Source organism: Papilio machaon, chromosome 10 (genome assembly GCF_912999745.1).
Source record: "Papilio machaon chromosome 10, ilPapMach1.1, whole genome shotgun sequence".
Taxonomy (NCBI): Eukaryota; Metazoa; Arthropoda; class Insecta; order Lepidoptera; family Papilionidae; genus Papilio; species Papilio machaon.
The window spans coordinates 4973033-5117211 of record NC_059995.1 but is presented as its reverse complement, the minus strand read 5'-3'; the positions used below and the strand labels follow the sequence as shown (position 1 = coordinate 5117211).

The window sequence follows — 144179 nt, the reverse complement described above, 5'->3', positions numbered from 1 at the left end:
ATAACCCTAAGTCATTTGTAATGCTTATCATAAAAACTGAAACGCCTAATATTTTTTTTTCGGTAGTTTTAAAAATTGATCCAGTTAAAATTTGTTTCAAAGTCACTTATTTATCTATTTAAAAAGATAATGTACCCAACATTAAAATGTAATACAAAGTAGATTCAAGCGAACTTTCTTCCCAAAGTTGAGAATTATACCTAAAGTGCTTTTTCAAACACAATACATTTGTTTCGATATAAATCTTACAACTTTTATCAATGTAAGAGACGTAAATGCGTTACTTTTGATCATCTTATCTTGTCGCAGCTACCCGCATCTGAAACAAAGAAAAACAAAGACTTTTGCTGGAAAATTCACATGACGAGGGTTTCGGCCAAATATCAGAAGCTAGTTTTATCCAAGGAAAGTATTGTTTTCCTTTTTTACTTATTAAGTTTTATATATTTGGAAACCGTGTCACATAGCATCAAGGGTATTGGAATCTAATTCCATATAAGATATTTTTAAATCCCTCTCATTTAAGGTAAAGTTCTTGTTCAATAAGATTTCAAATAAGGCGTATAAAGAATATAATGTAAGTTATTTAGCGTATCAAAAGATAAATATTAAAGAAAATTGAAGAACATAACATGTAATTTAGATACGTAACACAATATCATTTCAAAAATATAACAAATGTTCGTCTTCATATAAAAGAAAGGAAATTACAAAAATACTGGGCATTCAAAGATCGGTCGCAATTACGCGTGATGGATTACGATATTTTCCTTGTACTCCTTGAGTTTCAACGACATCGTATCCCTCGTTTATTTTCTATTTGTAATTCGTAAACATAAAACAGACGCAGAAAATAACTTTATAAAATGATTGTCCTTTGTAACACAGTGCCGACTTCTGTTTAATATCACGTATACAGATGTTAATAAATACACAATTAGAAAGATCATTCGAAAGTAATATTTTAATAAAGGAAAAATTTAATTTACATCTATCTTCCTTATCAAAAGGCGTGAAAATTCTTGTGATGTCTTAAAATTCACTTAGTATGTAATCTTATTTTCCTAGCAACAATTAAAGCAACTGTATATCAGAACTCCAATACATATTTGTAGTATGAAAAAAGATAGTCTTTGAATAATAGCTTACTTAAGGAAAATCTATTTACACCTCCTACGAATGAGTTACATCCATACTGCCACAATACTTGTTTTACAACATTTTTTTTATTTATATCAAAAGGTGGCAAACGGCCACTCGGATTCGCCGAAATAGCGAGGCGACCGTTGCATATAGACGTCCGAAAATTGCAATCTCTCCGATTGTTTTTGAAACGCGAGACATAACGATTATATTTTGATACATGTGTTACTACAGTAGAAATTCACTATAGTGTTACATTCAACTACAGGACCATTACACTGGTTGTATTTTCCTCCATAAATTCTGCTGCTAAATACGTCTTGCTGCTCTATGTACAGTGCTGAGTCTTGGCATATTTAGAATAGCGACAATGACGTACTGTTCTCTACGGGTAAACACTCTTTGTAGTTTTCTCGAACAAGGTATGAACAAAGAGCAACCTCGTAACATAAAGTTGTAAGTTCATCTATACACGAATATTTTCTAAAATCCCGAAAAATAAATAGCTTTACTTGTTACTAATACTGGTGACTTTTAAGAAATAAAAAAATGAAAATCAATATCGAAAATTATCCTAAAAACCTAAGTATTGGGTGATTGTGGAAATTATGTGTGCGACACATACAAAGAAAACGCTTGTAATAATATTTTCAACACTTCTATTCATAAAAAGTAGCACCTGCATTTACCTACTTCCCAGCATTTACATTAATAAAAAGACTCGTAGTATTTTGTTTGTAAAAGATATTGTGTCCACGTTTTTACAGGATTTAAAAAAAAATACTAAATAATTTTATTATTGTTGAATTTGTCAGATTTAAATTTAAATATTGTTTTAAATAATGACTACAAATTAAAGATCTTACAATATGTATTCTGTTCTTTAAAAAATGTAACATAGCCTACCACAAAAATGTTTTGTTACACTATTTATAAAAAAATTAAATCCATGGTAATGTAAATCCTAAAAAGTACAGAAGACTTCTTTTTCGCGATTTCATTAAAAATTCATCAGTTAAAAATATTAGGTCCGATTCCCGCATTTACGGCAAAATTTTTGGCTATTCACGCTTTTGTAGTGCGGAATTTGACGGCACGAATATTACAAACTGTTTAAACAAAAAAGGTAGAAGCATCAGTAGCATTTCTTGAATATAAGACTTGACCGTTTAGCTTCCCCGAGGATTACGAAGCGAGGGTACTCTATGTACTTAAGAGTCTAATTAGCTGTAAATTGTATTCAGAATTGGCCTCTCGGTCGAAAATTAGGCTGTGAACGTTCAATTTCACAGCGTAAAAGAAAATTACGAGTGAATTTAAAGTCGATCGGTATTGTCGTGAAACAAGGCGAAGTCTCCCTTTAACATCGATTGCTAGCCATTTACTCCGGCACTTTCTTTGAATATCCTGAATAAAATTGTGCTTGTTTCAATGTTAACTGCAAATCTTTAAGCACCGCCTGTCTTTTACTGATTTTTCATATTAAAAAATACACCTTAGAATAAAACTGAGATAAAGTGAAGAACACCCATTCCTTTTTCCTTTTCAATTAATCGTCGTTTGTCTTTTTATCTTTTTAGAAACTTGATTTATTAAATTAGATTTAAAGAATGAAGTAAATTAGATATTACATAAATTGCTCTATATTACTAACGTTAATTATTTTTTAAGGAAGCAATTTCCGATATTTCATCATACTTAAAGTACATTTTTAAATGAAAATTGAGCTGGGTTGCGTTTCTATTAGACATAGTAAAGAAGGTGACAATGATAGTGTTTCTTCTCACAAGTAATGTAACGTTGTTTGTGGCGCAACCTACTTATCATTCTGCTAAAAAAAAAATTATTTTCATAAGTATTAAAAACAAAAACAATGCCTATCCTTATGTAGAGGTAGAATCTATAAAAAAGTGTATTGTGAAAGAAACAATAAATTTTGAATAAATTGTGGTCTGTAGAGTAGTTTTATAAATACTAGTTATTTATAAATCTACTCTACAGACTTTTTACTTTTTACTGTCGGCAAGGAATTAAAAAAAAATATTAAGTAGCCTATGTGTTCTTCCTTTAATACCTCCAAACAAACATCCATCCATCCATCCATCTAAACATTCCCATTTATAATATTAGTAAGGTAGCTAAATGCTTAGTATCGGAATTACAAAGAGGAATAGCTTGTTATTTTGAAGTTTTGTCATTTGCTAAGCTAAAGAAGGCAACAAACTTAATTTCTTTTTAATGGCATTTATAGAAAAAGCTATAAAATAATGAATAACTTTAATGGAAGTAATCAAAAATATGTTAAGGAATATTTTGAGAGTATTATTTGGAACTCTATTTAGGACAGCGGGCCTAATGTTGGGGGTCATTGGACTGATGATAAAATAATTTTAATTATAACATTAAAAAGAACAGCCACCCAAAAACCGTTATGAGAACTACGGACAAAATTACATCAAGTATAAATCAAAAAAATGATTCCGAAAATTAAAGGTAATAAAGAATGATAACGGCGAACTGAATAGGCGAATATTAAATTCTTCGTAAAAAAAATTATTCATTACGAATACGGTGAACGTTAAAATGCCCAATAATATTAACGTCCTTTGTCGATATAAATATTCATAATAATAGATTCTTTTTATCAAAATTTTAACATACAGATGAAATTATCTATCTACATACAATACTTACGACTATATCGTTAAAAACAAAAACTTATCTATATTACATCATTCGCCATAACAATCATTTTTGTGATATTCGAAGATGATTTTAAATTAATTTTTAATATTTTACAAGACAGATAGGAATCAATATATCACTTATCAGAGAAATAAAACATGGCCTACATTTCCAATAAAGTCATATAAGGACGTTGTCCTCTATAAGCAGTAAACGCTAAATGCTAATACTACGCGATACTAAACGATATAGCCAGACCAATATGTTATATAGAATTAAAACACAGTATAAAATTGCTACTTAGAATTTTAACGTTGTGTTAAATCGCGTCGTGTAGCGTCGCATTTTCCAGTTTGTCCTCACGTAGGACAACGAATCATTCGAGTATGCTCTTCTATGTTAATGTAAAACCATACATGTCATTTCAGTCTACGTATTTTCCAAGTGATTAATAATAAATTGTTCAACCAAAACGCCGGACAGCCGGGAAATTGAAAAGTATTTATTAATTAATTCCAGTGAGAGAATTACGTTCGATACAATTTACAGTTTGTTGACAGGATAATTATTTATTGTAGCTTTGAAGTTGATTTTACTGAAATGCCTTTTAATTTTATATGAATAGATGGTTTGATTGATTACTTTTCCGCGATGTTTGCTAATGTCACCGTTTAGGAATTAAAATCGACGACAAATTCAGACAGATTATAAAACAACGAAAAGATATCACGATAGTGGTTGTTTTGTATAAAGATCGTTCGTTTAATTATTCACTTGTAACAATGATTTTCGTTCTTATTACAGTATCTTGTTTCTTCATTCACACCAGTATTTTCCAACATATTTGACAACCGCTACTAATAATGCAATCTTTATACATATTTGTGGAATTACATATTCAAGGCAGGCGGAGTCAAAAAAAAGTTTTTCACATGCGTTGTAATTTGAAGAATAGTTGTAATAAACGACTACTCTTGAAAGAGCGCATCACGTACGAACCATTCAATCCATACTGTTTTAGAATACTAACGAAAAAAAAACTCTTGGGTGCAAACTGTGAAACGTTGAGCGAAGATCCTTGACATATTAAAAGTATGAAGGAAATGAGAATTGATAAAGGATGCTATACGCGTGACATTATATGTCAAAATTTCTTTTTACATTATTCTCTTAATTTTTTTTTTCTTTTTTTTTTATAAAAGTAAAAATCTTTCTATAATATTAGTAAAGAGTACTTAGCGACTGAACAGAAATACGTAATGCTTTAAAAGTCTTGTGTATAATATTTACTTAATTTTTATATATAAGCAGTACATTAATCATGTTTAATTTATTCATTGAATTTCTTTAAAGGGCTTTGAGAACGTTATTAATAACACTGTGAAGATTACAAAAAATCATGACAACTTTCACAGAGACTTCATTTTAGAATTTAAAAATTCTCTTTAAAAGCTTAAAAGGCGAAGCTCCAGGTATTACACGCTGGAACTGCTTCTGATAATATTAATTTATAAAGTTCCTTGAAGTTCCTTATTTCATACCTTGTGTTGTATAGGTATATGGAGATTGTGGATCTATTCGTATACTGTTGTGAAAAGATATGACTATAAGATTATTTGCAATGAAGTCAAAAATTACGTAAGGTATTTATAAAATTAGTAGGTACCTTATTTTGTTATTTTGTTTTTTACTTTTTTAATGACCTAGTATATTGTTTGTATACATTTTTACTTTACTCTATTTGTAAATGAATTAATTTTGAATGCAAATGGAAAGCTTATCAATTATTTCGACATTTACAAATAGATGGCTTACCAATAATAGATTGAAAGTTGTTACAATCCCAAGCTGTTGTTAGTTTAATTAAATTTGGTACAATTCAATTTAAATAATACAATAATCAGATGACTCTATTAAACTCATGAATACCGACTTTACTGATTTGAGATTACTATTGTAATACATGGAAAAATAAAAATAACATACTTGTAACAACATAGTTTTATTTTAATGTAAGGTTTGCTACAACTTATTATGAAGAAGTAAAACATTACAACATGGCTATAACTAGTAAATGAAACGTGTTACATTTTAATATTAAACTGTAATATTGTCGTAGCCATCTCGGAGATGCTCTGTCGTCGAACTGCACAAATCCAAAGTATAAAGAGCTCATAGCTTTGTCATGTTAATGCCCTACCGCGTACACAAATAAATGATTGTGCTCAGAGACTTGCTCCAGAACACAGTAGATATTACGTTGTGCACTTTATTATTATGAAAAATAAATTGGTCTAAACTTTTTTTTTAATTCATTTTTTATTCATATCTTGATAAAATTAATCTACATATAGACAGAAACTATAGGACTTGCATTTGGTACGGTCCTAGCACTTCTTCCACATTCATACATCTATTGTAATATATTTCAGCTTATTGATAAGACTCAAAAATTTAGTCTTGGGCCGTAGGCATACTCGTGAAATATTAAAATTTACATTTAGTAAATTAACAGCGTAAGGTAAAGTTTTTGCAGTCGGTTCATTAGAAAGCCATTAATCTGCAACACGTCCGAAAGGTACGCTAAAGACGCTGAGCGCTGGAAACCTTTACTGTGTAATTTGTTTTAAAGTTTTTGCCGGCACAAACGAGAATGTGTAGAAGTTTGTCTCCAAAGTGCAACCTCACTTGTACTATTGCTTCATGTTGCACATTGTTAGTACCTAACTTGTAGTTGGATGTCTGTCTGGTACTTTTAGGAATCGTAAAGTGGTGACTACGGGTACCCTTAATGTAGTTTGAGTATGAAACCACTAAGATGAGTGAGTGTAGCAGTAAAACTCCTACGTAAGTAATTGTACCCTATAATTTCACAACATCTATATATATATAAAAGAAAGTCGTGTTAGTTACACTATTTATAACTCAAGATCGGTCGAATTGATTAAGCTGAAAATTGGTGGGCAGGTAGCTTAGAACCAGGAAACGGACATAGGATAATTTTTATCCCGTTATCTATTTTTCATTCCGCGTGGACTGAGTCGCAGGTAAAAGCTAGTGTACAATGTTTATTTTCGAATTAACTTGATGATTCATTGTACACATTACCTCTATAAAAGTAAAAAAATAGAATATTTGAATTCAGTTGTCTATCGTATGATGGTTCAAACGGCGTAATGTAGTGGATTTACGCTCCTTTGACCACGTAAGAATCAGCAACTTAAATACGTCATTTGAACGAAGGTCCGATGAAATATGATTTTTGCTGTTCATAAATAAGGTGTATTATTAATAATGAATGCTTTCATTTATGCTTACTGTCACAACGCGCAGTCTGTTCTGAATTTAATTACAAGGGTCGACAAGAAATTAATTTATGCCAAACATCTCTCTGACGCGTATGTTTTTGAAATTTCATTCATTATTAATACGAAGTAAAGATTAATTTAGTAACTTTTCTTTTAAATTACCAAGTTAATCTAAATTCAATTAAAAGATACTTTAGCAAAGATGTAAAACAGTATTATTAGTGTAATCGGCTTGATAAAAATCAAGTTTAAACTATATTCACTTGTAATGGTTTAATTGTTTTATATTTCGATTTTACCTGTTACTTACTTAATCAGGTGCTTAATTAGGTCATCAATTAAATAATGACAGAAAGAAAAAGAAATGAGAATTTTACTGTCATTAATTCTTCTTTTATTCCATAAAAAAACTACTATCTCGAATTACGAATTAAATTTAATTATCTATTTTCTTTTTCATAAGCATAAGTAACAGCGTAAAAGGGCGCTGCTTACATAATAAAAAATATAATATGAAACTTTATGCGAAGCAGAATTGCTTTGGGTTATATAAATTATTCTCTCTCTGACCCGTATTTAATATTCAGCCTGTTTTCGTACCATAGGATATGTTCGAGATTTAGAAATGGCCGAATAAAGTACGGGTTTGGTACACATTTAGAGAAACTTAATAATAATTGTATTTTAGGCTTTTAACGTGCTAACATTTTATGTTTTAATTGATTAAATTTTCAATATAAAATTAATAATATTTTATACATTAAAAAGCATATTACATAGTTGAAATAAAACTTGTTTAATTAAAAAAAACAAATACCAAAAAAAGAGACTATGTGACATAAGTTTTTACGTTTAATTACATGACCCAGTATTATTAGCATACAAATAACATATTACGTAACTGAATAACAAACCAGAATTCAAATTACAATTACGGCAAAGCTCATAAGAGGTAACCTTAATTAAATTATTAAATATGGAAACACACTTGTTTCGGCATTACATTCTTCCTCGTGATTATCTACCTTTAAAATTTAAATATCTAACCATATTTGTAATGAAGAAGAGTGTCAACAAGTATACAGTTCAAATTGTGTTAAGTTTAGCAGTGGTAGACGTCACCCGGTGCAATACCACGACTACACAAAACACAGGCGTAAAATAGAAGTCATTCCGCGTTTCTGACGAGTGTGCGTTCCAGAGGCCTAATTTTAATCCTTTAATTGGAATTGGAATTGGATTTGATGGAGATGGGGACGGAATTGGAAGAGGAAATATTATCTTTCTGTGTGCCTCCTCCTACATCGATATAGGCAACGCATCATATGGGTATGTCTATGAGCAGCGGTTGCTTCGCTATTTCAGTATATTCAGGTGGCCGCGTGCACGTTTGCCATCTTATAAAAAGTGTACTCTCATGGATGATATATTATCAACGAATAACTTAATTAGATGAACTGCAGTGAAAGTGTTAAAATAAATGACACGGTTAGTACTTGAGACATTGAGAAAGTAAACGATGCGTACCTTCATATCAAACTTAAGTTCTTTGTGAGGTAGTGATAAACTCTTTTTTTTATATCTGTATTCAACTACTTAACAATTAATGATAAATAGCGCACTTTCTTTACATCTGTTATGGGGATCTGAAGTAGAGGTATTTTATATTTCTCCATTTCGTCTTAGGAGGAACAAGCTTAGCTCATGTGTCAAGCGAGTCAATATTCCTTTGTCGTTACTTTCTCTCTTTTTTGCTGTTCAAATATTCAACCTTTCACATTTTGCATTGCTTATGTGTTTATTGAAACCATAAACGTCTGTTATGTCAATAAAAATAAATATGTAATATAAAAAATTTGACTATGTAAATAAAAAGCAACTCACATGAAATACATAAGCTCGACTCTCACGTCGGCAGCAAGCAGAAACGATTCGTTAGTAAATTAAGTTAGAGACGTTTCTTTGAACCGCTTCACCGGCTCTTCTTAAATTTCATATTCGTTTGAGGCATAGTAAAATTAATTTCGTTCGGTTTCTTTGTAGGCACATTCTTATCTTTAGAAGCAAATATCATCTTAATTATAAAAAAAAATAACCAAAACCTTATAAAACTATTCGTAATGATATACTAGCTATAAAAATATACCAAATACGATATTCCAGACTTTAGTCTATCTGTGTTTATACAGAAAATTCATCCAAATTTGAAGCAGTTAAAGATATATTATTAAGTAGTGATATTGATTAGTCAATCGAATTATATTTTATCTTCGTTCTATTAGGAGTAGTTTTTTTATTACATAACATCAAAATATAGCTCTAATATAGTTTTAGTTGGCTAAGCTTATTTCCATTATTCAAACCAGTGTCGGTAGTAGCGTCGGTAAGCAGCTTAATAATTCGCTAAGCCCCTGCGATGGACTCGGATAGCTGAAGACAACCGTTACATTCACAACTTCATTAATATTTATGAATCACTTGTTAATTTCAACTGATTCATAAATATATATTACATTTCTTGATAAAAAATTTGTTTCTCTGTATAACTAAAAAATGTGATTCAAGAATTGACTCATCATTAAAAGACTACTTGAAGTAACATTTAAGACGTTTTGTTTCCACTCTAGACAATAGGTTATAAATATTCTGTTAAGGTTTTTGTACTAAATAATTACTATGGAAGTTATAAGTTGAATAAATTCTTGTAGGATTAGTATCGAAATAATTTCTCAAATACGCTTAACAAACATTAATTTTATTTATGTAATGCACCATAAATATAAGATCAGATATGACACTGTCATATGAGTATTCAATTAAGTAAAAATATTTGATTTTTTAACATGATTTCATTGACTGAGTGAATTATCGAATCGTACTAAAAGCTCTTTCATAATACTTCAAAAAAATGATCGTTTGGTCAAATGTTTTACATTCATCACACTGCTGATATGGAAATTTTATAAATTTATAAGTTAAAATGTAAACATCATACAAATAAGATAGTCTTATCGTGAGTTTCTGAGCCCAAAATCTTCGTATAAAACATATTGTTATCTCTGTTTTGTCAATGATAATGACAAGTATGATGATATGTTTTATGTAGAGATTTTGGTCTCAGAAACCAACAATTAATCGCAGATCGTTGACTTGAATGAGCCAAAGTTTCAGAGTTAGGAAACATATGAAGAAGAATGATGCTGTGATAAATATATATAAATACAAAGTGTAGTTTATTTACAAAATTCTATTCAAACCGCATGTTCTACGACGATTACAACACTGTAAAGGCGAAGGATTTATACGTTTTGAAGGGAAACCAGGCATATATCTGCGAAGAAATTCGACGATATGTGTGATGTCGATCAACCCGCACTGGGCCAGCGTGGTTAACTATGGCCTAGTTATCCATAACTTAGGGTAGGCTCCGGGCTTCTCAATGGGGATGTAAAGTGACCTTATGATTTAAAAATTAAACGGCCATTCCATTTTTAATATGATTGTTAGTTCAACCAGAAAGAGATTTTAAGCGTGTATTCGTAATTTATATGCATATTACGAAATATTTCTTAAAAAATAGATAAATACATAAAATACCGATATAGTTCCATTAAATTCCGCTTATCTCCTTCTCAAATAAAACTATGGACACGCAATAATTCCATTATCCAAAACCAATAGCGTATCCTTTTCAGCTGTTTCCAGCGTTAACTCACCTAACGATGTTATCGCATGTTCCTCAGAGCAATGATTGAAAAGCAGACTATTCATCTTCGAGTGATTTCATTTACTTCGTACACACAACAAATTATAATATTTACTACAATTTATTATTTACCTTTAATTTGATACAATACTGTTCAAAAACAATTTAATTGGGGTTGTTTAATACAGTTAGATCAAATTGATGAATGAATTGTTATTACTATTTTACTTTAATTATGAAAAAAAAATATTTATTGACATCCAAAAATACAGTGAATTATCCAGGATCCTCGCACTAGGCGCAGCCTGTATCGCTAGGACCCAGCTCAGTGATTTAACAAGAAACATCGTTAGATGGCAACATTATGTAGAATAAATTTAATAAAACTTTATAAAATTTTGAAACATGTGGATTAAAAATTGTGACTTCTTTGTAGTAGCTTCCTTTCTCGAAGACCGCTCTGAAGAATTGTTTGGAACAATTCCTGCTCTTGAGTTACACGACAGATATCCATCCACACTATCTCGATGGCTGGCAATCCCCAGCCGTGCGGTTTTCACTAAACTACGACTTACGGTCCTTTAAAAAGCGAACGTATCACCGTCTCAAAAGCCGCCAACGCATCTACAGTTCGTCTGATATTCGTTGTTCTATGGTCGATGATCACCTCGGTGTTCCAGTTGCTCGTTTGTCCCCAACTCTTATGAAAAAGTAGCTTTATACAATGAACTCATAAAGCTACTCATTCAAAGCTTTTAGCTAAAAGAATAACCAAATAATATCTTGAGTATTTATACATTTCTAATTTATAGTGTTGCTGTGTAAATTTTTAATAATATTTCAAAGTAGTTAGTAGATCATTCTATGTGATATTTAATAAAATACATAAATCCATTACATAAATTCTCCACGTTCATTATATTTCAAATCACTTCGCATTTATCCAAAGTATATTTGCGGATAATTTAAAATCACAGTTTTCCAGATAAATAAATAAATAAATGTATAATCCATATAAAGTAGTCGACCGACATTGTATTGTTTACATGTTGTCAATATCACGTCCATGATATTCATATCTCTTCTATAGTGCAGTTACGTCATAAAGCCAGACCAAACTATTTTATTCGCTTTATTTACACAGAGCTATTATTTTCTAATAGCTTGTTAATATACTCGTATTTCATACAACAATATTGTAGTATTTCAAAAGCATGCTACGTAGTCTTTCTATGTATGATTACTAGCGTTGTTAAAGAAAAAATTACTTATATAATTATCTGGGTAGGAATTCAAGACGTGATACTTGCTTACTGAATCGACAAAAGGACTTGTTATATTAAAATTATACATATCTATAACAAGAGAAAGAAAAATCGCCAATAGCCTGATGGTTAAAGGTACGGTTTAACGGTATAACGGGTACGAGTACCGACATTGGACAACAATCATAGCGCAAGCTTCGATCTTACTTGGAAGTTTCAAAAGAAACATTAGTAAAAAAGGATATTTTTTTACAAAAAAGAAAACGTTAATTGTAAAAACCGTTATTTTTTTTTAGTAAAATTTTACATAGAATCAAAGCTATCTATTAATTCAGGTTCGTCAAATTATCGAGTCCTGACCTGTTCTGACTGTGACACGCTTTGAATAATTTAGTTAAGCTCTACAATCCAGGCTCAACGAATATTTCGTTGTATTTTATATAAAAATGACAGCGTATTTTAGCTTTATTTTACATCGCTCAAAATAATTCTACACATCCTATTAAGAACTTATAATTTTAATATTTTTAGTAACTTATGTATGTTTCATGTAGTTTTTTAAGTTATGTTTCCACTGAAAATCAGCTTATGATGCCGAGTGGCGACCATTTTGGTGTATTTTTATTTGCTTCCTGGAATCTTGTGTAAATTGTGAAAGCGTAATGTATTTCTAACACTAAATAAATTTAATTTTTCTTTTTTCTTTTCAATGGTTAAAACTACGCGAATACTTCACAATATTTAAAAAAGAACCAAACGTAAATACAATACAGAGGTAATGTTATGCATTTTACTTCAGGGTGACAATTTTCAAGGGATTCCAACAAATCGTTTGGATGTAGCTGCAAATTGGAGTGTTCCACTTGAGTGATGTTGAGTAATGGAACCTGTGCGATATCGATGGCCAGGGGTCCCCAACCTTCCTTATCGCCATGTCGATGTGGGAATTACTTTGCACATTTTTTTATTAGAATAAAACCTTAGTTTGGATCGTGGTCTTAATTATGGCTCTTATTTTTGGTGGTTATCTTAGCTTTGGTGTTAATCTACAATTAACCATTATATTATAAACTATCGCATATTTAATAGAAAATACGTCAAAATCTTAATTTATTTTTTGCTAATAATTGATAATTATACCTCTATATAAATAGCTCATGTCGACATGTATGAAATTATTTAAATAAGCATGGAAGTGGGCAGTTATCGTTAAAGCGCAGTGGCCAGTGACTCACAGCTTAACGAATAATTAAACCGCTTCCCGCCATTTCATTGACATGCACTGAATAATGGAATGGCGCTTATCAACATGAGCAACGTTTATAAAATTACTAGGTACATATTTTTTAGAATACGATAGCAGTAATAAAACCTTTTTTTATATTGACGTAAATTGAAATTAATTATATTTATTTTTACTATAATATAATAATGTTAAAAGAAATAACAGTAAAATTTCATCCCTAATAGATTCAACTGAGTGTAAAAAATTATGTATAAGAAATATTTTCATGAAAATTTCATCGACGAAAAGATATCGTAATTTATTGCAGGATCAGAAACATCGATCTACGCAATAATGTAATATGGCTTTTAAATCATGGTTAATGTTGACACTGCAGGTTTTACACGAAATTTATTGACACTGGGATAAAATAAATATTCAGATATCGTAAAAAGTATTTCAAAGGGATAATCATTGAAAATGTCGATCAATTGCACCACCAAGAGAAGAAATGTCTAAGTATATTTACACTTTAAAGTATTCTAACCATTATTATTTTATTCTTTTACTAATAAAACTAGAGGCAAAAAACCGACAAACAAACCTACAGTTTACAAAACTGTACATGATAGTATTCTTAAAAAAACAACTCTGCGACACTAAAAAGAACCTTTTTTCCAATAAGTAACTTCGATTTCGACTTAAAAGACCCGTTTTAATTTTTTACTGCTATAATTCTTGCAATTATTCGATGTCAGTTGATACTAAATTAGCAGACGTAAGTACATCAAAGTACAAAAAGTATCTTGTATACGCACTGTTACTGGGAGTATTACCTATGTTCTTTTTTAGTTCTAGGCTATGCAGTAGCAACAGTTGGGTACGTATTCTATTTAGGCAACTGCTACAGTAACCGGATACACATAAATAAATTTTAGTTAAATGTATTCCTGCAAGGCTAATAGTTCAACGCTTAAAATAGGTTAACTTAAATTACAGCTTGTGTTGAACAACCGAGCAATAAATCCTGCTCTCTTACTAATTGCCGGTTACTAAGTGTTAAACAGAATAATATTTCAAAAGATAGTGCCTACATTAATTACTTTTAAGTGTTACGAATGAATATTTAATGAACTACAAAAATAAAATAGATTAAAAAATCTTACGCATCTTTGTAAATTATACTATCAAGTTATATTAACGTGACTACTAAATTATTATTTCATATTTCAAACAACAGCAATAAACTTTTTTAATTCCAAGAGGAAAACATTTTTTTTTTCTTGGCGTCAATTTTAAGGACTTAGGACATTAATAGTACGAAAAACAAATGAAGAAACTTTGAAATAAAGTTTAATGAGACAATCAGACAACAAATTGTCACACAATAAAAATCATTCCATTTTCTTGTTGAAGGCGTAACGTACAAAAAATTCTGGTAAAAGACTACAGTGCCAGACTTTTGCGGAGGCCTTAATTACAAAAATCAATGCTGTTGACTGTAAAATTAACGTTAAGTGGATTTTCCCAATACGCTTTACTTTTAATCACCAATACACGCGCAGTGTGGCGTAACTCATTTAACATTTCATTTTAAATCCTGCCGTCTGTTTTAAAATATTGATTAACACATAGTTTTTAAACTACATGAAAAAATATCTATTAAGAGACGTGACTATATATAAAGCTCATTTGATTTTGTATCTTATATAGTTGAATTATACGTAAATAATTAATAGTTAGGTATTTTAGCATTATAGCGTAAGATACAGCGTGAAGGCCAAAATATAAACTTAGAGGACTCCTCAAGTTTTACTTCTCCATCTGGCCGTCAAAATCCATTTAAGCGAATAAAGCTGTCATAAAATATGGTATTAATTTGAACGTGAATTGAAATTAAAACACTAGTATACAGTGGTCTTGTTTGTTGGTTAGAGTACTCTTGTTCCCAACTTGCTATATCAAATGCCCAGTACTTGTAAGTTCGTCTTTGCAGTAACATGTGAACATACGGCGACTAGCTAACAAACATGCGCAGTTGAAGTAGCAAACATGACTTGTGTACACGTGTTTATTACCTTGGATTTAAGCCAAAATATTTTTATTTTCATGGACACATCATTATTACATACATTGCCAATTTTTATTTACCTTTTTTTGCTACAAAATTACACAATGCATAGACCAATTTATCTTGGTATCTGAGTTTTATAAAAGACGCTTGACATGAACAGTTTTATAATAGCTAGCTAGTTATGAAAAAATATCTGTCGTAGTGTGCTATCCTCAACCTTGGCAAATAAATGCAGATGCATAAAGTACAAGCATCTTTGTCATGTTAATGCAGCGCACAAAGATAAAAGCCAGTCGCACGGCCGCCCAACCGCCCAGCCGACTCAGCGCAGACACACTTCTTCCTTATTCATGTGTATATTGAGTTACTATTTTACCTTAGTTTTAAGAGTACAACTTGATAGTCAAGAACATTTTACTGTCGGAATGATGATTAGGTTTCCATGTTTTTTTATGTGGAAAAAAGCGAAGGAACCAATTTACTTTGTGTTGTGTAACAAAATAGAAACAAACATACTATAGAAAGAAAGAGGGATGTTAATTAAAGGAGAAAAGGGCAGCCGCTAGTATATATGATATACCTATATACTTAGATTTTGGAATTCACGCTTTTGGATGTTTCAAAATTCAAACTTAATCGACATTTATCATATTTTCTTGTGAATAGTCATGATTTTTATTTAGTAGTCAACAAATGTACCATGTTACAGTTCCCAAAGTTACACTATTTAAATGCTGGCAACTAAGTGTGAAAGTTATAAATGAATTGATTAATTAAATTATACAATAGTTTAAAAGCGGTGTACAACGTTTTTCACTTAATAAAGTTTCCAGTCCATTTATCAGGCGACTGTCACAATCCCTTGCCGAGCAATTAGTGAAGTTGCACTCCGCTGCACCGGTACTTTGTTATATAAACCCATTACTCTTCCTGGCTTATCCATTTTTTTTTCGATTTGGCGCTTTAAATAAAAGCTCGCAAAGAGATATCAGAAAATTTAGAGCGTAATGATCCTTTAAATTAAAGTTGCTTATAAATATCGATACCAACTACGTACGTTTAAAATTTTAAAAGCTAAATTAAGCATTAAGCTTTAAACTGTGTCTGTAATATGTTTGCCCATCAAAGTAGTTTCTCCCTTACCAATAATAGATGTTAAATAGGTCGATTTAGTTTTACTTATCAGCAGTGGTTTGATATATATCCCGATAACTCTTAATACAGACCGAGTTACTAGTCTATCCGTACTTTATTAGAAAACCATTAAATTATTATTAACAATCGCTCTTTTTATTCTAAGTACTCAAGTAGAGTTAGTAGTAAGTAGACCTTGAAGGTTGGTTTCAAGGTCTTGTATTCTTTCAGTAAAAATACGGTCACAGACTTCAATGTACACCATGAACTATAGTGTATTAGTGAAGATAAAATATGAAACAATAAGTAGAGAACTATTTCCGACAAAATAAACAACGTACAATTTAGAAGAAAGAAAATACGAGATTTTAAGAACTTGACATAAAATATCCATAAAATATTTCTATTTCTCGTTCAATACAAGATGAGAATATTTTATTGTTGCTATAACAAAAAGGCAGCGGGCGCAGTATAGTGAATGCATTGTTGCCGGCACAGCTTTTATTCTGCCGGTGCTACTAACAAAACTTACAAGAAATCCATGAATTTTATTTAAAATAAAATGATAAACTCATACGTTAGAAATTAAATACGTTCTAAAACAAAAAAAAAGTACGAGTATTGTATACAAATTTTTGTTAGTTTTACTTGAAAGTATTTCGAGATTATCTCTAGAATCGAAAGCGAGGAAATCGCGGCTCTATTTATTTCACGCAAATATGGACTTGAAATTAATTGAAATGAAAATATGTCGACATGCACAGTTACTTTTGACCACAATAACAGTGTTTCCAGATGAATTTACAAAAATCCAACTTTCAAATAGAATTCAAAATAAGCTCAATTTTAGCGAGAAGTTTGTCAGGCTGTTTGCAAGTTAACACATTAAAATTTGCCTTTAAAATTACGATTAGGCATAATATGCCATCCTAACAATAACTGTTTGAAAATTCTTTAATAAAAGTTTTACGTCACACCTAATTAAATATAATATTAGGCGCGATGGTTAAGACGAGATTAGGTGTGTTATTTGCGTACACCTGCTTTCATGATGCTAACATGATAAATTTGAAGCAGACATTAACAACACCTGTCTGACGCGAGATAACACGCTGCTTATCCGTCGGTGAAATATGGGTTTGTCTTTGAAATGTGTGACGTAAGCCTCTGTTTAAATACATTCTTAGACTTAAATGGAAAGTAGGAATTTAATACAAAATCTTAATTGCAAAGAAACATAAGATATTTATATCAAATCCGATATTTTTCTTTGCTTTACTAACTACTAAAGCTTAATTTATGATAGTTAAATCATTTAAATCATTTTAGTTAATATATGAGCGATTTACTTATAGAATACAGTCGAACCTGGATAAGCGAGAGTCCAAGGGACCGCGATATTTTTCTCGCTTTTAGAAGTTTCTCTCTTACTAGACCTTCTCACTTACGGCGGTCATGCGTCGGAATCAGACTCTAACTTAGAGGTTACTCGCTGCTTATCCACTTTTCACTTACCAGGTTCGACTGTATGGGTAAATCACCTATTCACTTAATAAAATTGGAGTAGGTGTATTTAATAGCAAAAAATATATTTCGTATACTTGATGTATTTCTTTGTTACGAAAAACTATTTTTTCAAAATTGTGGTCTATCTGTTTATCTGTCGTGTACCCTGAGAATGATAACAGATAATTCTAGTGTAAATTGCAAATTATATGTTGCAATTACGTATTTATATAGCGGCTATTAAATCAAGATAGTGATTACAGTCAGCTGGAATGTAATTAGTGAAATAGTTTCGTGCTTTAAACTGTTTCAGTAATTAACAGCTATTTGACCTTCGCTAACTTTCACTTAACCTAATTCAACACTCTATTAGTGAAGTAATAAACTGTACAAAAATAAACATAGACTTAAACTAACACTATCTTATATTCATTTTATTAGACGCACAACGGTTTCATAAACAAAATATTTGCTTAATTATAATTGACAATTAAAAAAAACAATAAATATAATACAGTTGTTATAGTTGCTAGTAATAGACATCATCTTACTAGTCGTCTACATGTACATAGTCATAGCCGTAGCTAGTAGTCGTAGGTATAGCCGTAACTCTTAGAATCTACGTCTCGTCGGTGTTTTATTTTAGCTACTCATTGGTTTATAGGTTGATATGTGTATAGAAGTATATTAAAGTGCCGGACATCTTTACGTACTTGTATGCGAGCGCAATACGTTGTCACGGCTGTCAACATTAATCACCGGTTTCGCTTCACTGAGAAGTATACGATATATCAACGACGTGTTACAGAAGAAACAGAGCAATACAAGCAAAATATTTATAAATATTTTTATAGTTATAATAATAGAAATTATAGTTATAATAAGAATAATAGATATTATAGCCGATATTTTGAACGTTTTTGATTAGAATTTTTATAGTTACGTAGTATGTTATGGTTTGATATTTTATAATCTCAAAATGAAAACAAACTTCTATGTTTATTTTTATTTAATATGCTTATCACAAATAATACTGCTATAACGTCGATAAAGACTGCCAAAAAAAAAATATGTGGAGCGAATCAGTCACTTTATTTCCACATTCTCTAATTATTTTAAATATTTCACCTAAGATACACATTATGTATACTATCTTTATTAAACATACATCCTAAATATATAATTTCATACAAACATTGATAAAGTTCTACTGTTTTTCAAACTCTAGAACCAAAAAGTAAAAAGAAACTTATTCTAACTTACCGTTAGAACTTAAGTTGTGCGATTTACCCATAGACTTGTTCGAAAGCCTAACTAAAGCACTATTATTTAAACTTCCTTGCCGTACAAGTTGACAAGCACTTCTATTCTAGTATCGTAACAATTTGAAATCAATGAGGCTTGAAGAGAAAAATTTCCTTCCGCTTCTTCTATAATGTTTGGAACGATCTTTCACCTAACATTAAAAGAGCCTCCTCCAAAATTATTTTCAAGCGTCTGATTCGGCATCATTATGTTATGAGACTCCATTCATAAGTAGCCTTCTCGCTGTTATCGCTTATTATTGTACTTATTAATCTAGAGTTTTTATTTATCTTATTCTTTTTCTTCTACATGTACAATGTTTTATCAATATTATATACAATATTTTATTTATACTTATTTATTTCTAATATATTACTGTATTACATAATATTGTATTAGTAAAATAGTATCTTCAATTCATATCTGCCCTGCACATAGTTATACTTTCCTCTCATATACCGGATGACTGGTAGAGAATGCCTTTAGGCATTAAGTCCTCCTTGTACTTATAAAAGTGCTAAAGAATAAATAAATAAATAAATAAATGTTTTTTTTTTCTTCGGAAGTCTGAATGCGAGCGTTGGTAGAGGCGATGAAGCAAAGTTATATACGAGCTTTCAATTATAAAAACAATTATAACAGAAATATAGTTTTATTTTATTTATTACTAGCTTTTTCCCGCGACTCCGTTCGCGCGGAATAAAAAAAATAGAATACGGGGTAAAAATTATCCTATGTCCGTTTCCTGGCTCTAAGCTACCTGTCCACCAATTTTCAGTCAAATCGATTCAGCCGTTCTTGAGTTATAAATGGTGTAACTAACACGACTTTCTTTTATATATTATATAGATTTCACTCAACTACTAGTCACTTCAGACATAGATTTTTTTGTACTTCGACATAAAATAATCTCGGTGCCGGCTAATCCATTACAATATTGTTGAGTTAATAACAACATACTATGATTTTTCCTAATGAAATCAAAAAAATACTGTAGCAGTTTTAGGTCAATTTATTGGTTACTAACAAAACACCAGTCTTAATCTTATTAATATTATAAAAGAGAAAGTTTGGATTAATGGATGTTTGTTACTACGTATCTCCAAAACGGCCTTACAGATCTCGATGAAATTCGGCACAGATTTAGAACATAGTCTGAAAGAACACATAGACTACATGCTTAGTTTTTTTTAATTCCGTGCGGACGAAGTCGCGGGCGAAAAATATCCTAAAATAAGTAATGAATAAGGCATTGTTATGAGCAAGGGCATAAGCTCTTAAAATATTATGTAACATTATAATTTTCGTTCACTTCTTACAAGTACTATTTTATGATCAACAAAGTACTTATTTTTAAATAAAACATTACAAATAATAAGGCGATTAATAAAGTCGTTTTAAAATAAGTACTGAATAACTTACAATAACGTAATAACGGTCGGCACTTGAGAATTTCAGCCGCTGTAAAAATGTTATGCGCTCATAAAACAAGATTAAATATCGTGAAGATTCAATTACGAAAAATTTTACAGCGACTCACATAAAACAAAGCAAATTAAGTTTAAGATCTCTATATCAAACAAAAGTATACCCTAACAATTTCATTATCTATACTTTAGAAGTATACTAATATAAGAGGATCTGAACCGATATGAAAAATTATATCACTGTTGGGAATCTACACTATTCCCGGGTAACGTATGCTATATTTATCACTAGACTAGCTATCGGTCGCGACTCCGTCCGCGCACAAAAGCTTAATTAGTAACCTATGTATTCTTCTATGTTCTACGTCTATGCAAAAATTGAACCTTTCTAATTCGTATTCGCATTTATAAAATTAGTAAGTTTATGTTTAATTCTAATGTGTCTAATGTTAATAATAACTTTGGCCAATGTTACATTATGCTTATTATTATTATTTTGAAGAAGTTTTTTCGCAGCTTCATTACCATAATTGAAAAAATACGTACTAATAAGGAAAGAATCACCACAGCGCTACCCATTTCAACAAACATGTTCCATATAATTAATTTGTTCTATCTATTGGCCATCTCTAAAGGAAATACTTGACTTCAAAGTCATTTTAATTACTAAGGAGCGAACCTCTTAATTACGTCAAAGTATTTTTGCTATGGGCCTAAGGAAATTTGGCGAAGTAAACATAGACGAGCGTTAAATGGTGTAGTTTTTAAAAATTATTTTAAAGTAATTTTATAATACGAGTATTTACATCGCTGTTATAATCCAATCTTATTAATATTATAAATGCAAATGTTTAGATGGATGGATGGATAGATGTTTGTTTGAAGGTATCTTCGGAACGGCTTAACGGATCTTGATGAAATTTGGCACAGATGTAGGACATAGTCTAGAAGAACACATAGGCTACTTATTAAGTTCTTTTTTTTTTAATTCCACGCGGACGGAGTCGCGGACGACAGCTAGGTAATCTATATATATAAAAGAAAGTTGTGTTAGTTACACTATTTATAACTCAAGAACGGATGAATCGATTTGACTGAAAATTGGTGGGCAGGTAGCTTAGAACTAGGAAACGGACATAGGATAATTTTTACCCCGATTTCTATTTTTTTTTATTCCGCGCGGACGGAGTCGCGGGTAAAAGCTAGTAGTTAATAATAATAACCTACTAGGTTTTGAAAAAGTACGAAATTCATTTTCAACAGTTATTACGTTTTCAATTTTTCCGATTTTAAATTTTACCGAACTAACCAATATAAACTACATTTGAGGTACAAAATGTTTCATTATAAATATTACAAGTTATTAAATAAAAATTAAACTAAAGATCTATTTGGCTTTCGAATGCTTAATTATTATGACTCTTACTTACACAGGATAAGCTAAAATATATCGCATATATCTTCCACTTGAGAATGTCAGCGATTCTCGGAATATATTGCGCGGAGAAAGGAAAAAAGATTATTTATTGTTCGTGTTATTTTGCGTCACAAATGAATCTGTCACAAACCCGAAAAATTTAATATCCCAAGAAGTGGAAGAGTTTATGATAAATATTTTCTTATTTATTATTTGTCTTTTGTCTTAAACTAAAAAGATATGTTAGGTTTGAATGGGAATCTATCACGATAAAGGTTTTAACATCATCAAAATTTAATAAGCAAATAAATCACAAAGGTTGTCATGAATTGTACTTTATTCATCTGCAAAAAAGTAAGGAATAAAAAATCGTCCTTTCGCAAATAAAGCAGAAAGAAGGGGTTTAATAATGAAAACGACAATGGAAAAAGTGTATTCATCCTCAAGTATTTAAGAAGGCAATATAAAAGATAATCTGAGAAATGTTGTAAATGGAAAAACAGTTTTTTCGGTTAACGGCTTTTGTTGTGGTAAACATTTTTTGTCTCCTTTAAATTATTTAAATAGAAATTATGTAAGGCTTATTTGTAAAAATGCTTACATAAAATGCGTGATCGAGGCATCTTAAATATGTATTGGGAGTTGAATCTGTATTGGATTGCTAAAATTGTATAAGTAATTTATTGACTAAATTTGCTAAAATTGAAATGTTTGGTATATCTGCCTACAGGTCCATCCCACGGGAATAACAAATACATTTTTATTTTGTAAAAAAAATTGGGAGGAAACTCACGCGATTTTAGTATCACTAAAATTTAATAGGCCGTAAAACAAGATTGAATATTTTAACGACTTAACAATTTTATCTGAAACATATCTCATTTAATAAATTTAAATAAATAATTTTAAAGAAAAAATTGTAAAGTACCGATGTACGAAAGTCTGATCACCAAATAGAAAGTAGACAGTTACAATAATCGTTATTTTTCACTGATATGTTTATGTAATTCTTTTAAGATCATTTTATTATTATCTGTGTAATAAACTCAAATACCATATTCCTGGTACTACTAAATATTAACATACATAAAGTCAATTAAAATATACATAATATATGGGAATGAAGTTTGTACGCTTTCAGGATTTTCCTTGTTTAACAAACAGCCGAATTCCATCGCTGTGAGCGTCTGGTTTTAGAATTAATTATGCTAAAATATTCCCTTTCGTCTTACTTAACAAAGTGGGATTAACTTGGTCTGTAGCAAATGCACTGGAGTATTGTTAACTCCTGTTACGGTATAGTTTTGACTAAGGGAATTTATAGCATATTACACGTGTACATTTTAACTAGCAACTTGAAATCGTGTAAATATAATAAATAGCTATGTTTAGCTGCCGAACATTATTTGCTGCCAACCTCTAATGGACGAAGGAAGGGATGCACAGAAATGTAATATTTCTCCTTCCTATGCATTCCCTCCTCCGTCAAATTCACTTCCCTTTCCGTCCTTTCCCTGTAAGAAAAGAAAGGAAAGAGGATTAAAATCAGGCCTCCGGCACCACACTCATCAAACGAAACATGTAATTGCTGCCACTTCACGCTTGTCTTTTGTGTGATCGTGGTATTGCACCGGGCGAGCCGGCCAGATGAGCAACAACGACGAACAACAACGATATTGCTTTTGTTGGCGTCTACCACTGTTAAAATATATATTGCATTCTAATATTATCAAACGGAAAATGGGAAAATTTATTTGTAGTTTATCGCTTGCTTTAACGAATAAAAGCTGCTGGTTTTATAAAAAAAGCCGTGGTAGTGCTATCAATGTGATGTAGAAGCTAATTCATCTTGTGTCGTGAGTTTGATCGTCTTATCTTGTGGCGCTTATCCTTCATGTTAGATAACAGAAAACAAATATTTTTTCCACAAAATCCCACATGACAAGGGTTTCAACTATCCACCTAATGTGTTTTGTATAAATACCGCAACTACAAATACTGCGATTTCTTTAATGTAATTCTTTTTTATGTGGTGTGCTTATATTTTTTGTATATCATAAATTTAATATTGTATTTGTCACTTTTCTAGATTTTGAGAATATAATAGGTAGGTTCGGAACAAAAATTATACAAAAAAGAACGTAGACGTAGTGACAATATATAGTAATAGAGCATCAATTGAAAGGCAAAAGAACATTTTCTACACGTATCAAATAGTAATGGAGATTACATCAACCGTGGAATTTGTTTTAATTTGAACCAATATATTTAATGTTATCTACAACATTTTATTTCTGACGATCCTATTTTAAACTTACTAGTAAAGTTTATTCTATGCTAAGAAGTGAAATCCCATAAAAAGGACGAATCACTCAAATATCCGGCACAATTTGCTTGTAACTATAATAAGACAAGGACCGAAAACAATTTTGTAAATTGGATGTTCCTTGTCAAATTGAATTCATAAAGAAAATTGTGTAGACAATGTAGGCTGTCATTACTTAATTTATCATAATTTAAAGATAAAATAGTTATTACATTTTTTACAAATATGATTTTCAAGATTATGTATTATAGTTTTCTACTGTGGACCTAGCACGAATAATTGTGACAATCGCCATCTTATCGTTATCGACAAAATTTGTATTAAAATTTGTGCATCGCCCCCTATCGGGCGTAAAGTACGCCAAAAATCTCATACTAATTTTGACATGACGATATGAAGGCGATAAATAAAAATATTCGTGCTAGACCCACAGTTCAATATGGAGGAAGAACTTCAACCTTATGTCTCAAGTAGGAAAATACGAACAGTCATGCTAGTATTTTCTTACTATAAATATTAGGTCCTTACATATGAAATTGGCGTTTTTCGTACTGGCCACTTTAATCACGAATTTCTCCTCTTTGGTAAGGAATTCCAAATTCAAATTTGTACAGCTATAGACTCATGTATTTGTGGTTCGATGACCGTCATTCATTTGTTTTTTTTCTTCTGTTTTTTTCTGTTTGCGTCACTCATTTTACAAAATGGAAAACTTAAAATATCGCATTATTTACGAGTACGAGTTCCGCCGTGGCACTAGTGCTGCGGAAACGACTCGAAGGGTGAATGATGTGTATGGCGGTCGTGTTGCAAAAGAAAACACAGTTCGTTTTTGGTTCCAACGTTTTCGTTCTGGAAATTTCGATCTGCAGAACAAGCCCCGTGGACGGCCTGAGACTCAAGTTGATAATGAAGAGTTGAAGGCTATTGTGGAAGCGGATCCATCGCAAACCACGTCCGAGTTAGCTGCAGGCTGCGATGTTAGTGATAAAACTGTTTTAATTCACTTGAAGCAAATTGGGAAGATTAAAAAGCTTGAAAGGTGGGTACCTCACGAATTGACTGAAGCAAACCGGCAAACGCGCGTCGACTGTTGCGTTACATTACTAAACCGGCACAATAATGAAGGTATTTTAAACCGAATCATTACCTGTGATGAAAAATGGGTTCTTTACGATAATCGGAAGCGCTCAGCGCAATGGTTGGATCCTGGCCAGCCAGCCAAATCCTGCCCCAAGCGAAAATTAACCCCAAAAAAGTTACTTGTAAGCGTTTGGTGGACTAGTGCCGGTATTGTTCATTACAGTTTTCTCAAATCTGGCCAGACTATTACGGCTGATGTCTATTGTCAGCAATTGCAAACCATGATGGAAAAGCTAGCGGCTAAACAACCTAGGCTGGTCAATCGCTCCACGCCACTGCTGCTTCACGACAACGCTAGACCACACACTGCGCAACAGACGGCTACTAAATTAGAAGAGCTTCAATTGGAAAGTCTAAGACATCCTCCGTACTCCCCGGACCTTGCTCCAACAGATTACCATTTTTTTCGAAATTTGGATAACTTCTTGCAAGGGAAAAAATTCAACTCCGATGGGGCAGTCCAAATCGCCTTCAAAGATTTTATTGATTCCCGTCCGACTGGTTTTTTTAGTAAAGGGATCAATGAACTACCTATGAGATGGCAAAAGTGCATAGAAAATAATGGTTCATACTTTGATTAATTAAATATATTATATTAAAAAATATTCGACTTTTTGTTCCTCCCATACAAAACGCCAATTTCATATGTAAGGACCTAATATATGGCATATATAGTTTATTTAATGAATGGAAGAGTTTTTAAGAATTATAACTTTTTTATTTCTTCATTTCATTATTAATTGTGTGCTCGTGGCACTTAACAGTTATTATACAATTTGCATCAATTAAGTTACTACTCGTAACAGTTGGTGACGTCGGAAGTAACTGTGACGTTTGTCGGATACAGTCGAACGTAGTTGGATACAGTCGGATATAGCCATATGTGGTCGGATACAGTCGGACATAGGTAATCAGACGTGGTTGAATATGAACTTATGGCTCATTCGGCTTATCGCACTGTGACGTTGCACCGGAAACAGATTACCCGGACTGTTTCCTCATATGCTATTAATATCATTACAACAATCTACCTAAATGGTCATTTATGAACATCTGTGGTGTGCTACTAAGTAATGTTTATCGTCTTAATATACTTAGGTCTGTAAATTATTTCAAATAATTGCTTGATGAAGTACTTAATCACTATTCATCATCATCATCATCATCATCAGCTCACTATACGTCCCCACCGAGGGGCTCGGAGCCTACCCCAAGTTAGGGGTGACTAGGCCATAGTCAACCACGCTGGCCAAGTGCGGGTTGGTTGACTTCACACATATCATTGAATTTCTTCTCAGATATGTGCAGGTTGCATCACGATGTTTTCCTTCACCGTAAGAACGTCGGATAAATGTACATATGTAAATCGAAAATCGAAAAACACATTGGTACATGGCGGGATTCGAACCCAGAACCTGCAGATTGCAAGTCAAGTGCTTAACCCCTGAGCCACCGACGCTCTCCTGAGCCACCGACGCTCTCCTGAGCCACCGACGCTCTCCTGAGCCACCGACGCTCTCCTGAGCCACCGACGCTCTCCTGAGCCACCGACGCTCACTCACTATTCACTAAATAATAAATAGAAGTCCTCTATTATTTACGAAATTTGTTGTTAAGTGTATTAGGTTTTCATAAAAGTGAACTTTTAATGATTATTGTATTGTTTGTTACGTATGTATATTTCTTCAATATAACATTAATTAGATTTAAATATTTAACAAATACATACCATTTTTATATAGCATATTTAAATTAAAATAAAACATGTTTCCAACTTTTCTGAAAAATGTTTTCACAAACTTGAGAAATCTTACCAATTAGCGTTCCATCTTCGAAATTTGTAAAAAGTAATAAAAACAAGACAAAAAATGTCATTTAAAGGATACTTCGAAAAAGAAAATTAACAATCTATCATTCTTTATTGTAATCAAACTGACAGAACCTTTTTAAAGTTAATCTTGAAGCATTATTATAAAAATGCGAGTTTTAATTAAGTCGTGTTTATATTGGGGACTATCTTGAAATTGTTAATTTTCTATTTTTCAATGTATAGATTTTTAATATGTACACAATCCTCGCCTTCATAAAGTGAAAGCTTTTATTCCTTCCTATATATACTAATAAACATGGATTGTCGATATGTAATATCGAATAAAATTTGTCTTTGTGTGTCCTAAGGCAGGCTTGACAGATTTTGACGGGACTTTGACGGAAAGGTCGCATTCCCGTCCGCGAAAGCGGGCAAATTATAGGCAATTTTTTCTATTCCTAAATATTGATATACGTTTTGTAAACTAATTTAATCTATAAAAACAAAATCGGAACAAACTACCTATTTCATAACATCGCATAATGATCAGAAAATAAACTGCGATGTCCATAGAGATAAATCCAAGACTTAAATGTGTTAATTTGTACTAAATGTATATTGTGTACGCTTTTAACGATAACTTAATTAAAAGTTAATGTTTTTCTAAATTGAACTCGTTAGATAACATTAGAGCTCTTAACGTTCAAATTCACGCTATAAAACAAATTACGTCTGGAATCATTGATTTTTAAGTAACAGGACCTGTCAATAGAGCAGAATCCTTTCTGTCAAATAGAAACGAAGAATAATTTCCAAGCTTGCATGCTTGTGTGAAAAGTATTTTGAGTCACTATGAGTTCATAAATACTTTGCAACTATACACAAACCTCAGCACGATGTGCACATGTGTAATTGTTACTTTTACCTCACCCCCGCGGTAAATGCCAGAGTTTATTTAGTAGCTCTTTGCTTAATCCATTTCTCAACAATATTCAAAGTCTGAAATTATAGCCGATCACTTTTGTCGGGAAACAAGATAATGTCTTTCTTTAACATGAAATTAGTACCAATTCGCTGCAGCAGTTTTCAAAATCCTCCGATTATTTCTAAATTGAGTGTGATTCTCCGAAACATCTGTTGTGAATTGAGCTCATTTTATGAAGAAACAACGTTATTAGTGACAGGTGCTGAAAGGTATGAAGAATTCTCATTCATTCTATTGATTCAATCACATTTAGATGCCTTCAAAAGAAGACTGAATCTTTGTTACTGAATCTTCAATAATTAATATCAGGTGGGATGTTGGTCAAGATCTAGTTTATTGTTAAAAAATAACAATTACAAAAATATTTCTGAATTGTGCAGTAATCGTAAATTTTATGCCTTGCCCCTATCTAAATTGATTAGTAGTTTCAGGATACTAGTTTTCAAAGTATAAACTGATCCAAATTCAACCGCATAAAGTTAGGCAACTTAATATTAAGACAACTTGATTTTCATAGAAAGCTCCAATGTTTATCGCAAACATTTAAGAGGCCACTGCTCTTAAATTCACTCGGCGTATTCAAGTTGCGGCCTCGATAAACGAAAATGTTTTTGTTTTCGATGGCGCCAATAGACGTGCCAACAGAAGGAAATTAACCTTCGATGACTTTCAATTCTCTTAACATTTAAGACTTTGAGAAATGTTGTTTATTCGTGTTTAAACACATTTTGGCATAAGTAAGATTTGCTAAGGAATTTGAGTATATTGGTTAAGGTTTCTTAAAATTTGATTTTAATTATTTAGCTTTAAATTTTATACTAATATTAAAATGTTATTCGACTACACAATTAAATACTATTTACTTTTTCCAGAAAATAAAACGAACAAAATTTTAATCTGTTAAATTATGTCTACTATATTATATTGTTTTATGTATAGAACAAAAATATAGTGAGCAGACAGCGTGCGAGCTAGTAGTTAGACGAACAATTCAACTAACAAACCTAAATATAGCGAAACATTTGGAGCCATTCACTCTAGATTTATGGCACAATGAAAGCAATCCAAAAAAACAAAATGTCCGCTTTAACGAAATACCAGCCTATAAAAATAGAATTCTGAAATAACAAAAGAAGATCTCGCAATTTAATTTGCATAAAATAATTACTTTAACATTGAGTTTATTGTGAATTCGTCTATCATAAAGACATGAAAGATAGAGAAATAAAATATAGAAGAAGACATAAAGATAAAAGACAAAAGTATGTTTTTGTGCAGTTGTCTAAATAGTGAATACCCATGGTTACAGAAAAATCCACAAGAAAAGAATGACTTCAGAGTGATGTTGCGTTAGAAAGTAGGAACCTTTTTGCTGACATGCTTCAATACAACTTCAAAACTCATGTGACACAAAATTATTATGTTATTACAGGTAATTAAAAATATTGAGGCGATTGATATTTCTCTACCTATAAAGTAATGAGCTTGAATATGGATCGCTACAAAGATAGACGAAGAACGATGAAGGAATTGTAGATGGTTTGTGTAAATAAGGATAACCATAGAATGGAGTGAATTCAGATATGATTATAGATAATCTATATATATAAACGAAAGTCGTGTTAGTTACACTATTTATAACTCAAGAACGGCTGAATCGATTTGACTGAAAATTGGTGGGCAGGTAGCTTAGAACCAGGAAACGGACATAGGATAATTTTTACCCCGTTTTCAATTTTTTATTCCGTGCGGACGGAGTCGCGGGTAAAAGCTAGTTTTATTTGTAAAATAAGGTTGCCGTATGAGTATAAATAAGATTAAGGATGGAAAAAAGTACTATTTATATGTGATTATTAAAGAATGATGTACATAATATTGTACATTCAAAAGCAATATTCTCACTAGTGGTTTCAGAATTCAATTTAAAGAGAATAATGGCGAAACAATGCTATTATTGGATAATGGAGAAATTGCGTGCCAGGAATTACTGACAAGGAAACGAGAAATAGCTATTTCAGATCATCTTAACTTCGATATTAAGTAAAATACAAGCAACGGTAAATATTACAAATATTTCTCTATGTTAATATTCTGTCGCCAACGAGTTACGCATAGTTTGTCAGTATTATGTTAAGAAAGTATAAAGGTAATTAATAGAAAGTATCTAAAACAACCATCATAACAATGAAGCCTAAGTCATGTTATAGCTTACAGTTGTAGATCCCGCAACAACAATATTTGTTGGTTATCGAATGGGCCGAGTCGACCGTCATACCATGACCGACAAAAAAATGTTATTAAATGAACTAAAAATTTATATCATCATCATCAGCCTTTATCTGCCCACTGCTGGGCATAGGCCTTTCCCAAAAATTTATATGACTTAAGAAAATAATTATTTTTATTTTTTAAATCCGAAGGTACATTTTAGGAAATTTTTATCTTCTTTGAACGGAAACTGTCAAGTCGACTTTTTTATTGCGAAAGTTATGATAACAAACAAAATTAATGTGTGCATATTTACGTAATTGTGTTAAATATTTCTATTTATTACATTTCATTTTACCTATTAAATATGAAAACAAAGTATAATTGCCTTTGTATACTGTTTATGTATTATACATTAAGAAGTCATTAACGACTTTTTCGCGAAAACTGCGAATTCTTCGAATTTGTTACATACTCATGTTTCACGTTCTCATTTTTTTTTTGTATCATATGTTACGTAGAAAAAGAAATATATTTTGTCGACATAAAAAATAAATGGGATTCGGTACCAAAATGTAAACAAAACGATTTCTTTGTCAGTAATGATTAAACTGTGAAACTATTCAACTCACTGCAAATATTATGCCAAAGTCGAAAAGATTATCTGAAGATTATCTAAATCAGAAGTAAACTACAACGTTTTATCAGTACAAAATTTTAATATGCATATAAACGATACCAGAAAAAACTTCTTGTAACGTACATTCTCTATTTTTCAGAAACATTGGAAAGCTATAAAATTAATAAAAGTTTTTGCAAACTGAAGTTGAATTCTGTCGCCTTTTTAATTAGTTAACTGCAAAGTTAATTTAACTCTATGTTGTTTTCTAAGCGGAAAATCTTTTTTTATTTCTAATTTAATTTGGTTTGTGTATATGGGTGTTATTTAAAAAATGTATGACAGAAGTAACAACACAGTTGTTCAGACGAGAGCCGAGGGAGGGAACGACGAGTGGTGTCAAGTGTCACTGACCAAGTTTCACAAGTTTGTTAATTTAAATGTGTAATTTTAAAATCAACTGAATAACACATATGTGAACACCTTCATAATGAATGACGAATTGAAATTAATAAAAAACTTTTCTTTGTAAGTACGCGTACAAATATGAAGGAACCTACTATTTAAGAGTCCTCTTCTTTTGTTTTATACACAATAGATATATAGATATGATTAATCTTTTCTATAATAATCTCTCAGTAAGAATAAAAGTAATGTAATAAATTAAATCTATATATATAAAAGAAAGTCGTGTTAGTTACACTATTTATAACTAAAGAACGGCTGAATCGATTTGACTGAAAATTGGTGGGCAGGTAGCTTAGAACCAGGAAAAGGACATAGAATAATTTTTACCCCGTTTTCTATTTTTTATTCCGCGCGGACGGAGTCGCGGGTAAAAGCTAGTTATAATTAAAAGAAATAATAATATTGTTTGCGGCAATCACAATGGAAACTTATACTTCATTTAAATCCCACAAATAAAAAACAAGAGTTAAAAAGGTCTATGAAAATGATCTGAATATTAATGTGGCTAAGAAAGCGGAGAATTTTCTTTAATAATATTAATATACTCTGCACGTGCACTGTATTTCAAAATACGAATAAGCAAGATTGTAATCAATTATTTTCAATAAATGAAGGTTGGAATTTTTCAATAGTTGCTTACCAAGACTCATTAGTTCTTAATCAAAAAGAGATAAGATCTAAAATCTAGAACAAGTTTATGAGTTATCTTAATAATAACGACTGTAGACAATTGTCCACGTAATTTAGCTAGCACAAGACAATGGTGTTACTTAAATTTATTTATAAAATCATTAGTTTATTTACAATAATCATATATATTTAGGTTATAAAATAATGCTTTAAGTTTTATAATTTTAAATAATTTAATTTCCTGGTGTCTCTCGAAAGGTGTCCTCAGAAGAGTATTTGTCTGCGATTTTCTACAACGCCAAATTTTCGTCCGTACTTCAGTTCAAAAAAGGCTTTCTGTTGTGAATAATTTAGTTAGTGATACGTACAGCGTTTTTGGTGTCTGCTTTATAGACTCTTACCGTCCAAATACAGCGTCAAATGTTACAACTGCTTCATTTTAAAGTAAATCTTTGATCAAAAAGCTTTTAGACACATTTATTAAAATATAATATTATACAATGTAATAATATTTATAAACACTATAAAGCGCAAAAAGTAATAAAAAAAAGAAATCTGATACTAAGAAATTTAATTTTAATGAAAAGTTAATTGTTTATGTGGGCAGTAGGTTTACATAAATTAATTTTGTAAAACCTTCACGTTTCATACAATCGCTGAACCCACTTAAAAAAAGTAAATTAAAACGGTTGTGTAATTCTTTTATGTAAGGACCATTAACGTACATCCTTAGGATACATACTGCAAAATCATAAAGTCAAGTCATGTCAACAGAATATGTTTGTAGACTAGTTAAATCACAAGTTGATTGACTAATTAAATAACCGCTAAATGCACGCATAGCCCAACTAAGTATCAGCTATTGCTGTTGTACTTAGTTTATTAAAAGTTTTCACCAAAGTTTTAATAGTTTTACTATTTAAACGAGTTCTTAAACTTAAATATATTTTTCTACGTGATTAAATTCAAATAAAAATAACGGCTACAACTGGTTTCTATGACACACTTATGTATCTAGATACACAGGCGTCTATAAAAGCCGTTTAAACTTATTTAAGCAAAGAGTCATTAAGAATGTTTGTTCGTTGTACACAAACAATTATCAAGCGGAAACTTTTTGTAATAACAGATGTTCGCTGGGAAATAATAACAATGGATTTTAACTACCAAAGCAGCTTAACAAAAACATATTTTCGTCTCAATTTTTACAAAAAAAAAAAAGAAAGGGATAACAACATAATCTTGTACGAGTTTTTCGACAGTGGAAACCACGGTTTACAATTTCATGTTACGATGGATAACAATACATTTCATAATGATATTGTCTCACAATGACACTAAAGAAAGCAATATAATTGGAACGCGTTAGTGTATAAACCGAAGTCAGATATATTTCTAACCGTTGGATGCCATCACCGATACATCCGTACAAAAAAATAGTAATAAACTAATTACGGCTAACACTAACGTCTAATTATCTTATGACGGGACCCGTCGATAGTTCATGTTCAAGGCGTGTTTATTTGGCTTTATTCGCTATCGTTTCGCGCCTCGCACTCTTTATTATACCTAATTAATAAGTCTATCATAATGTCTGATGAAAGTTTAAATAATTTAGTTAAGAAAAAATTTAGCCTTCATTCGCACGGCTACCTTTTAAACGTTGGAAATGCATTTAATCTATTTGAACGCTTCTACACGCGATAAAAAATCGCCCCTGCGAATGGGGGCTTAGTTTTTTACAAGAATAAGAGGCATTACAAGATTACAGTTTTTGTACAAGATTTGCAACTCAAACAAATCTTATCAAGTCAAAATTGATTTTTATCTATTCTCAAAATTTGATATTATAATAATAGGATAAAATGCTTAATTTAAAGCAGCAGTAATGCTGTTATAATGTTCTAGAAAGGAAATTGGTTTAACCTGAAAGGTATATGGTAGGAAAAAATGAGGTGATACCATTAAAAATGTACCGGTATGCGGTCGCCAATCAGTCTGGCAGTACCGGGATTACAACATATCCTATCAACTTAAGATGGATTACGCTCAGCAGGATTATTGGCCATTGACAATAATTACAAGTGGAATGGCGTAATTAAATTTTTAACTAAAGCCCTTTGGAAAACTAGTGAAGTAATGGCCTAGTTACATATTTTCATATTATAGAAAGTCGCGAACATCGCAGCTGTCTGATTTAAAAAGGACAGCAACAAAATAAAAGGTTACATATGCGTAATGTTTTGTGAATAGTAATTAAACTAAAAAAACCTTTATTTCATAAAAAAAAAAACTATATATATTCACTTAAAAAAAATTTAAATTACTTACAACCGTTGATTTCCAGTGATCCAAACCTTACATAACATATCATTTAGTTATGTTGGATATTTTAGACAAAAATTTTTTGAACCAATTTTTAGGTCGTCGAAGTACACGTTACTTTATTAACAAAAAAGTTATTAAGTGTTTATAAAATTTGCTAAAATTATTTGTCATAATATTATTACCCTGAAAAGGCTATTTCTGAATTTAAAAGCAGACACTGCTCTATGAAATTTTCAACTTTAATACCTGCACTTGCAAACTTTAAATATGAGAAAGAAAACTTTTAAGAAGGATAGTGAGACTTTGAGAATGTTTTAAAGTTGCTTCTAACTTCGCTTTCAGTTTATTTACTGTCAAATTATATAAGAAAATTTATGGGAAATATATAAGAAAAAGATCTTACATGAACCAAATTGATAAAATATTAAATTCGATCGGTATAACGTCCAGTGTCCACTGACAGAACACATCTTATCTTATCTTATCTTATCTTTGTTCTCTTCATGCAGAATAAAAGGGATGGAATTATGATTACGACGAATATGTTGTCTAAATTGCGTGCAGAGTACAAGCATGAAACTTAGTTATGAATCAAGTTGGTTGTTATTTTCAACTTGTTGTGATGATATAAAGCTCGAACATAAAGCACTTCAGCAGAATGCCGAACCTTACATTTTTTATGACTGAATTTGAAATCAACCCTAACAAGATTTAATATTTGATAATGATTTTGGTCTGAACCACTTTAACTGCGTCGTAATTTTATTAACAACAGTAATGCTTTCACTTGTTAAAACTTTAAATACCTCTTTAGATTTTGAACTTAGTGTTTACAATTTTTTACTTTTAGACTTAAGTCTATTTCTTTTTACATATAGTGTATAAGTAAATCTGAGTTGTACAAATAGTAACTAATTAGAAAACGGCTCCACTCATTTGTAGTTGGTCCAATGGAGGTAATGAAAAATTTCAGACCCTTCGAAGTTCCCTTTTCATGGTGCGTGATTACTTGGCTATATAAGATAAAAGATATGATTTAATTTGCATGCAATGTAAAAGTGAGGTTAGGAAAAAAGATGGCAAATCATGATAAAATAATGTCAGAATATATAGTGCTTAAATATGTACAGAAAAAACACATTCACAGATAAGAAAAAAACATAACTAAAAGAAAGTAAACCTCTTACGAAATACTTTACAAACATTAGCATTTTATAAGTTCCTTTTCCTTTCAGAGGAGCCATTTGTATTAATATACATCTTTAGAATGAAAATAAGCTAGCAAGTCCGCGCAAAATTCTTAAGTAGACAAATATCTACAAAATCTAAATTCATTCATATTTCAATATCCGTAGTTATGTATACCTCATAACATAAAAGTAGAACTTCCTAATGTCATACTGAAGTAATCTTTATTATTATAGAGACATCTTTCATATTTATAAATTTAATAGCTTACCACTTTGTGAAACATGAAAGTTCTATCGGTGACGCCAAACGTGTGGCGGGGCGTACGGGGCGTACGGGGCGTACGGGGCGTACGGGGCGTGCGGTAAATTGAAGTGTCAAACACAGGTTCCCAATCATTTGTCAAAAAGGTCATACTCGATATTACAGGTAATAACTTTCTCTTTGTTTAATTATAATGTTTTATAGTAAATTAAGCCACACAATTATTCGCTTTAGAGGAATTACGAACTGGATAAAAAACGACCTGAATTATTTTTGAATGATTTTGCGCGTCAATGACCTCAATCTGGAGTTAATCTAATGTGCAATAAAGATATTTTTTTTGTTATTCTATGTTATTCGTTCCCAACATGATACATAACATAAAATACATACAATATAAAATATACAAAATACAGATAGAAGAATTTAAAAACGTATAAATATGGATTGTGTACATTCCAATTTATTTACATAAATTAATTTCAGTTATCCTTTCATTAGTACACGAGGCACGTTCGAAATTATTTTGAACGTTCCCAGAAATGTGGATTCGTTGATTTTAATAAAAATATTTCATGAACGACAAAATGTTTTACTCTATTTATTTCTATTACTATTAAAAACGATTTAATTACATATAGGTTCAATATTCAATGATATAAGCAACCTATATATATATAGTAGTATATGAAAATCGGCTATTAAGGAGCATGTACGTCAATCGAGATTTAACCCACGTCAAAGGTTAGATCTTGATAAACTGACGTCATTAATTATAATTGTATACAGTTTCAAACTGTTGCCTTTACCAGCTTAAGGTTGTTACCTGACATTACAGAGGGAGTTTGAATCCCGTCTTCATAGAAGTTTATTAGTTAGTGAGCCATGAAAGAGTTATGTAAAAGTTTGGTAACTAAAGAACCTTAACATTTCAGCTGCCGAACATAAAATCGTTATATTGTGTAAATTTAATGAGAGATATACCAGCGATTTGAATATACCTATTTCTACCAGACCAGTCAAAATGACTGGTGCATAAAAAATTTACATAAAAAATATAAATTTGGTATTATTATAAAACGATACGGTTTCAGGTAATTTCTTTGCAGCTTTATAAATTTTGATGTGTTTATGTTTTGTACTTAGTACTTTTTTATTAGGTTTGCTCTTATATACAGTAAGTGTGCATCCATTAGATTGGTACAGCAACATTGAGAAACGTGCCATACTGTCTTTATTCAGTTTGCAAATTTTCGGCACTTCCCTCTTGTTTGCGCGTATTGTTCCAAGTAATGAAGTGTTTTTAGATCGTAATTTCAACGCCAAAGGAATACTTGTAAAAAAAATATCAGTTGTTACAGTTCTACCCTTCATGGTATATGGTTCAAGAGTTTCATCACGATCAATTCGCTTAGGGGGTTGATGCATTTCGTGTTTCGTCTTTTCCTAAATGCGGAAAGCCATTTACCACATATTTCGTCTCTACGTCGGACGCCAACCAAAATTTTATGCCAAATTTTTGAGGGTTTGTTTGGCATATATTGAGTAAATCTGCATCTGGCCTTTGTTGGAAAAAGTTGCTCATCCACGGTAATATAAGCTCCCGGTTTGAAGTAATTTTTACTGTTTTCAATAAATTTATCCCAAACTGCTGAGACTAAAGCGAACTTGTCTGCCTGCAAAAGTTGACTCCAAAGACGATAACAAAAAACGCTTCAGTGCTATATGTACTGTATCGGTCTCATGATTCCCAAAATCATACATTTTTTCATACAAACACAACTTGTCATTTTGACTGGTACTGGTATAAATGTCAACAACAAAAATTATATTTGTTACTAATGTATATAAAATAACATTAAGTTTATAAAACGTGCTCTCTTATAATAGCTACAAAAGTCATAACATCAGTTCTGAAAAAAATGTGTAATATAGTAGGAATTTTGAATTGAAATTGCACGACCAGTCTAAATGACTGGTCTGGTAAATCTAGTGTTAAATATGTACAGGTATCACATCATTTGCAAATATTCAATTTCAATTTTAAAATTTACGCATAAATATGTGTGGCGGTTAAAAATTGATTTCTAGAATTTTTAGGTTTTAAATTCTCTCAATATTAGTTTAACCCCTTTTAACCGTATTTTCGCAATAAATATTCCAGATGAAATTAGAAAAGAATAAACATCGTTTGAAGTTCTACATATTTTCAACGAAAACATACCTTTCGTTACCGCTTTGATGTTCGATTTAAAAGTTTAATAAAACTGATTTTCAATTGAAATTTCGACAAATTTTAATGAATAACATTTTAAATGAGCATTATTTTTACTAAAATATGTAAACAACTAACCACGACGCAGCTTTTTCTTTTTGAACTCAATAGAATCCGAAATTATATTTGGTATAAGAAGAACAAGAATATGTTCAGATTTTTCATTAAGACAGAGAGGAACGACGACGTTTTTGTTAAAGGTATTTCTACATGTTACATGTTAATTTCTATCGCACTAATATTAAAAATGCGAATGTTTAGATGGATGGATGGATGTTTGTTTGAAAGTATCTCCGGAATGTCTTAATGGATCTTGATGAAATTTGGTACAGATGTAGAACATAATCTGAAAAAATACATAGGCTACTAGTTTTTTTTTTAAACGCAGCACGGACAGACTCGCGGGCGACAGCTAGTATTTGTTATGTTAATAGTTGTAATAGGATAGGACCTTTTAGTACAAAACAGATTTAGTCGTTAATACACTCCTATTCCTATGAGCATTTACGGTAGCTCGTTAGCAAAATTGCCATAACTAAAACAAACGACACAAAATATCACATAGTCGTCCCGACTCTATTTTATAATATTTAACTTAACCACATCACAAATTTAATAAGCAAGTGTTTCATGTGTATAGCGGCTTAATAACGTGAGTAAACATACCAAGATATTAACATTGTACATAAAAATATATCTCATTCCCACTGTTAAAATAAATCCTTTTAAAATAAAATTTTTGTGTGCATTAAATTCCAGCTCAACCCGAGCCTTTCGTGTCTTATCTGCCTTACTCAGGCGCTGTTCTATTCTCGTTAAAACCGTATTTTATATTCTTGCTAAAAAAAATTAAAAGATTCTCTACTTTAAACTATAATTAAAACGAAAATTAATTTTCATAGCTATTAAAACACATTTAAACGTGTAAGTTATTTTATTTTAATAATAATTATTGGAACCGGTATTTAATACATCAATTCATAAGTAAGATAAAAGTTGTTTAAAGCCGTTATTAAATAATAATTGAGAACAAGAACAAAGTTATTTGAACCTCTACTCGTATATGTCTGTTCTTATTTTTAAATCTCCGCAAAAAAATATATCCCGTCATTTTTATTAAATACGATATATAAGTTTGTTTTTAGCAAATATTTAAAATGCACGTCCGAAACACGTACATTTTGTATACGAGTTTAAATTAAATACCTTATATTTTCGGTGCAGTTATTTTGAAAGTAACCATTAATTTCGCGGAGAGCTTTAGTCGAGATCCGTGCGGCTTGTTTGAGAGCGAGAATCTCGAGCCATGTTATGTTCATGATTTTCTTTTGGTTTATTTCACCTCGAACCTTGCTTCATTTAAGTCACTACAGCCTTAAATTTGGATAAATTCATGCTTAAAATGAGCTAGAATTCCATCATCCGGCTCTCAAGTTGTGAATAAGAGAATGTTACTTACTAGATTTTCTTAGAAATGTACATAGAATATGTGCACTTTTTAATTTTTTTTTCTTTTCTTAATACCAAAAGATATTTTAAATAAAATATGTTGGTCATTTATCTAGATACTGAAATAGAAAATAATAATTCTTATTGACTACTATTAAAACAAATCAATACCGCGCACCACTCACTTAATATGTGAACATTTTGTAACTGTACGCTGCATGTACAATGTTTTAGGCGTAACTGTGTTTTCCACTGCAGCATTACTCTCTATAAACATATTGTTATCTCGTATTTTTTAAAAGAATAAGAGAGGTGAAAATATGTTTCTTTCTTTCATAATGACGTGTAGTCATCTATACAAACACTCTAAATAACTGATTCAAAACTCAATCCTCAATATAGTCTTATGCAACAATCTTGATAAACAAACTGACCGCACTAATGTCCGTTACTCTGAAGTGCCGCCATATTTTAAAGATTTCCTTTTGCTCCGTAATCTCTTATTTTATCTACTATAGAATATTTATTGCTAGATCTTGTTACAAGCTTGCTCAGCATTTTTGAGTCCTTTGTTCCTTGTTTGATGCTTACTGGTACTGAGCAGTAAGGACTTAAGATTTACTGGACGTATTATTACTACACATTTTTGAACTTGAATGAAGGCGAAAACCTCGAGCAAGCATCTATGCTTCGAGTACCAGCACGTGACCAATGTAGAGTATCTACTGCGAATATATTGGTAATAAGTGGATCTAATTTTACAAGTCATTCAAATTCACAAATCAATCACAAATCTTGGCACGTTGACTTATAAACTTAAAATTTAAACGCACCCGACGTAATATCACTCACGACCTACATACGATGCGTACTGCTAGTAATATATAATTTACGTTTAAATACGAGCAGCCTTCCCAGTCTTTGTCATAAATCAACTCCTCTACGTAGGGCTTTAATAAATGATAACCATAGTCCTGTGTAGTCCCTTTTCCGTGTTTTAAATACTGAAGTTTATAATGAAAAAGGTAAATATGATCGTACAAATATAATATTTTCATTGTAAAATATGAATGAAAGTTAATTAAACCCGCTTGAATACAGTCATTTATTTGCACGGTTCACTTTAATCAGCTATTTAGTTGAATTATTAAAATGCATAAAAGTACGCTTATTACAGTGCGGAGAATCGAAATCGGTAAAATATTAAAGTGAATTTAAATACCAGATATGCAAATACATTAAATGGTAATATGAAAGAGTGATATTAATAAATATTCTTCGTTGATTCAACATTTTGAATGGATTCAAAGTTCGTAAGTTGGTTACTAAGAGTTTGAACTGAGGATCTGGAGCGTAAAGGTTAAACACTCTACTTGCTAGGCCCGAGCTCATCGTTGTATTTACAAATTAATATAACACAAGTATCTGTGCAAACATTAAAACATCCCGAATGCCCTGACGCGGTGTACCGCTACGAGATTCGTAGCTCTGTAAATTCGCCAGCGAATTGGAGCGAATTAATTTCGTAACCCTTAATTACAGCAGACCCTTATCTGTACAAAATAATAAAGTATGGATCAACCGACGAATTAAAAAAAAGTTTTAAACTTTGTAACATAGCTAGCAGACTTTAAAAATATAAATGTTGTTTTTCCTACTATAAATCAATTTAACTTATATTTTTAGACATTTCTATGAAAAAAAAAAAAACTCCTGGAAACGATCAACCAGATAGCGCTATCTATGTATCAGTTTCATTTTAAATCTAAACAATATAATAAATATCCAAAGGTTTCCATGTTAAGGAAAAATACTAGTAAGAAAAATGTGTAATAAAATAATAGTCTTTACACTTTGTGTGGTTTTTTTGTTAAAAAAAGAAAACATTCGTTTGAACAATGAGTTACGAACTTTTTTGAGGACTCTCATATGTAAGTATATAAACGCGGGCTCCGAAATAAAAGGAATTTGATCGTAGATAACTGAAATGACGAAATGGACAGGAACCATAAATTACTAATGCCCTCAGACACTTGTAACACTCGTTTTAAAAATGATTCTATCACAATGATAAAACGTCTCTATCTTGACTATTGTAGACCGATTTTTCTTGTTAAAATCAATATTAATGCAATGTTTTGGAGAAATTACCTCAATCAAATAAATATAAATTACCAATCAAACGTGATAAATAATCTATGAAAGATATATAAATATTTTATGAGCATGGAAAAAGTTAAATTAGATTTAAAATTTTTTTTTTTAATTTTTAGAAAAGAAAGAAAAGAGAACATTAGGTAAAATAATGGTGTATATTTTATCAGTGTAGATGGATATAGTTGAATCGTATCCAGTCTTATTATTATTAAAACATATCTATTATATAAAGAAACTATACAACTCAACTACTGAACTATCGTACGGTAACTTTCGTACAATAAATAAAACATAATCCGATATCTGACCCTTGTGATATAAATGCACCAAAATGTAAAAAGTTTCTTGATTTGTGATCTCATAAGCCGTTAAGCCGGATTTACGGTCGACGTTTAATATAAAGGGTGGACGATATTTTACGTGAGTCCCTTAAATATGTCGTTAACTCAATTCACGTAACTTTACAACGTATCATTTATGCAAATTTCAACTGCGCTTAGTAGTACCGTCAGATTTTTAAGTTCAAATTTGTGTGAACTTTCCCAGAAATTAAAAAAAAGCAAACAAGCTTCAAACTAATTCTTAATTTAAATAATTAATTCATGTGATAAACTAATATTGACGGCAACTCACATCTTATGTAACGGAAAATTAATAATAAATCTAATCAACATCTAAAATCTATTTGATCCTGGTTATTCCCTGCGCAAGTCATGCCAAAACTATTTAAGAAATCAACGATTGACTCCTCCTATCCGTTGAATAAAGATGTCATTCCTCAAACTGTACAATATTCCCAAATGATCTACTAATCTAGTTTTAGGACTTTCATTAAAAAAATGTTCTAAAAAAGATCCCACGTCAGCAGGGCGATAAACAAAGCCTCCTGGCCATCAATACTGACGCAGCCTTCATTACTCAACACCGTTCAAGTGGAACATCCCAATTTGCAGCTACATCGCGCCGATTTGTTGCAAATCCCCTGATATTGTCAACCTGTAGACATCGATATCTCTTCATTTCAATATAATTATGCACCTTGTTCTCTTATTACCATACTATTTTGCTTAGAACTTTTCATTTCTATCTGATTCTCACATTATATTTCTAATAGCCAGTGCTCTTTATTATCTGTACTTGGATACTTATGTTCAAATAATTTTAAATTGCTCTATTGTGTTCATTTAGAACCCTGTTACAATCCCTGATCATTTTTAATCTAAAATACGTAGGCATGTTTGGGACATAGATCATGATATATTTACGCACCCATATAATATACTATATTTATTATTTATGCTCTATAAAGATTCTTTTCTTAATGCCACCAAAACTTTGTAACTAAAAATAAAGAAGATTAACGTGGGCTAAATGTCACTTGCTAATAAGAGTGGATAAGGAAATTAATTAGCAAGATCCGGATCTTAATAAATTAACTTTATTGTTCCGATCGGTAATTAACTTTCAGAAACAACTTTTGATTTAATTAGAATTTATTTTATCACAAGAATTGTTTCCTCTATTTATGTAAAATGTAAAAAATATTGACTATAATTTTCAAAGTCTAGTGTACTTTGAAAATTATAGTCAATATTTTTTTATAAGAATCCTTTTTAAAACAACGTTATATGTATAATAAAATTTTATATTAGGAATTTTGTCTCTGTTTACTATATTCAGAGAAAATCAATGGAAATGTATTACCAACAAGAATACACATATTCAGTAATGTCGTAATGTAAGAATTACTAATAGTTGTTTTCTGAAACCAAAATCTCTGTATAAAACATATCGTTATCCCTGTCATTATCTTTGACCAAAACAGAGATAATGATATGTTTTAAATGGGGATTCTGATCTCAGAAACCGACGGTAAATAGAATAGTAATAAAATAAATGTTTTATGTTTCTTACGTCACGTCACTTAACAAGATGATGTAAAAGTCCTTTATAATCCCCTTTACATTGAGCTAAAGCCAAGATGTGTAATAAAAATGTTGTACACTCTATTTACAACACTCCAGGGACGTAGCATTCCCATATATATACGGTGAGAATACGACATCCATCATGTGTTACGACTATAGAGAGTACAATACATTAAGTTAACGATTAAACATTAAAATAGTTAACGTAACTAGGGGAAAATGGAATGAAGAAAATTATATGCGGAAGTGAGTGCCAATGTTGCTAAGAGACATTCTAGATGTAATAATGATCAGTGATAAATGTAAATATTCAAAGAAAATCCCTTTATGATTAAGCAGTTTTCAATTAAACACACTTAAGTACAGTCAGCTCTATAAATACATACAAAAATTCAGAAACTTATATAGACTTTCAGTTTCAAAAATACGCATGCAGGTAATCAATGATGTATTCATAGTCGGAAGCATACGGAAGCACAGCTACGTGCATTTTGATACCAAAGACATATACATATTTATGGAGCTTTGTAAACGTATACATTTATGCAGCTGACTGTACTTATTATAAATTCGCAAAAAAGTTACCCTGATATAATACACTAAAAGTGATCGCTAGTGGGATTATCTTATGAAATATAAATATATTAAATACGAGTATACTGAGTGCATACACGTTTTTTAAAACAAGGAGCACATTTGTATTTGGTTCGTTAATGACTTTAGTCAATTATACAGTATAACATTAATAAATTGATCATTACAAAGTATAGGTAAAAAGATAAATTTTAATAAAGAAGCGTAATTAATTCTTACATAATTAAAATCAACAATGTGCGTGAAAAAGAAATGTTTAATTTTGTTTTAAAAGTGTAAAACGAAGTTAATTATTTGAACAAACGATCTTCCTGGGAGACATTTGACATCAAAGTAAGTAAGTCTCATTAACAAGTGGATATCGCGTTACTAATTATATCAAAGTGACTCGGGCGTCTTCAATAAGGAGTCTCCGAGATACATAAATGATATCTTGAGCTGAAATCAGAAACCGTTTCAAGATACTGAGGCTAAGAAGAAATTCTTAGACGAGGAGTTTACAATTCAGAATAACAGTTTTGAAAATCGTTTTACGGAAAAGCTTATTCTTTTTTCTTTACTTATAATTTAATACAAGAAAAATTTAATTAATTTACAAGGAAAAGGATGTATAACTTGGACATGTAAATTATAGCAAACCTTTTTGAAGTATATAAACATTTACTATCTTATCGATGCAAATGAGACTTTCATGTATTACATACCATCTATACATCATCCAAACGCTACCTAGAATCAATCATAGAATTAATTCCAGTTTCTAGCGGAAACAACAAAGGGATAGTAGCTGTCCTTGAACATTCGTGACACTGGAAAACTGATGCATTGATGCAGATGTATTGATCGCCTTTGAGAAAAAAGTACTCTCGCTTCATGAAGAACCCTTGAAGATCCGTTGAGGCGTTCCGGAGATACCTTCAAACAAACATCCATCCATCCATCTAAACATTCGCATTTATAATATTAGTAAGAGGTAAGTTTCAAAGTAAGATTAGAATGATAACAAACTACTTTAAACCCTTTCACAACTAGTACAAATTCTGTGATATAAATGATCTCAAGATTACAGTGCACGGTGTTAGAGTGTCCGAGGCTTAGCGAATAATTAAAGTGCTTAGAGACTCCACCGCTGACACTGGTTTGAATAATGGAGAGGAGCTTATCCGAGGAACACGGAGCAGTGGTGAATTAAATGCTTCTGATGATATCTTTATTGCTCTTAAAATTGCCAAACGAATAGTTTCATTTATACCACACTAATCGTTATAGTATACCATTTCAACCAAACTACTCTAATAAAAAATATAACACGCTAATAAATGTTCTTCAACATGGTTGTCAGATACTTTACACAAAACTTAAATGAATCATAATATCTAAACTAAAATTATGAATCATTTGGCTTTTGGTAAAATTCATAGGAAATAATTTGAAAAGTTTTTAATTATGCACGGACAGACGCGGTGAAAACCCTTATTTAACGACATGTAGAGTTTCTATCAACTTTGTGCTGAGCGGATTATATAACGGATTATTCATATGCTAGATTAAGGTTTAATCAGTTAGTTAAATAGTATTTCAATTATGATTGCATTTGTTAAAGCAATTAAATGCAATTTCGAGCTTCGTCTCAGCGCAGAGGTAGGTAAATATTTCTTGAGTTCATCGTTCGTTGCTATTTGTTATAGTCGTCGACCTGCGCTGCATTTGTCACCACTTGAATAATGTAACAGTCTGCTATACCACATCCACAATTATATTTAGAGGCTAGCGGTTGCCGGTGACTTCGTCAGCGCAGAAAAAAAATAGTCTATGTTACTGTCGCCCATATTAGCTACCTTCCAGTAAAAGTCCCGTCAAAATCATTCTAGCCATTTAGGAGCTTACACGGAACAAACGCTGATTAGCAGACAGACAGACAAAAATAAAAAAATGCAAATACATCATGTTCGCGAATTATGTTTTTTTTTATTATTTATTTTATTTATTGTATAGATATATATTTCATTATTAAAAGAATATAATCATATACGTATGTAATTTATTCACATAACAGTGAAATTTCAGAGCTGAAACACTTGTTTGAAAACCCGTACTAAAAAAACAGCGATTACAATGTTTTTACAAAATAATATAAATCTATGTTTACAAAGTTTGATGTAAAGATCATAAATAAATAAAACATAAATAACAGTATATCGGCAGTGGAATTAGACGGTTATAATTCATGAAGATGGCAAAATGTACTAAAATATAGACCTTAACTACTATTTGAAATGCAGCAATCAAATATATACTTTATAATTTAGCGACTTGCGCTCGGAAGTTTTCGAGTTGCCGCAATTCGTCTTTCAAATAACATTATTTAAACAATTAAATCCCCCGCTATTAAGTTGCAAAGGATTACTATTAATCACTTTAAGATGTTTACCTTCATCTTACGTCAGTTGCTAGGGATTTATCTAAGTCAAGATAAATAGACCCCGTCCGCCTTTGCTCCCACAATACCACTTTCAACTTCTTATTGATACTAACTTTGCAACTTGATAGGAAACTTTACAGTCCGCGTAACAATTATTACTTTGCGTAACTATAACTATTATATTATAATACTAACTATAATTAGCGTTGTCAGGCGTCCGGATAAAGCCGGACATAGGTAGGCTTTTTGATTACGTGTCCGGCCAAAATAAACGGTTTTCCGGCTTTTGTTAGGTTTTTTATATTTCCCAAACGAAAGTGTACCTATTAATACTGAGACAAAATCCTAAATAATATAGGGTGTCCGACCTTTGTACCCAAATGTCCGGCCAAATTGGCTGGTCTGTCCGGCTACTAGGTTTACAATATGTGTTAATACAAATATACCTGCAATAAAACCCTCGTTTGGGTTCGAAGAAATAAGCATTACTGTTATAAAATACTATAAAGAATATTATAGTTAAATCTTAAGACTAATTATATTTTGTGGGACAACTTGACAGGGTGTCTATCAGATTGTAAAAATGTTGCTTATTAAACATCGTCAAAATAAAAATGAAGCGCAGGAATATAGCCCATAATATTAATTTACGATTCTTTTTAAGATAAGATAATATTGTATAAAGTGCTTTCAGAATTCAATTTAAGAAGAATAAGGACATAACAATATTGATATTGGATAATGGAAAACCAGCGCTCAATGAAATACGGACGGGAAAATAGGAAATTGCTATTTTCTAATATTTGAGTTTTGTGCGTTAAGTTTAAGAGTATCACATAAGTTGTTACGTCTGTTTACTCTGAAATTCACTTATAATTGTCAATAATTTTATATGTATCTCTTTATCCATTGAAAGCATGTTAATTTATATAGGTATATGTTAAAAGAATTTTGTTTTTCCAAATCCCGACAATTCTAAATTGATGTCGATGTACAGATTTTATTTATTCCTTTTTCATTTACGTCAAACAAAAAACACATCGAAATAAAAAAAAAAATTGCTAACGCGAGCCGAATGTTTTAAAAAAATAATTTAAATATTTCACGTATTTCAAAGCTGTTTGAATCGTTAAATTTTTAAAAGGAGTTCGCGTCAGTTGCCTTTGATTATTATTTGTGTTCAAAAGAATGTTTAAACGTCCCGTGTAATTTTCAAAACGAACGAAATCGAGGCAACCATTCCACGAATACACAACAACGAAATAACAATTTCATTTTATTTTAATACAACATTTTTGATTGAAAATATTTTTATTAATGTGAAATGAAATGAATCAATACAAATTTATCAAGAAATATTTTCAATTAAGATTAAATCCAAAATATTGCATGCTGTTCAAACTCTATCTATTACATCAGAACAAAAAAATCATCACAGTCAAGAATACTTATCAAGAATCATATGAATCGAATATGTACGTGTATAGAATAATCAACAGTCATTTCAGTAATGCTGTAGTTAAGCAACTATCTTTTTGCGGTAAATGTTTAACTTCGTAGACTTCGTTCAACTCAGTAAATGTTTGCGAGATGTAAACATAATTCTATAAAGCCAAACTTGTTGCTATTTTGAAGAGGCTAAAACTTTAAAATATTATTTAGCTTACTGAACCAATTCGCCGTTTCTTTTGTTACCAAAAAAATAAAACCAATAACATCTCTGATTTAATAGTGGAAGATGCCAGCAGCATCAACATCCGTTGCACGAATGAGCCAGCTCGCCCGGTGAAATATCACGACCACACAGAAGACAGGCGTGAAGTAGAAGCAATTCCGTGTTTCGTCTAATGAGTGTGCGTCCCGGATGGCTTATTTTAGTCCACGTTCCCTTCCCAGCCTTTTCTTATAAGGAAGAGATTTTGAAAAGGGATGAGGATTTGACAGTGGATGAGACGTAGAGGAAGGGGATATATCAGGCAACGCATCCGCAATTGCGGATGTCTATAGGCATCGGTTGCTTCACTACTTAGGCGTATTTATGTGGCCCCTTGCTCGTTTGCCACCTTATGATATAAAAAAATCTCGCAAGAACAACTAAAGGCGATAAATTTATGTAAAAAATGAAAACGAATATTTAACAATATTTGCTTTTATCCCTTTGTCTGTATTAAGACTTTTAGTGCCTTTTATGCATGCCAAAACGTAACGCGTTTTAGCTTTACATATATTATTTAGATTCCCAGCTCATTTGTAGTAAATATTACATTATGTATTATTTATATATAATATCTACATAAAACGAATATTAAACATAAACTATGACATTTTAAAAATGAACCAAATTTTTTCATACAAATATTTATGTTACACTTAGGCATAAGTATCGCATTATACCATATCAGGCGAGCGGTTATGTCAACCATCCAATTTCACCGGCGTGAGCATTGCAAAAGCAGTGGAACAGAATTACAAATGACCTATTTAATCCCGCCTCAACCGCCGTCGCCCACCGCCTCTCGCGGACAAGCCACAAATATCGTGTTTGGCTTCATGCAAATTTCTCATAGCAAACTCCATCTACCCACTAACCTGTAAAAAAGGGCGAAAGAATTTTGCTCTTTACCTTTCCTCAGGGGCTATTTTCTCTCATTATGTACTCAAGAGATTCTCGACTATTATTTTGTTATAATAAATAAATTCTCTCTAAGACTAGATTACAAACACTTTTCTAGAAGGTCTTGTGGAAAATCGATCCATAGTTTATTACTGTTCGTATTATGATCCGTGAGATAAGCGAAGATTGTTCGTGGAAGCTCCATTCATATAACTTTCAACTAATTATTCATGTAAAGTAAGAAAATATTGCCATTTTTACTAAATTAAATTTGCAAAAAGCACTGGATGGAAAAAGACTGGACCGGTCATTGTGGCAATCGATGGGGGAGGCCTACGTCCAGCAGTGGACAAACTCAGGCTGATAATGATGATGATTAAATTAAATTTATTTTCGAATCCAAATTATAATGTTATAATTATCTACGAGTATACTAATAGTATAAAAAGGAAAGATTTGATTGTTTGTTTGTGTGCATTGAATATTTGAAAAATTCTTTCACTGTTGGGTAGCTACACTATCCTCGGGTGACATATGGCTATATTTATTACTATACATTTTTTTATATCGGACAGACAAAGTCGCGGGTAAATACTATAATGTATGTAGGTTAAATATAAAACAAATCAAAGGTATATGTAGCATGTAGTATGTCTTACATCTTTCACCCTTATAATTTAAGCCTGACATTAACGTGGGTTTAAGAGATAAGGAGGCTTTGCCCCTCAGGCTGATATTTAAAGCACGGTAGATAGTTACAAACTATTCGTAACGTAACTTCTTGCAGTACAAAGAACATTTTAGAGGTAAATATAAAATTTTGGCGACTTATTAATTAGCACAAAGTGTTTCATTATTTATTTCCAATGTGTAAAGGATGTAAATACTGAAGAGTAAGAACACTACTTTGAGATAATGTTATTAGTAAATACAGCTTTTATTTCGGGATATTAAATGGACATTTCATTTTATAATAAACACATTTTACAGTTCTGCAATACAACCTGTATTTTGTGCTATGAATTTACGAAAACGAGAACTAAACCCTAGCGACGCCCATGCGCCAGTCTTGCGTTTAACATTAGTTAGAGTACAACTTACACTTTTAAATTTAGCCTAGTCTTAAATTAATGGAGGTAGCCAACTATAAGCCTTATGTTCAACAAAACAGTCCTCTCTTGAACCTTATAATCAACGGAATGGTACTCTTTTACTTCTAAAACTAAAATAAAAATAAATTTTCTTATTACTAATTATAGACTCTAATTCAGTGATTTCCTAACTTTTTTTGTAGACCCCTTTCACAATTTTACTGATTTCTTACATCAAAAAAATGTACCAGACATTTTTTTTTTTTCAACTCGTGGACCCCCAACTTTATTTGCCAACGCCACCCCAAGGGGTCCGCTTTGGGAATTACTGCCCTAATTGGATAAGCAGGAATTTCAAAAAACATCGTAGTTTTTAAGGTAGACAGAGTTTATAGAATCCCATTTAGCATGATCGCACTAGCGGATAGTGATACATATGAGGCAATGCAGCTCGGCGCAATGGACCAACAAATTATCGTCGTCCGGGGAACACGTAATATCGGTCCGAACCTCCGCATCCAACGTCATCTCTTACTGATATAAATCTTTACGTAGTTCTATCAAAATATTTTTTGTTATTCATAGCTTTTATCCTATTTTCTGTATACAATAAGTTGATGAGAGTTACGTTTCCTCAAATAACATTCATACTTTTGCTTCGATCTTCTTAATATTTCTTTCAAACATGTCTTAAACGAGAAAATTGCATCAATACAATTTAATTATGGAAAGTATACTGTTAGGAATACTTAATACTTTACTTTATTTACCAATAATCCGGACAAATTGAGTTTTGAATCTATATTATAACTGAAAATTGGTAAGGTTTCTAGATATAAAATTGTCATTATTTGTAAATTAGTAAAAAAGACTTAAAAATGTACGAATATGAAATACAGAAAACTTATTGAACCGGAAGCATATGGAGTTCAAAGAACATTCGTAACTGGATTTACTAACGAATCTTTGCCAACTCTCCGCCTCGCTACCGCTGCCATGCTCCGACTGAGGTTGCTATAAAAACACATATATCTGATACAATTTTTTTATAAATGTATGCTTCCACATAATATGTAATATGTCTTAATAAGATGTTGCAGAAATTAATTAATTTTATTTGTTTTTATAATAAACCCACAAAGTTGTGTTTTTTATCTTTCCATTCGTGATAAATACACTTTATATTTTAAAAATTAACAAGCCTAATATTTATTAAATAAGGTATAAATAAAGTAGTAAAATGATTAAATTCTTAGAGAATTTGTAGCATATTTAATTTATTAATTATTCTCAAAAGAATATGAAAGCCGCTAGGAAAATTGCTATATCTAATGATTTAATTAAAATTACCTCCCACGCATTTAAATACTTAACAGGTACCTTTGTGAGAATTTTAAATTAAATTTTAGTCCGTTAATCAATTATGAAAATGTAATCTACTTATTAGATTATGCCATTAACTAAACCTGACATAAAATAAGATAGTACCTACTATTCTGAACGTGAAAAAACTCGAATAAATTTATGAAAGTGCCTATCAAGTTTTTTTCTTTTAAGTTTATAAAATTGGATAAAGTGTGCGAAAATATCAACTCTAAAATAAACAAAAAACTTCGCCTTTATAGATTGTATCACAGAATACAGAATCTTTAGTACAGACAACAATTATTTGTTAATTAAGAAAGTTTAGGCAGTAAATAAAGTTTGCTTTACACAATACTTTAAACAAACTGACCTTCGCTTTTATTTCAACTTAAACTTTTTGGTATCTCGATAAACTTTGAAATATAAAGGACTTTATTTTAAAAAGCTTGATTTAATGGAAGAATTTATATGAAAAATTGATATATTATTATTATAAATATAGAAAGAAGTACATATAGGAATATTGCTGTTCATTTATTTGTATCTTTAATTTTCAGATTAATCTTACTAATATTATAAATGAGAATGTTTGGATGGATGTTTGTAACAAGGCAGATGTCCATGGGCGTCGATGAACACCTTGGTGTTCCCGTTGCTCGTTTGCCCCCTTCTCTTATAAAAAAAGGCATCTCCAGTTTTTTTAATTGCGTACGGACGTAGTCTTGGGCAAAAGCTAGAAAAAGCTAGCTATTATTTCATCTGAGACAACTAGGCACACAGAGAAAACAATAATATTGGCGTGTATATAAATTTACAGTCGGATATTGTAGTTAATAATCATAACAAATTATCTAAGTCATAGTATCAATGGGCCTTTAAACAAAAAAAAGAAAAGCTTAAAGAGCCTATACATTCCTTCACAAATTAAACTTTAAAGTTCGTTCCAATTATTTTAATTAAGCATCTAGCTTTTAGCACGCGCCTCCGTCCGCGCGGAATTAAAAAAATTATACGTAGCGTATGTGTTCCTCCAGACTATGTTCAACATCTGCGCCAAATTTCATAAAGATTCATAGAACTATTCCGGAGATACCTTCGAAGAAACATCCATCCATCCAAACATTCGCATTTATTAAAAAATACTAAGGAGTACTAATAATAAATTCGGTAGGTCTCGCATATTAATTATTGAAAATTCAAACGAAACTCGCTATCTATTTCAGTAGGGATCAGACCGTCTATTCACATTAACAATGTAAAGTAGGGAGCCTATAAATCATATTTAATGCTGACATTTCACACTTATAGAAAATTTATAGACACTAATATGTAATGAATATTCTAGTATCGGAATAACCACGGAAACCATAGTGTGAAAAAGATAACCTAGCTTTAAGGTAAAAGTCACTACTGAATAAATTTACATTGTGAAATGTATGATGCCCTGGTAACGTCAAATTTAATAAAGATACAAGTGGCTGATTACTTTAAATAACTTCATATCTATCATATAATTCTTCGTATATCTTATCCTTACAGAGTATTAATAACGGAAGGATACAAAAAACAACGAGCACTGTTAATCAGGACATTTTGTAATTCATAAAAAACTATTCCGAGAATTCGCACGGACGCAGTAATTAAGCGCGTCCCACTGTTCTGTGTCGTTGCTCGCTATGATTATTGTTTCCGCCAGAGATCCAAAACGGGCGTGAAAAATGTAAATTAAAAAAGCATGGTTCATTATTTTTTGAGAACACAAAAAGGCCGTGTACCGTTGCTTTTCTTTTTTTTCGACGTTGTAGGACAGTTCGTTTTGGGGTAAACGTGAAATTTAATATTGCGACCGACTGCGTATATCAAAGCGATTATTTACTTTATTCAGTGCAGTCTATCAATGAAATGTGTAAAACTTACTATTGAATTTGACCATACAAGCGAACATTCATAATATTTTACTAATATGCAGATTTTAATTAGTTAAAGCTATGAAGTGGCAAACAATTTGGGTGATGCTGCCGGCCATCAAAATCAGACATCGCATGAAGGAAACTCAATTAAAACTGTTTCATAGCTATTATTGGTTTTAAAACTCAGTCGACTATTGTGTGCCAGCGTCGCCTCGCGCGGGTCAGCGCAGTAACAATTCGTTAAGCCGAATCAATAGCTTCGTGTGCGTTGACGATAACTGCAACCTTTTACAGAACTCTATTATGAACGTTGGACCTATTTTTTCCATTTGAAGTTTCTTTTATAAGCGACGAGAAACGGCGTCTAGAATTTTAAAATTCAAAATACTCGCCAGTGCGCCGAAACTTTTTGGCAAGTTGGTACAATCTCGTTAGACTAATTATTTCATTAGTATATGGCATTATTAGCGTTATTGCTGAGATGAAATTAACGCTGCGGTGCCATTTTTTTAGGACTATTTGCAAACTTTGAAACCTGTGAATTTTTTTTATTGTAAACATATTTCTTTACATAGAAAATACATATTTTGTTGTCAGTTCAAACTATAAAATTGAACTTTCAATGAGTAGTTAATAACTTTCACATTTAAATTCGCTAAATGGTTAATTGAACAGTCTCTTAATGTATGTAGATTTCTCTCACTAAAACTACATTTACGGGTTTACTTAGCAACTCCGAAGGTAGGGGAAATGTATATTCCAAGTTTCTTATGTAATAGAACTCTATTACTTTGTGTCACTCCCGTTATATTCCTACAGGCGCTTTATACAACAAAACAAACAGCTCAGACTAAACATCTTAGTGATTAATAGTAATCCTTTGTCACTAAACCCCACTGAATTTAGATGTTTGAATAATATTATCTGACACTTGAAACACGAACAAGTGTACTTGTATATTTCGTATTGTAATGTAATTTAATGTTACTAGAACTAACATCGTTATCATTATATTAATACGTGAAGGGAAAGTTTTGTACCCCTTTTTAAGGAAATTGTGCGGGCGAATGAACGTGAAATTAGACACGGTAAATGTGGAGAAGTGCATAACGCTACTTATAAAAAAGTTCTTTGGATATTATTATTTTTGTATTGTTATGGATTGATATATCAGTTCACATATCCTAAAAGCAAGCACAGTGGTGGTTTTTATATTAATACTTACAATACGTACATTTTTCATGAATTGCTCTCTATTGAGTTCGAGTTGAATTCCCGTTCCAATAGCGTAACGTAACCCTTATTTTACAGAAATGACGAAACAGTAAACTTTACTTAGAAAAATCTTTAGATACGGGTGTTTCCAAGTACGTGTCTATTCTGAGACCTTTTACTAAGACTTTCTACTTTTACTTTCTACGAAGGAACATTACATTAAATATTAGGTTTCTTTTGTTATAAAGAATATATCATACGATTATCTTTGGAAATGTAAATACAACACTACACTAAAGTACACCTAAAATATAATGTCAGTTTCGTTTTATGAATACATAAATTAATAATTCAATGAAATGGTAATTTTTTTTTGAAACAGTCGAAATATTTATTTGTTGAAATAATTCAATTATATTTTGAACCGCGTATTTAATATTCAGAACGCTTTCAATATTTATTCACAGAGATGGAACAGCTAACTGTGCATAATAGTATAATAAAAAAAATGTATGGTACAACATTTTTTGTTTAATTTCATTCTACGAAATTCTCATGTAATTCTACGAAAATTAACGCAGTTTATCTGACTAAACTATCAATTTTTAGCCTATCATCTTCTGAGCAGTGGTGGAGTCTGTAATAGTGATGCAACGGAAGTGTGTTAGCGGAACCAGAAACGGAAACAGATGTCAAAAATAAATTTTAGCAGAAACGGAAACGGAAACGGATGCGGAAACAGAAGTGTAAATAATATGAAAAAAAAACATATTTTTTTTGGTAAAAACAGTTTGTATTCGTTTTTAATTTATTAAGGCATTGGATATCGGTGTCCTTTAGCCTTCAATGTAAGTATTTTTACTGTGCTGCAATAAGTTAAAATACGTGTTGACAAACGGAGGCTTTTAAATATTAAAACCGAGAAGATAAAAGCTGGTTTTGATTAGTATCCTTACATGTTTTACTCAATATTCTGGAATTTGATGAAAAACTTGACTGTCAAAATCTTGCAACATATTAGTACACAGAAATGCGATCGTGGAACAAAAATCTACATATTAGTGAACTAAACCATTGCTATCCCTAGCGCTCAAAATGATGATCCCTAGGGCTCAAATGCAAAAAAAAGTGTTTTTTTTTATTGAAATAATTATAATAACTATTAATTTATCTATATGTTCAAACATTCCCAGATACTAAATAAAAATTCACCATCAACTCCACCAAAAAGTTTTGGCTTCCACCTGTTACCTCTTTTTATTTTGTAAGCAGTGAATGTGTTAAGTATCAAATACACCAAATCTAGATTAGAAAAAGATATAATTATTAGGCGTCGGTGGCTCGTGGCATTTGACTTGCAATCTGCAGGTCCCTGGTTCGAAACCCGCCATGTACCAATGTGTTTTTCGATTTTCGATTTACATATGTAAATTTATCCGACGTTCTTACGGTGAAGGAAAACATAGTGATGCTGCCTGCACATATCTGAGAAAAAATTCAATGATACATATGTGTGAAGTCAACCCGCTCTGGGCCTGTGTGGTTGACTATGGCCTAGTCACCCCTAATTTGGGGTAGGCTCCGAGCCCCTCAGTGGGGATGTATAGTGAGCTGATGATAATAATGATGATGATATATTACATGGTTATCACTTATTTAAAAGTACATTTAATAACTCGTAAGTATGAAATAGTCACATTTTGCCAGTTGTCAAATTTTATATGGACACCAATTAGACAGTTTACTCCAGCAAGAGAAACTGATTGTTTCAAACAGCAGCATAAAATATTACGCGCTTAAATTCACGAAAAAGTACGTAAACAAACAAATGCGACAAGTGCGGAAAAGCGCACAAGCGACAAAGCGCGCACGGACTGCGCGTCTCGCGCCGCGCATTTGGATCTCTCAGCCGTCGTAAAGTTCCGTTTTATCTCCGTTATAAAAGTTGCGGAAACAGAAGCAGAAACGGATGTTGAAAAGCATGCGGAACTTCCGCACTTGCGGAAACGGAAACAGACATCCGTTGCATCACTAGTCTGTAACATAGATGGCGAAAAAAATAATCATCAAAATGGTACGCAATGAGTGGTAATAACAAAAAGAAAACATCTACATATGACTCGTTAACCTTGCCTTAGGGATCATCACCCGTAACTACAAGCCCCCAGACAAAAGAATTAATAGACCATCCATCCCATTACTTGTTTCTCACTCTACTCCCCTGTCTCTTCTTTATCATTCTATTCCCCTGTACAGTTATTGCATCTTAGGTCTATCTAAGGTTTACCTTGTTCAAACTATCTACAATCTGCGACTATCAATGTTTATCATATGTACTTAAAATTGAAAGGTAGATGCAGGAGTATATTAAAACAAAGTTTAGTAATATTAAACATTAATTTAATTTTTACTACATTTATAACAAAATCTGATTAATTACTCTATGCTTAAACTAATAATTATCTTTGTACAATTCATACTATCTTCTCGGATGATCCTTCAGACAATAGTTCTTGCTCCGCTGCTGCTTTAGAGGCTTGTATTCGCGGTCTCACATATCTAAAGTATTTATACACATGGTCCCCAAGGATTACAGATCCATACAATGTAAGACCTACGCAAACCAGAACTGCACCTCGATGTAATTTGTCATATAACAAATTTTTGGCGTATTTCTTCATTCTCCTGAAATCGTAAATTGAGAATAAGTAACATGTTTAAATCCAATAGAAACATCTATAATATACAAATTAATATAGCCTAAATTTATACAATGAATATCACTTTAATATACACAAAACCGTTCAAGATCACGAAGTCCAGCCTTCAGCGAAGACACAGCTTACAAAATTTTAAAAAATTAAATTAAATTTGTACTTACTCTTTTATTTTATAAATTATTTAAAACAGCAAAAAATGGAAAACCACTTTTATTTAGGAATGGTGACATTGACAATGACAGATTGACAGATGACACAAAAATAACTTTTGACAAGTGAAATAATTAATGAGTTTCGTTCGGAAACAAGAACACATTTTACAATTCTAATGAATTCTACAGCGTTTTGTTTCATTTTTAAAGTTTAAAGTGTAACCTATTTTATCAATAGCTTATATCCTCAACAATATTTACTGTTTATCATATAAAAAATCAAAAACCTTACTTTGCCACTATATTTTGAAACTTTACAATTAATGTCATAATTTGTTAATCATTGATTATAACCTCCAAATATGTTTGTGTAAGAAGTTATTGAGGATAATAAGATTTTTCTAATCTAATAAACTATGAACTGTTCCAAACTTATAAAAAGAAATGCTTATATTATTAGACTTTTATCTAATAGGACATTTTGTTCCAAAGTGCCTGTAGTTCCAGTTACAACATTGGAAAGAAAAAATAACAGTCAATTCAAAGTTGATTCAAACACTATAGCACTTTTGGAAAGGCTTTCTTTGGTTAAATGTGATACAGTAGAAGGTGTAGAAGTATTAGAAGATTCTATAGCATTTGCCGATAAAATTCTTCATATAAATACTGACAATATAGAACCACTTTATTCAGTTCTCGAAAATGAGTAAGTACTACGAACGCTTTTTGATACACTTAGGGGACCGTTTTCACTTATAAACTTTATTTTTAAATTAATATTTTTTCGTTCATCACGTTCATATTCCATTATTGTTTTAGGAATTTAAGTCTCCGTTCTGATGAAATAACACAAGGAAATTGTCAAAAGGATATTCTTAAGAATGCAAGTTTAACGGAAGATGATTATTTTGTTGCACCACCAGGAAACATACCCTTGCATGAAGTTAATAATGAATATCAATCAATAAAGAAAAATGAGAACTAAAGTACTAAAAGTTATTAATTTAAGCAATTTCTTTAACATAGCTAAATCAAACAATAAAAAAATTACATATACTTATAAAGAAGCTAGTATAATACTATTACATAATATAAGAGCAAGATGGTTACAATTTATATATGCAAAAACTAGTCAACATTTCCCTGTATATTTAAATGAACATAAAACCAAGACGGTAATTAAAAATCAACCCTGTGGTTTTATTCATCAAGTTGTGCCTCAATTCAACCAAGAACATCTTGTTGAGTATGATCTTGAAAATTTGAGTACAAAAACTACATCAGAGTTACATTTTAATATGATAGTACCAATACAAGATGTAATGCAATATTTTATGCAATGGCAGAGGTACAGAAAATACTGGTGGAGCTCTGTTAGTATATTGCCCAACTCATTTATAGTTAACAGCATTATCTCCCTTTTTTATCATAAGGTGGTAAACAAACAACCACCTGATTTGATGAAATAGCTAAGTGACTGCTGCATATAGATATCCAAAATTGTAGAAGTGTTGCCTACCTTTAATTGACTGAATAGAAGATGCACAGAAAGTGAATATTTCCCTTACTATGCATCCCCTGACAAATCTGGGAAGGGGAAGCAAACTAAAATTAGTCGTCTTTCACCATACTCATCAGACGGAACATGAAATTTGTTTACACTTTAGGCCTGTCTTCTGTGTGATCATGGTATATCACTGGGCGAGCGTACCCATTCACGCAATAGATGTTTTTGTTGCTGGTGTCTATCACTGTTAAATTATAAGCCGACAGAGATTATCATTTACAACTGTCAATCACTCTTATATGCCCAATTATATTTTCTACCCTATACCTTCAAAGCCTTATGTATACTATAAGATCACCTTAAACAGCTGATTCCAAGGTTAACACACACCGGAGTAATGTGTTCAGACTCCATTACATTAGTCTAATCTAAATATGAGCTTACACTGTACTTTTTATATCTATGAGTTACTATTAAGAGATGGTTTTATGTACACTATTATAAAATTCAAATGTTCTTTCAGGTAACCACAACACCAAGTCTGTTTTCTTTGAGTGATATAAAACATAAAGAGAATTCTGCCAATGTTGATGTATTAGCAAATTTTAATTGGGGTTCTAAAATTGTTGAAGCTGTTTCAATTGATACTGTTAGTATCACAGAATTAGTTGCCGTTTATGTTAAATTTATTTATAAAATGTTTGAAGATTCTACTTTACTTTTAGGATACTGAATCCTCTTATTTGCGCTGTAAAATGTCGTTGGAAGATGCACTGTTCACACTATTACTTGATGGATTAAACAACAGTACCAAAGAGGAATATTTAAGACTTCATAATAAAATGGCTCCGTACAAAATTGCGTTGGCATTAGAATATGATGGTGGGCAAAGTTTTTTAACAAGTCACATATTTGACCCACATTATGTTATATGCAATAAATTTAATCACACAAATGGACCATAATTATTATACCTAGCAAACATACTAAAATGGGTCACATCCATGAACCTAATTAATTACACATGTGTTTGAACGACTATGCATGAATTATTTTTTTATATAAATTTCAGATAGTAAATATTTTGACACTCTCAAAGAGCTTGCTGCACTTATGATGCATAAATTGGAACAAAAAAATATATCAACAATATGTCCAAATGTTGAACTGCCATTGAACTCACAGGTAATTTCATTTTCTTACAGATGGTGGCAAATAAGAATATTGTTCTTATTTATTATATTATAATTGCATGTTTTACCTAAATGTTCCTTTCTTCTTGTCCCTTATAAAATCATCTTTAAAATTTGACATTGTTTCTAATTCTATCTTATATTTAGCAGCTTCGAGAAAATTTTAAGATTGGTGTGACATACACAGCGATTATAAGTGAAAATACACTTTCAAATGGTATTTTTCATTTGTTGAATAGCAGTACTATGCTTAAGGTATTTATATTTGAAAAAAAAAAGTCTATTTTATCTTAGTCAACAGAACTGATTGTAAACATTTTATTATCCAATTTAACTTTTTTTTTTTTTGCAGGAACAAATTCATTTGGCAGATTTTGAATCATATGCCACATTACTGTGTGGTAAATAAAAAAAATTATCGAAAGTCCCTTACATTACATGTATATTTAAAGAATGTTTGAATTATAAGTGTGATAAAAAAAGTTGTTGAAGTAAAATGTTTTTTAATTATCCTTATCTATACTGCTCCATTGACTTTAAAGTTCACTATGTCTTAATCATTATCTTTAGGAATTTAGCTGGGATGTGTCCGAATAATGTATAACATCAATTCCAGATTTAATTTATTTAAGAATACTTATTGTAAGAAGTTACATTAAAATCTTAATTATGAAAAAATTTATCTATAAACCAGATACGGAAAATTTACAAAAATTACGAATTTCATTGCTACATTACCGTCACTGAAATCATTTAGTCATATTTATTTAAATAAACATATAACTTGTAACACAACTATGTCCAAAATAATCAAAAATATATTATTGCTGGTTTGTACGATTCATTTGATGCTAATCGTCTCATTTATTAATGACTAAAACAGGCAGCATTGAAATGGCTTTAAAAGAATGCGTGTTGTGCATTGTCAGTTTAATATTCCTTCATATAAAACTGAAATGCCAAAAGAATATTATGGCATGTCCACAAAGAGTCATGGTCATGCCAAATATATTTTACAACTCTATGCTAATTTTGGTTTACCTATGAAACGTCATAAATTGCATGTATTAAACATGATTATTTCTTGAAAAAAAAACAATAACTCTATCAGATATTTATATCTAATATAATTCATGTAAATAATAATGCATGCAGACTCAAAAAATCTTTATGATATTTTAACATGTTTTCTTAAGTATCATTAAAACGAATTGGTATTTAATGAATTGTCAAATTTAACCTCAAACAAACGGTTTTGATAATGCATTCACAAATTACCCACACAATGATTGTACAGCTAAGATCTTAGGTTGTATTCTCGACTTAACATATATCAAATTAAAACATTGGATCTGCTGATTTGCACCTAGGCTGGCAACTGTAGCTTCTTTCCTTTTAATACTGAAAACAAAAATGATAGTTGTGTATTTAATGTGACACTCATATGGTCTAATGAGAGAGGCACTGATTGAAGTTTGCTGTCTGAAAATATGAATAACATATTGAATCATAGAAAATGATACATAATCAAATAAGTTACGAAAAGGATCACCGTTGTCAGTTAAAAAGTGCCACAAAATCCTTTTCAGACTAGCAGTTTTGTGTGTAGTTTTTTCTTTTTTTTTCATTTTTTCACGTTTTCTCAAGTATTTGCTGTACCAGTGCTACTCCCATCCGGTACAGATGAGTTTGTAAGATTGTAACGGTTTAATGAATATAATAAAATAGTTATCTACATAGCCTAAACAATAAAAATATAATACATAAAAACTAAAATATGTCATTAAAAGGTGTCCCTTTAGGCAAGGTTCCGAAGATACTGGCAGTGTTCCCCCTTTGAATGGCTAGACTAATTCTTTGTCCAAGGTAGCTGCCAGCTCTTCGGTCTCCTGTGATGTAAAAATGTGTAATAAAAATTGTAATCTATGATATCATTGGTTACTGATGTTCATCATAATAATGTAATGTAAAACAATAAATGTTATTGTTCATACTAGAAAAATTTTTAAATGAAAAATTTTGTGTTCACATGTAAAACATTATTTCCATTAGAATTTACTATGCATAATGATATTGCTGTAGTCATAATAAAACATGGCAAAGACTATAAGTACTTATTGATTAGATAAAAAATGTAAATGAACTGCTCATTATCTGTAATGTAAATTATATGTAAAAATTTTAGCCTTAAATTCAAATAATGTTTTTTCTTTTCATTTTGCAATGTTATCTGTTTGTTATTTAACAAAAGCTTCATTGACACGATCAAGGTTGTGACAATGGAGATGACGGCAGACAGATTGATTTGGAGGACAGAAACCTGGTTCACCGACCCTACGTAAGTGGGACATGGTCAAGGAGATGATGATGAAGAGCTTCATTGAATTTTTCATAAATTTACCTGAAGCTATACTAAGATATTTTCTTTTTAGTAGTGTTATATTACTAAAATATTACCTTTTGTAATGTATAGGTAGAAGAAATCGCAGTAAAGAACCGTTTGTATTACTCCTGCTACAATAGCAATCAGTTCATAGTGGTCCTCAACAATGTAGCGGTATATCTGGAAATGGTTATTAGAGATATTGTTTTAATTTATTTACTACTTTTTTTTGTAATTGTTATTAGTATATTTACTATATTTAGTAAAACAGCTTACCCAGTTCAAGAGATAAAGTCCTCTGTAAGAACCAAGGGCAAAAAGATAGTGAGATGTAATACTTTCAGCCTCTCCTGTCTTTGATACCAAAAATAATTGTGGCAAAATCGCAACAGACTCCAAGTAAATAGAAAATGTCCACAAAACCTGTAAATAAAATTTACGATCATGTAAACGAACCGTATCTTTACGTCAATTACATGTAAGTACATTAGGCACACCACTATCAACGTAACATAGTTATACGAACCTCAAGTACTGTAAATTCTCGGTTGATCAGCAACGCAAGAATAACACAGGGTATAAGCAAGAATTCAATCCTGAACGTATCGTGATTGTGGTCATAGGTAGCTTTAAATTTCACATACATCAAATAAACCGTAGCGTAAGAAGCCACGATGAAAACAATTTTCATTATAGTGTTATAAGCAGATACGAACGTCGTTAACAAATCCAAATACCGCGATGTATAAACTATAGCAAATAATATTTGCGATTTTCCCGATATTCCTGAAAAATGCACACAGAAACATCACAATTAGTCGCCTCATAAAACACAAACGTAGGAGCATGCCGGTTAGTAGATATATCACCTGCACAAGATCTCGTTTTCCATATTTTTAGTAACAATATTATAATGGCTAGAAGGTGGGATAAATCGGCGAGTAAGCGGAAAATATTCATGATTTACTATTTTATTGAAAACTTATGTTAAATGCCGCGTATACTAAACGCCTATTACAATCTTTTCATTCAACCAAAAATGACGTGGCTGAATGACACAGAAATTAAATGTTTCCTGTTTAAAAAAATCAATTTTAACTTCGTTGTTGATTCTGTTTTCTATTTTTTCAAATTGACTGTACAAGTTTTCAACATTTTAAACTATTGTTGCTATTGTGTGCTATTGGAATTGGTAAGCTATCTATTAAAAATTACGATAAAATGATAATTGTTTTGTTTCATTAAAATAAAAAGAGAGTGGCTCTTTTGCTGATGATTGAAAAAAGATTATTTGTCAGCTGATTGATATTTATGACCAGTTTTGACACTGTCAAAAATGTCAAAGTCATGTCTTAATGACAGTGACTTTGACATTTCGTTTATTTCTTTGATGTTTGCAGGAATTATTCATTGCTCCTTACTTAACTTTAATGTAGATTTAAACCAGTATAATTCTTAAAGAAGTTTATGATACCTTTTAGCAATGAACAAATAACTCATTGCTGCGATGGTTAATATATTAAAACTTATTAATCGTCTTAGAATAAATTATAATAAGGGATCCAGATATAATAGGTTATAGTCATAATTTGATAATAAATAAATTTATCATATGACACCAAACAGACAAATTTAAATATTAACCCTTTTCAGTATACAACGAATGAACAGTAATGATAGTGGCAATAACAAATTAGACCGCAAAAAAATCAGAAACTTCAGTATTGTGGCTCATGTTGATCACGGCAAGAGTACATTAGCTGATAGATTGTTAGAAATAACAGGTGTAATTAAACCTAGCAATGAAAATGCACAGGTTTTGGATCAGCTACAGGTAAATATATGGATAACTATATTTATGTTCTTCACTTTAAAGATGTAAAGTTATTTTAAAGTATTTTATTTTCAGGTTGAAAAAGAAAGGGGGATCACAGTTAAGGCTGTTACCGCATCTCTTAACTATACGTACAACAATGAATCATATCTATTGAATCTTATTGATACTCCAGGCCATGTTGATTTTTCAAATGAGGTAAAATTCAAATAGAAAACATATATTACATAATTTAGTAGTAATTTGTTCTAGAATTTTATGTATTCAAATGAAAAAGATAACAGAGCTACGATTTCTAGTTTCTGTATAATGATAACCTTTAAAGCAATCTTTAAAAAAATAAATTTTCAGGTTGTTAGGAGTGTAACAGCATGCCAAGGAGTAGTTCTATTAGTTGATGCCAATGAAGGAATACAAGCACAAACTGTAGCTGTACATTCATTGGCCAAAAGGAACAATTTAACTATAATACCAACCTTGAACAAAGTTGATTTACCAAGAGCTGACCCTGATAAAGTCAAATCACAGTTAAATTCTCTCTTTAATATTGACCCTAATTTAGTTTTAAGTGTGTCTGCAAAAAAAGGTTGGGGTGTTAAAGAGTTATTAGAAGCTATTATTACTCGAATACCTCCTCCAGATGTTGATCCAAATGCCCATTTCAAAGCACATATTATAGATACATGGCATGATAAATACAGAGGTGTGCTATGTTTGGCATATATTCATGCTGGCAGTGTGGAAATTGGACAAGCAGTGAAATGGCAGTCAAGTACCAAACAGCATGCAGTGAAGTATCTGGCAATGTTAAGACCAACTGAAGAACCAATCAATAAAGCTATTGCAGGGCAAGTTGTAATGGTAGGTAAGTATAGTTACTTAGTATATTCTACTTTTCTTTAAAAATCACAATATAGTGTCATTCAAATTTACAGCAGCTTGCATCATATAATAACTATATTTACTTTAAAACAAATTTTTACATAGAATAAAACTTCTGAAACAAATTTTCAGGTCTTGGTCCAAAAGGCGGAGGTAGCGTGGGAGATCATCTTCTATCAGTTGAAGTACAGGAGAATACACAAAGCAGTCCATTGCAAGCAATAAAACATATGGTATATGCTGGAATATTTCCCGCTGACCAATCCCAACATGTGTTTCTCAGTGATGCTATCAAAAAGTTGGCTTTGAATGACTCTGCTGTCAGTGTAAATGTTGATTCTAGGTACAAATTTTTTTATAGTATCATCATCCTTTATACACTTGTTTAATTTTCTAGAATTTCAAGTATGTTATAATGTTTATCCTTACTTAATATTATAAACGCAAAAGTAATTATGTCTGTCTGTCTCACTTTTACACCAAAACTACTAAACCAATTTAAATGGGTACTCAGATAGTCATAATTATAGTTAGAAGCTTGAAACTTATTTTTTAGGCGTTACAAATTTAACATGACATTAAAAGTTTGTAAAAGTTTTATCCTCAAGGTTGCAAAACAATAGGGGATTGGGGATGTAAGTTTGTATGGAATTATGTAAATTTTTTGTAAGTTTCATCTGTTTTGTTGTAATGTTTTATAATTTCAAGTATAATAATTAGCCTAAGTCACTAAAAGTGACAAAGACAGTACCCCAAACGGAAGAAGTCGCACCCACAGTTACTATGCTATAGATATTTATTTAAGACCCTAATATCCGGAAATGTGCCTATAGTTTACTTGTTTTATTTTAGTCCAGCATTAGGTCAAGGTTGGCGCGTTGGCTTCCTAGGACTACTGCATCTTGATGTCTTTACACAGCGGCTGTTACAAGAACACAAAGCTGAGGCAATTCTCACTGCACCTTCTGTACCATATAAAATTAAGTATGAATGTTATTAATTACAAAATTGCACTTTAAAGTAAAACAGTATATTCAAAGCTATAATTATGTAAAGGCAAGAATGATAAATGAGGTAGTTATATATAAGAAAATATACTGTTTTTTTTTGTAATGATGGTGAACATTCCTAATTTTTTTTCTGATTAAAGGTTAAAAGGCGCAAAAATCATCAAGCAGTACAAAAGTAATGAGATCATTATAACAAATCCATTACAATTACCGGAACCCCAACACATTGAAGAATATTATGAACCTTTAGTAATAGGTATGTTGGAATTCATTTCTTTTTCATTGCTTATGCTCCAAAAATATGGAAAAAAAATTCCGGATAAATCTGAAATACCTATACAAAAACGTGTTATCCCTTTCTTTCTTATTTAAAAAACATAGACGACAATATTATTTTACACAGTTGTTGTGACAAAGGGCAACATTAACATCATTACGATATTCTTATAGTTAGTCTTAAACGGTGGATCTTAATGGGTAAATCAATGAGGTATCATTCGAATGGTAACACTTAGAGGTACAGTCAGTTTGGGTCTGGTTCTATATTGATTTTTTTGCACTAAATGTAATGTTGAAATAAGGGTAAGGGTGTGGCTCCTGTAACACCGGTCGACCTAATTAGGGAGCCAAGGCTGCAACAAAATTATGTATCAAAATAAAGTATTTATTTCTAGGCACAATAATAACTCCAGTGGAGTACATAGGCGCGGTGACAACGCTCTGTATGGACAGACGCGGAGTACCGCTGCCATCCAAGGCGCTGGACGATCAAATGACGTTGATGCAGTTTGTACTACCTTTATCTGAAGTTGTGATTGACTTCCATGATACATTGAAGAGTATAACGTCAGGATTTGCCAGTTTTGACTATCAAGATCATGGATTCCATGCTAGTGCTTTAGTGAGGGTAAGTCGGATATTTTGTCAGAATTCAAAAACTTTTTATAAACCTTTTGATATCTTGGTGGCTCTACATCCTACGAAGTGTCCTCTCCACTCGACCATATACTCCCCGCTGCAGCTAAATTAGTGTTCTGCGCAGAGAGTTGTACGATGTTCCAAGATGACAAGATATAATATGACCTATATAGGTTGTTGTCACAGGTGGGCACAGTTAATCGAAAAGTTAACTTCGTTAATCGTTAATTCGTTAATTAAAAAATTAACTTCGTTAATCGTTAAAGCGTTATATTCTAGAAAATTTAACGCAAGTTAAAGTTAATCGTTAACAGTTAACCATACCAAAATTATACATACTAATTTCACACTTTTGTGACGACACTTGTTTAAAATAGTAATTTGACTATATATTCTATAACACATTAGAGACAGGTATGAATGCATTATAGTATATTTCATTACGAGTGCGGAAAGCCTGTCATTGCAAAGAGTTCCGACAAATGTCTACCCGAGCCGAGGCTCAGCCGAAGGTGAGGGTTGACAGTTGGAACAAGTTCTAATGACAGTTCCCCACGTGCACTGAACAACTATTCTTAATACAGTTGCGAAAAAATGAAGCAATTTAATAGAATAATAAAAACACAATAAACTCAATTAACTAAATAGTTTGAAAAATGGCGCCAACTGTAAAAGAATACAAACAGAGATTTTTTTGTTTTCTTCACCCATTCTGGGTAGGCAAAGGGAACTATGCCCAAACAATCAGGTCTTCAGTAGATTATTTTTATTGATATGAAATGAAAATGAAATTTAATGAAAACTAACCTAATTCATTGAATCAAATAATTAAATGGGATATTGTAACAAATTAGAAGCTTCTTTTTAGAAATATTTGCATGAATCATAAAAACTTCAATGTTTTTTTTTTTGTAAAAACTTCGTGGTTGGTTATTCTTTTTAACAGACATTATTTTGACAGTTGGGAAAGACAAGTTTAGAAAAGCTAAAGAAAAAGCACGAGTAAAAAAGTGTTTTAATACAGTTTCTCAAAAAGTGGTGTATTGCAGGGACGAAGAGCGTTCGGAATGTGGGCTTTTGGCATGGCATACTCCTGCTTTTATATACTCATAATGAAATATTATACTACTTCGAACCTTCTTTTGATTTTGTCCTGTTGGTCACGTCTTTCCCGGACGCTCTGATGCATACACTTGCACGCGAACTTCACATATTATATCAATTATCAACTCGTTCGTTCACCATTCGAGTTGCCGACAGTCGCCCAACATAGCTGAACTTACGAGCGTGGCGTGGCACGTAAGTTAAACAAAATGACAGCACGTCTCAAAGTTTCTAATTTAACGATTAACGGACTTTTATTAACGGAAGTTGAGTTTAACGGAAGTTAACAAAAGCGTTAACACTTTTTGAAGTTAACTTAAAAGTTAATCCGTTAAGCAAAATGTTAACTTCGTTAATTAACGATTAACGGATTAACGAGTTAATGCCCAGCTCTGGTTGTTGTCATATATCTTACCTTACAATTTTATTCCAGTTTCCAATTTAGATGATTATTTTTTAACGTGTTGCATTTTCTTTCGACAGAGAAATTATTCATAATCAAATTACTTGAAATTACTCATATTATACTTCATATAAAAATCTAGAAATATTTATTGATATTAATAGATTTTATTAAACTTTTATATTTTTTTCACAGTTGGATATTCTTCTCAACGGCACTTTAGTGGAGGAATTGTCAAGTATAGTCCATACATCCCGCCTCCAGTACAGCGCCAGAAGATTGACTGAGAAACTGAAGGAAATGATACCGCGACAGATGGTGCAGGTAACATGAATTACATAATTAATTATGTTTTTACATACAATGATGTATATTGAACATCTAACTTTATTTTTTTAGATCGCAATCCAAGCAGTCGCTTCAGGGAAGGTTTACGCTCGAGAAACAATTAAAGCATATCGAAAGGATGTCACCGCAAAACTGGTAAAGTTTACAATTTTCATAAAGATAATCTAATAATTAGATTTATAATTATACATATTTATTTTATATATTACTAGCTTTTACCCGCGACTTCGTCCGCGCGGAATAAAAAAATAGAAAACGGGGTAAAATTATCCTATGTCCTTTTCCTGGTTCTAAGCTACCTGCCCACCAATTTTCAGTCAAATCGATTCAGCCGTTCTTGAGTTATAAATGGTGTAACTAACACGACTTTCTTTTATATATATAGATAGATAGGTATATATATAGATTATAATTAGAGCCACCATTGTGTTAGTAAATTGAAGAATTATATTGAGTAAATTTACCTTTGTATTGTAACAGTATGGCGGCGACGTGACTCGTAGGAAAAAGCTTCTCAAACAACAGGCTGAGGGGAAAAAGAAAATGCGTAGTATAGCTAATATAAAAGTTCCTCGAGATACTTTTATTGATGTATTAAAGAGATAAAAGATATAAGATTTTACTTTTCCTTATCTTACTTTATTATTATTTAATTTAAAGTTATTTATAGTATTGTTTTTGTGGTACTTTCTTTGATTACATAATGCTGTGTTTGCCTGTAATTGAAATATGTTTAAGATTATGCTTAGATGAACCATATGTTTAAGATGATGTAACACATTTTGTTAGTAATCCTAAATAAATAAATAAAATACAAATGTTTGGATGGATGGATGTTTGTTTGAAGGTATCTCCAGTACCGGTGCATGGATCTTGCTGAAATTTGGCATAGATGTAGAACATAGCCTGGAAGAACACATAGGATACTAATTAAGTGTTTTTAAATCCTAGCGGATAGACATTGGAGACGCTAGCGACAGCTAGCCCAAAAACAAAACTCTACCAATTTTTGTTTTAAGGAAAACATATCAAATCATTTCTAGAAAAAAAAAAAAATAACAATGGTCTACAACTGTTGATGGTTTTAACTGTTTTAAAAATATAATGAAGTAAATTGTCATCCCACATATTCCTACTTGAATGAAGTGATAAATGTGTTTAGTACAAGTGTTTCGGCAGTGGAAACCCACACTAAAACCTTTTTCACTGTTTCACCAGTCCTTCCACCAAGAGAAAATAAAGTTAAACTAAGTCAAAGCAGTATAACGTAGAATAAACACAACAATTATACGAAATAAAAACAATAAAGTTTATTTAATTATTACAGATTATATGAAAGTTGAACGCAGTTATAAAATATTTGAAGCAATATAGAAATCTATTATTTATAGACAGCTTATAATAAACAATAGGATATGTGTAAATAGTGAAGTTAAAATGGGATAAAGCATGTTGCAAAATTATCATAGTCGCCATATCTTATCTTTATGTTAAAGAACACAAAAAAAATTGTCTGTGTTACAAAGTTATGAGAGATATTAAAAGAATTAAAATTTGATTTGTTTTATAAAGTATATTATTTATTTAACACTTAATCGGAAACATTTAAATAAAAACATAATATTATCACCTCTCACATTCTCCAAGAAGAAATTGAGAAAACAATATGTTTTATATAAATGTGTCGGCAGTGGAAATTCGTAGATAAATATTATTTCTGTTTTCGTAAATATTTGAAAAGAAATTCAAAGATGTCAGAAGTCAACCTGCATTGGGCCATTGACTCTGATAGGGTCCGGTTCCTTTGGTGGGGACATTTGAGCCGACGGTGATGGTGGTGCCACAAAAACTACGGTTCTCTTTTACAAAACAAAATCGGTTCGGAACATTCGTCAAAGTTACATAAAAAATCTTTGTTGAAATTACTTGCTTTTTTAAATTCTAAACACGTTACTTCTTTCTCTCAAAAATTAATAAATTACCCTTTTGCCGAGAAAGGTAAACATGATTTGAAATTAAAAATTCTACAGTAAAACTGCATTTTTTAACAATCAAATCAACTTCTTTAATTCTACATTTGTAAATGAGATATAATTAATTACATAAGTTTAGTTAAATTTTCTTTCAGAATAACAATTATTATAATTTTTTTCTACAAAATCGTATAATTTTTTATTAAAAAAAAGCATTATTAATGTCTTCTAATACATATATCTACAAAATATTTTAAAGATTGATTGATTGAATAATAATAAAATGGTAACAGCTGAACCTACTGTTTTTTAATAAGTCGCTAGACTAATATAAACTCAATAGTTAAGAATTCCTAAGAAAAATGCGCATATGAACTTTTAAATGATTACGTACTCCGAATCTATCCATTAGTACATTACCAAATTTTTCAACACTATAAAATATTTCTGATCATATTAACCAATCAACATACAATAAATATACAAAATATATGAAATATAACAAAACATATGATTTTATATATCAAATAAATATGTCGAGTAATTTCTTTGAGCATTACTTTACGATGTTTTTATGAACATAGTATGCAGAAATTTAATGAGTTTTTAACTTTTTTTAATCAAACATCTCTCAATTATTTTATCAAGCTATGTCATTTCTTTCTTAAAAACAAAGCCAATGATTAAATGTTAAAAAAATATTTCTTCGGTCAATTTATGCTAAAAAAAATTTGACTGAACTTCTCGAAACATTAGTTCATAAATTCAAATTTTATTTAATTACTGTAAGTTGCTTTAATTATTATTACATTCTTAATAGCATTGTTTAATCTTTGGTACATAAAAAGAATACGAATGGAATATAATGGAACATGTATAAGAATAGATATATAAAAATAATAAACCAAAAAAAATAGTCACATACCTAAATCTATATTGTGATTGAAGCTCTGATATATAAAAAGTTTGCATATTAAATGGACCACATTTTTAATGGAATAGATTCTAGAACCTAGAATCAAAAAGATGTATTATATGGTCAAAAAGACCATATAAAGTTGTATTACAAATAAAAAAAATCAAAGGTTTAATTGAATGATCGTGAAAACAATAACAGCAAGTGATATGAAAGATAACATTTGACCATTCATTGTATCAAAATAGAAATTAGTTACAAAATTCTCAAGTGATATATAACCACCCAATATATTTCAATATTACCTGATATACAAAATTATAAATCATTATCACATTTATCTGTCCTCAGAAGTTTCAAGAAACTGGGCGTAGACATCTCTGTTGCATTCACCCTTTTCATTAAATTTGTATTTGTAGTATGATCCATCAGCACAAATTACTGTAAAAAATATTTTCATTACACATAATAAGTACACAATAATCATATTTTAGCTAAAAGAAATTAAGACAATATAGTTAATGTTCATAAGAAACAGGATTCTAAATGTGAAATATCCGGAACAGTATAGTATATTCATGGTAAAAACTGTTTAATGTTTCTTACAAACATTATGTAAGTAAAAACGAAGATAGTTTAGAGTTTTAATAAAAAAATAATTAAAAAACATATGTAGGGAAAAAAAGACATTGAAACAAGTCTGTGGATGTCAAGATTATAAGAAACTATAATTACCTCCAATTCATGGCAATGTACTGTTGGTATAATACATTTTTATTGTGAAGAATTATATTCTTAGATATTAACAATATTACTTACCAATAATAGAACTCTTGTCAACACCAAAAGCACAAATACAAGGCGGGCCATTTGGTATTGTAAATTTGCAGAAGCTCCAATTACTTGAGAAGTATTTTGGTAAGAAATTAACAGTTGCCAAAGTTGATTGTTTATTTAATTTGTCCTCTTCCAAACTGAATATATGCACAGTGCCGTGGTCAGATGTTACACAAAGATTTGTGCTTGAATGATTGAAATTGATACAATATATTGTTGCCTGTAAACAAAACATAAAGCATTTATATTTCAAAACAATTTGTTCATAACACTCCAAATGTAGGATAAAAATCTTAAACACATTCCATGCTATCAATAGCACTAAACATGTTAGCACAGTGTTCTGCCTAACTTTCATTAGATGAGTTGTATCAGAATTAAAAATTTGGAATTCTTGTCTTGATATATTAACACATTAACATTACCTGATGTGCACCTCGCCTTAGTTCTGCTAATTTCTGTCCGCTGCTTGTATCAAATACTCTAATGAGAGTACCCTTTGTGGATGCTGTTGCCAATCTTGTCCCACCCACATTCAGTGCTAAGCAGCTAAGTGGAGCTTCATGGGCACTTATAAGATGACCTTCTGGTGTATCACTTGAACCTGCTTGATTACTTAACTCTACAAGCTGTTGATAAAATTTTCAACATTTTTAAAGATTTGCAAATGAGTAAGCTAAATAATACAATTTTTCTGTAGAAACATGACCAGGTTTTGTACATTTGTGCAGATTTCTACAAGGTACAACACAGTTAAAATTGTATTTAGTATGTTACTACTTAATTGATATAATAAAATAAAAATAAATAAAAATACCAGGAAGATTGTTAGCCATGGTAAAAATGTGGGAAAATTAAAGTAAAATACAAAATGAAAATGAATGAGTTGTTCCCAATGTGTACCTGAACATGTCCAGTTTTTCTGCTAGGGTAAGCAAGCAAAGCATTATTGCTGTTTGGACATACAACACACAGTCCACGGGAATTCTGACATGTTTCAAACACATGAAGCAGTAGTGGTTGTGCCGTAAAAGTATACACTTTTATCAAGTTCTCTGCAAAAATAAAATTAGTTAATAAGACTAGAGAATTTGTTGCAGATAAGAAAATTTTATAAAGTTATTTCCTCACCTAAAACCACAACTATCCTATCCCTTCTCAATTTAACTGCCTTAACAGGACTGTTGAAATCGAGCGAAATTGCGGAATCTTTCTTTAAATCGTCCCATATTATAACTCTATTCGGGGGATATAATGGGGTTTTACCTCCGCCAACAAGAGCCATATAGTTACACCGATACAGCATTTCTACGTAAGATAAACCACCTTCGGCAAAATTCTGGCGTTCTTTCTCTTTAAGTGGGTCACTGTTAAACACTCTAAAGCCATTCTCCGTTCCACAAGCGAAGCAACCTGAAGAAATTACAAAACGAACAATTGGCGAAATAATATTAACTTGCAACATGATATCGCTTGGCCTCTTTAACTCGTTACGAACTATACCTTGATCCTGATTAAATCCCACGTATAATAACCCATTGGAAAACATGTTATCGTCCGACAAATTCATTTTAAAACGAAATCACCAAGAAATTTTATCAAACAACAATGGACTTTTAGTAATCATCCATGACCCTACTTTGCGGCTGTTTGACACAAAACTCTCAAAAATATTGTGTTGAAAACTGTGTTGACATCTCGTTGACATTTATTTTGACAAACAATTATTGCCACAGATAAAAGACCAAATTTAAAGATTTGATATAATATTAAATTTTTGTGTTTGCCATATTTTAAATTGTTTATTATCTGTCTGTCATGTCATTGTTTAGATTGTCAGTTTGTCATTTACTAATAGATGTCAGTGTCATTCATCAAAAGAAAAGTTGAAAAATAAAAAGTAATCGAAAATAAACAACAGTTTTCATAATGCTTAAACCTAAAGCTTTGACACAAGTGCTTAGTCAAGCAAATACTGGAGGAGTAGAAAATACACTGTAAAACATTTTTAAAAATTTTAATAGGTTTATGAAACGTCTGCATTGTTTTCATTCTCCTGTATTTGTAGGTTGCTGAACCATCAAGGCGCTCTGCTGGCTTATTCAGGATATAATGATAAAGATGCTAGGGTCACAGCTGCAATTGCTAGCAACGTTTGGTCAGCATACGAAAAGCAAGGCAGGAATGTTTTTAAAGAAGACAAATTGCATCTCATTTTAGTTGATTGTCAAAATGGTAAAATTGCAATAACACAAGTAGCTAATTTATTGTTATGTTTATATGCAAAAGATACTGTTGGATTTGGTATATTGAAAGAAAAAATAAATGCCATTGCACAATATCTGGAAGGACCTCTTAAGCAGGTAGCAAGTTCTTAACTTTATAATATCTATTTTATGTATAAGATATATAATGTAAATAAAGAAATTTTGTAAATGATTGTCAAATTTATTATTGTTTTATGTATAAATTGTTTGTAATGAATGTATTCAACTTAACAATTAAGTGTCAACCACATAGTCATTTAATAGTTTATGATAATTCATATTTGTATTTAATAAAATTTATATCATGAATACTATCATTTTTAAACCTCTTTGTTTACTATATGGAACCATATAATTTAATGACAGAAAGAAAAATTATTTATTCTGCAAATCCCATGCAGCACATTTTGCTTCCAAATTGAAAATTACAACAGAAATAGTGAGTTGTTATTCTATATAGATATTCTGGGCTTTTCTATTCTTTATATTTTGTGCTGTATATGTTAAATTCTTTTACCTGATAAGTACAATTTACTAGGTCACAAATACTAAGAATGTAAATCATATAAAATAACTAAAAATTTGTATGCCAACAGTCATTTATTTTAACACAATACAATCAGTACATAAAAAATTACTTCATTTTCTTTTGTTTAATTAAATAATTCCTAAATGCAATTTGCTTTTCTTTAAAAGACCTTTTAACTTTGCCTTTTGCTTTATGCTTAACCATTTGATAAGCTTTTGTCTTTCTCTTTTCTCTATTAGTTTTGGAGCAGTTAGCATTCTTCCTTCGGTCCTTGTAACCATATTTATCTCTTTCTTCTCTTCCTTTATGAACAGATTCTAGTCTGGCATTTTTGTCATGTTTCCTTTTCTTATGGATGTTTTCAATAGCAGATAATTGTACAAGTTCTGTTGACTCCTCCGGCTCTTCAATAGTGCTTTTATTTCTTTTAACACCACTCACACATTTCTTTATTTGAGCAGCTTCAATGCGTTTGAAATCTTCATCAGTAAAGATTGTATCCATTGCAATATTTCTTGCAGTTTCTATTTTTTCACTCATATCTTGTTTAGTATCTTTCCTCTTAGCTTTCAATATTTTTCTGTTTTCATCGCTATCTTTAATGTTACCTTTAGAATTCAGCTCATTATTTATTGAGTCATCATTGACACTACCATCTTCTCCATCTGTAGAATTACTTTTAGTTTCATCTTCATCATCATTACCATCTTCATCACTATCTGATATATCAATTTCAGAGTCTGATGAAGCAATATCAACCCATTCATCATCCGAGTCTTCTGCTTTCTTTCTGGGCTTCTTTTTATTTTCAACTGCTTTAACTTCTTTCCTCTCTAATAAAACCTCTGAACCTGGTATGTAACTTTTTATGTCCATTTCACCATATTGTTTTGATTTTAGTTCTGCAAGTGCTTCTGTTGGCCTGCCTCTATCTTTCTTATGGAGCAAATTTGGCATATTCTGCCTGTATAGTTGAATTAATGACCTAGCAGCCATCATAACAGATTTTTCTTTGTATGTTTTATATTGTACTAAATCTCTGAGTAGATCTTCTCCAACTGCAAGAGGGCACCGTGCGCATATTTCACGAACAGCATTTAAGCCCACTGCCATAACATCAGTAGAGTTTCTTTCTGTTATAAAATTATTTGCAATAGCTTTCATCACTGGTTCTAATACTTCGGGAGGCACAAGTTCATGTGATGCTTGAGCGGAAAACTGCAAGATCCTTGTTACTTCTCTTTGGTGAGGCATTATAAGTCGAGCAATAAATGGATAATAATTGAACAAGAACAAGTTATGCAAGCCTATTAACCTGGAAATAACATCTAGTGACATTAGTTTTACTTCAAACCTTTCATTAGATGACTCTAGTTGTTTAAATAATTTTTCAGCAAAACCTTGTGGGTTATTTATAAGATGTAAAGCTGAAAAGTTGAATATTGGAGCTTTTTCCTTCTTCCTTTTCATTTTCTTAGCAATTTTCTTTACTTTATCAACCATTTTCTCCCTTTTCCTTGTCTTCTTATTGAACTTGTTGGATATCATTGTATCTCGAGGATCAATTTCATCTTCACTATCTGAATTTTCTTCTTTCTCTTCTTCATCTCTACTTAAGAAAAATTTCAATGATGCAACCATGACTTTAGTTATTTTAGAGAAACATCCAATATCAGCAATTATATTTACCGTTTTATGGTCATTCCAGATGTTTTTATGATACAATTCGATTAATATATCTACAGCTAATTTAGCAGTCTTAGCATTGGATTCCCGAAGCATTGAAAATATAAAATTTTGTAGAGTTGAATTGAGCTTCATGTCCTTATGTTTCATATTCATGTTCTTTATGTCTGTGATGATATGAGTTTTCAGGTATTCTCTAAGATTTTTGTCTTGGCATTTTATTAATGTAAAAAACAGCTCAAGCAAATCGTACGCTGTTACAAAATTTTTGTTTCTCAACAATATTAAGCATTTACACAAGGATAATCGCATATCACTGTGTAAAATAGTATTATGAGTTTTCAAAATATCCACTATCTTCTGGGGAAAAGTTTTCATGTCACTTAAATAACACTGCGTTACTTGCGCTAAAAACATTGCCTGCTCATCAAGCTTCTTATTGTATTGTGTGGGATTAAGATTGAAAATTTCCAACGTAGTTTCAAAATGAGCAAGTTGCTGTCGAAATTCATCTTTGTAGGATTCGGGATCTCTTTTGATTAGATTTTGTAACTGAGTCAAATTGTTTGGTAATTGATTGTTATGTCGCACCATTTTTATACCATAAAATCATATAATATTTTAGAAACCTCTTATTATTTAAAGAATGAAATTTTATTTAGCAGCACGTGAAAAAACATAACCTCAATTTAACTTTACGCCACTTTAATGACAGTGACATAGGCATGACAATGACATGTGTTATTTTTTTAATTTTAATGATTCTTGGGTTCTGGGGAATTTAAAAAACTAAATTATTGATATTATACATCTTTTCTTATATCTTTATTATATATATTTACAAATATGTCTTACTTAGAAATGTATCTAACTTTAATTCGTACACTTTCACAATCCTTAAATTACTTCTTCAATACTTTGCTCTGGTGAATCTGTAGATTCAGTGTCCTCTTGTGGTTTTTGTTGCAATAATTTGAGTTTTTGTTCCAACCCTAGAAACATTGATTTTTAATCGTAAAAATTACATGAATTATAAATTCCTTGTTCGATTTGGTTACATAGATTATAAGTAATTCCAAAATATAACTGACAAAACAACTTACGTTCGACATCATGGTGATTTGGAGCGTATTGTATTAACATTTTGAGTATTTTTTCTTCAGACAGTAATCCGGGACGTCCACTTATCGCGTGGATAAGCTGCTGGCCACTGGCAACACCTTGGAAATAAATTTAATTTAATTTTTTCGATTATTTACAATACATATAATCTTGCAGACAAGACCGAAATCGTAATTTGAAAATACAACAGATTTTTTAAATATCATGAAACATAACTTACATAGTTATTTTAATTTACCTGCATTAATATCTCCCGCTTCTAAGAGCTTTTTCACCTCTATAAAGCGCTTCAAAAATGAACTTTGCTCCTGCAGGGCCAATGTTTGGGATCCTAAAAGCCATTTTAAAATTGTAATTTTATGGAAATAAGTGTAGTAAAGTACAAGTAGTATAAAAAATAACTATCCCTGTTAATACTTATTTTTATTCATTTCTAAACATTTAGTATAAATTCGAATTACCTATTTCAGCATCTGACGACTTAGCGATACAGCGAGAAGCTTCTTTTAGAGCCTCCAGTGCTTTTTCATAATTCTAAAAAATATTAAATTTTATGTAATAATATAAACAAATTTTGCTAAACTAATTAACAACTACATAAGAATTGGGAACAAATATGATTTCTCTAAAAACATGATTCTTTCAACTTCTGCCTGGAATATGAAACGAAGTTAGTGTGATTGTAAGTCGGTTAATAATCACTGGCTCAGTTTATATTACTCTATTATTAGTTTGAATCAAAAATAGGGAAATAAAAATACCGTAAATTATAGCCTATCCATGTTTAGAGGTCGGTGCATACTATTTTGTAGATATTCTTACGTCATAATCTTCTATCTCCATCTGCGCGCATTCAGCGTAAAATGCGGCGAGTTTGGCGAATGCCTTGGCTCGTGTGTAGAAGTGCAGCACGTGACGCGTGAGGTCGGGCCGCGCGCGCCACGCCGCCCTCCGCCGCAGGAAGTCGGCCGCCATCAGCTGTGCCACACGGTCGCGCGACGCCGCCGCGAACGTCGCGATACGATCCGCGTCGCCCGACCGCAGTAGCCAGCGCATCGCACCCGCCTAAAGATTTAAGAGACCACTCCTAAAGTCTCACGCCTTTGATCCTTGGAGTAGGCAGAGATAAACGTATTCTTTTACATTTATAACTGAACTCATAGCTCCTCGGTTACGGGTGCTCTTATTACCGCCGTTCTTGATTGGACATCAATTTAAATTTTAAAGAGAATTTCTCTATATTAAATTATTTCTTATTTCAATACTAGCAATAAACCCCAGCTTCAGTTTATCAAGACAATCAAATCTTTTCTCGTTATTTAAATAAACTCTATTCACTTTGAGTGTGAGATTAGACAATTCATCTTTTACTCTCTTTTAAAATAATGTACCAAGGTGTACCTTGTCTCCGGCGTGTGCGAGTCTCTTAGCAGCCTGGTGGTAGAGTCCGCGTGCGCCGAGCACGTCAGCCAGCCGCCGCAGCAGCGCCACGCGACCCTCAGTACCTGCCGGCGCTGCCAGCCGCTCGCTCAGCTCCTCCGACAGCGGGGCGCTAGACTCTTCTACTATGTCCAACGCTTCTTCGTACTGTTAAATATTATATTGTTCACAACCAGCCACTGCTTCGCTCGTATATATAAAGAAAAATAAATGAGAAGGGGAGGAAGTGGTTTTTCAGTTTACAGTAGTAGCAAACACTTAAATCACGAAGATACACTTCGTAATATTAGTATGGAAGTACTTCAAAAGCTAATTAATTCTCTCATTAAATTAATGCATTACGTTTTATTTATGTTATTAGCGGGCTTCAACCAGTTAAATGATAAAATATCACCTTGCCAGCGGTGGCGAGCAAGGCAGCGGCGTGAGAATGGTGGTTGGTGGTGCGCAGATGAGCGGCGAGAGTGTGCGCCAGCTCGGGGTCGACGCGCTCGCCGAGCGTCTCCACAGCTGTCACCAGCGCGCTAGTGTCGCCGCAGCTCAACGCCAGCTTCAGTGCCATGTGCGGTTTGCCTGTAATATTTTAAATAAACATCACTTTTTGCATATTTTGATTATTTCTGAAAACAAAATAACTCAATGTGGTAAAAACATGTAAACAAGCTGTCAACCGTGACTCCGCCCGCGCGGAGTTATAAAAGACCTAATTAGCCTATGCGTTCTTCCAGACAGTGTTCTACAACTTTAACAATTTTCATCCAGATCCATGCAGCCGTCCAACAAACATCAAAACTTTCGCATTTATAACTTTAGTATGATTTAGGCTTACAATGAACATTTTATATCGTTCTTACCTGCTTTTTGGTACAAGGCTATAGCTTGATCGTTTTGGCCCGCGTTTTCTAGAATGGATGCGGCGTATACAGAGTGCCTCGTAGATGTAGATCCCGCCCTGTACACCAAATTCCAAGCGTTCGCTTCCGCCGCCACTCGGATAGCCGACGATATCGCTCCACATTTTATATACATCTATATTAGTAGAGATTTATATCTTAAAGTTAAAATTAATGTTTAAATAATTTATTTTGTGAAAATTTGAAAAAAAGTACCTTAACAGCGGCATCAGGTTCTTTGCTATTCATCTCTAAGTATCGTGCCATTTGATAAAGCGAAGAAGAACTTTTCTGACATAATTTTTCCGCTTCTTCAATTCTATCCATGTTGCAGAGTAATCTTGTTTGTTCTCCAAAATCGTTGGCGCGGGCATAAGCTTCCAAAGCGCCGTCTACATCCCCTATACTCTCAAGGTAATGCCCCCACCAAGTTATAAGTTTCGGATCATTAGAATTACGTACATATTGCTCAAGTACGGACGCCTGTCCTTGAGCAATTAACATTCTTGGAACGTGAGGAACTAAAGTTCCTGCATTTTCAAACAGTTTCAAAGCAGGTCCAGTTTCTCCATTGGCCCATAAAACTTTGGCCAATTTATGCTGTGCGCTTTTAACAAGAAGTACATTTTCACTCTCATTATCACCATTAATAATTTCATTAAGTCCACCCTCTTTAGCGGACTTCAATCTCGTTATAAGATCTGGTCTTTGAGATTCCTTAAATAGTTGTTCGGCCTCCTCGATCATTCCTAGATTAACAGCCAACACTCCTACTTTACAAGTGTCGTCCATGCTATCGTCGTTCATCGCTTGTCGCAGCATTAATGCACCTTTAATGTTGCCCATCTTACTCAAACATATTGCGCCGACATCTGCACGTTTAAGCGAAACACAAACCTTGGCCAGGCTATCCCATATCAGCGCACTTTTACTACCGGTCGATATATTCGTTCCAACCACAACGGCTTTCTCTAGATTTCCGGTCGTCATGTAGTAAAGAAAATTAAGGACATTTCGATGTTTACTTTGATCTTCATCATCCTCATCGAATCCTTGCATAAGTATTTTTTTAATGTTTTGTTGAGTTAGTATAACAACAAACGGCGTATATATAGAACAAAGTACGAAATCGGATAAATAATATTCTTCTGAGGATGAACACCAATTCTTATATTCATAGAGCTGTCCTTCTTGACAAAAGAATAAGTGAATGCTATCAACGTCTGCCGACCTCATGTGGACACCGACAAGTCTTGGATCGTTGTTATCCCACAATATAGTTATTGGAACACATTGATATGGGGGATCTGAGTTCTTTGATATTAAAGTATTTGTAATCACGTCATTAGCTACGTCCCATAGATAGAGTTTTGGATCAGGTGCTAAACCAGAATTTGCGATACTTAGACAAATATATTGTCCTGATGAATTCACAGAAGCTCTCATGATTTCACCAAAATCTTCCATCATTTGATAACAATTTTTCGGAGGATAAGGCGTTCTCAGTCCTTTCTTTGTTATTTCGGCGAGTTTTATAGTACCATCGATAGAGCAAATAACAATAAATTTGTTTGTATTTGTGATTCCAATGGGCTCGCCTTCACTTTCAGAACTCGGCAGGATACCTAACTTAGTGCCAGTCATGTTGTAAGTTTCAACATGTGGATTGACAATACCAACAAGTATATCATTATACATTATAAGGACATCTGTTTTCCATGAAAATGTACGTAACAGAGAAAATTTTAATTCATTTTCTTTATTGGACATCCATATCTGTGAATCAAATAAAAAATATTATCCTATTAGTGTTTGATAAAAAGAAAAATGTATAAATAAAACACTAACAAATATGATAAAATGTAGAACATTCTCTTTTATAAGAACTATAAGAAATAATTTTTAAATATACAGTGTTAAAATAAATAGAATGGGTAATTGATTTTAATGTGGGAATTTGGATAAATCAATAGAAAAATATTAAAAAATAGATGGTATTAACTTACCTGAACTTCATTTCCATCTCCTAATGCAACATAGTTTTCTTTGAATGCAAGTGCCTTAATAGTAATAGTTGAATTAATAGATGATGTAGCATTATGTGTATCAGTGACAGCAACTTCATTGGCCGATTTTTGCACCATTTGAATGTTTTGTGAGAATCCCCAACACACATGTTGCTCACGGAGAATGAATGCATTTGTTATGCAATTAACATGCAGCAATGGATTCATCAAACCTTCTGAACCCCAACTTACTTCTTTCACTGTTCCTTTCACTGATGTGCTACTTATTAGCTTCCAAGTGTTTCTCGGATCTCGTCTCCAGAGATACAAGTAACCTTGGGAAGTCCCACAACATAATGTATCACTCAAGTTACAATAACTAATACTTGTGAATACATCCCCTTGAATAGTTTCTTCATTTTCATTTGGCAGTACATCATTATCTCCATTTTCACTGTCCCAAATTCTTATCAAGTTATCCCCAGTTATAACAGCAACACAAAAGTTTCCTGCCAGCACTATGCATTGACCATTTCTAGCTGTCATTCTAACATGTGTATCAGTAGTCAGAGAACCATCATTTGATGTAATGAATCTTGTCAAGCTTAAAGCTCCAGCTGACTCCCATGCAATTAGAAGATACATGCTACCAATAATGTCCATGAAAACAACATTACCTGGTGCATTAAGAACCTCCGAACAAGCACCGGCATGGTCAATATACAAGATAACACCATTGTCTTGAGAAGCATAACATGCATGATTATCGGGCTGAACTCCTTCCCTCACTCTAGCTGTTGTCCGTGGTCTCCAAGCAGCCAATGCATCTAATGCATTCTCATCACCAGCAACAGCTGCTCTAGCTAAACCCCTTATTGATGATTCTGTATTGGAATGAGGAGAACAAAAACTGATGTGAGTTATGACATCTCCAAGTTGGTGATGAAATGCAGTTAATGGTGCACCAGACCCAGACTGCCATCCAGATAGAGAACCTGCAGCATCAGATGCAATCAATCGTCCGCCACCGGGACTAAAATTGACTGTAGTTAAAGCAGTATTATGTGGCGCTTCTAGTCGTGCCCAAGAATATTCAAGCCATATGTATAGTTCTCCCCCATCCCAACCAACAACTAAAAGTTTTCTTATCGGATGCCACGCTAATGCTGTCACTTGATTAGATAAAAGAGTTGGCCAGTCGCAACCTTCTAAAACATTTCCCTGTAAAAGAAACGAAGTAGGAGTTCTATTAGCTAGTTTTAATATATCGAAAAATATGAGGATAAAATTTAAAGAAAAAAGAGAAAAAAAATCAAAGAGCATACATTTTCGTGAAATATAGTCACAAATCCACCTTTTTCTTGATTATATGATCCAACTGCTAAAAGTGGAAGGGAAGGGTGCCATGAACCAATTGTTGAAACAACATTTCCATCAATGAATTTTAACTTTGTATCGATGTACAAAGTCATAATATCTTATATAAGCAATAACGGCGTAAATGAACTGAATTACGAAGTTATAACGTTTGTTATAATTCTTCAATGTAGGAATCAGTTAACATTTAGTGCGTACAAATTCATTGCTTAAAAAAACAAATGCTTTGAATTTTAATATATTTTATTTTTAAAGTTGTGTTTACGTTTGTTACTATAGTAACGAGATCAAGTCAAAGATTATAACGTGATGTCAAATTACCATAGTCTAGGACAGTGATTCTCAACCTTTTTTTTGTTGCGGCACATATTTAACGATTTCGAAATTTGGCGGCACACAAAGAAAAAGATAAAAATTATTTTACTTACTACAACACACTGCATAAATAGTAAATCAACTGTATAAAATTAATTGTATCTATATGACATTTCTAGAAGCTAATTATTTTTCAACTATTTTTCTGCCATTGCTCTTTTATGCGAAGAAATACAGACACAATGTGCGTGTGCAGCCAGTCAGCACATAAGCTCGGGATTCCCCGTGAGATGTGTACACAGCGCACGTATTCAATCACAGTAGCATTTAGTAGAGTGCGATAAAAACAAAACAAAAAAAACCTATTTGGAAAACCGTGTAAAAGCAAAAACGTGTAAAACAAGTACCGTGTAAAGCGTTGGATATGTGTACTGCAAAGTTAATAAGTTTACAAATTTATAAATTGACACTACATGAAATTAAATTAATATAAAACCGAATCACATACATTTGCCATTTTTAACCAAAAAAAAGGTGCAGTAACTACTTTGCAACACCTTGTGAATCCCAACTATCACTAAAACAACACGTTTTGTACGCAGAAGTGGCAAGTGTGTGCTGACTTGAGACATATTCCTATTGCTATGCACGCCGCTTCATCATAATTTGGCACTAAGAAAAACCGCGTTGCAAAACAAATAATGAAATAATTTATTTTTTTGTGGATTTAAATATATATTGTTAAAAATATTTTTCTTCTTATTATTATATATTTGCAAAATTTGGCGGCACACAAAAGTGCCGCGGCACAGTGGTTGAGAATCACTGGTCTAGGACCAAGTCTATTCTTTATCTTAGACCAATTTTTACTTAAACTAATTTTTAAAATTATTATGGCTGATTTTTTTTTCTATTTTAGTAAGTAGGTAGACTTATACTTTTGAGAGTTGAAAAAGGAAAATCGACTTGTAACTTGTATAATTGCCATATTTAATTCGGGAAAATAAAGGAAAATCGATTTGTTACTTTCGATTCTGAAATTGAAATATATTTTACAGAAAAAGTAAAAACTCAAACGATTCTCTAACATTGCACTGAAAAAAAAATAAGTGTGGGCCAACTACACACTAAAATTAGAAATTATTTTTATGGAGAAAGTAGAACCTCTCAAACGATATTTCTTTTCTCTCAAACGATTTGCATAAAAAAAGTAAAAAATGTTAAAGACACTGGTTGAAGATTTTTAACTACATCATAGAGTTTTTTTACTAGATATGTCATATGTCACTATATTTTAATTAGTTATGTCAAGTGTCATTGTTTTTCTAACTTTTCTTATAATATTAATTTTGATTAAAATAAATCCTTAAATACGGACTTTAATATGGTAGCAGAGCGTTAGCGTTACCATGAACAGATTTGAAATTAATATTGGAAAGTTGGAATGTGCTGCAAACTGGCCAACCTGGAAACATAAGGTAACCCTACTGCTTCGAGGTTCGGCAAATGATTTGGAACGAGCAATAAATGGTACCTTAAAGAAGCCAGTGCTATCTGACAATGATGTTGCGTCAGAGGAAGCAAGGGCTGCTTATGAAAAAGCTCTTAAGAAGTATCATGAAATTGACTGCGCAGCACAGCTGGTACTCACAGCAAATATGTCTGATGAAAATGTACAGAAAATTATGAGATTTCGTACTGCTCAAGAAGTATGGGACGAGCTTCACCGTCTCTATGATGGAACTTCCGAAGACCGATCGTATTATTTATGTATGCAATTCTTCAGTTACAAAAAGAATCCTGAACACGACATGACTACCCATCTGTCTAAGATCAAGAACCTCTGGTTTGAATTGAAGACTGAACTAGCGAAAGATGAGAAGTCTGATCTCCCGGATATATTGTTAATATGCAAAATACTTGACACATTACCGGAAGCCTATTTCTCATTCAAGTCGAGTTGGATTTTACTGTCGAAGAAGAATCGTACTGTAGAAAGTCTTACGTCTCAACTGTGTGCTCATGAAAAAGCATTACTTTGCAAAAATGAAGACACTGTTGCTGAAGCTTTAGTGACTTCAAGCAATAGAGATGAAGTCAAACGGAAAGGGAAGAAGCTGAAATGCCCATATTGTAAGCAAATTGGACATAAAATAAAGAACTGCTCAAAATGGATTTCTGCGGGAAGACCTCCCAAGCCAACAGTCTCCCAAAATACCAACCAAACTAACCTTTTGGCAATGCAAATCACTACAAGCCAAGCTATGAATACTGTAGTTGAAGATCCAAATAACTGGTATGTCGACAATGGTGCCACTCATCACGTCACCTTTCGCAACGACATTTTTGCCACTTATGAATGCTTCAAACAAGATAACACAGTGACAACAGCAAGTGGTACGATTAAAGCTATTGGAAAAGGAGCGGTTGATATAATTTCCACTGTAAACGGCAAAAGGTTAAATATTAGACTTCATGATGTCTGGTATGTTCCTGAAATTAAAAGAAATCTCTTCTCAGTTCTTGCTGCACAAGACATGTTAGATAAAAGCAATTTCATGGTGCAGTCGTAGACAGACTTGTGTTGCCATATCCAGCACGGAAGCTGAACTAGTTGCTGCTAGCGAAGCAGCTCGAGAGATAGTCTGGCTGAAAAGATTATTTAACGAAATATCAACTCTCAAAGAGGTACCTAAACTCAAAGTTGATAAAGCTGTAAAGATTGCTAAAAATCCTGAAATGCATAGAAGAATTAAACATATTGCTATACGACATTTCTACATAAGAGAACTCGTAGAAAATGGTGATATTACTGTAGAGTATGTACCGACAGAATTTCAATTGGCGGACATTCTGACAAAAGCGGTCCACAGACCAAAGCTTCTTCAGATATCCAAAGAAATTGGACTCACAATGATGTAGTCAAAAAGGGAGGATGTTAAAGACACTGGTTGAAGATTTTTAACTACATCATAGAGTTTTTTGTTGTATATGGCAACATTTCCCTAATATAGTTGTAATGTTGATTTATAGTATGTACATGGCAACATAAGAGTAGTAAAATAAAGATGGCTTAAAATGAGTGACGAGTTTAATTTAATACAATATATAACATGGTGTCAGGTGTAAAGAATAATAAAAAGGAGATATAAAATATACAAGGAGAACACAGGGAGAAATATAGAGGTAAATAATAGGAGAAACGAGCTGTAAAAATATAAAGTGTACAATACACAAAGATGGAGGGATTAAGGCCACCGATTAATCTTACATTATCGGGGCCATCCGAAAATTTCTATATTTTTAAAAGGAAGTTCTTAAATTATATAGAAGCCGCGGGGCTAACAGAAAAAACAGAAGAACGAAAAATAGCGTTATTTTTGAACTTAGCAGGCGATGACGCAATGGACGTTTACATGACATCAATGGAGAAATTGAAGATAAAAAGTTTAGAAAAACTTTTAGAACAATTTGAAAAACATATAAAACCTAGTAAAAACATAATTGCCAATAGCTACAAATTCTTTAACATGGCACAAGGAGAAGGGGAGACGTTCGAGCACTATGTCACAGAATTGAAAAAACAAGCCAAACTTTGCGAATTTAAGGAAGAAGACAGACTTGTGAGGGACATGATAGTGATTGGGATAAAGGACAAAGGTGTACAAGAAAGATTACTACGGGAAAGTGACTTAACTTTGGATCAAGCCATGCAGTTTGGAAGAGCAGCAGAAATAGGAAAGATGCAGGTAGGAACATTAAATGAAAAGAAAGAAATAGACACTATACATAAACAGAGAGTAAACTACAGGAAGGAGAAGAAAAACTACAGAAATAACTGTGGAAAATGTGGTAATACACATGAGCCGAGGAAATGTCCAGCCTTCGGTAAAAAGTGTGTGCTGTGTAATAAACTGAATCACTTCGCTGTGATGTGTAGGAATAAGAACATATACAGGAAGAAGAAACAGGCGTACAGTTTAGAAAAGGAGGAAAATAAAAGTGAAAGTGACAGTGATAATAATTATACAGTAGGAAGTTTAAACTATATAGACAATATTAAGTTACAGTGGAGAGAAAAACTAAATATTCTAGGTTTAAATATAGAATTTAAGCTAGACACAGGTGCAGACTGTAATACATTGTCTTTAAAATTATTCAAGTATATTAATAAAAATAATAAGTTAAATTTGAAACGAACACCTGCAATTCTTGTTGTTTATAATGGAGAGAAAATTAAAACAGTAGGACAAGTAGAACTTAGTTGTGTTGTAAAAGGTGTAAATGAAAAGGTATTTTTCACTATTATTGATTTAGATGTACAACCTGTAATAGGATTGCCAGATTGTATTCGGTTAAACTTGTTAAAAAGGATAGATGGAGTACAAAGTGATAAATTGTCAGAAAGGGAAAAATTTATAAAAGATAATAAGGATATTTTTCAGGGACTAGGGACAATAGGTACTTACCAAATAAAAATTGTAGACAATGCACAACCTGTTGTTAAACCTATAAGACGAATACCTTTAGCCATAAAAGACAGACTTAAGGAAACATTAAATAATTATGAAAACAGGAATATTATAGAGCGTGTAGAAGGTCCTACTGAGTGGTGTAATAACCTAGTTATTGTGGAAAAACCAGATAAATCTTTGAGGTTATGTTTAGATCCTAAAGAGCTAAATAAGTGTATATTAAGAGAGAGATATCTTATTCCATCTCCGGAAGAAATATATAATAACTTAGCAGGTAAAAAAGTGTTTACTGTATTAGATATGAAAGATGGATTTTTTCAGATTTTGTTAGATGATAAGAATAAATTGTGTACTTTTGGCACTCCATATGGTAGATATAGGTTTAAGAGACTACCGTTTGGTATATCATCGGCTCCCGAAGTTATGCAAAGAATAAATACTAAGATTTTTGGAGATATAGAAGGAGTTGAAATATATTATGATGATATAATAATTGCAGGGAGAAATAACACTGAGCATGATGATATATTAAATAAAGTGATAGAAAGAGCCAGAAAATATAATGTAAAATTTAATAGAAATAAAATACAATACAAATTGGACCATGTTAAGTATGTAGGATTACTAGTATCACAGGAAGGTATTAAAGTTGACCCAGATAATGTTAAAGCTATATTAGAGTTAAAAGAACCTAGTAATGTAAAACAACTGCAAAAATTTTTAGGCATGTGTAACTATTTGAGTAAATTTATACCGCATTATTCTATAAATACAGAACCTTTAAGAAACTTACTTAAAAAAGATATAGTGTGGGAGTGGTCTGAACAACAAGATAAAGCGTTTAAAGAGTTAAAAGCCAAGTTAAGTAATACACCTACATTAGCTGTACTAAACAGTAAAGGTCCAATAGTGTTACAAACTGATAGTTCTAAATCTGGCATGGGAGCTTGTTTGTTACAGAATGGTAAACCTATTTCTTTTTACTCAAGGGCTTATACAGAATGTCAAACTAGATGGGCACCAATAGAAAAAGAGTTATTTGCTATCTGTATTGCATTAGATAAGTATCATCAGTTTGTGTATGGCAGGAACATAACAGTAGAGACAGATCATAAACCTTTAGTCACAATAATTAATAAAGATATAAATAAAATAAGTGCTAGGCTACAGCGCATGATCTTGAAATTGTTAAAATATGATATAAATATAAAATATTTGCCAGGTAATAAAATGTATATTGCTGACTACTTGTCAAGAAATTATATAAAAAATAATGCTGAGATAGATCCGACAACGCAGGAGTTAGTGCATTGCTTTGAAACAGATTTAGCTATAACAGATAGTAAATTAGAAATGTTACAAAAAGAAACTGCAAATGATGCAGATTTAATGCAAGTAATTAATTGGTATAAAACTAGTTGGCCTAAAAATAATAAACTTATACATAATAAAGAATTAAAAATATACTATAACTTAAAAGAATATATACATGTAAAAGATAATATAGTGTACTTACAGGATAAAATAGTTATACCAAAACATGTAAGAAAAGAAATGCTTATGATTATACATACAGGACATACAGGTATAGTGAAGTGTAAAAAGAGAGCTAGAAATGTTATGTATTGGCCAGGAATGTCACAGGATATAGAAAGTTTTGTGTTATCATGTAATTCTTGTGAAAAGTATAGACAGTCTAATAGTAAAGAACCTCTTATGTCCCATGATATTCCTAGCTTGCCGTTCTACAAAATAGGTATGGATATATGTACTTACAGTAGGAAAGAATACCTAGTTGTTGTTGATTACTATTCAAAATGGATAGAAGTTAAATATTTAAATGATAAAACAGCTGATAGTGTAATTAAAAGTTTATTGACTATTTTTTCTACTCATGGCATACCGAAGTATATTGTAAGTGACAATATGCCGTTTGGAAGTTACTCTTTCAAAAAGTTTACAAGTTCATTAGATATTCAATTAATTTATTCAAGTCCTAGGTATCCTCAATCTAATGGGTTAAGTGAAAAAGCAGTAGGAATTATAAAAAATATGTTGAAAAAATGTGAAAACAATAATGATTATGATTTTAACTTAGCTCTGTTACATTATAGATCTACACCAGTTGCAGGATTGGATTATAGTCCATCAGAATTGTTAATGTCTAGACTTTTGAGAACTAACTTACCTTGTACTAAAGATCATTTAAAACCTAAAGTTGTTAATGTCCAGGAAAAAATGTTACACAATAAACAAAAAACAGAATTTTATTATGATAAAACTAGTAAAGTTAGAAAAGTAAATTTCAAACCAGGTCAAAATGTTGTAATGCAAGATAGACCAAACAGAGTGTGGCATCCAGGCAAAATTGTAAAGTCTGAGGGTCCTAGATCTTTTATTGTTAAAAGGGAGGATGGAACAGAGGTCAGGAGGAATCAAAAGCATATAAATTATTCACCTAACCAGTTTATTGTTAAGTCAGAAATACTTGATTCTCCGTTGACTTCTTTTCCTTCACAAAATAGTAAGACTTCAGAAAATATTGTTAATCATAAAGTCAGTAGATACGGTAGAATTATAAAACAGCCCTCGTACTTAAAAGATTACACACAATAGTAGTATTGTAATATTAGAAAACAGTTTTAAGTTCTTATAAGTTGGTCATGGTTATGATTAAGTGTAAATCTAAAAAGGGGGGATGTTGTATATGGCAACATTTCCCTAATATAGTTGTAATGTTGATTTATAGTATGTACATGGCAACATAAGAGTAGTAAAATAAAGATGGCTTAAAATGAGTGACGAGTTTAATTTAATACAATATATAACTTATAATTTACTAGATATGTCATATGTCACTATATTTTAATTAGTTATGTCAAGTGTCATTGTTTTTCTAACTTTTCTTATAATATTAATTTTGATTAAAATAAATCCTTAAATACGGACTTTAATAAAAAAAAAATGAGTGTGGGGGCCAAATTCACGGAGGTCTGATTTAAGCCGTTTAAAAATTTGCAATAAACCTCTACTCAACTAAACTAAAATGACATTCCATTTCCACGGGTTATCTCAGTATTGTGCTCTTTGCTTTGCTGTCAACTTCAAACAAATGTCAAATTCACACCAAGCTCCCAAGATTCTTGTTTTCATCTTTTAATTTTTATAACTTAAAAGATTTTTCATGTTATTTCATTCAAGTTTTCGAACAACTTAAGTATTAAAAGTGTTAAATATTTGCATTTACTAAATAACTCATCAACATAAGATGTGGTATTTGAGCTCTACAAGTGATCCTAGAATACTTTACATTTTACCATATAAGGAAATTGTTGTTGGCAGAAGTGTTGATACTGAATGTTGTAATTTCGCCATACCAGATGATTCTTCTATTAGTAGGAAGCATGCATCTTTATCAGTTTCCGGGAACGACTTGATTTTGCAAGATTTAGGCTCTAAGTATGGAACTTTTATAAATAACTTTACAGAAAAGTTAGAAAGTGGAACAAAACATAAAATAAACATTGGAGATAATATTAAATTTGGCAAGTTAAGTAGTGAATGGAAAGCACATTTCATAAATTTGACATCATGTACTTCAACCTTGAAAGGGGAATGTGTTAAAAAATTAAAAGAGAATCTTATCAAGTTGGGAGGTACATTAAAGAATGAGTGGGATGGTTCTTGTGGATATTTGACGATGCCTGCTATTACCCTAACCATAAAAGTGGTTCTTGCATTAGTACAAGGATCACACATTGTCACTATTGAATTTTGGAATAAATGTGTGGAAGCAACTGCTAAGTTTAGTACATTACCTGATCCAAAAAACTATATGCCACAAATTATTGAGTCCACACTTAATAAAGAAACAGTTTCGTTTTTCCCTGATGAGAAGAGGAAAACATTGTTTGCTGGTAAAACATTTATTTTCTTCTCAAGGAGACAACTTGATATGTATAAAAATGTTCTTATGAATAGTTCTGCATCTGCACTGTTACTAAGTGAAACAAAATTAACCAAGTCAATGCTCTGTGAAGAAAACAAAATTGTAATACAATATAACCTTATATCAACAAGTCAAGAATCACAAGTTCAGCGTAATCAAATTAATGATCTCGTAAACTATTTAAAAAGTAAAGGTAAAAGGGTTGTAGCAGATGCAGAGATAGGTTTGGCAATTTTGTATTGTTCATCAAGTAAATACTGCAATCCAGACTTTGATTTTCCAACTGAAGTAATTAAGAAGACTTCCAGTTATAGTGTTAAACCTGCAAATATCTTAGCTCATGAATCAGAAAACCCTCTACCTTCTGATTGCAAACAAGAAAAAGTAGTAATAGATGAAAGTTTAAATTCCAAAATAGATGTTTCCACAAGTAATGATGATTTTTGTGTTTCCAAAAGAAAGAGAGTTGAAGAGAATATGGAAATGGCAAATCCTAACAAGAAAGTGGCCATTGATAAAGAGACAAAACATAGTGAAATATCCAATTCAACAAAGAGAACACTTGAAGATAGTGAATTTACTGATTCAAATCCAGCAAAGAAAAAAGCTTTAGAACCTATTAATGAAGACAATGACTTTTTTAATTTCACTGCGTCAACATCAACTAGAAGTGAATCTAGTGAAAGTAAAAAATTAAATTTAATGAAGCCATTGAAGAGGAAACAAGATTTTGTGGATGATGAAGATGACAATTTATTTAACTTTGTTGAAGACAATCCTAAACCTACAAAAATCTTGAGAGATACACTGGAAACTGAAAACAATATTTTAAAGGAAGAAAATAATAAGAACACCGTTTGTGAAAAATTTGAAATATCTGCTTTAAGAGGTATTAAACTAGACGAGTTAATGCAGAGCAATTTGAAAATGGAATATAAAGCAAAGGTAAAGTCTGAAGATGATACTAGTTTAGATGAAAAGCTTAACAATCTTGATTTAGGATCAACTACAATAGTTTTGAGATCGGACTTAATTGTCAAGAAAGAACCAGTACAGTTGAATTCTGATGAGATCAAAGTTAAAAATTTCAAGAAGTTTAAAAAGGTATGGCCAATCAAGATGCAAATTAGTATTATATCAAAATCATCTGCACTTCCTAATGATGGATCTGATAAAAATTACTTATTAAGCAATACTGCTTTGTAAAATTAATGTGTATATTGTTTTCAAAATATGTATAATGATTGTTTGTATTTTATATAATATAACATAACATTAAAACAATCAATGTTGATTTTTATAATGAAAATAAAATCTTAATGTAAAAGAAGGATTTTTATTTTTAATAACTTCTACAATAGCTTAATCTTCTTCACTCATTTCAGCTCCAGAATAACCTTCTTCAATCTCCTTTTCCTCTTCATCTTCTAAATTGTTTTCATCTTTATTAGTTCTAAAAGTAATAACATTATCCAATGAATTTTCATAGAAGAAGCAAAGGACCCTTTTTATACACAATTCCTTATGTTTATGCACAATATTTTTATATGGGGCAAAGTAAGCAGATAGCTGAATTCGCCGAAATGGCATGCAACTACTGCCCATAGACATCCACAATTGTAGATGCATTGTCTACCTCCAATTGATGGAGGAGGGGATGCACAGAAAGTGTATTTCCTTTTCCTATTCATTCCCTCGTCTGCCATATCAATGGGTCCTATGTATAAGGGCGAAAGTAACAAATTGATGATTTTTACTTTTTTGTGTTAAAATCTACCTCTTCGTTTAGTTAACAAAATGCATTGAACAAAATACACATTTACAGATGTAAATTTTATTTTTTTGCTGAAGTAAAAGGGACTATGAGGCCTATTTTCATATATGGTTGAAACTTTGAGAGCCTCTCCTGAAAAGTTGTAATTTTGCACATTGACCCTTATTCATAGGAGCTATGGATATCTCCTTCTCCTTCCCATTCCTTCCTGTCAAGCAAAAGGCTGGGAAGGTAAAGAGGACTTAAATTAGGCCTTCAGCATGTGTACACATGTGTCAATAAGTAATAAAAGCTTAAACAAATTTTTCTTATCAATCCTTACTATCCTTTTAGCATGTCAAAACCCTCAAAGTATTCTTTTAAGAATTGAGTTATTAAACTCACCTGTCTCCTTTCTTGGGTTTCTTCAAGTGCACAGTACCATCAGGTTCTACTCTAACTGTGCTGCCTGGAATAGTACTTAGCTCATCTTCCACAGTAGTAAAGTGCTTGGGTTTCTTATGTGCTAGCTTAGGAACTCCTACAGTATTTACTGATCCTGTTAAAAATATATGTAACATTAACTTTTGAGTTTTTAATAATAGAATTAGGATTTGTAACAAAACAATTTATACTAATAGGTTAATCAGTGTAATACTTACTTAGTGTTAGATACAAAGGCAATGATAATGATAAGGGCAGTTTTATAGATATAGCCCTAATGTTGACCTCTCCACCTGGATATCTGTCTTTCAATTGACTTATTAATGACAGAATGTTCTCTTTCAAATCTTTTTGTGCCATGCTTGTGTGACCAACTAAAATAGTTGATGTGTGGCCTTCATTCAAACGGAGCATTGATGTCCTCAATCCTATGCTAATATCTTTTTTGATATTTCCTTTTTCATTCAATTTGACTGGTATCAACATATTGTGCTTTTTGAAAAACATTTTTCCCAATAAATGTGAGGCATGGTTCAATACCCTTGTGTCAATCATAATGAAATCATGTTGTGTTAATAGTCTCCTTTTTAATTCAAATTGATCATATTCCACCTTCAATTGTCTTAAAGGTAAAACAGTTTTAACCTAGCAAAAAAAAATTATAAAACATTTCTTTTTAAAAATTTAGTATTCTATTTAAATTGAATGTTAATAAAAATATATAGAGTAAGTCATTAATAGTATAGTATCATTAAATAGTGTGTTACAAGATGCATACCTCAGTTACTCCTGCTGCCTGAAGAATATCTTTCCAATGATCTATTGTTGGTTCATGATCAATTCGTTTTCCTTTTTTTAAATCAGGAGTAATAAGACAAATTTCTCCAGTAGATGCAGCGGTACTGTGTGGCAGCACACTGTGGAAATAAAATAAAATGTATAGTATAAATGTTATGAGTACAACTTTCTCTGGGGAAGTATAATTAAGATTTACTTACAACTTAACATTTCCTCTACGGTGAGGTATTTTAATACACCGTATTTCTGCAAAAACAGAAGTTTCACAACCAAAAATTGTATTTTTTTTGTTATGGTGTGCGGTTAGTTTTTGTAGAGCATTGAGGCAGGAATTAACAAGATCTTCCTTAACTGCTATTGATGGCATCACATATTTAACCGTCTTTGCTTTTACCACTTCTTTTGTGACTTCAGGTAGTTTATGTTCAACAACATTTTCTGAAATCTTCTTAACTTTCTTTACAGTAACTGTTTCCTTAGGGTCTTTACGTAGTTTGCCTAAACTTACATTCTTCTTTACCTTGGTTACTTTCTTTTCATCTAACTTTTGTTGAGGTAACTTATTTATACTAACATCTTCAGAAATCTTGTTACCTTTCTTTGTTTTGACAATTTGTTTCGAGTCCTTTTGTAGTTTCTCTACATTTACAGTTTTCAAGATATTGGTAAGTTTCTTTTTAGCATTGACATTGTTAATCTTTTTTATTGGTTTGAGTTTAATGCTTCTGTCTTTATTTTTCTCTAAATTAGGTTTGACGGACACCATGGTATTAAGAAATATGATTAATAACAATTATCACTTGTTTACTCTTTAGTTTTTGAATATTTAAGGTTAAGTAAAACAAAGTTAGGTTAAGATAGGACCATACGAGCACATGAGACATTTGTATTGTAGAAATGACAGCAACGGCAACACACGTGCTGGGCCGCCATAGTGTTTGCAAGATTGCCTAAATGAAAGAAAATCTATTGAAAATTAAAAATTGATGTTGCTTGCTTTTTATTTTTAGATCAATCAATCTATCATATATTTTAATATCTATTTTTATAATTTATATCCGCCGTAACAAGGCGTGTATAAAAGGAAGAGAAAAGAAAAACAAACATTGTAAAAGTAGTCGTTTGCTATTTTAGAAATACTTACTGAAACTTAAATTAATTCAAATAAATACACGATTTTAATAGTATAGCTTTTGCACGCCATTCATTTAAGAATATTCATGTCTTAAGAGGCAGGCACAGTATAAGACCACAGTTAACCGTAGCATTTACAGAGGTGCGATATTGCTTTAGAATTTTGGCAGAGGTCCAGCCGCTTCTCTTCGGCGTCTATAGTTTAATGGAACACCGACGTGCGATCTTTCAGTAGGTTAATTATTCTTATTCTAATAAACAATTGACTAGTCGTGTTTTATTGTTTTATATTTTTTTAATGTAACAAATTTATGCCTGGATAAATCGGTCTGATTTAAATGATAGGAATTAAATAATGACCATTATCGGTTATCAGGAACCACAATTAAAAGTAAGAAAATACAAATGGCAGAACAAAAAAATTATACGCACTTCAAATATATTTAGAATGAAATTGTTGCAGTCACAATTTATGTTTGGAATAATCATATACATAATATAAAATAGGAGGTGTAAGTAGCAACAATTTATCGTCGGTTTCTTACACACAATATTTTATTCAACAGATTCCTCGATAAACAAGCATATATTATTAAAAACGCAGTAATCATTCTTTTCCGGTAACTTACGTAAGAAATAACTCGACAAACTTACCCTTACGCGTTGGCGTAAATTTTTCATGCATATAGTTTTAATTATGAGTATTAAATATAACTGCAGTTTTTACTGAACAAAAATTTTGTTTTAAAATGATGGAATAAACATTTATTTTCAGTATTAAATAAAACCACAAATTCTCTAACCAAATGGCGGACGCCTGCTACTTTATTTAATTTACTGTTTGCACAAACGAAAGCAGTAAAAAACTAAACAAATTGCGCTACTTCGATGCAGCTTCAGAGCCGAGCTATCTTCTAAATCATTACATTTTCTACTTTTTATATCATTAATCGTAACTATAAAACCTTTTTTTTTTAGATAATTCATTTTCCTATTCCTATTATGCATTGTAGCCTTATGGACTACGGTTTGTTTATTACATCCTAATGATTAAAATACAGAAATAAAAAAAAAATGTTAATTTAATTTACCTCTTTTTATACTGTACCAATACCATATTAATCCCTAGCTTAGAGTAGGCTCCGAGCCCCTCGGTGGGGGTGTATACTGAGCAGATGATGATGATGATACCATTGCTTTTCTACATTTCATTTAATTATTTCCACAATATTACAGATTTATCAGAAATTATAAAACTGCAAAGCGGCCCTGTTTGTTTGTTAACACATTTTTTTTAGTCATGCATTAGGAAGGGTTTAGTTTACTCATAATTAATATTAATATTTTTCATATTAAACAGTTACTATGCATATTTAATCTTCAATGGCATATTTTGCCACCTCGTCGAACCGGATTACTATCGCCGCGCTCCAATGGGTGAGTTTAATTATTCCGTTTATCACCTCGGTCTGTTTCCACAAATCTTCATTATTACCTACTGCATTATGAATCATATGATCCTTACTATAGATTTAGTAAGAGTTCTATACCTACTAAGAATCTCCCTTAGTGACCAATTTAAGACTTTGAGTGCGGCAGTATGTCACTTACGGTGGGTTTTCATTAATGTCCATAATAATATGACAATTTGAAAGTACAGTGAGATAATATTGCTGATCAAAAACGTGACGTAGAGTAGCTGGTTTATAAAATCGTAAATAATGTTTTTCATTCAGTCAGCCGATATTATGTGTGCGTACACATAATATCGGTAAGTACTAAGTACTAAGTATAGTTATTGGCAATGAGTAGGTATACGAGTAGGTATAAGTCGAAATGTAAAGGAAAAAACCAAGGTAAGGTAGTGTTTTGCAATTTTGTTGTTAACAGTCTAGTTTAGTATGTATCAAACATCAATGAATAGGCGAAATGGTTTTATACAAAAACGTAATGAAAAAACGACTTTATGAATCGTAAGGAAATATCGTAATCCTAATAAAATAAAGTTGACTACAAACTCAAACTGCGACGTAAAACCAAGCAGCTATCGGATTCATAAAGTTTTCAAAGATTCTATGTTAAATAAATGTATAAGAAAGTTTACACACAGTATCAGGGCTTAGACGGATTTCGTTCGTGATTCTCTGTAACTTGTAACACTAAAACCATTTTAGCCAATGGGGACTCTCGCATTTTGTTTTATGTCGCCTAGAGGATACACCTGTCTGTGAAATATGTATACCAAAGGAGTCGTGGTCGAATATTGAACTACATTTTATGAACTATAGTTATTACGTATTTGTAAGTTTACGATTCAATTAGATTAATAATAAACTTTGAAGTACCAATGTACGTACATACATAATTGCCTACATAACTGAATAAGTTTTATTCTCTGATATAAACTTTTTTTTACTTACCGCACGTAAATATGTATGTATATGCTTATATTAATAAAATAAAGACAACTCTTTATACACCTGACCTGGTACACTTCAAAAACTACACGAGTCGTTTGACATCACACCATGAATGTAACAAACAAGGTGAGAGATATTGTTTTTCTGTCGTACTAAAACTGTCTTCGTAAAATGAAAGGTGTATTTAAATATTATTTCTTGTCTCTCTTGTTATAAATGCAATCAATTAAAAAAGACTTTATAAATTTAAGCAGTACTATTTAATTTTTCGCGTATTTTAGTAGTAGTTATAAATTTTCTTTATTCAATTTAAACTGGAGTCCGCCAATTGCAATGAGATTTATTTTATACAAAATATAAAAATGTCATTTCATCTGAAGAAGTAAGTATCTAAATCTCCGGTAGCCATGTTACAACGTTTTGCACCGTAATACAAACAATGGACCTCATGCAAAATGCAAACGTTAACCCGTCCGTCCGCCTCGAATTACCTACTCGAAGAACGGAACTGCGGTCTCCTCTAGTTACTAAGTAAACGATATACATATATCTAACTTACTCGTACGACTAAATTTTCAACACTGTATTAACTACATCATTGAATAATCAAATGGTTATTCAAAGTCGTTTTTTAAAACATCAAGGCTGTAGGAATACAAGCCACAAAGATCAACCAATCTTAGTTATCAATTTTCTCTACCTAGATGAATAAGACTTATACGCCATTAATCATTTAAAAAATCTAGTACAACGACAACATAGTACCTATAAATTTCTCTCAGGTTTCTTTATACAAATTGTAGAAGCGGCAAGTGGCAACGACGCCGAAGGATTCTCTTGTTTAAATATTTACATTCCAACAATAAGAGAAAACAAGGCTACGCCGGTTTCTCAGCGCTGAGAAATGTGTACGTCTTAAGGTAATGAGGACTGCCGTGTTCTATTATACTTTTTGTTTGTTGAACGGAGAAATGTCAATATCGCGTGCTTTCATAGATTACCTTAGCCTGACATAATGAAGGGTAGGGAACAATAGAGCGACCCAGAAGGCTTGGTCTATATGACATTAGTGATGGCATATTTTATACAAGAATTTTTAAACTTGTGACATACAAGTTTAAAAATTCTTGCATTCCTCATCATGCTGAATAACCACTTTAATAAAGTTAAATAGTAATTTTATAAGGAATCTATACATATCAATAATATTGGTGTACTACCAAAAATAAAAATTATATCTTTTACACATGATGTATTTGCGTAGCTGATAATGAGAAGTCGATATTTAAAATTTTTGTCTGTCTGTCTGTGTCTGCCCGCAAGGCTACCGATCGATGGACAATATGTACTTTGTTTTCAGGAAAAAAAAAATATTAATTATTTATACGACAACGAAGACATAACAGTGATTTATATCACGGATAAAACGGTTCATTAATTGATATTAAGGTCAAACTTTTCAAATAAAAGGTCAGGGTATATTTGTTATGTTGGCAATCTGCCGAATAAAAACTCCTGTCTCGTAGTTTCTCCTAGTAAGTAGTTAGTGACTACGTTGCAACGTTAATGAGAAGGCTCATTGACTCCCGACGTCTTCATAACTGTTTAATCAGAACGCTTACGCCCTCTACGTTTCATTTAGATGTTTTTCAGTTATTAGATGCGCATATTTTTTCCCCTCAAATTGCTATAATAAACTGTTTTTATTTACATTTAAATGCGTTGGTGTCATTAAGGTCAAATGGTAAATTTGTCATCAATTTTACTTAACTTGATGTTAACAAATGAAGCTTGAATTTCTGCACAAATTACGTGAAACATGAAAGTTGACTTTTAGTAGCATAGAAGGGATAGATTACATTAAGTAGGTTATATTTGGATGGTACAAGGGCGTTGATTAGGTTAGGTGTAGTGGCGGGGGGTTAAGAGTATAAAATATTTTTTTTAGTCCAAGGAAAATGCTTATTAAGCTCCTATTTTTTAATGAAACACTGACTAGACTGTAGTTTCAGTTATTTATTTTTACATGTATAAGGATTGTAACCATCTTAGTATTTTGAAATAATATATATATCTAATATAACTTTTTTCGATTCTTTTTGGGAGTGCTGCCTTCCCACCCCCTCCCAGCTCTTCCTAGTAACGCCCATGGGATGTTATGTGAGCTGATAGGATTAGCCGATTCCCGATTACCCTTGAGAAAAATGAGAAAAATGTATATGAGAAAACTGTATTTTGTGAGTGCATGTTTATTAGTCAAACAACTTAGAACGCATTGTTAATTTAAAACAAAAAACTTAATAAACCGATGGCTTGTTGTGGTTTACATATACATAATTTACTGTCATATTTTTATAATCTTTGTGTGAATTTTGCTATAATTATATTTAAAATTGAGGATAAAGGTCAGTTGAAAATATCCCGTTAAATATTTTCGCGCTGGTAATTTTCCACCCAAGGGTATCTGAGAGCGGGAGGGACGACGCGGGCTTAAACTTCGTAGACGATTCAACTTAAAAAAAGTAAAACTCGGCAAAGCCTACAAATTACCGCCTTACCGTACTTGAATTGCCTGTTTATCGACGTTGGGAAACTCCGCCACCAAAGAATTGTAGAAAGGAAAAATATCGTTATTTCAAACATTTTTGGCTTTCCGCCAGACAGGGATATCAACATGCCGAATCTTAGAAGGATTTATGTTTTTGATTGCTTTATCGGCCTATATGTTACTCGGCTCTCGCTTAAATATATTTGAAAATCATAAGGAACGATTAAGCAAGTTATGATGATAAATCAGTCTGATAAAACTATTTAAGGTCCACCTTCATATTAACCAAAGTACGAGTGAACCTTATATAAAGGGTATATGGTGTAAAAAAGATTATTGGCACTGACAAACTTATTACAATCTTGGTAAATACAGTAATTTGTAGTTAGTTCTGAACATAGAAAGCAATCATAGTATTTACCGGGTTGAGTCTAATTAAGTTATCTTGCAATAATAAAAATATTATGCATAATTTAGTTATTAATCTTATTAATATTATAAATGCGAATGTTTAGACAGATGCACTCCTAAAGTACTGCTTTTCTTCTATTATTATTATTAAGCTTTTGAAGAACTTGAATCTATTTCAACTGTAGTATAAATAAGGATTTCAAATGCATTAGTACTTTCGTAACATACTCATTATACAGTTTAAAAATTAATGAGGTTAAACATAATTTACACGATTATTATGCCATGTCACATAATCTGTTTGTGTTGCGGTCAAATCACGGTCATAATTAACAGATTCAAATATATTATTTGAATTTACATACACAATACAAGGGGACATACATATTGAAGAATATATTTGATCGTTGTCAACCAATCATTTGAGAAAATAATTGTAAAATGTGTACGTTTAAGTTTAAATTTAAGTTCTCTTATTTACAGGTAATTTCAAATACGCCAATATGAGTAATATGAAAACTATTTACAGTAATTAAATAATAAAATAAACGTAGAAGTTCCAAAAAATGAAATTGGGTACATAAATGTTAACAAATAATACAGAAAATCTAGGATAAGTACTGTTTTCAATCATCTTAAGGAGATTAAAGCATGGATTATAAGTAGATCAATTTATTTTAAACCCCAAAAGAAGTTCTTCGTTTAAAATTTATGATAACGTTTATTGAAAACGTTCTCGGTCGGTGAATACTGCAGCGGGCAGTGTGAAAGCGCCGCTATGAATCAAATAGCAGATAACAAATGACACAACTTGGCATGCGCTATACTGATGAGTCGCTCTTACAACTCCATTGAATAATAAATTTAACAAATCTGCGATCATTCTAATTTTCAACCGAGAAAATATTTTCGATATTACTTTTTGGAACAAAGCAAAAGACAGATGCGATTCAAAAGATGAAAGAGCTATGAAAAGATTAACCAAAGATTTAAGCTCTTATTACTTTACGTTATTTATTGCTAAAGAGAAATTTTAATCTAAAATTCTCTAATTTAATCCTAAAAAGTATTATTAATTATACGAATTTGTAAAATGTTTAAATTCTTTTTATGACACGATACATCTCAGTACAGCGATGTAATAACTACTGTACTCTACTCTACCGTACTAATTCCAATATTATTAATCATTGTTTGGTATTATTTCTTAATAATTTTTGAACAATTTTGGTGAATAAAAATATTTCAATATAGTTTACAGCAATTAGATAATGTTATTATTTAAAAAAAGAACCTTAAGAAAGTTATACACTATGACTTGAAGATCACCCTCCGCCACTTGTGACGTAGGCACAGTTAAATTAGATATGCAATGCACATAAAGTCGAAGACTACCACAAATAAACGTTATTGCCAGAAGTTTTGTTTTCAATTTGTCGCGATAAAGTACTGCGTTGAGAACAGGTGAACTTATATATTAGTTTTACTTCGCTAGAGAGAGTAATGATCAAAGTTCCGACCCTATAAAAAGACCAACTCTGACAACGGACGGATATAGCCCCCAGATACGGTTCACTTATAGACTTGCTATCCCAGATTACCTCAGCCACATAGGGGTGACAGCACGAAAAGGTGTCTAATATGAAAATAGATAGTGATATGAAAATAGATAGAAATGCTGTGTTAACTTACGGGTGATCGGTATTGGCTCAGACCTAAGACTAAAATAGAACTAAGGTTAAATAAAATTAGATTATCTCGTTTTATCAATGAACTCTCTCATCTTTGTTTTTTAGTTAGGGGTTTAGATGAAATAGCTATTGACACGTTAAAATAACGATGTAAGCTAAGTTTATTTACGCTGCTCTACATATTTGAAAATAGGTTTAAGCTACAGTGGTATTGACTTACATAGAAATATACATACATACGCGCGGTAAACATTACCCTTCTGATTCCGCCGGGGTAAATACGTTTGCAAGTAAAAAAATAATGTAATTTGTTGAGAGTTTCCTGTTTTAAAATTGAAATATAACTAAATTTAAGAATATTATTATAAAATAAGAATAGGAGTCATTTAATTCTCTTTTTTATATAATGTGATGTTTTTTTGGTAGCCTAGTGGTTACTTTGGTTATTTAGTTTTTGTGATCGTTTCCAGTTTTATATAGTCAATTGTAAGACTTGCGTAAAAAATAAATATCAGTTCATGCCCTTATTCCGTGGGCTCAATTCACTTCCTTTTAGTAAATAATAATTAAAACCACAATTCAGCAATATTACAAGTGCTAATGGCCACTTTTTGGATACTCCTAATTTGAATAAACAAAGAAAATGCCGGGTGTTTATAACTAGTGCGGCGTTCCGTTGAAGCAGCCGACTTGAGAGTCTCCATTGAAAAGAACCCGGTGAATAAATAATGTGCACATTTCCGTACCCAACGGATATAGCAGCCAACGCAGTTGTTTTATGCGAAATAGCTGATATTATAAATACTGATGAAACGTGTCCATTGTTAAACAAAACTATTTACTTAACAATATATTTACGTGTTCAATTAAGTAATTATTATTCTAAAATGAAACCTTCGCTGCAATTATTGTTATATACAGCTCTACAGATTTTATTTAACTACATATATATTGAATGTTGTAAAGTAAATTGTTCGAAGTGTCTTAAGACGTAGGATACAATAAACTCTTTTCATTAAATTTTTATCGTAATAACTTTGTTTTACGAATGTGGTAACGGTTTTTACTGGTATAAGTAAAATTACATTTTCTTGCATTACAATTGCCATCAATTTACAAAGCTTGTAATATTCACATAAAAACATGTTGTTGAATGTTTCGATAGCATTTTCTTGATGTAGTTTTGTAAAAGGATAGAGTTTGTTGGTTTATGAATGGTATATGTTTACCGCAAGTGAATGTATGCGGGCACAGAGGCTGTCGCCCGGCGGTATACGGCACGGCCTACATCTCCATGGAAATAGTTTGCTTTAAAAAACTTCCTTTTATGAGTTCACTCTTGAATATTTTCATTAGCCTCGCAGCGAACCCGTCAGTATTAAAGCGACGCAAGAAATGAATAAAATATTTTTCTCATGATTATTATTTATTACATTTATTCGAATTATTCGTGACAATTATGATATAGTTATTACAATTATTATTTCACTAAATTATATATTGAGCGTACATGTTCTCTCAATTCCTAAATCAGCCAAGCTAGCCAGTCTCTCGACAATGCGTGACGCTTGCCGAAACTGATAACTCCGTAGTTTACAATACACACAAAAATGCTTAAATTAAATTACAATTATATTTTAAAAATTATTCCTAAGTACAAATGCAAACGCAGTAATTTAACTAAAGCTTATGTTCATTTATATGACTAAAGATTTATTTAAATACAACATAGATAATATAATTAAAATACTAAATGTAAAGTTTACTTCATAATGGTTTGATAAAACCATAAACAAATGGTGACGTAAAATCTACTTTATCAAGTGTGCTGCAAACTAGTAGGCGCGGTGATTAAATAAAAAAAATATATGGGCTTGATAACTATTGTCTACGGGTTATCTAATATCTAAAAATATCATAAATTACTTAAAAATATTGACTATTCAGTCGGTTTCCTTAAAGTCTATAATGGGTAACTCTATGTATGTCAATTATTCGTACTTATACAAACACGTGCTTTAATATTGGTATGATATTTACATGCATTTCATATACTAAATAAGTGACCATATTGTGTACTCCTTTATTGTATTTAATACAAAAATGTTAATATTCATTACTTGTAATTTATTTATTTTTAGTACAAAAAATCGTGAGTAACCTTGTATTATCAAACATATATCACCTAAAATACAGAAACCTTTAGTTAGAATTCGCAAAAGTAGATATAAATATTAAATTTAGAAAGGTTTGATTAAACTTTCTAGTTCTGGGTATTGTGTATAAAATATACGTATAAAAGTCATAATGAAATCAAAAGGACAAGTATGCAACAAACTTTATTTCAAGTCTCATATAGAATGGAAATGTTTTACCGTAAATACTAGCCATAATATTTCATCCTCCGTGACCAGAGAAGCGAAAAATGGAAAAATGTAACCTTTAATTTGATTTGAGGTTTGTGCCACAGATCAATTCATTTCATGTTGGTAGCAATGTTGTGATCAGTTGGTTTTTTGGTGTTTTCATATCAAACTTTTAATGCAAGAAATGCCTGATATTTTTTTGTACTCTGTACCGGAGATAACAACGACCTTTAAATTGGTAATATATTTTTGTGTCTGAGTGAATAATGAATTATTTTTGTTTGGTTTTAATTACTGATCTTAAATTAGGGTATTGACTCACGAAGTTACTACTATGAACATTTGTTAAAATTAATTTGAATATTTAACAAGTTTCAAGACATAATCCTCTTATATTTTAAATTGATTTAAGACAGATACAGACTGAAAGTATTAGATAATTTTGATCTACAAAAAAAACGTAAAGTTCTTTAAAAGGTGAACCGATCAACAATTTTTTATTAACTGTTTGTTAATTTAATTAATGATCAGAGCAAATGACATTGTAATATCCTAGAGCACCTTGTTTAGAACAGTATAGTACAATACATATATTATATTTCGATTTCTACGATATATATATGGATGTATTACATGACATTAAAATAAATAAATAAGCGAAGTATGTAATGTACTAAAAATATATGACGTAATTTAAAATAAATTTCATTAATTAAATTCCTTCGTAGGTGTACATAATAACGTAGTTTGAATCAGTTCATTAACTTCATCAAAAAGTTCTTACACACAGTTGTGTTTCACATAGACAGTAATAACAGCCATAATATTTCATCCTCCGTGACCAGAGAAGCGAAAAATGGAAAAATGTAACCTTTAATTTGATTTGAGGTTTGTGCCACAGATCAATTCATTTCATGTTGGTAGCAATGTTGTGATCAGTTGGTTTTTTGGTGTTTTCATATCAAACTTTTAATGCAAGAAATGCCTGATATTTTTTTGTACTCTGTACCGGAGATAACAACGACCTTTAAATTGGTAATATATTTTTGTGTCTGAGTGAATAATGAATTATTTTTGTTTGGTTTTAATTACTGATCTTAAATTAGGGTATTGACTCACGAAGTTACTACTATGAACATTTGTTAAAATTAATTTGAATATTTAACAAGTTTCAAGACATAATCCTCTTATATTTTAAATTGATTTAAGACAGATACAGACTGAAAGTATTAGATAATTTTGATCTACAAAAAAAACGTAAAGTTCTTTAAAAGGTGAACCGATCAACAATTTTTTATTAACTGTTTGTTAATTTAATTAATGATCAGAGCAAATGACATTGTAATATCCTAGAGCACCTTGTTTAGAACAGTATAGTACAATACATATATTATATTTCGATTTCTACGATATATATATGGATGTATTACATGACATTAAAATAAATAAATAAGCGAAGTATGTAATGTACTAAAAATATATGACGTAATTTAAAATAAATTTCATTAATTAAATTCCTTCGTAGGTGTACATAATAACGTAGTTTGAATCAGTTCATTAACTTCATCAAAAAGTTCTTACACACAGTTGTGTTTCACATAGACAGTAATAACAGCCATAATATTTCATCCTCCGTGACCAGAGAAGCGAAAAATGGAAAAATGTAACCTTTAATTTGATTTGAGGTTTGTGCCACAGATCAATTCATTTCATGTTGGTAGCAATGTTGTGATCAGTTGGTTTTTTGGTGTTTTCATATCAAACTTTTAATGCAAGAAATGCCTGATATTTTTTTGTACTCTGTACCGGAGATAACAACGACCTTTAAATTGGTAATATATTTTTGTGTCTGAGTGAATAATGAATTATTTTTGTTTGGTTTTAATTACTGATCTTAAATTAGGGTATTGACTCACGAAGTTACTACTATGAACATTTGTTAAAATTAATTTGAATATTTAACAAGTTTCAAGACATAATCCTCTTATATTTTAAATTGATTTAAGACAGATACAGACTGAAAGTATTAGATAATTTTGATCTACAAAAAAAACGTAAAGTTCTTTAAAAGGTGAACCGATCAACAATTTTTTATTAACTGTTTGTTAATTTAATTAATGATCAGAGCAAATGACATTGTAATATCCTAGAGCACCTTGTTTAGAACAGTATAGTACAATACATATATTATATTTCGATTTCTACGATATATATATGGATGTATTACATGAAATTAAAATAAATAAATAAGCGAAGTATGTAATGTACTAAAAATATATGACGTAATTTAAAATAAATTTCATTAATTAAATTCCTTCGTAGGTGTACAAAATAACGTAGTTTGAATCAGTTCATTATCTTCATCAAAAAGTTCTTACACACATCTGTGTTTCACATAGACAGTTATAACTTTATACACATTTAGACTATTAACTAAGCATCAAACACATTTCGCGATCTAAACATATTTACTGAATACAAACATCTAAACAATTGTCAATGTTTATTAAAGTTACAAAATACATAAATACACTTTACACACTACATTAATTCTGTTATGTATTAACTATGCAATCCAATAACATCACAAAATCGAAACACTAGGCAATTATCAACTTAGTGCACTCTTTGTGGTGGTCTCTTTAAAATGGTTAGGTTAGATAGGTTATTTTTGAGCATTGATGGTTAAGATTATTAACACTAATTAAAACAAGAAAAATGCTAGTTTCTTTGGATAATTTTAAAGCAATAAACCTATTAAGAAAATAAATTCATTAATTTCATGTAGTAATTTCTCGTTATAATCAATAAAATTTTGTGCTTTCTGTTTCCATGATAAGGTTTTTTTAAAAACATTAAAATACTGTACAATACGCATGTTACATTTGTCGTATTCAAATCTATATATTTACTTGTGTAATTAATTTACAAACTCCCAAAAAATGTATCAAAATTCTACATTTAGTCATGTTACCGTATCGTTGTCTCACAATCTTGAACTCTAGCCTATGTCCATGCAAATTTTATTATATCCCAATTGACGCATTAATGTGAAAGACTTTGGTCCTAACTAACTTTCCTCTATTTGAAATTTCTGCGTCATTTATTCAAAATAAAACCATTATTAAAACGTAAGCTGGGCTCTATACAAAAATACAAAAACAATCGGTTATGAATTTCTCCGTCGAGGAAACCGTTTTTTTAAAACCTATTGTTAATTACGTCCCTCTCAAAGTCTATAGAACGGTAAAGGCACGGTTATGATGTGTATTGCACTTATCATATCGGTTAACGTGTCCATAAAGACAGAGAGAAGAAATTTCTTCTAAAGGGTTAAAAACACATTCTAAACTACAATGTCGAGTCGAGGAAAGCGTTTAAAGGCACATACTTTTAGAAACAATAGTGAAGTGGCGCTAAAGTCGTAGCGCACCACGTGATAGGTGAGGTTAGATGAGTCGAAGTTAGAGCGACCGCTAGAAGCGTTGCCTACGATGATAGTTCCAATTGCGACGTCCTCGGCTGCGGCGGCGCCGTCTTAATAATTCTTATACCGAGTTTCAAATCACACACTTTAGACGTTTTCACACATGAAAATACATAGAAATCGAAGCTCTTATTCAGTAAAGTTACTTGCACCTTGTCGCCGTTTTAGATCAGACACAAACCCACATTAGTTAATATTTCACTCGCTGTCGCAAACACCGTTGACCATCGGGTGCGTTCCGTTAGTTTTTTCGTGAAGGCGACAGGAGGAGGGCTGGGGTCAGAAAAGCCGCTGCTGCGTATCGCAGGGCAGCGCGAGGCAGGCGCCGCGGCAAAGATGGCTCGCGGCGTGCAGAAGGGTGGGCGCGCGGGGCGGGGGCGGCGGCGGCGGTGTCGCGGGCGATGCCGCGGCGGGCGGGCGCTAGACGTGTGTGCAGGCGCCCGCCGCCACGGGTCAGCCGGCCAGCGCATCCTCCGGCTCGGGCGACCAGCAGTTGTCGGACAGCCAGCACCCCACCACCACCGTCACGAACCCGATCAGCAGCGCCAAAACTATGTACACCTCCGCGTTGCCTACGTTATCACCATTCATTAAACAATGCATTAAACATCGGTGTAAACATGACAGAGACTCGACGCTGTCTGACACTAACATAAACCAGCCATAAGCAACTAAAAAGTACTTTAAGTGCTTTAAACTTGAGATTTTAGTACTAAATCTACCAATTTATAATTTTCGAACATATCAAAATGTTAAAATTGTAAGTATAGTAGAACACAGAAAAACAGTTGATCTTAGAAATGAAGTTTAAGAATACATAACATCTGTAATGTTCTGCCTAAACACGTTACAACTCGAACATTCAAATTTGATTAACCTTAGAATATTATTTACTTCTGATGCAATTTCAGTGCTGGTTATGATACCTGACTCTATGAAGTTAATGGCTTCAATGTAAAGGCAAGCCGCATGTAAGGAGGTGTTAATAGCCCTCTGAGGCGTTTAACCGAGCGTCGCTTTATCATCAAAGCTCTGCTCTGATAGTAAGTTATACTTTAATTATACCAGAAGAAGACTTTAACAACCGTATTAAACTTGCGAGATTTTTTTTTGGTTTAAAACTACTGTTTTCTTTAAAATATTGAAAATGTTATGCTCTAATAAATGTCTTGATTTACAATAATGATGCTTTATTTACATTGACATGTAACTTAAATGTACTTTCTGCCAAGATAGATTTTACTAATATCATAATTGCGTTAAGTTTGGATGGATGGATATTTGTTCGAAAGTATCTCCAGAACGGCTCATGGATGTCGATGAAATTTGGTTTGGATGTAGAAGATAGTCTGGAAGAACATATAGGCTTCTAATTTTTAGTTATATAAAAGTTTAAAGTTTTTTTCAGAAAGAGTAAAGAGCAAAAAGAGTCGCGGGCGACAGCTAGTTCGATGATAATTTCAATCTCGATTGATCGTTTCAATCTTTTCATGAATTCAAAGAAGAAAGAAATAGTGAGTCGTTTCCAGTTTTCATCATTTCTAAAATACAGAAAACGAAGTGCTTTTTTAATAAGGTAAATATTACTTAGCATTTACCGAGAACTACAAATTATGAATATTGGAATACAAAACACACGGCGAAATCTCAATTTGCTATTGATATAGTTCAAGGCAACACGCAGGCAAGGCAGATTTTACACGTGGTTCACGTGATGTCCCAAAAGAGCCATTGAGTTGTTATTAAAGCTTAGTTCCTGCTAATTTACATTATAAGAATATTAATGAGCTTCATATCACATGGTGCTTGAGCCCATTAAAGAACGAAACTAGAGCTTCTTAGAGACAAATCGTGTACTTAATTAGAAACATGATCTAAGGCAAGCTCTTTAAACTGCTCGTTGAAATGTTATTTGGTTTCTAAATACACTACTCGTATATGTTTAGGCCTGATAAATATTTAGGTGACCGTGGTAAAAATTAGATATAGATTTATATATTCCATTTTCAAATACAGATGATTAATAATTTGTCGAATGTGTAATGAGGAATGGGGCGCAGTATTATGTTAATGCCTTACCGAGCTGTTTCCGTATCCCGAGCGGTTGTCGGCTGCGCCACAGCGAATTGATGAGCGTGGGATCGCCACGGGTCCGCCAGTCGCGATACCCACGCCCTCTGGAATACTGACTGAATCTGTGTACAAACATGGTAATGAGTCTACTACCGGATACCAACTAAACTGTGTCACTGAATAACAAGATCACTGTACTTTTCCTTTGAATAAGGTATCGGATTAACATACTTTGAGAGTTTTAGTACAAAGCTTATTAAGGCTTTTAAGTTCAAATCTTGACTTTTAGAAATAAAATTCAGCATTGCAAAGAAATTTTAACTTATCAAAAATCTAATTCCGTAATCAAATTTCCATGACATGGAAACATCCGAATTAGGTCTTAAAAGTTCGATATTATTTTGCAAATGGCTGAATTTGGTATGCAAATGATCAAATTTAAATTAAAACCCATATTATTGAACGATGAAGCTCACAAACCATACATAGTATGCTGGGTCGAAGCTAAAAAGCGAAATTGAATTGTTAGCTCATTCCGTCCTCAGGACATTTCAATACTCGTGCATGGCGCCTACTCCTACAAGAGGTGTTACATGCGAATACAAATTTTCTAGTGATGCTTCCACGATATATCGATAAAATGCACGCACGCGAAATACAAGTCATATAATATACATATATATTTTATAAACAAATTATCATTCAAAATTACCAAATCATTATTACTACATATGCAATAAGTATGCAATAAATGGACAAAGGAAAGGGAGTTTGTTCAATATCGATAATAATTTAAAACAATTCAATTTCGCAAACATATTTATACATTGTTTTAACAGCTCATATATCCAGTATCAGGATTACAATAGTATTGCTTTTCTTCATCCAGAAATACGTAATCAATAGCAGTTATAAAAAGTTTATTTAATTTGTATCAGATATACAGAAATATCGATAAATTACAAAATCCATTGTGGAATGTAGATTACATACTTACATCTGTTAACTATGTGTTTGATACGTGCAATTAACATCGGTCTCATGCAGCAGTTCTAGACCTACTTTATTACTTTACCGATCGGTAATACTCGACGGTTTTAGCAAATACGATGTCTGCGTTCGATACCTAGAATATTTATAAAAAATAGGCTTTTTACTGCATACTGATCGTTTATATAACAAGTTACTTACGTAATCTCGTCGCACCCGTTTTGTTGCGGATCGTAAAATATGAAATACATAATATGTCTTAGTAATACATATGTTAAAAGGAAATCATAGCAATTAAATGAACACAAAATAACATGTTACAGACTACAAATTAAGATTAAGTTTTTTTTTTTAATTTAATATAAACTGAAGGGTAACTTTGCCAATGTCTCAAAAAAAGGATGTAAACATGTATGTGTTTGTGGATAAAGGAGTTTATGGATTTAGTACAAAGGTCATAAGGGAACTTTTAATGCATTTTTAAATTAAAACATTAGATTTTCTAAGTTCATGAAGTCCAAATTTAATTTTTGCTTCTAATTACTGTCAAGGATGTTTCCACTAAAAATTATAGTATACTTTTATTTATCTGTTTTCTTCTATTCCCTGAAGAATAAACAAATAGTCTTTCCAACTGAATATTATTGACATTAACTTTTAAATATTAACACCGTTCATGCTGACAATTTATGTTATTACCATAAACAAATCGTCTTGTACTCATGAATAAAATTGTGTTTTGCTTTCAGAATAAATAAACATATTTTTTTCAGATTGATATTAGCTTATTATAAAATCTCTGTCTCAGAATTTACTGAAGTTTGGTAGTTGTAAATAAAATGAAAATGAATTCCTTGTATGTTCCACTGTAGTCGTAATGATGAGTGGGCACCACAAGTTGTGACGTATCGATTCGCATTTGTCTACAACACACATTAGGATAGAAGCCAAACACATTTACATCATGTAGTTTGCCACGTGCTCAGTGAAATACAGTTTCGAACAACGGAAGAGGAAATCGATAATAGGTATGCGTCGAATGGGATTTCAATACTGTAATTGGATAGTGATTGGATTGGATTATCCTTAGAATGCCGGAAACGCTGAGTGTAATAATACAGAAAATAATAGCTAAATAGGTAAATGATTAATTTCATGATTTAGAGTTTATTTTAGTTTTATGAGTAAGTATTTAACAATTTTATTTTAATGATTAGTTTATTTGCGGCATTATAAAGACAGTGTCAGCCGTAGAGACAAGACAGAGGCGGTTGTAGAGTAGGTAATTTGAGGTCCGTACTTGCGGACGCCGCCGATGCCGGCTGGCGGGGGCGGCGCGGTGGAGTGTGGCACCCCCGGCGGCACCTGCGCGCCGCCCTGTACGCCGCCCTGCACACTGCCTTGCGGCGCGCATACACAACACCCTGCGATCACAAACAACTTTTAACACTTTTAATTAAACATTTTCAAGTGATTAATGATGTATCCAAGAGAGATGCCATACAAGCAGCGCAGCAGTTGCGCATCACTTACATTTTAGAAACCTTGACAGGTTCGATATCTAGCGTAAAGTTTACAAGCGGCGGCCATGTGGCATCAAGTTTAGGGCGGGTGCTTCCCGTTGGGCCGATCGGTCTGCTGATAAATCGGTCCAGTGTGCAAGAAAAAGCCGTTGTATCCTTATGTGGTATAGTTAACTCATTAAAACGTTTGCAAATGACTGTACAATATTCGATTAGAATCTGTCAAATGGGAATACGACTTGATATAATATGTTCCATCAATCGGCCCACTGGAAAATAAAAACTCCAATGAACAGATTGTTAGGTCAACCGATCGGCCCCAGGCAAACACCCTTTAGGTCCATACTTATATTATAAATGCGAAAATTTAAATGGGTGTTTGTCAGAAGGTATCTCCATAATGGCTTCATGGATCTCGCTGAAATTTGGCATAGATGTATAACATAGCCTAGACTGTATCGCAAGAGACAGTTTTTCAATAAGTAAGTAAGCGGTCACCTGAATTCGCCGAAATAGCGAAGCGACCGCTGCCAATGACAACTGCAATTTCTGATGTTTTGCCCACCTTGTTTATATAAATGTGTACTTTAAAAGAATTACATGTGCTTGAATTACGTTTATATTCATTCCTTGAATTAATAGGTTGTGTTATAAAGACTGACAGGCATGTTTGTAAAGTATCTTTCGAAACAGGACGCTCCGTAAATGTTCGATGCGGGCTTACATTGAAGTTGATGTGTATTTTACGATATTTCTTTAACGACTACTGTATAAGGAGTCTGTTATTGATCTTGACTTCTTTATAGTTCTTTGCAAGTTAATTTATTAAAAGTATTATACATGTAAAGAAGGTTCTTTTAATATAAGGTCACTAATTACATTCCTCACTTGTAACCTCAATATATAGAAAAATGAGAATAAATTACCTTCTTGCAACCGTAACTAATACGAGGAAGACCGAAGTTCGGAGTCTTGCCATGAGATGTAATAATAAATGAAAGTAAGAAAGATACTTTTGTTTGATACATATAAATAAAATAAAATATAGATTAAATAAACAAAATAAAATATGCACCAAAATGGTGAAAACTCAGCTGAGCCATAGCTTGTAATTACAGTCAGAGAATAACTATATAAAACATAAAACCCAATTGACCATTGTCATGTTTGTGTTCTGCAATTACACAGACCAATGGTTATCATTAGTGGTGGTAATATTAGATGTGTATCCAAATGATGTAATCCAAAGCAAAAGCAAGGAATATTGATGGCTATTAGCCAAAAAAAAGCTTCCACAAATTATTAAATACATAAAAATTACTGTTTTTATTGTAATACATAGATATAAAACTTTTTCTGTGTTTTTGCTATCTTATGAATAATTACTTTAACTGTAATAGAATACCGAAATGCATACAAAACGCTGTAAGGATTGACGTTCTTTTAGTAAAATGAATGCTTATGACTGCTATTGTTCCCGCTATAAAGTAGGTTTCAGCAAACGTCTGTCTCATCCATTATAGCTTACTGTTAAATTGTTTTATTAATTTCATGACCTACATTTGATTCAATCATAGACCGTGTTAATATTCAACCGCAAATTAGTGAGTTAGACGTTCATAGAAATTTAACGACTAATGTTTGTCAGGTCATCAAAAATTGATCAGTTTGTCTGACTGTCTGTTTGTTCGGAAGGCCGCATTTGTTTCGAGCAATCTCCGAAACGGTTGGGCTGATTTTGACGGGCCTGACGAAAGGGTATATTGTAGTCTCCTTATGTTCTTTTGATTCTGCGCCGACGAAGTCGCGGTAGACTGATACCGTATATAATTGCGAGTCCATAATTGCTACAGTTTTGATAAAAAATTAAGTTAAATATCCTTATGTTACGCTCATAATGCCAGTGAACCCGCGTATAATAGATTTAGAGAGTCCCTGAGGATAATATGAGGACGCTAAGAGCGTGCATTATAATTATACGAGTAATTCATTCTGTACTTACGCGCAGCTATCATACATTACGCAGATAGTTATATTGCCCCGTAGCGGTTATATGCAAGCTGGTAACAGCTTTTGAATTCTTAATAAATCTTGGAAGCGCCGAAATTGTATAACGTGCCCAAACTAACCTCTGTTTGGCTTCGATTAGATATTCATATTGTTTGATCAATGTTCCTCTCGCCTTTACAGGATGTCGAATATTGCAGGCATTTCAAATGAAACTGTTTCAAATTGCAATGTCGTGTAGTGTCAATCGGAGTTTATAGCAATCTGTTATAAAATTCATAAATGGTTTTATTTAACAATAACAAAAAAAAACGAGTTGGAACATAAAAAAAGTGCTGGTAATTATTAAATAAAATGTAATTAACTGTAAATTCGTTTTTTAATTTTATTTTTAACGATAAAGATTGAATATAATTCAATGCATTGTTAATTCACAAAGTCAGTTATGGTTTAAGATAAAATGGAATTAGAAGTATGAAATAGAATTTCTGAAGTTTTGTTTTACTTTAACTTGTGATGCCACATAAAAGTGCGCCATAATCTTTTGTATAACAATATTTTTACGTTGAGAATTTAAAAACGAACGGAGTCATTTGAATACAGTAAATTGCTGAAATACGGTAATGCATTCTCTCTCCCTCGGCGAATAAAGGCTGAGAATTTTATCGCATTGATAGCTCACAAAAAGCAACGCCATTGCAGCGCAGTAGACATCAGTGAATGAATTTGAGAGACACTGCAGAATACAAAAGACTTGGCACTGTTTTACTTGTGGCCAATTCCATTGGTTTTTTGTTCCCATTCCTTCATATCTGCGAGTGTGCGATTATAACTTTTATTGGTTTTAAGGAAAACTTCTGACATATATATTTTTTATTGACATATATATTGCATTTCAAGTTATGTGTTGATTTTCGTTTAACATATTTATATAAACGTGGCAATACTCTCTGTATACTGAAGCCTCTTAACTGAAGAGTCAAACTCTACAGTAAAAAGTAGGCGAAACTGAGATCTGTACAGTTTAACTGACTGATAAATCTTGTACTATCTATTACGACCTACATACGCATACGACATACGCCTTCACACTTACGATTTAATTGTACAGTTTGATTGTTAATTTAAAACTGAATTTGTTTAGCGGACTTAACAATTACTTCAAGTATAAGAGAGAAGAGAGAAGAAAATATAAAATTTGGCAACACAAAATTGTTCTAACCCTTATACTATTGTAACAAAGATTTCGCAACATTTTACCTGTTTTTAATTACCAAGTTGGTTTTGTGTGCAATCATCGTTGTTTTTTCCTCTTACATATTTAAATTCTACTCTCTGGTTTAGATAATCTTTTGATCTTTATTAATTAATACAAAACGTGCCCTCACTTCAATTTAGTTAACTGGATATTTATGTATTCAATAACCATCTAATCTATGCCATCCTTTCTGTAGTACAGGAGCAAGCAAAACACACTGATAAGGGCCCGTAGATTTCATGTCGGTGCTTAGCCACTAATCTTTGCCCCAAGAGGTCATAATGAAAACGCCAACGTCCATATCCAGCAAAACATTATCCTCCTGTCATTGTGGTAAAGGATGGCCTTATGTGGCTATATGGCAATTCGGTACGTACCTGCGAGTGCTGCGAGAGCTGCCAACGAAAGGAGGGCCGAGCGGCTGGGCGCCATGTCAGCAGGGCATGCCGCGCGCTGCGGCCCGCGTCATCGCCGCGCCATACCCGCCGCCGCCAGCACGCTCAGCACGCCCTCACCCTAGCCTAGCCTGCAACAATGCAATATACTAAAATAAATATATAATAAAATATTAAAAGATTCTTTTGGCTAATAGAACTAAGCTGAGCAATAACATACTTATCCACCTCACATACCGATTAATATTTCGGAATTTTTTTTTCTATTTCCATATACCTATAAAAGATGTTACATGTAACTTATCATGAACATAATTATAACACTATACATATTATAAAATATTTTTACAAAAAATAGATACTAATGTTTGATATAAATCTTTAGATACCTTATTATACAAAACTAATTGAATAATTCTTGGAGATTTAGACCTTAAAGTTTACTGTCTAAGACCAAAGAAATTGATTTACTATGGTATCGTGTTTCGGAAACTGCAAACACTAAATTTTGATTTGATTTTCTTTAACGAGTTTCTTAGTTTGAATGTAAATTTAATTTCGATTGTCAACCAAATTTAGAATTTTAATTTGATTTGATGATTTGCATAATACTGACGTTTAGGTAAATATATAAATAGACAATAAAGTTATATGACTCATTCTTTGTTCGATTTTAAAGAATTGTGTGCTAAAACTCATTAAAGAGAAGAAAGGATTTTTCATCGCCTATAAACGCGAGTCCTACTCGTAAAATGTGATTTTATTATCTGATTCATTCGAATATTTTACGAAGTTATAACAATCGTTACATTTTTATAACAAATCAACAGGCTGGTTAAATAAAGCGATATTTATTGGCTTCCAGTTAATTTGTCAGTTGTGATCGATGGCCGCTATCTAATAAATTTGTCGAGGTGTTGGTTGAACGCTCTATTGCCTATCGTGGTTGGTTTCACTGACAAGGGTCATGCTCGTAACACGCGTCAAATGGCCAAAGTTTACCTATCTGTGATGATATACTAAATAGTGAGATAGTTTTAGATTCAATTTTATTCTAGTGTTTGCATATTCAAGGACACGAAAGTTTTTTTATTGAACTGTTATGTGAAATTTGTAACGATATTTTTTCGTTTTTGTGCCAAGTTTCTTATTTAAAAATATCTTACCTAATATGACCTAAATTAGGAAAAAAATATTGTTTCTGTCTCGATGTAAAGATTCCTTTTAACTCTTATTTAGGGTAGAAAAACTACCAAAATGATAAAGTTTCATTTTTAGATTTTACTAACGGTTATAAATGTTTTATCCCTTAGGAATAATACCAAAATTCTTTCTTCTTTTTCGATTCTATCCGAAGAGGAGTTAGGTATAAATCTGATAGTGTAGATAGTTCTTTAATTGATTTTTAGAATAAAACATAACCTAAAAAGCCCGCATAAAATTTCAATGTTCATATGAAAATCTGTAGAAAACTATGTTTCCCATTTAATTACATCTCAAATTGAACGTTTAATTAAGATCATTAGCGTGGGATACGATGCGACTCCTCGTCTGTATTTAGAGAACTTTTACGATTTTTTTATTTATGCAAAATAAAAAAGATTGGCAGAGTAATACGAGACAGATAGATTTTATTTTAATGGTTTCTGTCTGAATGTCGTTCTATAAAAATCTGTGCTCATTTTTAAAAAGCGAAGCTTTAATAATCCTTAACCTACTTGTTGTGATACAGATTTTTACTTAAAAGCATTAATTCGAAAAAAAGATTTTAATAACTCACTGAAATTTTAATAAAAAAATTAAAATCTATACCGTGATATTCAGATTGTGAAATATTTTATTTTATGATCAAAGCATTTTCATAAAGAAGCTGTTGAAATGTATTGTGATATCTTTTCTTCATTACATTATATTTCTTTTAATTAGGGGAGTAATATTTTACCCTTATGTTAGTTGATTGATGATGATGATTTTGAATGATTTACCTATAAGTATTTAATTTATTATTAATTAATTTTAACAATGTCTCCCAAGTAGGGTTGGCGACAGGCAGGCGTCCGGCTGTAAAAAATGAAGCCAAAACTTTAAGGTTTTTAAAACCTTGTGCGACGACCCCACGTGAGTAGGATTCCATTCCATTGTAGATTCCAGTAGCGTAGTAAATGCATACGATTCCTTTTCTTTCCGAAAGCATTTTCAAGCAGTTTCTTATATTAATTTACACACAACACGCAGTATTGTACACTTTTGATCCGGGTTCAGATTTTAACATTACTATTTAAATTGAAGCAGTTACTTGTTGTTTGAAAGATAAGAACCGTAACGCGGTAGATCATGTAATAAAAGCAGGAGCTATGAGAGACGGGGAGCGAGCTTCACAATACGTGTCACGCACTTGCGACCTCGTAACCATTGCCTTCAATTTATGGATGACGTTTTTCGCCCCTTCTATGTAAAGAATAGAAGCATTTCTATTATACTTTGCTTTTATGACAAGTGTTAAACTAACGATATCTAACATATTGTAGATTTATTTCTATTGTAGAGAAATGAAATGATAATAAAATATTTGGTAAAATAGAAAAAAAAACGAGAAAACAAGTAATTAGTTAGAATTTAGGAGCAAAATTTTGTTTTATTAAATTTGAATTAAAGTGAAATGATAAATAATTAATTTATCAAAACAGTCCTATATTATATCGGAAAGTTAATCGATAAACTTCGGATAATAAAACCAATAGTATAGTGTTACATTGTCTTGAACTTTCCGATTTAGCGAGACATTGCAAATTGAACGCCAAACTTGCTTATTACGCAGTTTAGAGTTCAGTGAAGTTTGATAACAAAAACAAATCCCGAAAGATATAAAATAATAGATAAAAAGTGTATGAAGTACTGACGATTTTCTTGAAGCAAAGTATTTTTTTATAACTTTACCTTATTAATTTTGCTCTATTGAGTAATAATTTTTACAGTAGATGAACTTTGTAAAGTTTAATGGTAGGATAATATGTAAAATTAAAATAAAGTCGGTCATAATCTAATATATAAAATTCTCGTGTCTCAGTTTTCGTTCCCGTACTTTTCCGAAACGGCTTGACCGATTCTCATGAAATTTTGTGAGCATATTCAGTAGGTCTGAGAATCGGCCAACATCTATTTTTCATAACCCCCCCCCATTTTTTAACTGCGCGCGGACGGAGTCGCGGGCGATATACGATATACCTTAAAATAAGGAAATAAGAAGAATATAAATTGTCAATTAATTATCAATTATAGGGAACAAATTTTATTAATTAATTTTGCGTAACACAAAGTTTATAGAATAGAGTAAGGGAGCTAATAGTTGAGGGTCGATTATGATCAAGGTCTAGATAGATCACAAAAGCGCAAAAGGGCGTCCAGATTAATAAGTTTCGCGATATCTTAATACACGTTGAATGTCTTAAAATGGAGATCAGCCAACTCGGCTAAGATATTATCCTATTAAAACTAAGTTATGATTTACCTATAATCATTATTCTATACGTTCATTAAATATGGGACATCCTCTATACTCTGTAACTCTACGTGAATTTGAATGTCTTCATTAATTGTAAGAAAATACAACATCGAGTTCTAAAAACAAAGAGAAAATATTGTCAATCGAATTTGGTAAATATTTGAAAATGATTTAAAAGTAAATCATAAATTGATATGGGTTTGCAAAGTGAGGCAGGATTCCGAATGGACCCTAATTTCAAAAGGATAATTTATTCCACGCTGACCATTATCGAACAAGGCGTAAGCCAGTTAATACCGACCTTACAATTAGTATAGTAAATTGATTATAGAAAATCAATTTGTATTTTGTATGACTAACATATGTTTGGGATATTATGTTCCGATTTTTAATCTATGTTTTATTTAAATTACTAATCCTCGCTTTATAAGAATGTCAATTTAAACCTTTTAAATTGGCTGTTTGTGTCTATACTATAAATGTATTAGCTATTGTATAGCTAATACACATATAGTTATAGTAAAGATAAATATAAATTCATTTGCTATGTTTATGTTCCGGCCGCACAAGGGATGTTATGGTTATATCTTTATAGTTACACACTAAGTACAAACTGTAAGGAAAATAAGGATATTTATGGTTATTTATGTAGATGGAAGTGCCTCTTATAATAATAGAGGCTGTTGCCTCATAATACGATATAAATTCCAATAATATCTATAAATCAGCCTTTAGAAACGCGGCTAAGTAAAAATGTTATAAACTTTATACCGTATATATTACAGTAGCGGTCATCATAATTACACAAGAATTTTATGTCTCTTTTCAATGTAATCAATGTTTATGATCGTGACATTTGACCCAAGACAACATGCTTGACCTGATATTGAACATCTATATTTATCATTAACTCCACCCTAAATATTAAATACAGGGCTGAAATTATTTAATTTTTTAGAAACATGGTTGTACTCGTATGACGATGAAACTAATGTCACTTTCTTCGTAGTTTATTGTGTGTTAGTAATATGTCTTTTAGTTGCAATAAGGAAAGAATCAATGTATTATATGTTTTAAATATCACATAGTAGAATAATGTTGTATTAACAAGAGGCCTTTGTGAGTGAGGACAGCGCAAAAGGTTTTATTTTCTGCGAGTTTTCACAAGTGTTCGGAAGAAAATACGAAAAAGGAAAATGGCTCGCAGAAAAAGCTAAAGAAAAATGTAGAATATCAGATCTGTAACAATGCTGTCTGGCGGGTGTTCTGCTTTGTTATATCATTCTTGCTTTTATATCATCTCGATTGGTTTTGATTTCAAAGATTGAATCCCGACGCGAAGTTCAGTTGGTACTTTATAAATTATATTATGTTTTTATTTGTAAGGATTTTAATCAAAAAGGGCGTGCCTACGTATAATTAGGAAATAAATGTATTGATATAGTAGAATTTTAGTATTTGTAATAATATGTATAAAAATTCGTCACGTTAATTTTCATTAATGGTAGTAATGAATTAAATTTATTTAATCTTTTATTATAATGTTGGTAATATTTGTACTGCGTAATAACTGATTCATAGCTTTGTGACATTTCGTTATTTTCAAGTAAAAAAAAATTAACACTCCTTGCAGCCAACTTTTCAATTTTAAATGGGACTAAGTAGATGTCAATAAATGTAGCAGTTTTTTTAACAAAGGCTTTGAAACAAAACTGGACAGAATATTTCGCCTACGTCAACACATCTTTCTTATATTTGCCGATGCCGATAATTATGTTCATGAAAAGTCATCGTATTAAATTCAAAAGAAAAATGATATTATTTTTGCAAAAATCACAATTATACATTTTATTATACCTTATTTTACATACTTACAGACTTAGAAGAAGTGGCGGTATTTTAAATCCCAAAAACATGTAGAACGACCATTTTTACTATTTGGAATTAAATCCGATTTGTTACCAGTACACTTGATCAACTGTTGCAATTATATTTTGCATTTCGCAGAGAAGCCGAGAGCTGCACGGCTATTTGCCAAACAAACACGAAATTAAAGTTTCATGTCGAAGCCGGGCGTTACTGGCGGAGGCGGAGCGGCGAAGCGCGCAGGCGACGGGCGTCGGCGCCACCTGTCGCTGCGACGGGCGGGGAAAAGGCTACGCGTCCGTTGTCGACGGCAGCTTGCTCGTGACTGCGAGCGCTGGGGCTGAGCCGGCCCGGGCACGTGGGCCGCCGGGCGCCGGCCGCCGCCCAGGTGCACCTGTACCCGAGCGCGAGCTTCCCTGCCCCCTGCACACCCGCAAAATACCCCAGATCGTCCTGCGTCCTCCCCTTGCGCCCTTCGCGCCGCCGCTCCCTGCCAACTTCCAGCGCCCCGCAGCCGTCCGTCCGCCGTCCCGCGCGTTTCACTCCAGCCAGCGTTCGTTGCCGCCGCCGCACACTTCTTCCTCTTTGCACACTTTTGCACCCCGTCTGCCAACTTCTTACATTATACTCAAAAGCCACTAGGATATTATATTATTCCCTTCAGGTGTAAATGAAAGTAATTTTAATTGCAATGTAAGAATAAATGTTTAAAACTGAAAATGTAAACTTTGAAACCGAGGCTGATTTTGTATAATGTAAACATATGCACGTAATGAGCATGCAGCACGGCTGGGTGTTTGTGGGCGGTGCTTACCATATGTATGTCGCGCATAATCGTAAAAGCGGAGTAACTGCTACAACAACTTGAAATATTTTAGTGCTACGAGTGCTACTAAATTTGCTACGGCTCCGATAATCCTTGTAATTGCATATTTATAATTTATAGAAATCATGTAAAATATTTAGTTAGACGTACATTGATATTGCTTAACTTTGAACATGTTATAAATATACTTGAATTGAAAACACATTGACATTATTAAAATAGTATTCCGATTTATTTTTGGGGTAAATCCTCCTATGAATATTGAATGTTCAAATTGTTTTTGAAACACGTTTTGAATAAAAATTACTTGAGCGGCGAACAAAGCGCGACGAAGCAGCGCACCCCATGTTCGCAGTTTTCGTTGTGAGACGTACGCCCAAGAAAACATTAGCTAAAGCCCGGGGCTGTATGAAATTAGCTGCTTAATGGGAAAATCCCCTCGCGGCTGCTCACTGTTGGTCAAATATGAAAGAGATGTATGTTCAACATTTATTATTTTGATATTGAGTTTTTGTTTACTAAGCTTTTAAAAGTAATTTTTGTTATAATATTTTCCCGCATTATGAGATATTCGCAATATTCGAACCAGATGATCTTTCTGTGAGTAAAAATGGTTTGATAATTAAAGGTAAAACTGAAGGAGGGGGGAATGGGAAGAGTATTGATCCTCCGAACACTCCAAACTCAGCTGTCGTAAAGCTAAAGTACAAATACTTTTACCTCACGTCGGATGCAACGCCTGTTGCAACTAACTATATACAATTTAATGGGGAGAAAAACTGCCTTTTGCTTACTATAGATGTCAGCATGATCAAGAGTGACAGTAGCATTAAATATACCAGTAATATCCAAGAAAACACTTTATTTTATATACAAAGTAATCTGTTGACTGTGGTCATAGCAATAATTTCTGTCAAATCGCACTCCAAAAAAATAGAGCTTTCAGTTTTACTCCCCACTGCTTTGACAAAGCAATGTAAAAGAATGATAACATTTGTTTATTGATTAAAGAGGGACATTAGAAATAACAGTTTATATTGTTAATCATACAAAATATATTACATACATTTTCCTAATACATCTCATTGTGACCATGCAGATAGAAATTATTATATTGTTTGATTATAGCGCGTAAACTTTAAAATGATTAGATTTTTAAGCTACTGTTAGCAGCAAATATAACCTGAGCTTTATGTTTTTTATTCATCTAGCCGATCCAGCAAATGTGATCTAAAATGTAATGTTCATTTAATATATTACAAGTACTTAAATTAACATGAACATATTTCATATTTACGAATTTTACTACCACGTATCGTGATCCAATAATTTTTGACTGTAAAACCATATGCAAGGTAGACGTATACAATCTTGTTGCTAGTCACTGCGAGCGTTGTGTAAATTAAATTTTTAAATCGAATACTAAATTCGAATGTCTATTTTGACTTATAAATGTATCGAATAAGTCTATTCAAAGCATTTTGTAGAATGGATTATTTTAAAAATGGAATAATGTAATGTGGAATAATGGAAAATAAAGCAGTATGCATTTATTATTAAACGAAATCCGCTTCAGGGTTATTGGTAGTGTGAGTCAACGATCATCCGAGTTTGACCTATGACCAATACACTGTACTATAAAACTTATTCTGAAGTTTCTTTTAAAATTAATTGCTTTACTTTTTCTTTGACAACAGTAAACATGCGACGTATCTGATTTCTAATCTGATTCGATTCACAGCTTTGGTGATTTTATTTTTCATAAATAATTAAAGGTACAGAAATAGAAAGCTTTCTTACCTTCTTCTTCTTACTTAAAAAAAGGAGATAAACATTTTTGGTCGTAATGAAACTAATTAGGGCTCAAGAGCAATTAAAAATAATAAATCTATCTTGAAAAAAGATCGGGAAGTAATAATAAAAACAAACCAAATCGGATTGCTATAGTATTAGTTTAAAATAGCCGACATTGAACTGTATTTTACAGCCAAACTGCTTTTCTCAGTCCATAATACGTATTTTAGTTAATTAAAACTTTCGAACTAAATTAAAATTTTAAAATGAATGAAGTTTTTTTTTAATATCTGCATCCAATGACCTAGTTTGATCACTCGAGCACGTGAAGCATGCAAGAGGAATTAAAGTCAGTCAAATTAAACCAATATGTTCCATTATCTAACAAACTTTTATAATATTTATAAGTATGCTATAAATATTCTAGATAAGTAAATAACTATGTTGTTATTATGTTATTATTAAATTTAAAATGTTTATGTTTATGGCATAATATACATTTTTTTAAATGAACCCAAACACATTAGTTCGCAGTTCCATGATCAGAAGCGGATTATAGTGTTTGATAATTGACTTAAAATTTAATTAATTTGCAATAACAGTTTGTAAAAAGTTTCTTTAAATACTAATTTTTATCAAATAATGTTTGTTTTATATTATTGAAATCTTTAAAGATGAAGAAGAATTGTCCTAGTCGTAGCAAATTTCATAGCACTCGTAGCAAAAAATATTTTGAATCCGTCATTTCCAAGAAGAGTATTATTAGTATTCATTATTTATTACTATTTAAAAAAAAACTATATGTCAGACATAATTTATGTCTGTGTAGTAGTAAACGATGTTTTTTGTCGTCGTAGCAATTTCGTAGCATTTGTAGCACTAAAAATATTCCAAGTTAGTCCCACTAAAAACATAAGCAAAACAGTATATTTTTAACCATTATATTGAATAAGAATATTTTAAACCCACAGTTTCATTTGTATATTTACATAAGTATGAAATATTAATACTATCGTAGCTCTAACAAAAATCGTAGCAATTATAGGAAATTTTGTTGTATTAATGTTAACAAAGAGAACGATAGGGGGATAACAATATTAAGTTTTTGTAAATGTGTTTTGGCAACAATGAAAAGAAAAAGTAAAAAAAAAACGCAAGAAGCGTTTTATGCTAAAAGTGTTAAATGCGTACGACTAACGTCGTTTACTACTACAGAATAAACTCTTGTCTTAAATATTGTTATTTAATATTAAAGAAGTCTTTTATTTGTATGTTGTATATAACTAATTATATTATTGCTGTGCTACGAAATTTGCTATATCTATTATAACAATATTAATTTTGGCACCGGTTACACACAAAATTTCAATATTACCAACCAGTATTTTTAATGTATTATGAAACACTCCTTTTAGATTATTTGATACAAAGTAGAGCATGTGAATGGCAATCTATTTCCTGCTGAACCTTTAAATTATTTGAGATAGGATTGCATGGATTGGTTTTAAAATGTTTCTTTGCATGTTTAAATCTCAACACATCGTTTCGTATTCACATACGAGAGTTGAGATTTAAACAAGCGGTATAAATGTGTAAAAAATTAAAATTCGACAAAACCTACTTTTGTACCATCAGTGTTCCATTCAATTATAAAAGAAAAAATTGTAATATGTGAATTTTCAGTTTTACAACTTTACACTTAAGAACCCTGGGGGTATTTAATTAATGATTACAACTGTTACTACAGCTAAAATGAATAGGTTTAATTATAGAGTTGAATCTCGCGCGTGACGAGCCTTCACATTGAAAGCTCTTTCATTTCTGACAAGCGCAAATGTCCTCTATTTATAAAAGAAAAAGTTGAACATTTTATCAGTCGTATAATATATAGTTTTCGCTTCGAAAATTACGTTTCGTAAAGGAGGAACTTTACCAAATAAAGAAACATCTTAGCATTAGTATAAATTCATGGATTATATTATGATTTTAAAAATTTTGTAATCGGGGACTATTTCGAACTAGCGTGTAATTTATCATTAGAAATTTTGGCTGTTTGATTTTACGGTAAAAAAAAAAATTATGTTTGAATAAGAAAGAAGTAGGTCGCATTTCTAGTTTCAAGTAAAATGCGTTTTATTAGAAGTGTCGCGGCGACTATCAGATGGCCTAGTACAATAAGAAAACTCGACTCTGTGACGTACTTTTTTCAGTATCCAATCTCTTTCGTGCCGCAATTTTATGTTTTGTTCTTTGTACTCGTTAAGCTCGTAACCGTCCAATTAGCAGGATAAATAGAAAAAAAAATTGTAAATAACAAAAGAGTGAACGGTTTTAACAGGAAAATTTTCGAATACTAAATTGTACGTTGTATTTACCTGTGTTATGAAACTAAGTAGTTACTTTTAAATCTCGCTGTGTTCTCTTTCTCTCTCCTTTTCAAACGAATTTCTAAATTTGAACTTTTTATATATTATTTTATGACTATTAAGACAAAACTATCTTTCTTACAAATCTTTTAATAAAATAAGTTACTTAAAGTTTAAATTGTAACCTTTAAAGAGATAGTACTCTTTCAGAGTGCCGGCGGGCGCGGGTGCTAGCGCGGGCGCGTGTAATTCAAAATGTATGCAGACGCCATTTGCGTTCACAGTGCTCCCTCGAGCTGCGCGTCTTCATGAGGCGGGCGCGGGCGCGGGTGGCGCGGGAGTTTCTAATGGCTCAGTCCGCCCGTATCGTTGACAGTGATATAGCGTCTTTTAGGCGACTACGCGTGTGGTTCTACACCATTTTGATTCACCCGCCGAAGCGTCGTCTCGTGTATTCAAAGAATTTATCGGGATACGTCCGTAAATCAGCGTATAATACATAAAATTCTCCAAACTTTTCTCTTCCTTTATTTAAATCGTGTGTGCCAAACTTCATATATTGAAATTTCCATTTCAAGAATTAATTTTCCATTAATAAAACCAAATCTTCATCCATGTCTTCTAAATACGTAGCAAAGTTTCAAAACATACACACGTTCATATTTGCATCTTTGCCAGCAAGACATAAGGTAGATTTTTATTTGTGCAGCTAATATTATTGACCTTAAATAACGTTATTAAATTTGTTTATGGTCTATGTCGTAATAAACATAGAATTTAAATTCCATTCATTAAATATAAAGTTAATAATCTTCCTTATACGGTCAGCACATAATGTATAAATATAAATTACATATTACGGACAATATAACAGTAATCTCTATCAATTACCAATACTGTATCCTTCGCGAAGTAAAGAGCAAATACTAGGAACATTTTATTTGATACAACCCTTTTGCTACATCAATAAACTTACATAATCACTTTATGGTTATAAAGACAATTATTATGGATACAATTATCTCATAAGTAAATAAATTGTAACGTGAAGGAACTAATATTACACAACTACAGTATAAATTAAGTAAATTTATTATGTTACTTGCATTTTAAAACTGCTTTGTTATGATATTTCTTTTAAATTCTACTATTCTTGACTAGTTGTTTCAAAGAAAAAAAACGAAACTTTTGAAACGGTTTTCTTATAAGTTTGTGGAGTATATTTAAAGTGTTCTCAAAAAACTGACTGTACGTAAGATGTGAACAACACTCGTGAGTGCTCCGTTACGTCGAGAAGAATCTTTGAAGATCACTTGCCTGCGAGACGCCGCACCCAACTCAATTCTCTACCGTGTTTTACTACAATTTTATTAAACTTTGAAACTTCATTTAATTTAACTAAATTATATTCATTAATTCATATTCAAACAAGTAACATTGAAACTTAATGATTGGAATTTTGCTTACCGTCCATATTGATTCTTGTTTTGAATGTCTTTTTATACAATCAAATTAAAAGATGAATAAAAAAGTTTCCTTTTTAAGAAACCCAAAAATTAGCGTTATTGTTAGCTTTTATTTTCGAAAACATTGTTCAAATCAATTATTTTTTTAATTTAATTTTCTTTCGTATTTGTGCTCAAATCGATCGTTCCCATAATATACGGGTTCGTAATCATACAGCATTTATTTATATGACGCTTGTACATATATTGAATGACGCAGTCGCTCATTACCATTGCTAATGACCGTTCTCGTTAGAGAGTTTTCGATTTATGGATAGCAGAGGGCTGGAAAATAAAGTTTGAACATTGTGAAAAACCCTGGCTTAATTTTTAACTTCTATTTACTGATAAATACGCAAATTTTCAGACAGTAATCTTAATCATATCGCAGTCCATTCATTGTGACACAAATATAATGTTAACGTTACAATATTTTTTATGATTGTGTCTTGTTTCGTATAAAAAGCGCAATTGAAATGTCGAAAAACAACTTCATTCATATACTTTTTAAATTTTTGCTACTTATGTTGTTATTTCAATAAAGTTTTCAATAAAAGTAATATTTTTATCAGAAAAATATATTTTCAAAGCTCTATAAGTTATACACAGCACTAAAATTGCCAGTAATTTTTAGACTCGACTTCCGTCCCGATACGTCGCGTCGATAGCGTACCGTACACCAATCGATTTCACTACACGAAAAAACGTTTTGTATCTCTCACGAGCGCTTTGTGAAATTTCCTATTTACCTTTATTGCAATTTTTGTGAGTGCAGTAACTGAACCACCAACTGTGTTTTAAAATAGTAGGAATTCGTTCACATTTTATCATGTTATCTACGCGAATAAAGTGGGCTTTAACAAATTTAATTAAATATTTCTTCAAATAATCTCTTTCCATTCCTACGTCACTCTTTTCCTTTGAATTTTTTTCTGTCACTGACATTAAATTTCAGTAGTTATTTTATTAGAAAATTGTTAACATTACAATAGTTATATGTACCTTTGTTATGCATTAAAGGAACAGATACTACAGGAACTATACAGAGCATTTATAAAATCTGTATTTATAAAATCAAACACGAAAAATATCTAAGAAAATTGTAACCATGTATTACATCCTCCAGAGATATCCGATCGATACGTAATACGTCAAATACTTTCGCGTCTTACATTTGTATAAAAGGAATATCTTAAGATCAAAAGAACAGACATGTCTTTTCTATTTTTAAACGTACGTACTAATACAAACGTTCCCTCTTGAGAGAAATAATATTTGTCTCGGTAATAACTTTTTGAACTTAATTTAGAAGGCAAGTATATGTTTTGTAATCCAACATTTTTATTATTAGTCATTGCTATTGGAGAAATAAACTATTAACTTTAGGTAGTATCTCGTAAAAAAATTTAGATTTTTTTAAATAGCAAAAGGTGGCAAGTCAGCCACGACCACTTGAATTCACAAAAGTAGCAAAGTGACCGTTGCAAGCAAAGCAAAGGCATCTTTATTTGCAGAAGATTTGCCTAGATACTTTTAATCGACATAGAAGGGGATCACAGAAAGAGAATGTTCCCTTTCTATGCCTCTTCTCTGGCAAATCCACTTCCCGTTCCCACCCCTTCCTTATTAAAAAAAAATTGGATGGAGAAGAGGGCTAAAATTAGGCCTCCGATACTGTACACTCATCAGACGAAACGTGGAATTACTACCACTTCATGCCTGTCTTACCTTACCTCTATCTTAACACCAGGTTATTCGGTCAAAAAGAATGTTATTGCTCTACTTTCTAACCACCTCTACTTGCTCTACCACTTTTAAATTATTTTTTATTTTTAATCATAAATTTTCCGATATGATTGAAATTTATAAAAATCTCGCGGTTTGAATTTTAATATAGATTAATTAATCCGTATATAAATATTCGTAATGGCTCTCGCGGAACACTCGCGGTGGCGTTAGGGCGGCAAATTACGTGCGATGCACGACGCATGCAGTCGTTAGTATAATTGGAAAAAATACGTTAAAATTTTACACATGCAAATGTAACAATTTTATACATGCGAGGGTACGTTACACTTACATAAGTAAAAGTGGGTAAGGTATCGCAAACTACTACATTGTTTACCTAGATAATATATGTATTTAGAATAACAAAAAAAATCAAGATTTAACTAATTGAAAATGAGAAAAACCTGCCTAAAGGTATTAGGTTCAAAAACAACTGTATATCTTAAAATAAAGATGATTACAACATTATTTTTTTAAATTAATTTAAAGTAATAGCAGAACATAAATAACATTTCAAACACAAGAAAAGTAAAATGGGAGCTTGCTAGATCTAAATTTATTTTCACACAACCTCGTTATTAATATACTTTGGACTCGCCCTATTCTTGTATCTTTAGAAATAAAGACATTATTGTAAAAGGAATAAAATGGATGAAGAATAAGTAGATTTAGTGCTATTTATATCTTGGAAACTAAGTTTACATTACAATATTTTAAAATAAAGATACAATAACTAAATAACTCTAAAGATAGTTACTTCAAAGGTGCGACGGTAGTCACATCTTTAAATAATACTAAAAATGCTACGTTTTATCATTGTGCTTTAAAATATATACAAGAGGTGAATGCCTGTTGTTACTACAATACTCCATTTCTACCTTTATTGTAACATTTTTTATCTTTATTCTCGATACAATGGTATAAGGGGATAGAAAAAAATGAAAAGAATACAGAAGTAGAAATTATGCATCGCTACAGACTATAATTGCTCACATGAGTGCGCAGAGGACAATGCTCCACATAAAATTGCTTCGTGATCGCATTTTTAAAATGAATTTTAATTTTATACGTTCCATTACAGATAATGCCAGAGTACACTTTTAATACATGAACATGAAATTGTTAAACAATATGCTTACATACATTTTATGCCTTTACTGAATTACCTGTTAACAAGAAATATTTTTGAAACAATGAAAACTGTTAAAATAGAAACCTTTAACAAAGTAACGCGGCAATATAGAAAATACCATAACAAAGACAATGTAAAAACTTGTGGTGACTTTGAAGAAAAATCTTTTAAAGAATTCTAGTACTTCCGTAGCAAAAGAACACTTCTGTAGAATAGGTCATATAGTGGACAGAAAAAAGGTTTAACTTATAAAACGTTGTTGTCTTTTATTAATATAAAAAACTAGAATCTTTGTGGCTTTTAATTTAAAATTAAAACTTTGTGATTTGTTAATATGTTTAACGGATATCCGTAGAAACTCCGTAACATAAAAAAATATATTTTAGTTAAATCAAACGATTAAGGTTATATCATATGAAAGATAAGTAATTTCTAGTTTTGAACTTTTAACTTTCTATAAAATAAATTAATTCGTAACAACAAGTATAAAAATAATAAATTCACTTTAATTAAAAAGGCTTACAAGTTTATATTTTACATAAGGATAACATCACTAGGTATTATTAAACTTATTTGTGTCATGTGATAATGAAGTGTTTTTGCATTTTAATTTAAAGGATTATCTTGGCTTTTAGTAAAATCCCTTTTGAAACCTACAGTTCGTTATGGTAATGAGAAACATGAAAGAGGATCACTAATGACAGAAATACGGAGTCTAATGCGTGATACACGAAATTACACTCGCATGTATTTTTTGAGAATGTTTTAAAACCTTACTTTGCATCTCAATTTTTTTTTTACCTTAATGTGAATAAAATATTACCAACAATTATAGGAGAATCATCTTATTGTATGTATGTTACGAGGAGAAATAAAGAATAGCTTGTGACGTGATACAATGATACGAATTTACGACAGATAAAATTGTAATATAGATTATGCACAGACATCACAAAGCCGGGTTATGATATTTCGTATCATTTGCACATGTCCTTGTTTATTCGCGTTTCCAGATTAACTGATATAATAACGTAGACCGTGAACAAATGTTAATGTGTTTAAAATGTGGTAGTAATATTCAAAGCTCCGGTATTATAACGGTCTAGCGCGCAGTGAGTGGCCCAGTCTGAGACCTCAATGTTGTGAGCGGATTAATTAGAGTTTACTAAAGCTTGCCGTGGAAAAAAAATTATTATGAGATGTAAAAATTTCGACGCAATTCGTGTGCATTCAAACTGACAGACGGTTGCGGTTAATTTGATTGCGGTGAAAAATTTCCTAGGATCTTTATGTCTGTTAAAGCATTAGTGAACAAGTTGTGTGTTTATACAATTTTTTTACTACATAATATGCTGATTCTGACTCATGCACTTCCAAGATGATGCCGCCTTCTGTGAACATCAACATCGCCACAGGAACCAAGCAGTACAAGTATATTGTCAGTCTTTAAGAAAAGAGCACTTTTTAAACTATATTATGACGCTGTTTAATAATTTTATTCTAATCTACTTCACAAAAAATATTCGGCAATATTGCACCGAATAATATATAGAATTTTAGAACAGCATTTTACTTAACTTACTTATGTGGTTTCGTAGCATTACATTTGAATCCGTAAAAAGGATTGATGTGTATTAATAAAAATCCATTGTGATTATGCGCACACATTCCACAATTCAATTATAGAATGGTACTAGTCAACTTTTAACAACCTTGTTATTCGTTTGACATATCTAAGTACTGTTTGAATATTAAAACTTTGCTGCTTCTTAAATATACATATACGCCATAAACATATAGTTGACGTTAATGACTGTTATTTCACATGTTCTTACACATTCATAGACATGAATCGTTATTTATAAAGACGTTTAGTGTAGATTTCTTACACTAAGTCTACCACTAAAGGGTCACTGAACCACACTTTTCGCTTTCCTTCTAATTGCTAATTGTGGCTTATTACTGTGATTGTTTCGTGGTTGCGGTATTTTATAAGATGTCATTAAACTAAGATTAAGTAAACCAGGAATATTTTTAAAAAGTGTATACAATGACATCAACATTGTATTCACTTTTTAAAATATTATTACTCAACCATATTAATAAAAATAATTATGGCATATTTGTTACGACTGTATGAAAACAGAGAAAAGGAGGTGTAATTCTAAACTTTACCGGTGGTAAAAAGCGATAAATACTAACATTTAATTTGCATTCTATCTAATTCACTTCAAAGTATTTAATAAATATAAAAATAAAATCAAGATAGAATCCTAAAAGTTTTACTAAACACATAGTTAGCCTTTTGTCTTCTCGATCCCGGTGTAACTTTCGTGACATTAAAAAGTTTTCGTCTTTGCCGTCCCAAGTTGTGGCTTTTTTTATTTATGATATCTTGTTCGTTAGTTGTATCTTTATATAATAAAAAATATTTTAATATTATTTAGTTCTAAGTATGTGTTGAAACAAAATGAAATACGCCTCCATCTTTTATCTACTATGTTATGAGTTTTACTTACTTAAAAATCCTATTTTGCTAATATTAATTTAGGCTCAATATTTGCAATACATAAGAAAAAATAAAACATACTAAATAGTTATTGACAGTAACAATATTACAATTTACGATCTTTGCATAGAATGCAATTTTGATTGCTTTAATACAGATCAAAATGTGTGTGTTCTCGTACAAATTATCCATCGCCGCTGGCACGTCCCCAAAATTAATTGACTGTAGATCCACAGCATTTATATTCCAATTAATACGCACGAGGAAGGATCAATTTGCATTTTCATGATAAACTAAATAAGATTTTCACTTGAAGAGATATGCAAAATTAATTTTAAAATATTGATGATTATTTCATCCAGTTTTATAGAAAATAGTACATTATTTAATTGTTTATATTCAACTTAATGATGTAACAACTAAATGCACAAGTAAAAAAATCCCTTGCGCTTCATCTAGTAATTTTACTTGCTCAGATCAAATACAAAACCACGATTATTGTTAATTATAATTATCTATTCCAAACTAGTAAACGACAATTTAATTCATGTAATTGTTGTGGTTCACTCGCTTTGATTAACGATTTAACTTAATATTTTTGAAATTGATAAAAAGGACTTGACAAAAACAATGCAAATTTCTACAATAAAACTTTCTCGTACGCTTATAATTAATTTATATAAATAATTTGCATACATTGATATTTTCAGTCGTACATTTTTTCAGTTTGTTTATAGTGCTTCTAGCAATTGGAACTTGCAATGGTTTAACGAGTACGATTCAGTCCGACGGGAAATCATTCTTTGTTGATTAAAATTCGGAAAACCAATTATTACTTTGTTATAATCGACCTATATTTCTACACGAACGCCTCGGCCCGGAATACAGTTTACAAAAAATCTCTCTTTTTTTCTGCCATGTTGTGGCACCGATCTTTTTAATTATGTTTTAATATTTCAACGAAATTTAATCGCCAAGCTAGTTAACAAGTAAAACTGACGAAAAATAAGAATGTCTTCCATTCTTTCCTCAAAAGATTTTTTTTTAAATACATATTTCAATGAGTAATTTTTATAGCAAGTTACATTATTTTAATTCTTTAGAGTTTGGTGAATTTATTTTTTATTTATGTTATTAAAACATGGTAGTAACCCTAACTATGAAAATAAATTGTAAGCGCCTTGCTAAGTTGCGGCAGCAATGCTGTCACAGCTGTTTCCCTTGTTTACTCTACTCACAATTTACATTTGAGCTTTATCTACTATTTGAAATTTTGGATGTGTTAACGTTCAAGTATATTTAATTTATACAATTTAGTACAATCATCCACGAATACTATAATTCTATAATTCTATAATTCGGTAATGTAAGTCAGGGTAAAAAAGCGAAAGAGTTTTTCTTGGTTTGAAAATTGAAATTTAAATTCATTTTGGGTTCCAGGGTCCCCTATGGGTTTCAGATGCGAATGTTTCTTTATTTGATTCTACAACTTTTACCACAACTGGTTAATAATCTTCCATGTGATAGTTGAAATAAATGATCAGCATTTATTTATGTACATCTTCACAATTGTACGTATAAACAAGATAACAGAAATCCAGGACGCTGCGTATAAAGAAAGTTTCTGAATGGCTTTGTGAATTTAATGCATTCTTTCTTTTCAAAGAAAAGAAAGTATAAGGATGTTCTAACAAAGAAAAGGATAAAGTAACTAACTCCAACTTTTAATTATTCTTTGCGTCGTGTCAGTGCACCTTAAGGGCGTCATTAGATAAAGCGAGTTTACGTTAGGGATGTTAGGGATGTCGATTCTGGTACCGAAAGTTCGGTTCCAATTGATTCGATTATTATTAATCGATACAAAGGTAAACACCTACCTATATTTTATTGATAAATAACATTTAGCTGATGAATAAAGTGTATAACGTTATTTAATTAGATTTGCATGTCCTTCCTTCGTCATTTTGTCACCGCCTCCGATTCCAGTTCTGATTCTGATTCCAGTTTGGATAAACCAAATTTAAAAACTTCAGCTCTAAATTCGATTCTGGTATAACCGATTTGTAACATCCCTAGTTTTCTTCATACGAGCAAGTAGCGTAAGTATTTTTGTTTACAGAATAACAGCAATTTGTGAAAAGTATTTTTTAGATAAGCTATTTTGACTTGTTATTTAAAACTTCAAATATTGTAACTACTATTTTGTTAGGCCCTGACTGTACACGTACATGAATGCAGTTGCATTTGTACACCAAAACTAACGTAAACAATACCAAAACATTTTTAAAAAGCTGATACTACCTCAATTAAGATAAATGCGTCGTAAACTCTAAAATACTTTCGAAAACTTTAATTTTTTACTACTTATTACTCTTATTTTGTTAAGTAGAACGATACAAATAAAACACTGCCTTATATTTCACTAACATACATTATTGTATATTGTACACCTATGCAATAATGTCACAGAATTTGCTTTACAAAGTGTATACCACATACACATACATTATGTACTTGTCGTCGTTTGAGTTAACAGATTTAATGAAATTCCAAAACAAGTTATGTAATGTTATGTATCTGTCTTATTGTTGGTTTCTGAGACTAAAATCCCTGTTTAAAACATCGTCGAAAGATGACTATTTCATTATTTTTAAAACAGAGATTTAATGAAAGGTCTCAGAAACTGACGATAAGCAACTTAAACTAAACATAATATGAAGTTTATTATTTAGTTCATATATCATATAAATATTTTACAAAGTATAATTATAATTTTCTGATACAATTTTGATTACAACATAATATTTTATCTTGTCTCCATTAGTTAAAAAAGTTTTTTTTAGATTTTTCTTTTGTTTCAAACATATTTTTAATCGTTTGTGATAAAAATTTAATGATGGATGTGAAACGCTACGAATCGTAGCCACGTTCAGGAATACATACTAAGCAAGCGATGTACGTGACAATTCTTATAAGATCCAGTAAATTCGGTTAATATGTTGCTATTACATTACCGTAATTTGAAGAGTTTTATTTTTATTTTTAATTGTCTTTAATGAGCATTTTGAACTGATAGCTAATGTTTATTTTAATACCATTTTGTTAAGTTTTCTAAGTTATTTGAATTCCATATAATAATTAAGAAATAATTTAAGTAGCAAATATATAAAATCAACCAAATCATCAATCAATCAAATTCGTCTACTGCTGAGCGTAGGCTTCCCCCATCGATTGCTATAATGCTTGGTCCTGTGCCGCCCGCATCCAGTGCACTCCCGCAACGTTGACCAGGTCATCGGTCTATCTTGCAAGAGGCTTACCTACGCTGCGTAAACTAGCGAACAATACTTGTTAATTTGATACTTGTACTACTCGTATACAATTTTTATTTGGTGAAATGACTACATTAGTTAAATTACGTTTATTGTAACTATTATAAATAGATATATTTTATCATAGAAATACATATATTCAAACTGAGAACAGTTCACAAAGATAAAGTGTATCGAAAGAAATGTCGCATCAGAATTCTTGTTGTATGTTTCACGCTCTTCACGACATCCGGAAATTGAATGAGGCAGTCGAAGTTAATCCGTTCTTTTTCTTGTGGTAAATCCGGTTATTAGATTCCTCTGTTGTTCGTGAGCGAACTTTTCAATTTTTTGTGTGTTTTTTCAGGAGCAATATTTTCGTTATTGTAAATCTTCTTAGGAATTACAAAATCGAACTTAAGCTCTCTACCAAATGTTGCTAATGGATTCTTATTTAAAATACATATAAAATATTTCAAATGAATTTAACCTAAAGTATTGCCTAAATGAAGATTAAAGAAACTAAAAATTTTATTTGAACTCCATGGATCTTCTTTCTAGTTAGCGTGAGTTCAACGTGGTCCAAACAATTCTTTTCCTTTGTTTACTATATGAACTGGGTTACACAATAAATATTTTTATTTATTTGCCACAATAGGTACTTCAGTGCCGTAGCGTCGTATTTTTCTAGATGTAGACTGCGATTTAAAAGTCCCGACAGAGCGTAATGGAGTACCTACTGGAAGTTTAAAATGTACAATTATTTCCAATTTACCCGAAATTGTACGTATTAAAAGAATTTTAGCAGTTTATTTATTATATTATAAACTAAACAAGCTAAATAAATTAATTACAACAATAATTACAATGATTAATTAACCTTATCCGTAACACTCTTAGATCTTTGCTAATTGCTTGTACACGCTTCACAGTATAGCTCTAATTAATTCAAAATTAGTTTACTCTGTAGTAGGTCAACTTGAATGCGTAGACATAATACGGTATTCATTGCGAACAAATTGTGTGTCAGAATGGCGGAACAATGTTCTGTGAAGTCACGGGCGGGGAGACAGTGGCTATTGCATGAAATTCGTGCAGTTAGTAAAGGCAACTGTGACCCAATTAACTGCATACATTGCATATATGCCATAATACTCCTTCCATACCTAACGTAAAATAATATTACGACTTGGGTGTTCACTGCCTAAAACACTCTTTGTTATCCCTCTTTGATACATTTAGGGATTAAAAAACTTGGTTATTAAATAATATCTAACATGGTAACTAAATATTGATATATATAATTGTTGAAACAAATTACAATTGTTCTCTCAATCACAATCACTCTCAAAACATCGTACCTAATAGACCTTTAAACTATTTTACCTGTGTAATGTTTTAACGTATGTCAGCCGAGGTAGTTGATATTTTAAAATTAACAAGCTGTATACAAAAATATCCTATTATAGCATATAGCTAGTATTGTTTATAGCTTATTTTACGTACGTTATTAAACGAAAGTTTTATTTTTTTCGCAACTCATCTTCAAATTTAAGGCTGGAAGTAGTTTTTTGTGTGCGCAGCGCTAAGTAAAATCGAGCCGTCGAGACGCTTTTGTTTTCTTTCATAGCAGAAGCACTTAGCCGGGGTTTAAATTTCACCTTAATGTTTTTTTTCCTTATACATGTGTTGATTTTATACAAGTTTTAGGACGATGTTCCGTTTTAAAACGTTTTGGAATTTATTAAATTTTGTCGCATTTATTGTTTGATTAATATTTCGTTTAGTTCCCAAGTTTTAATATGAGTGATGCAAATTATTTCAGTTTTTCCCCTGTCTACCTTTTGTGAGTATTTTATGAATAAAATGAAAATAAAATCTTACGATTCTATCAAAAATATCAAAGTCAAGATAAATATATTCCAGTAACTTTCAATAAAATAAGAAAATGTAAGCTCAGAAAATTTTAATAGAGATCGAAGTGGTTTAAAAAGCTGAAAAAATAAAAATCGAATATCTTTCAATAACCTGAAGCTTTTATAGTTTTAAAATAAGCTTTAACATTGACGCATCAATTATCGGTAATTCTGTAACTTTGATTACAGAAGTTTTTCAAATTAAAAAATTTGTAATACCGTGGTCTGATTTTAAAAAAGTATGGTGTTGTTTTTAGTTATCATTTTATCAAATTTGACACTAAGAATTAGACCTCCAAGATTCCAAGACCCCCAAAACTAGCAGACCCGCAGGCCTCCAAATCATTACACTGTATCCTCTGTACTGAGCTTGTAGCCTCTAGTTATACATTATTGTATTGAGCTTAATTACATATTAATTAAATTACATGATCATGTTTGTTGCTTAGTTAATAATCTATCTTTGTAATACTTGGTTACCTTTCCTGTACTGCTTAGTTAAATCTTATTTTAAAATATTATTCATTATCATTTCTGCGACCAGTCTTCTTTTTATTACGAAAATGTGCAATTTGAACAGAGGCTGAAAAATATTAAAAAGCAGCAAAATAAATTCGGGCTTTAATATTCATTTTTTGGTGCTAACTTACAATATATAAAGCATGGAGTTTTTATGATTTAAAATCAGACAATCATATATAATACTAGTTGTAAAACGAACATTATGAACACTTTTCTTTAAATATTTTAATAAAAATCGCACATAATAGTCAGTGGCGCTTGTTTTTGTTACTATGTTCACTATTTCTTGAACCTCCATGATAACGATGTATCTTATAGAGTTAACACATTACTTATGCTTCAAAAAACTTGATCATTCAAGTGGAAGATACTAAAAGTAAAATAAATTTGCACACCAACACGGTGTTCCTTCAAGCGTGTGGTCGACCTAAACAAATATGACATTTTATGTTGTTTAATGCTGTTTCAAATCTACAGCGTAAAAAAACGCTATTTACTATAACGATCTTTAAATTTGTTTATTTTTTTGAAAGCAATGTTGATGAAATTGTAATAAAGTGACATTATACATAAAATAGATATTGTTATAAACATTTTTAGAAAAGCTTAGTTTCAGCAAATATTTTCAAGAAGAAAAGCCTTTGATTTAGGTACAATGTTGAGGTATTGATTAGTGAAATTTAATTGAACCATTCACATATTAGTTCAGTTGAGTTAGCTCTTTGAACGCTTACTTTTTATGCTTCTCATAACAAATGTTCAAGTCGGAGTAAACAAATCTCTGCTCGTATAATATACACAAACTTTACAAAACCGCTAACTGTTCGTCTAAATCAATTGGAAGCGTGCCAAACCAACTGGACACGCTGAGGTTTCACACGGTTTAATTAAATTACACATGAAGCACTGCCCGTGTAACAAATAAAAAATTCTTTCAAAATTAACCTACCATAGTAGCTGAATATCAAGTCTCAGATGAAGATGTCGAGGACAGGGCGAGGTGGACGAAACTGATTGGGAAATTCGACCCCACCACAATGTGGGATACGAGCTAGGCAGAGAGAGAGATTAGCTGAATATCATATAAGTACCACAAATAACTTTTTGATATAATTACTTAAAAAAAACAGACAGTGAGTCAGGATTTTCCTTAATCTTGTTTAATTTAAAGCATAAATCATTATTTCAATACTGAACCTTAACAATATAATTTACACGGAACTGTTTTCAATTAAATTAAAAAAAATATGCTATGCCTTTATGCTTAAATTAATAGTCACATCGAAGTGGAAATGAAACAAAAATAAACAAACATCTAATTTTATTTTCTTGACTTGAACATTAAATCGGCGTATAACATATCTTCCGGCTTAGTAACGCGTGTTAAACAAAGGCTTACAAATGTTTCAGAAGCAACGATATCGGTCTCTTTTACGACAAGACGACAACAACCGGATTTGTCCAACGATCTGGAATAAAACCTTTACGTAAAATCTTTTTGTCCCGTTTAGCCTTTTTCTCCCTCTTTATAATTCTATGTAGTAATTTTTTTCGCATGTTCTTAAGAATAAAAAACAAATTTTTTTTTTGCTTTTTTCATAATATCGTTCTGAAACTACATTATTTTTAAAATTATAATATAAATAATCCGTCAATTTTAAAAGTTAAAATCTTGATTCTATGATTGCTTCATACACTTTAATAAGGCATGCTTGTAAAAAGTGTAAATATAGTACATTACAAATGCACATAAAATTAAACTATATGCAATTTTTACAAGTGTTGGACATGTAAAGTCATTGATGTATCTTTGAACTTGAATAAAAGATGTACCTTATTAAAATTCAGTGTACAGTGTGAACCTGGAGACATTGCGTTCAACGTTTTATGAGATTAGGTCTCCAGTATGCGCCAAACGAGTTTGGTTGTGTTCTAGGCTACAAGTGTTAGTGAAAAGCCTCTTAAATACAACTTTATTGAGAGCGTCACATGTAACTTAATGTTCCTTAGCTTTGGAGTTTGCATTCTTACCGGAGTTTTAATGTCATCGGATCTTTATGTTAACATTTGCATTCTGTAAGAAAATGTTGCTGCAATATTGCGAGTAAAACGAAAATGGGAATTTTCTATTAAATCAATAACATTTTGCTTTCTTTTGCTTCAAATCCAACCTATCTTGGGTTTGCAATAGAAATCGAAAAACTTGATATATAATTTACAAATCTATTGAATAATTAATTTAATTCTTATTAATTAAAATAATTAGTTGTTGACATTAGCTTATTCAATTTTAATATTTAATTTAACTAAAAATGCGGAGTAATTAGCTTATTAAGATCAAGGGATAATGAGTAATGCACGATTTAAAAATGTTGTTAGAATGCACCCGACTCTTCACTTTCTAATTAAGGCCTTGTTAAT

The 144179-nt window shown here is 31.6% G+C and overlaps 11 protein-coding genes across 13 annotated transcripts; 5 read left to right on the top strand and 6 right to left on the bottom strand.

The window, feature by feature from the left end:
- The first annotated feature begins 58438 nt into the window (after positions 1-58438).
- Positions 58439-59041, top strand: LOC106718127 (glutamyl-tRNA(Gln) amidotransferase subunit C, mitochondrial). The gene is made up of 2 exons (XM_014512133.2): positions 58439-58762; positions 58876-59041. Exons 1-2 carry the CDS (start codon positions 58473-58475, stop codon positions 59039-59041), a joined length of 456 nt encoding a protein of 151 aa, XP_014367619.2. The 5' UTR covers positions 58439-58472.
- On the top strand, positions 59031-61185 carry LOC106718126 (DNA polymerase subunit gamma-2, mitochondrial). 2 transcript variants are annotated; one of them, XM_014512132.2, is made up of 6 exons: positions 59031-59429; positions 60087-60212; positions 60289-60445; positions 60636-60748; positions 60907-61011; positions 61109-61185. In XM_014512132.2, exons 1-6 carry the CDS (start codon positions 59031-59033, stop codon positions 61163-61165), a joined length of 957 nt encoding a protein of 318 aa, XP_014367618.2. In that variant the 3' UTR covers positions 61166-61185. The 2 variants fall into 2 exon arrangements, with proteins under 2 accessions (XP_014367618.2, XP_045535683.1); XM_045679727.1 differs by having other exon boundaries at positions 60904-61011.
- Positions 61186-61906: 721 nt separating this feature from the next.
- On the bottom strand, positions 61907-64188 carry LOC106718140 (ER lumen protein-retaining receptor). The gene is made up of 5 exons (XM_014512151.2): positions 64009-64188; positions 63666-63925; positions 63416-63562; positions 63214-63319; positions 61907-62157 (listed from the first exon to the last, which is right to left on the bottom strand). The coding sequence occupies exons 1-5, from the start codon at positions 64097-64099 to the stop codon at positions 62123-62125; spliced, it is 639 nt and encodes a 212-aa protein (XP_014367637.1). The 5' UTR covers positions 64100-64188; the 3' UTR covers positions 61907-62122.
- A 354-nt stretch (positions 64189-64542) lies between these two features.
- On the top strand, positions 64543-70244 carry LOC106718082 (translation factor GUF1 homolog, mitochondrial). Of its 2 annotated transcripts, none has more exons than XM_014512083.2 (11): positions 64543-64649; positions 64793-64973; positions 65049-65171; positions 65325-65838; positions 65988-66198; positions 66708-66839; positions 67006-67121; positions 67540-67772; positions 69486-69614; positions 69690-69773; positions 70119-70244. In XM_014512083.2, exons 2-11 carry the CDS (start codon positions 64803-64805, stop codon positions 70242-70244), a joined length of 1839 nt encoding a protein of 612 aa, XP_014367569.2. In that variant the 5' UTR covers positions 64543-64649; positions 64793-64802. The 2 variants fall into 2 exon arrangements, with proteins under 2 accessions (XP_014367569.2, XP_014367568.2); XM_014512082.2 differs by having other exon boundaries at positions 64543-64714.
- A 2574-nt stretch (positions 70245-72818) lies between these two features.
- Positions 72819-75033, bottom strand: LOC106718143 (WD repeat domain phosphoinositide-interacting protein 3). The gene is made up of 6 exons (XM_014512155.2): positions 74868-75033; positions 74496-74777; positions 74268-74419; positions 73790-73993; positions 73347-73584; positions 72819-72968 (listed from the first exon to the last, which is right to left on the bottom strand). Exons 1-6 carry the CDS (start codon positions 74932-74934, stop codon positions 72865-72867), a joined length of 1047 nt encoding a protein of 348 aa, XP_014367641.1. The 5' UTR covers positions 74935-75033; the 3' UTR covers positions 72819-72864.
- Positions 75034-75210: 177 nt separating this feature from the next.
- On the top strand, positions 75211-75872 carry LOC106718179 (ragulator complex protein LAMTOR2 homolog). Its single transcript, XM_014512192.2, has 2 exons — positions 75211-75361; positions 75433-75872. The coding sequence occupies exons 1-2, from the start codon at positions 75294-75296 to the stop codon at positions 75740-75742; spliced, it is 378 nt and encodes a 125-aa protein (XP_014367678.1). The 5' UTR covers positions 75211-75293; the 3' UTR covers positions 75743-75872.
- Positions 75873-76236: 364 nt separating this feature from the next.
- On the bottom strand, positions 76237-78552 carry LOC106718068 (protein SDA1 homolog). The gene has a single exon (XM_014512063.2). It carries the CDS (start codon positions 78438-78440, stop codon positions 76266-76268), a length of 2175 nt encoding a protein of 724 aa, XP_014367549.2. The 5' UTR covers positions 78441-78552; the 3' UTR covers positions 76237-76265.
- A 148-nt stretch (positions 78553-78700) lies between these two features.
- On the bottom strand, positions 78701-84902 carry LOC106717983 (intraflagellar transport protein 140 homolog). The gene is given in 10 exon segments (XM_045679595.1): positions 78701-78838; positions 78950-79066; positions 79207-79299; positions 79430-79502; positions 79791-80555; positions 80803-80981; positions 81263-81437; positions 81518-83077; positions 83308-84528; positions 84633-84902. Coding segments are annotated over 10 exon segments (4425 nt in total). The 5' UTR covers positions 84780-84902; the 3' UTR covers positions 78701-78743.
- Positions 84903-92630: 7728 nt separating this feature from the next.
- LOC106718098 (nibrin) lies at positions 92631-94629 on the top strand. Its single transcript, XM_014512100.2, has one exon. It carries the CDS (start codon positions 92743-92745, stop codon positions 94627-94629), a length of 1887 nt encoding a protein of 628 aa, XP_014367586.2. The 5' UTR covers positions 92631-92742.
- A 127-nt stretch (positions 94630-94756) lies between these two features.
- LOC106718101 (ribosomal L1 domain-containing protein CG13096) lies at positions 94757-97348 on the bottom strand. The gene is made up of 5 exons (XM_014512106.2): positions 96619-97348; positions 96399-96537; positions 95839-96265; positions 95582-95735; positions 94757-94876 (listed from the first exon to the last, which is right to left on the bottom strand). The coding sequence occupies exons 1-5, from the start codon at positions 97182-97184 to the stop codon at positions 94786-94788; spliced, it is 1377 nt and encodes a 458-aa protein (XP_014367592.2). The 5' UTR covers positions 97185-97348; the 3' UTR covers positions 94757-94785.
- Positions 97349-110928: 13580 nt separating this feature from the next.
- LOC106718193 lies at positions 110929-118758 on the bottom strand. The gene is made up of 4 exons (XM_014512204.2): positions 118704-118758; positions 114839-114962; positions 112555-112670; positions 110929-111047 (listed from the first exon to the last, which is right to left on the bottom strand). Exons 1-4 carry the CDS (start codon positions 118756-118758, stop codon positions 110929-110931), a joined length of 414 nt encoding a protein of 137 aa, XP_014367690.1.
- Positions 118759-144179: the final 25421 nt, after the last annotated feature.

Bases quoted from the DNA above. Each gene is read 5' to 3' on its own strand.
- LOC106718101 (XM_014512106.2), bottom strand. From the start codon at position 97,184: ATGGTGTCCGTCAAACCTAATTTAGAGAAAAATAAAGACAGAAGCATT. The intron at 96,538-96,618 runs GTAAGTAAATCT...TTATTTCCACAG, and splicing joins CGTAGAGGAAATGTTAAGTT to TGTGCTGCCACACAGTACCG. The intron at 96,266-96,398 runs GTATGCATCTTG...TTTTTTTGCTAG, and splicing joins AGGCAGCAGGAGTAACTGAG to GTTAAAACTGTTTTACCTTT.
- LOC106718193 (XM_014512204.2), bottom strand. From the start codon at position 118,758: ATGGCGCCCAGCCGCTCGGCCCTCCTTTCGTTGGCAGCTCTCGCAGCA. The intron at 112,671-114,838 runs GTACGGACCTCA...GTTTGTACACAG, and splicing joins GGCATCGGCGGCGTCCGCAA to ATTCAGTCAGTATTCCAGAG. The intron at 111,048-112,554 runs GTAAGGCATTAA...GTGATAACGTAG, and splicing joins CGGGATACGGAAACAGCTCG to GCAACGCGGAGGTGTACATA.
- LOC106718126 (XM_045679727.1), top strand. From the start codon at position 59,031: ATGAGAACTAAAGTACTAAAAGTTATTAATTTAAGCAATTTCTTTAAC. The intron at 60,213-60,288 runs GTTAGTATCACA...CTTTACTTTTAG, and splicing joins AAGCTGTTTCAATTGATACT to GATACTGAATCCTCTTATTT. The intron at 60,446-60,635 runs GTGGGCAAAGTT...TATAAATTTCAG, and splicing joins GTTGGCATTAGAATATGATG to ATAGTAAATATTTTGACACT.
- LOC106718179 (XM_014512192.2), top strand. From the start codon at position 75,294: ATGCTTAAACCTAAAGCTTTGACACAAGTGCTTAGTCAAGCAAATACT. The intron at 75,362-75,432 runs GTAAAACATTTT...CTGTATTTGTAG, and splicing joins GGAGGAGTAGAAAATACACT to GTTGCTGAACCATCAAGGCG.
- LOC106718143 (XM_014512155.2), bottom strand. From the start codon at position 74,934: ATGAATTTGTCGGACGATAACATGTTTTCCAATGGGTTATTATACGTG. The intron at 74,778-74,867 runs GTATAGTTCGTA...TAATTTCTTCAG, and splicing joins GGGATTTAATCAGGATCAAG to GTTGCTTCGCTTGTGGAACG. The intron at 73,994-74,267 runs GTACACATTGGG...TTTTATCAACAG, and splicing joins GAAAAACTGGACATGTTCAG to CTTGTAGAGTTAAGTAATCA.
- LOC106718098 (XM_014512100.2), top strand. From the start codon at position 92,743: ATGTGGTATTTGAGCTCTACAAGTGATCCTAGAATACTTTACATTTTA.
- LOC106718082 (XM_014512082.2), top strand. From the start codon at position 64,647: ATGGTTAATATATTAAAACTTATTAATCGTCTTAGAATAAATTATAAT. The intron at 65,172-65,324 runs GTAAAATTCAAA...ATAAATTTTCAG, and splicing joins ATGTTGATTTTTCAAATGAG to GTTGTTAGGAGTGTAACAGC. The intron at 67,122-67,539 runs GTATGTTGGAAT...ATTTATTTCTAG, and splicing joins TTATGAACCTTTAGTAATAG to GCACAATAATAACTCCAGTG.
- LOC106718127 (XM_014512133.2), top strand. From the start codon at position 58,473: ATGAACTGTTCCAAACTTATAAAAAGAAATGCTTATATTATTAGACTT. The intron at 58,763-58,875 runs GTAAGTACTACG...TTATTGTTTTAG, and splicing joins TATTCAGTTCTCGAAAATGA to GAATTTAAGTCTCCGTTCTG.
- LOC106718068 (XM_014512063.2), bottom strand. From the start codon at position 78,440: ATGGTGCGACATAACAATCAATTACCAAACAATTTGACTCAGTTACAA.
- LOC106718140 (XM_014512151.2), bottom strand. From the start codon at position 64,099: ATGAATATTTTCCGCTTACTCGCCGATTTATCCCACCTTCTAGCCATT. The intron at 63,563-63,665 runs GTTCGTATAACT...TTTTATTTACAG, and splicing joins GAGAATTTACAGTACTTGAG to GTTTTGTGGACATTTTCTAT. The intron at 63,320-63,415 runs GTAAGCTGTTTT...AACCATTTCCAG, and splicing joins GACTTTATCTCTTGAACTGG to ATATACCGCTACATTGTTGA.